The sequence below is a fragment of the Protomyctophum bolini genome (genome assembly GCF_963924005.1).
Source record: "Protomyctophum bolini genome assembly, chromosome: 13".
Classification (NCBI taxonomy): domain Eukaryota; kingdom Metazoa; phylum Chordata; class Actinopteri; order Myctophiformes; family Myctophidae; genus Protomyctophum; species Protomyctophum bolini.
The window spans coordinates 13,894,659-14,038,837 of NC_137874.1; the positions used below are offsets into that span (position 1 = coordinate 13,894,659).

Consider the following 144,179-nt stretch of genomic DNA (forward strand, 5'->3'; position numbering starts at 1 on the left):
ATAAAAACCTCTAACTGCAGCAAGCTGACCTTGCTGTCTGAGATGTCTCCAGTAGCTAACTATAAAGTATGCTTACAGTTCAGGCAGTACACAATACATACAGTATCAAGTACATTGTGTATTCACGTACAAGTACACAGCCATGGGCGATCAGATCATAACAGTCAGAAGGAAGCAGCCTGTACTCAGAGCTGAGGGGATGAGAGTTGTCCGTACAAATGGACTTGGCTTTCTTAAGCACCTGTTTTTTAAATACTTGATCTAGACTACTGAAATTAACTTTGGCAATCTTTGAGGCCGTTCTCACAATCCTACCAAGGCAGTTTTTGTCCTTTATGTTTAGATTTCCATACCAACAAATTATGGAGAAGGAGATAACTGACTCAATAAAAGCACTGTAGAATAGTTTCATTAGGGATTTATAAACCTGAAATTTGGCAAGCTGCCTCCAGCAAAAACGTTTCTTACACAGCTTTTCACAGTTCACATTTTCAGCTTGCTGTCAAATGTAGTACCCAAATATTTATAAGTGGACACCAGATCAACTTGCTCACCATGGACAAAACTGTTCTTGGGAACTGGGGGGGATCTCCTGAAGTCAACACATATTTCCTTGGTTTTCGAGACATTCAGTTGGAGAAAGGCACCCCACACCAAGAGAGAATGGTTGGCCCGCACAACACTAGTGTTGCAGCTGGACTCACTTTAATACAGTCACACTAGAATGCACACTGCTGTCTTTCATTAAGTGCTTCACTGCAGGACACGTAAAAAAATTAAATTAAAAGACGAGTGAAAACATACTAAGGCTGTGATATAGCTTATTTTGTTCATTGACAACGTGAACCCTGCCATATACTGCAGAAAAGGCAGATCTACAAGCTCTCAACGTGTTGCGGATGCGACGTGTTAAGAGCTTGTCCACATGTGGAGCTTGTCCACATGCGACCCGCTGTGAGCCATTATTGCTTTTATTATAGCACGAATATATCGTTAATCGGCGATTCGGGGGCAGATGATGGCCAATAAGAACATTTTGGCATATCACCCAAGCCTATCCTCGATACGTGGCCATACATGTCATTTTGGGGGTTCTTGACATGAAAAGGTGTGAGAACCACTCGTATAGAAACATATGTGCTTGTAGATCTGCTGTTTGTTTTTAAAAATCATGACAATTTGTGCAAATCTTTGAGTAGGCCTAGCTATTACGTATATTGAATCAAACTTTCAACTCCAATGCTTCTGGGGGTTCCTGGATACATGGCCATAGACATAGCCTACTGTACATGTGGCCAAATACATGTATTTTTGGGGGTCCTTGACAAGAAAAGGTCTGAGAACCACTGATATAGAAACCTTTTCATAAAACGGTTTAGTTATTTGTAGAATTGGGTGCAGGTCTTAATGGGTTAAAGTAACTGTTATACTTCCGAGGCTAATTAGTCTATTGAACGAGCAGAGCGGCCATCGAGTGCATGGCCAATAGGGCACAAAAAATTGAAGTCTAAACTTTATAGACTTTTGTTTTTTTACATCACATTTTCAGCTTGCTGTCAAATGTAGTGCCCAAAAACATCTACAGACTTTAGACTCCAAAGTTTGTACAGATTACGGTATTTTAATAGCCTCCTAAAGCACTTCATGACCACTGAGGTCGGTGCAACCGTGCGGTAAGTCATTCAGGCAGGCAGGGGAAGGCTTCATGGTACAGCTAGGCCACAGCCCACAGGGACCCATTATGCCTGTTGGCTGTTAACATTCTGGCTGTGTCACCTAAGCCAACGTTTCCCACAGTTCTTTTTTTATTTTTTTGCTCAAGACCAACATTCTGGCTGTGTCACCTGACCTAAGGCAATGTTTCCCACAGTTTTGTTTTTAGCTCAAGACCCAAAAGATGAATGTGTTGCCGGCCCTAGGACATAAAGCATACTATACAGTTGAATAAGGCAATTTAGATGAATTAACATTTAAGCCCTTTTTCAAAAATGGTGAAAATAATTGTATTTCACTATACCATTTTGTTTTTATTCATAGAATAACATTTCAGAAATTCATTTGAATTTATCTTTACTACTGTATGTGTTTATAACTTTGAGCAGTGGTGGAAAGTAATTTAGTAGTCTACATCTATTCAAGTAAGCCTACTATTATTATAAGTCACATAGATTTGAAGATTTTCTAAATATTTTTATACATTTTGAACTACAGCATTGATACTTTTACTTAAGTAAAGAAATGTACTACTTTTCTACCCCTGACTTTAATCACATTAAGCTCACATGCACATTATGACTTTAATGTTCCACAAACATAAATTAATTAAATTAATTAAACACTTATTTGTTAGCTACTATTATTTAACATAATAATAATATATTTATTGCGAACGCAGTGAGCACTTACTATGAGACCTAGCAGATCATGTCTGTCTGTCTGTCTGTCTGTCTGTCTGTCTGTGTGTGTGTCTGTCTGTCCCGCTATCCAAATATGGAGTGTGTTGCATCAGCAATCACTCAGCTCCATATATGGGCACAAAAGGGGCCAGGTCCACTCAGCTCCATATATGGGCACAAAAGGGGCCAGGTCCACATATACAGTTACAGCGGGACAGACAGACAGACAGACAGACAGACAGACAGACAGACAGACACACAGACAGACAGACAGACACACAGACAGACAGACAGACAGACATGATCTGCAGGGTCTCAGCTGCGTTCGCTTCCCGCGTTTGCGCGTCTTACTCGTAATATATTATTACTTTTAAATCATAGACTATCTTATTTCACTGGCGAAAATAAAAACTACCGGTAAGCTATGATGACTAAAACTATTACCGGTACTAAATATATTGTCAATTTCGTCAACAAATAAAATGGAGAAGATTCATGCAGAACTAAGAGAAAAGTCATTTTATGTTTGATTGCACCGGCTAGGGTATTGTGCTTTGAGAATAGCAAATCTACAAGCTCACAACACGTTGCAGCATGACTCGTTGTTAGCTTGCAGATTGGCTATTTTCAACCAAATGTAAAATCAGCCATTATGTTCCCTCCTCCGCGTCATCAGTGCCCATACCCGAGGCGGGGGTTGGCGATAGGGCCTTTCTGTGTGGAGTTTGCATGTTCTCCCCGTGTCCCCTAGGGTAGATACCCTCACAAAAACATGCCGTAGTCCTGGTCTCTAAAACTACCTCCCCCTGGCCAGCTGGGGCGCCTGATGGAGGGGAAAGGAACTGGTCGGAATAACGTGTCCCTTCCACGCGCTACGTCCGGCCGGGGAAATTCCCCTCTGTCAGGTGAAAAGAAGCAGCTTGGACTCCTCATGCATAGAAGGAGGCATGAGGTCAGTCCGCTGCCCCCCCCCAGGTTGGCAGAGGAAGTGTAGCGCCCAGGATTACATTAGATAATTGGCACTGGGTGAAAAAGAAAACTGGGTTACAAAATCGTGGGATAAAAATGAAAAAAATAAATAAAAATAAATAGCTCATCAATAACTCATCAGCAGAGAGATGCGTAATTGTAGGCCTAATGCATTCTGATGCCTTCCACAGAGAATAACTGTATAATGAGCTTAATTAATAGTTGCTCGGTATACAGTTCATTTAGTGAACAGTATTCTGTTTCGTTTGTAACTTGTGAGTGTTTCACTTGGGAGTGTATAAACGTAAAATTGATACAATCTCAGAGTTACTTGAGTGTGCAACGGTGCATGCAGCCAATATTTCGTTTTAAACGACCAAAGGGGAAGTGAGATCAACCCAAATAAGTCCAGCTACGTGTATAGGGGCTCTTCAGAATAACTTTATTTGTCAATTTCCCTCCTTACTGTATGTACATAAATAATATGAAATGCCATTCCCCCTCACCTCAGCCACTTGCAGTGCAACATGAAACTAACATCAAACCATCTCAAAAGTATCAAAAAGACCAACTATAAAAACACAACATGACAACAAACAGAAAAAACATAACTTATGTATGACGTACAATGCAATTCAGCTGAGTTACTAGCGCATACAGTATGTATGTAAAGTGCCATTTAAAGTGTCCTTTAAAAGGTTAACAGCACAGTATATTAATAAAGATTCAAGATTCAAGATTCGTGCCGATGATCAGCGGTGTGTGAAGTTGTTGGCTCTCCTGAAATTGATCACCTTCTCTTTTGTTTTGTCCACATTTAGAGAGATTGTGTGAAGTGCACCATGATGTTAATGGTGTCACTTCCTTCCTGTAAGCAGACTCATAATCATTGCTAATGAAGTGAATTCGATGTGATTATTGCCAAACTTAGCAGTGCAGTCAGTCGTGGGTCAACAGACTGAACAAAAGGGCACTCAGGATTCATGCTGGTTTTTGATGTTTTGAGTGTCAACCCTGACTCTCTGCTGCCTTTGAGACAGGGAGTTAAACAGGGAGTTAAACTGTTTTTGAATTGCAGCCAGCTGTAAGTGCTATTTTAGTGCAGTTTTGAGAGTAAGGATTGACACTCCTTTATGACTGTTGGCAGGGCATTCCACATTTTTGTGGCACAGCAGGAGAACCAATATAACCTCTTGTTTGAGCCATTTTGTGGAGCTCCCTCTGGTATTGTGATTGTGGACTTCATTGACGTTTTTGAAGTAGTTAGGCAGGTGGTACAATGAGTTGTAGTGTCTCTTGTAGAGCAGGCTCATTGCAAGTAACATGTACTCTGCCCTCTACGCCGAGCCATCCCACCCGCAAAATGAGCAGGGGTTAATTGAGTTGTACATGTAAGGCCAAGCAGCAGCCTGACCAGTTTGGTCAGCCATGAAGGCCAGTCTGTTCAGCCAAGGTTTCTATAATTGTCTATCTTCCTGATGGTCTTAAAAAACAGTTACATACATTTATTGATGTGACAGACTCTGTGTATTCCTCTAAGTTGGTGATGCATGTTACTTGTTACAGTATGTTCACGCTGCCTCCTTGAAAATGTCCCACTGTGTATTTTCAAAGCAGTCTTGTTGCAGTGCTCTAGGAATTGCCTCCTGTGGACACATTTCGACCTCATTGAGTGCTGCTCTGCTTTCCCCAGAATAATCAGTTATTCAAGTGGAAAAAAGTGGTGGCTAATTGGTCCGTGCTTTGCAGCAGCATGTGAGGCCAACTGCTGAACTGCCTGGACCGCAAAAATCAGGACACTGCAGTGTGGTTGTTCTTTTGTTTGAGCCTACTTAATGCCTTCCATCTGTCACAACTCCTTCACAAAGAGTTTTGACATTTGGGTTTATTAAATAAGTTTTACCCTCTTTTAGTATGTCCTGACTCCAGAGCAGAAGGTTTTCCAGACCTGAGAGATAAGATGAAGTAGGGACCCACATTTCAATTGTATAAAACTGCGTGTTGCATATTACACTTTTTCATAGATGGCTTTATAGACTTGTTTGACAGCACTATCATAAGTGCTGTGTAAAATGTGTTCAAGTGGATAGTGTAAAATAGGAAAAGAAAATGAGGGGGGGGGGGGGTAAATGTAGTAAATGTGGTGATCCCCTAGGGATCCTGGACATCCTGTTTGCTCAATAGTTTTGTCAATTTTGCTGGCGGGGGGTTTACACAGACACCAACAGGGAGTCCCTGCTTGCTCTCAGCGACAGGTGTGAGCTCTTTTCTTTTTTCCTTTACTGTGTGGATCACACAACTTTCTTAATTCCGTGAAGAAGGTTTCTGCAACCAGTCCCCTGCATCATGGTGCCAGTTCCCCTTCATGGAGGTCTGGAATTTCATCACAGCTTCCCTCAGCGCTGGAACATTTCCTCCTGACGGTGGTGGATGCCCACTATAGACGAATTCAGAAATGGGTCTCATGGTCGCAGCTTACATATTTCCTGAGCCGACATAACTGCGGGGTAAACCTGCCTCTTAAAAAACTTCTTCTACTAAGGTGAATGGTAGAGTGACTGATGTACAGTCTGCCTCAAGCGTTACTCTTTTACCTGCTTTTTACTAACACTAACATTACAAAGATGCCCAGAACATCGGGATGAACCTGTGTAGTTTATGGCTGCTCAAACAGTAGTGGCAACATAAAAAAAAAAAAAAACAAATTTAAAGTATGAGGTATAAAGTACAGCAGCCATGTGTTCATAAAACAGAAAGATTGGGTATTGGGTAAGACTGACGTTATGTATCTTTCAGGACCTTTCACTGCTTTGTCTCAGCCACCGCGGTAGATATTTAATGACTAATGACTATAGTTGCACTTTATCAAGGGAATGTGTGCAATATCTCTGTTTTGTGCATGTGGGTGTTTCATGGTGTTTTTTCTTTTCGTATGTGAACGTGTCTGTTATTTGTATGCAGCTGTGACTCTGTCTCCAAGACAAATTTCTCCCAAGGGAGACAAATAAAGATAACCTTGAATCTTGATATTTTGACATTTTTTTATTTTTATGTTGCTACTACTGTTGGAGCAGCCATAAACTACACAGGTTCATCCCGATGTTCTGGGCATCTTTGTAATGTTAGTGTGAGTAAAAAGCAGGTAAAAGAGTAACGTTTGAGGCAGACTGTACATCAGTCACTCTACCATTCACCTTTAGTAGAAGAGGTTTTTTAAGAGGCAGGTTTACCCCGCAGTTACTGTATGTTGGCTCCGCCGTTTCTGAATTCGTCTATACGTCAGGGAGACTGGTGAACATGACGGGACCAGTGATGGTGGCAGCGCCCTCTACAGGTGAAGCCTTCAGTGTAACTGCACCCCAGACCTCCCACTAGTACTGTGGGTAAGAGATGAGGCCTGTCCTCTCTTAATGTGACCCATCCTTTTCCTCCCAGTGCCAGTATATGTACTGTACCTCCTGTACATACTGTCCCTGCCAGTATGTACTGTACCTCCTCGACCGTGCCAGTTTGGTTCTTGATAAGAGAGCAGTTAATCGAACACATTGAAAAAAACAAGACAATAATTGATTTCATATTACTTTTGTATTAATCTTATAAGGCCCCAGTTGTCCTTCAAGTGTTTTTTGACTGGGGGGGGGGGGGGGGGGGTCATATTTTGACGGCAGTAATTGCCTGTCATAATTTCACCCCCCTCCCTAACTAAGTATTGGACAGTATTAAGATGTTGATATCCCAAATAAGGTAAAGTTTAAATGGGTGATTTGCAAGTTCACAACGCGTCAAGATGTTTGTATACTACATTTCCTAAGAAGAATCGTCAGTTGCAGTCCTAGTTCTCAAAGATGCATTTGGCATTCATCTTTTCCTTAATGAGCGTATACTACATGTAGTCAGGCCTGCTACAGTGCTACAGCTGCTCCGTCCATGTGTGCAGGCCATCGGGATGCTTCCCAGCTTCATAAGGCTCACAGGAGCAGAGTCTCTGCGTGTGCCAGACAGTGGAGGCTGCTGCTTGCAGCTGCTGTTCCCCAAGAGGATGCCAGGATGGCCTCCAGCAACGCCACGCACGGCAGAATCCTGACCCCGTCCATGATAAATCTTCTGTGTGTGTGTGTGTGTGTGTGTGTGTGTGTGTGTGTGTGTGTGTGTGTGTGTGTGTGTGTGTGTGTGTGTGTGTGTGTGTGTGTGTGTGTGTGTGTGTGTGTGTGTGTGTGTGTGTGTGTGTGTGTGTGTGTGTGTGTGTGTGTGTGTGCGCGCGCTCGCACATTGTAAAGCGCATTGGATAAAGGTGATTTACACACCTTTGCCTTAAAGGTGCTGTTTCTTGGCAAGCAACTACTACTCGATTAATTAAATAATCAAGAACCTTTGTTGAGTTTCTACATGAACACAACTGGCCCATGTTCAGGGCAGGAAGGGTGATAATTGTCACTCATGTATACCGGTAATCCTATGGGCTGGGGTGGCACCTGTCAGCGGGGAGTGTTGGGCGGGAGGAGTACTGCAGGACGAAGGCTCTACTGTATGTCCTCCCGGTAGGGGCTCCTCACTTGTGGTAGGTGAGTCAGTAGGATACAAGTTCAGTGACGACACAGAAATGTGTATGAAGAGGAATCAATTGGAATAACGACTATTCTAAAGGGCTAAAAAGTACCCAAGTTACTAACACAGTAGATCATGTGTCTAAAGTGCCACGGTGCAATCATTTAAAAAGTTACCAGTAGTACAGTCTAAAGTGCTGTTTCGCATTTTTCAAAGTACAGTTACATCATGACCAGTTCAGTTCAATTCATTCAAATATGAGGTGCCGTATATCCATGGAGGAAATTCATGTTCATAAATCCCAATTCATTACTCTCAGTACCAAACCACCCTTTTCACGAAAGAAATATATTCTGAGTTGTTATGACTAAGATGTTCAAGTGGAAAAACACATTTTAAAAGCCAGGGGGGGAAGGAGTCAAGGATAACAAATGTGCAAAGAGTATGTAATAACAAACTTAATGACAAAACACATGTTCTAAATGAAAACTAAACTTTGTCAAGGGTGCACACGAGCACACACACACACACACACACACACACACACACACACACACACACACACACACACACGCACACACACGTGAAAGCTTATTCTACTGATGAGATATCCTGGGCCCTGGCTTCTTTCTCACTAACGTGGATTAGTTCTCGCCCCACCCCTTTTCTTGTATATGTTTTCTTTGCCCTTTTTACCTCCTTTATGATGATTTCCTGTTCTTTGGCTATGTAGAAGTGTATTTTTGTAAGTCTCTAAATGTTATGATCAATCGAACAAGGTGGACCCTCTTGTAAACAAGTTTAGTGCTTTATTGGGTCGTCCACTCATTGTTAACAGTTTTTGTATCGAGTTGTGCTTGAAATGTACTGTAATTCTGCAAACTGTAAATAAATACTTCAATCAATCAATCAAAACTCCTAGCGGGGAGGAGGTGTGCGTGAGTGAATCCACGTTGTCTGGCAAAGCCAGGCAACTGATGAGAAATGTGCTCAACTATGTACTGTAGTCTGTAGTGTACACCACGACGGCGTGGAACAAACTCCCTAGTCTATACCTTTTCCAGGCAGCCTCTGTATACCTATTTCCACACTCTACACTAACCCCTAACCCTAACCCTTTTAGTTGAACTTTTAAAATCCGGTAAAGCACTTTGAGCTGCATTTCATGTCAAGTCGCGTCACCTTATTTATATAGCACATTTAAAAATAACATTAGTTGTCCCAAAGTGTTTTCCATTTTAAAATGACATCATAAAAACATAAAATACAGCATAGTAAAAAGAAACAAACGCAATACCTCATACTATAACAAAATACATACATATATGGATGCACCAGGGACGTATCCTCAGTGACTTTATTCAGGAATTGTGGATTCTCAAGCCGCAACGGTTCCGCAGGCTCCACCTTGCCCTTGGTGGTGCCATACAAATTATAACAACATCAAAAGGAACATAAGAGCAGTACAATTTACTTACTTAAAAACATTCAATGACTTGAGAAGGCCATACGTTTAAATAGGTGGGTTTTTGGGGTGGATTTAAAGCTTCTGATAGCCTATACAGTGGAAGACCAGAGTTAACCTTCGGTCACCTTTGGTTATTAGGCTTGTTTAGGGGACCTCAAGGAGAATTTGGGAGGTTGACCTGAGTACCCTGGAAGCATGGGAGGTGCAGAAACCAAGTACAAAATGTATAGGCCTAAGGCCTTGCAGCTTTAAAAACAAAAAGTTAAATTTAACTTACATTGGTAGCCAGTGCAGTTGGGCCAGAACCAGCAATATAGGGTTATGTGTGCACGCGCATCCTGGTTCCAGTCAAAAGTCTCGCAGCTGAGTTTTGGACCATCTATAGACAGGAGAGAGTGGACAGAGTCAGCCTGACACAGATGCTTTCCCGGTTTTAATGTTTTAACTTTGTTTTTGTTTTTAAAGTTGTTCTTGCCTTTATTGATATAGGTCACAGGGACAGAATATCTCTTTTTAAACCCTACCTGAACCTTAAACCCGGTTCAGCAGTACAAAAAGTTGCAATTTACAAAAGAATAAACAGGAAACGGGGAAATTTAAGCCCGCCGGGACCAAGAATCAAAGCTGGCACTCGCTGCCAGGCATCAGAGCCTATACGTTTATTTTCACAGATTGAAGGGATAGCCCCTTGAGATGCAGCATCTCAAACCGAGGGGGTCCCATATGACATACCTACAGAATAAAAAGGCAATGCAGTGCCTTTGAGTTCCCACTGCATATCTTGAAAATATGTGTGGAAAATAAATGAATTCCCCATCCAAGCATATGAATATGGCTACTCATGGCACTACTCACTATAGCTGAGTATTGAATGGCGCTATAGTGACCTTTAATTCCCATGAGAAACTAAAGATATCTATTTGCAGTCAAATTGATACAAATACCACAAACCCACATAATACAATTATTGTGCATTATGCATATGGTCTCAATATTTAAATGAGCCAACTGGCTAACTGATACATGAAAAGAAAACGGTTAGGATATCGGATGGATGATTTTGAAGCATGTATTGGCCTTAACCCATAACCTCCCAGCACAGCCGACTACCTTCCCAGCACATCCAACTGCTTAGTTGGGGGAAGCCCCCAACTTATCCACACACAATCAAGCCTGGACTATCTATTTTTCTACTTTTTAGCAAAATTTGGTGGCCAGGTCACCAAGATTATGTGATATTAATTGATTAAGTGTTACAACTTACAATGACATCGGGCACTTATCCCTCTCCTACGCATCTGTCGCTTGTAGGTGTGTAAAAGCCTTGCTTTTTAACAATGTTAAGTTAAAATATGTATATATTCAAAGATTTGCACAAATCTTATGTTATAGGTTAGTTATCTGACTACAGTTATCTCAGTCTAGATTTAATTATCTCCGCCATGCCGTCTGGGATATGACAGCTGGGTGGGGGGGGGGGGGAGGTTCGTGTGCGTGTTTATATTTGCCTGAGAGCAGCTAATCTCGGGCACTGCTGGACCAGGTGTGAAACTTGGCATGCACACTCCCAGTAGGCCATGCAGTCCAGGGGCCAGGCGAGATTTTGGTACCATTTTGGTGGCCGTAACTTTTTTGTATTTTTGTCTTCCTACATGTCTCTATAGTTTAAATTTAGCTATGATAACCCTTCCAATTCAGCAGCTTAATGCCAGTTATCACAAACCTACCCCCATATGAAACTGTGATGTGTACTGTGTATATCCTTTATATGACTTCTAGACAATACATTTTGGTAACCAGTGGTCTTATAAAGAATTTATCCTATGGTAATTTTCTCAGTAGAATCCATTTTGTCTCACAACTTTTTGGTATTCTGCATATTTAATTAGATAATTTGCCTATTTTAACATATTAGTGGAAATAATTGCACGATCAATCAAATTAAAGTTGAATATGTTCAAAAAGTATAACACATACATGGAAACAAATAGTAGAGATATTTCTGTGGCATTCTGTCAATGTAGTGGTCATTGCAAATGTATACATGATATATTCATTTGGCTATAATAGGGCAGTTTAGAGGCTCCAACAGCATTTTTTTGGGACCCTTATGGTGTCTAGTTTTCTTCTTGTTGCCCGGGTCAACTATGTCCCATGGGCATTAATTTTAACCCTTTCATACACCTACCCCCAAAACGAACTGTATGATTGAGATAACAGAACATGCCATAACTTTTGAAGTAAACAACATACAGAGACAAATTAACACATATACGATATAATTTGGACCCAAATAAATCATTAGTGTTTATTAAAGGGATAGTTCAGATTTTTTTAACTTAAGTTGTATGAAGTACTTGCCATTAATATTGTGGTTGCAACTGTATTAATTGATTGCCAAAGTCCCGTGGTGGCAGTTCTGCTCTGGTTTTAGTGAATATTAAGTAGTTCCGGTCATTTTGTGGGGGGCACTGGGGCCACGCAGTAAAAGTAAATGAATCCACAAAACGAACGTAATTTGTATTGTTGACCTATTTCTAAAATATTAGCGCGACTTTCGTTCAACTTTGACCCCTCCATCACATGGAACAATTTTTTGGGCGTAGTGATATGGACACAAAAACATAGTTCTGTACTGATAGAGGGGTAAAAAAGAACGAAAGTTACTAATATTTTAGAAATAGGTCAACAATATAAATGACGTTAGTTTTGTGGATTAATTTACTTTTACTGCGTGGCCCCCAGTACCCCCCACACAATGACCAGAACTACTTGATATTTCACCAAAACCAGAGCAGAACTCCCACCACAGGACTCTGGCAATCAATTAATACAGTTGCAACCACTATATTAATTAATGGAAAGTATTTCATACAACTTAAGTTAAAAAAATCTGAACTATCCCTTTAAGATTCAAGCACATGTTGACTATTTTTCATGACAAAAACAGCCCAAAACTACAAGGAAACGTTCAAATCACATCTATACAAAATGTTTGATGTGTATTATTTTAAAGTACATGCTTTTTAAGAGCCTTATGGTGTCTATACTAGTTAAGATGTCTTCTTGTTGCCGACGTCAAATCATGTCACAAGGGGTTCATTTTAACCCTTTCTTACACCTATCTTTAAAATGAACCATGAGATGGAGATAATAGAAATACCATAACTTCATCAAAGTGGTTATTATTAAGATTCAAGCGAATCTTGACTCTATTTCAGGACAGAAACAGCAACCAGAAAACGTTCAGTAGAGGCCCAAGGAGGGGTCCGCCTATTTATTACTTGCGCAAGCAGAGTGCGCAAGTACTGTAATCGGCTGCATATGTCAGTGGCGTCGCTCGGCCAATCAGGGACCAAGTACAGTATGTATGTCGGTGTTGTCCACCGGCCAATCGGCCAAGAACACCAAGAACAGCCATCGGCTTGGTGTGTAGCCTACAGTATGTCGGTAATGAGAAGCCACTGTTCTGGATGACATAACTAAAGTACGTTTAAAAATTGGTATAAGGTCAATAGGGGGGTATGTATCGGCTGGGTATGTGTGTATGTCGGTGTACTCCACCGTGCAATGAGGGACCTCTGACCACTGCTGTATTTCAAACCTAGACAGCAGCAGAGAGCTTTAGGACTCAGAGCAGCAGTCGTACCAGCAGTGGTGAGAGCACTCTGCTTGCACACAAGTAGGCCATAGAGTACATGGCCTACTTGTGTGCAATGCGCAAGTTGGCAGCTCGACGGAGTGCATTTCTAGTTTGTTTCTAGTTTGGATTTGTGTAATCCAATATTCCATAGGACCTCTAATAGAGCAGTTGAGACGAATAACAGTCTAAATTCATAATTTATTCTGGCCCCTCCAGAATAAATTGACCAAAGATATAGATACCATTTGATTCTAGACAACCTCAGTTTTCCAGTGGGACCAACCTATACAGTACAGTGGCCAATGTATGGGGTCTATAGATGCATTAGTATGTACCCCCCTTCCCGACAAGGTGGTATGACAAGGTTGGTCCCAGCATTGGAAACCTGAGGTTTCTATATTTGGTCTATCTCTAAATTTGAGCGCGCCACAGTCTCCGAAAGACAGACTCACCGGTGTTCCAGCCAAAAACTGTGCAGGTCTCATAGGGGTAATAAAACATTGACCCAAAAAAAGAAGGGGAAAAAAAACACACTTTGGACCATTTGTTTTCCCTGGGATCATCAACATCTGTATATTAGAGGTCCTATGGATGCCAAAAATCCAAACTAGAAAAATAATAATAAGGAGGATGCACATGGACCCCTTCTGGGGCCTCTACTAAACGTTTTCTGGAAGTTTTTTGCTGTTTCTGTCAAGATGATAGAGTCAAGATGTGCTTGAATCTGAATAATAACCACTTTAATGAATGGTCCGAATAAATTTGGTCATTTGTCTCTGTATATTGTTTACTTCAACGGTTATGGCAATTTCCGTTATCTTGTATTAACCAATCAGGATGGAAGATGGGAAATGGTGCAGATCCGTGTTGATCACATGACTATGGAGATACCGAATTGTGTGATGTATGGATAAAATGTGTACGAGTAATCTACAGAAATGTGTTTTGCCTAAATTGGCCTCATGGTGGCGCTATAACAGGTCGTTGAGGAATATTTGGGTCAGAGGTTCGTCGTTGGCATCCAGGGAGTGTGTGTGCAAAGTTTGGCATGGATCGGGCCAACGGTGCCGGAGATTTGCTGGTAACGGACAGACGGATGGAAGGAAGGACAGACGGGGACCCACACACACACACACACACACACACACACACACACACACACACATACGGACGGAGTGCAAAACATACTCTCTCCCATGCCTTCGGCCTGGTGGAGACAAAGATAATAATTGGAGATTTCGAGTAAGGCTGGTCTTTTACTGTAGCATTTACTTTAAAACTCACCATAACCACTTAAACCCTATAGGCTACTGCATTGACAGGGTCTATAGGATCTACTGTACAGGCTCACACTCTAGTCTATAGCTTGCAAATCGGCTATTTTCTAATGGTCAGTTACTTTGAAAACAGCTACAGAATAGGAAAGGACCAATCACTTCAACCAGTAGCCTACACCCTGATTGCACTTCACCAATCTTTCTAGAATCCTATAAGGCTGCATATCCACTAAGAACCCTTCAACCCAGACAGGATAAAAAAAACATTTGTCAGATGATGGCCTGCTGTGAATAAGGATCAATGGATTATACCTCTCACTCTCTATGCTGATGCTACTGCTAGAATGAAGGACATATTTGCACATTGATAACTCTTTTCCATTTTCAAAAACTTCACATCTCAACAAGGCAAATGTTGTATGGGGTCCCTGGCACGAAATTGCAGGATCTTTGACATCACAAAGTTTGAGAACCACTGAAATGGAAGACACACTACATGTGCACAACAGATGAAACATGGAGTCCATACTCTGCTATAATTCTCCCAAAGGTGTTCATTATATCACAGACATTTTTGTCTGTGTTTGTTTCAGTACACAATAGCATTATTCAATAGAAAAAGCACACCCGTGTGAAGTGAGGGGCCCTAATATATTAAAGTATAACTCATGTTGATTATGTGATGTAATGATGATGTAAAACAAACCCATTTAGACCGTAGGACGTCACGTGTGGAAACTTCATAACTAATCCAACCAACGGATTTTTTTTGTTTGTTGGACTGCAATTGAGGATTTAAATCAAGTGTCTTGTTTGGACTAATAGCCCGTTATTCAGCTCACTCAAGGCCGCCTTGTGTTCATTCATAAATAAGGCCCAGGATAAGGAGTCAAAGGACATGCACAAATTTGGGCATGTACAACGTCCTGGTCTCAACTCTGAGAAGGAAGTGAAGTGGAATGCACTGGAGTCAATGAGAGCTCAGTGACCACCTCATGAACAAACAATCATTATTTATGAACAATTGAGACCTTTTGTAAAGTAATCACAGAAGACATGTAACACATTATTGTCTGCTGTGTTATTCGATGTGTACACTGTGTAATTTTTATAGAGGTATGGTATCTAAAGAGCACATACTTTGGAGCCAGAAACGATGGTCTGCTGCGGTTTAGATCCTCAGATAAAATGATATACTGTGCACTCTGTGCACATCGAAAAGTAAGTCATTAGAAAACAACCTGTGATATGTCTTCTGTTATTTTCCAGAAGTGATTACTTTACAAAAGGTCTCTTTTATTGAGAGGGAAAAGGAAGTTGCCGCCGCCTGTTGTTCCTGCCTGTCGACTACAAAACAATACTACAACATGACGTAACGATATCATCCGCTCCCGACAGGATCATACGGCTTTTGAAACAGAGACCAGGCTTTCCTCCGAGGTGGTAGAAAGCCTGGTGAGGCGAGGTTAGTTATGAGTTGGTCCAGCCGGCTCCATTCACTGCCATGTATTCATTGCACTTCCGGTGTGAGTTTGGCTCCCATGAAAGTGTCCATGAAAGTGTCACGCCCAGTCATGTGACCACTTCCCTTCCTTCTCAGAGCTTCCTTGATGCATTCCAGGAAACAGTCATTTTAGACAGATGACGCAAGGAAGAGGAAACTTAATAAAGGTTTTAGAATTTTAGTTAAAATAGGTTAAAATAAATTGAGGGGGCACGGTGGCAGTCGCTAGTGCTGTCGCCTCACAGCTAGAAGGTCCTGGGTTCGATTCCCGCTGTGGGCACTGGGGGCGTGTTCCCTCCTCCGCGTCATCAGTGCCCATCCCCAAGACGGGGTTGGCGAAAGGGCCTTTCTGTGTGGAGTTTGCATGTTCTCCCCGTGCCCCATAGGATAGGTACCCTCACAAAAAACATGCAGTATATAATCCTGGTCTCTAAACTACCTCCCCCTGGCCAGCCGGGGCGCCTGATGGAGGGGAAAATAACTGGTCGGAATAACATGTTCCTTCCGTGTGCTACGTCCGGTCAGGGAAATTGCCCCTGTCAGGTGAAAAGAATTGCAGCTTGGACTCCTCATGCATAGGAGGAAGCATGAGGTCATTCCGCCCGCCCAGGTTGGCAGAGGAATTGTGTAGCGCCCAGGATTACATTAGATAATTGTGCATGTGCGTGCATGATGTGCGTGTGCACTCACGCGAGCTCCGGCACCTAATAATTGACAAATTAAGCACTGGTATAATCATTTAGCTGGGGACCACCTGGAACCCCCAGGACCACTGATGGTCCGCTGACCACTGGTTGAAAATCACTGCCTATAGCTATATCATCATACAAGGAATAGATACAATAACCTTTCTACATGTCAGGCTACATGAGCTTGTAGATTGGCTATTTGCGAAACATATTGGACAATTATGGATCTTGAAAGTGCTTAATCATCAACACGTGAAAAGTGTAGGATTAATTATGTACACAATATATAATCTAACAACACAAATCAAATGTTCCTGATTTGAGAGAGAGAGAGAGAGAGAGAGAGAGAGAGAGAGAGAGAGAGAGAGAGAGAGAGAGAGAGAGAGACGCTTCTGGTTCTGCTGCTTGTAGTTTGTGTGGGAACAGCGACAGCAGACGATGGTCGAGTCTGAACCTGTTTTTCCTTCATTCGAGCGTTAATTTGCAGTTTAGCATCGGAGTAGCCTAATTATGACCTGACGGCGAACTTAATGTGACTGCTGTCCTGGTTGTTAAGTGTCTACATGACTGACAGGCTAGCTGCTCTGCAGAGTCTGCAAGGAATATCTAACCGAGAACTGCAGACAGCTTGTTCGGGGCACTTGCCTTTCCAAACACCGTACGGGAACGGAGTCAACGGACCATGATTAACTTCATCCCAGGTAAGTTATAGTTATAGTTTTGACGAAGTCACCCCTTAACGCCTAATTGTTATAGTGACTCTAAAGCTTACTACATGGGGCTATTTCGGTGCTTTTATGTCTAATTTGTCTATTGACCTTGTCATTATTGTTGCTTTGGACTGATGGAGAACAGCTTGGATACAATCAAGTTTATTTGGACCGTCAACATTGTAAAAAGGATTTAATAATGCTGAGCCGACAGTGGTGGAAACTAAGCTGTATGGTTTAAACTAAAGTTACTTACATTTATTTTACAGTTACTTTGATTTAGTTTATTAACAGCGTCGGGTGTGTCGTCGTCCCCCCCCCCCTTATAAATGTCAACAAATACTTTATGAAACGCGCGGAAATAATTCCCCATTCATTTAAGGCGCCTTGGGAAAAATGAATGGGGAATTATTTCCTGGTGTCCTCGTCGTTCTGAAAGGGGCAGGACAGTGATCAAATGATAAATAAAGGATGGTGACGGTGCATTATTATTATGTACCCTTTTCATTATGGTCTATTAATAATTTGGCATTTGAGCCACGGACCACCACTGAGGACATAAAGGCTCTCAGACCCAAAACGTAGAATATTTTGTTATCAATACAATTTTGTCAAAAATTCATGCAGTATTGATGTGGATACGATTTTGTTAACAATTCCATCCAGTAGTTACCATGCAGGCGAGATAACAGGCAAACATTGATCAAAATAACAATTCTTCTACATTCTCTAATTGTGTAGACTTACTGTAAGCTAAATTAAAGGGATATTTCACTTTAAAAAAAACCTTTGGTCTACTATCTACTCAGGTAGGCTTATGTGAACACCTCAGACAGTTGATATACATTTTAGCTGCCCCATCCTATACAAACCCATTGTATCATTTTAACAAAAACACCCATACTCTTTTCTGGTGACTGATATTGCGTTTTTTTATTTTATATTTTATATTTTTATAATTGTTTTGGAAAAGAAGCTCCTGAGGACGGAGGAGACAAAACAAAATCAAAAATAATTATTACAAATAAATAAAAACAGTAAATGAAAAAACACGGCTCCCTCACATGGATGATATCAGTCACCAGAAAAAAGGAGGGTATTTTCGACGAATCTATTTTCTAATGGAGTTTGAAGTTACAATGGGTTTAAGGAAAGGGACTGGAAAGCTAAAATGAATATCAAATATCTCAATTCTGAATCAAGCAACTTAGAAACTGTCTGGGCCCTCTCCCCCTTCCTTTTCATTGTACGTATATTTTTGTCCAGCACCTGTAGAATTTCTGGAGATGTGCATGCTTCCTTTTGGACTTTTAACTATTTTAAAGGCTGTATCTATCTTTTGGTAGCTGTTGATTTTGGGGAGTCGATTCCTCTCGGCTGGGCCTGTAACACAGTGATACATTAATTTAAAAAAAAAGATTAACTTCCAGCAGCTGAGGATCGTGATCTCATAGGCAAATATTTTACTTTCTACTCCACTATAACTATTTGAAAACTTTTGTTACAAGTTTGATTTGGAAAGAAAATTAGTGGCATTTCATCCTCGGCCTAGCCTGAGTAGACGATGAAATGACCAAAAGTTTTTATGAAAGTGAAATATCCCTTTAAGTAATGCAGATGTTTAACAATAATTTAACTCTTGAGAGTGTAAAATGGCCCTTAAGTTACGGGTCCATTTGGTTTAATTTTACACTCACAAGTTAAAGATCTAAAAGGGTCTATTTGGTTAGCAACTCTCCATCATCTAGCTGGGGATTCCCTGGGACCCTCTCAAGGACCACTGGTGTGTCCCGGATAACTGCATGGTTGAGAACCACTGCAGTAGCACAAAGTAATTATTTACCAGCTGCAACATATGCATTCCAATAGTATGAAATTAGAAATTTAAATAGGGCTGAAGACTTTAATGTAATCATTTAATTGTAGTGGAGTAAAAGTAGCCTACAATATTAGCCTCTGAGATGTAGTGGAGAATTAAAAGTACTAGAGACTAGACTAGAGAGAGAGATGCAGGTACAGAAGTTATCGTTGTTTTTTGATCAGTTAATTGCAAATAAAGTCACTCACTTGTCTAATCAAGTCTAGTCACATTAGACTGCTAATGTGACTAGTAAACTAGTCTTAATGGTGGTTATATTAAATTGTACATGGTTTTCCTGTCACAACAGCTACAAATCTAGTCATGTTTTCAAACTCATTGGTGTTTGTAATTTGTGTGAGCCTCTGGCTCTAATATCTTATCTTGCTATACAGCTGACAGATACAAAGTGTGCAGGTAGCTCACATTTCAGCTCTCACTGAGCCTGTGTCTCTTGTCTCGTTTTGGATCAGTCACAGTGCTCAGGTATTCTGCCACTGTGTATGTCAGATAGACGGTGTTCTTTTGTTTTGTTCTCTTCTCATTTGGTTTAGTACAGTGGGGTTTATCTCTCTCTGGCACACACCCAACCACCCACGCACGTACAGTACGTACACTTATCTTGTCTTGTTTTGGATCAGAGTAAGAAAGTGCTGCCGAAGCAGACAACCCGCAGCACTCCAGGTTAGAATAAAGTCCTTACGGTGCAAGGCTCGAATATACAAGCTGAAATTAAAGAATGCCAGCATGTCCTTTTCATATGAATTTATTCTGACGTTGATAACGAACGCGTTTGGGCCTGTGTGGCCTTCGTCAGCGTTATTGTTTTGGATCAGTCACAGTGCTCAGGTATTCTGCCACTGTGTATGCTACTATGCTCTGTTTAGTGCCAAATAATAGCTTTACATTTTGCTCAGGTTTTGAGTTGTTTCTTTCCTATATGTCGTATGGACGTTGTTCTTTTATTTTGTTCTCTTCTCATTTGGTTTAGTACAGTGGGGTTTATGTCTCTCTGGCACACACGCATGCACGCACGCACCCACCCACGCACGTACGTACACACATTTATATTTAAAACATACATGATGCTGGCCCTCATTTTTCCACCCCTGTGAGTCATATCACACTATGCACATATGGTGTGATTCTATTATATGAATAAGCGTAGGCTTCTCTAAGCCTGGCTCAGCCAGACTTCAGCCGTCCCTAATGCATATGCATATGCCCCGTGCAGTGCAGTGGTATATTTGTATCACAACGCAAGGCTAGGCTCCTTTAGACATAATACTTATTAAGTAAGTTATCATAATTGACTGTTGTTGTGTTAATGTGTTAATGTTTTCTGTTTTCTGGAGAGAGAAAAAAAAGCTTTTAAATTGCTCAGCACTGAAGCCTGGCAGTAGGAGGAGGGCAGTCAGATGTATTTTGTGTGTCCACATTATTCATTATTTCTCAGGTTGACACTTCATAATGTTCAATTGAATACACACACATTATTACATAAAACAGTGATGTAAAGTACATAGTTGGTATTAGATTGCAAGTGCTACTTATCTGTTAATCTCCAGATGATGCTTATAGCCACTTGACACATTTTTTTAAGCCAAAGAAATGTAACAATAATTATGTTGCCTATTTGAGCACTGCTGAACTGCTGGGATATGTTGTTTTACTGTATCTATTGAAAAGGTGGAGACAGAGGAGGCAACTAGGAGTGCCGCCTTTTACAAAGGGAAATGTTTTATATGTTGTATATACATTATCTCAACACAATGTCTCCTCATGTGTTAAACAAGGAATTCAACTTTAAACCATTCCTGTAACATGTCTGGTGTATTTGTTGACCTGGCTGTGATAGCGCCACCAGGAGGCCAACTTTAGAAAAACACATTTTTGATATTACTCCTCCAGATTCTGTCCAAAACTCCCGCAAATCGTTACACACTGTTCACACATATTCCATCCTAATTGGCATTCAAAGTTTGCAGGATTTTCCCCGTTTTGAACAAACAAGCCTCAAATCATGAACGCAGCGTGCAATTTACGTGAAATCTTTCACAGACTTTCCTACTAGGCTGAGGAATATATCCCACCCTTTTCACATTGGCCTGTTACAGTGTCTCTACATCTGACCTGAAATCTCAAACACTCTCCTCTATGTCAGAACCTGTTCTGACATAGTAAGACGCCCTCAGGCGTCTTAGATAGATAGATGGATAGTTTATTTGTCTCGGTCATGGTTTATCCAACATTATTACATACAAGGAAAAGGGGTTGACATGATACTTACTGGTAATATTGCATTTAAATGTGTATTCTCTATAGCTGACTGGTATTTTGTGACTGGTACTCTGTATGGACAATTGTTGTCCTTTCCTGTACCTGCATGACACCTGCATTTCCCCATGAAAATAAGTTCAGTCCATCCTGAGGATGCGGCTGAAAGTCTAGCACTCTTAGCTGAAACTGTCTTGTGCTGTAGAAATGCCGCAAAAATAATCACGAATGACACTGGTGTTATGCTTTAGCTATTGAAAAATAGCAGATCTACAAGCTCATAGCGTGCCACCGAGTGGTGTGCTACGAGCTTGTAGGTCTGCTATTTTTGAAAAATCGAAGAACGACTGACATAGAAACATAGCTTTTTCAGAAAACCCATTCTGATCTCAGGTCAAAATGGGTTGCTGATCCCGTTGGGGCCTCAGAGTCTGAGCAGTGCCGAGCACTCATGGTGAACGCAGAGTACCGGTGTGATGCATGATGATGATGTACCTGGTCACCGCATGCATTCTGAACGGATTTCTGTCATTCAAACTCTGTAATATGAAAAGTCTGATTGCTGATTCCTTGTGCCAGTAGTGGTTTTATCATCAGCTAATAATCAAAGTGTACAACGTAGGGCTTTAAACAACTAGTCTACAATTCAACTAGTCGACTAGTAAATGCTAGTTGACTAGTTGATATAAAAAATATAAAAAAAAACTTTTTTACAGGTAGACAACTTGTCAACTAGTCAACTATTAAGAATCACTAGAAGTGAAAGACTTATGTGAAATGTATTTGAGTCACTTCCCTTCTGCGTCTATCAAAGCTACACTCGATTACAATAGTATAAAAGACAGCCAGTGTTCTCACTCACAGCCACTGTGAGTGAGTCACGCCACCTACATACATGATAATTATGATAATTATTTCAAATAAGACAGAGACAGAGAAGGGATTTTAGTTTTATGCAGCGCAAAGATGTCCCGTTAGTATAGCCGTTACCGTGGATACACGTGGGCAAATAAGAAGACTGAGAGAACGACTGAAATAGAAACATGGGTTTTTCTGAAAACTGTCAGGATATAGAAGACATTTGTAGAATCGTCCTCAGGTCTAAATAAAATAAATAAATAAAAACACTGTATGTACAGAATATCCAGTCCGTCTGTACGTAAACAAGGAGTGTTGTCACTGCTGTCGCTGTGTGGTGAGGGACTTTCTTCATCTCGATAAACTTGTAAACAGTCGGAGGTCGGATTAATTTTGTGCTGCTGTCTGTGCTGTGCACGCACACACACCACAAGAGTGAGAGACGTCTAGTCCCTGACACACGTTACCCTAATTTTACATCCTAACTATTAGGCCTACTCAAAGTATAATATAAACACCATAGATTTCACTGTGTAGTTTATGAATTGAACACTTTCCTTCCCTGCTGCATTTCCGATTGCTGAGGATGACGGTGCAGTGTGAACACTGTGAAGGCAAACGCAGCAAATTAAATATGCAAGAATTGTTGTGATTACCGGTACTAGTAGTAGTAGTAACATTTACAACACTATTATTAGATATTCTACAAATAGTATTTCAACTTGGGGCGAGACCAATTGGTCACGTACCGGTATTTTGTTAGGCTTTTGGTCGGACTAGGCATTAATTAATATATTAATTAATTTGTAGTGTATTCTGCAAGCGTGCCCCGTTGTCTCTCGCTGATGTTGCTGTAGTGCAGGCTTCTACACAGTGATGCCCCGTCCACCACTGGGGTGCAAAAACACAGTGGATTATTTTAGAGCGAGCAAAACTCTGTTCCGTTTGACATATCTTGGATGGAACTTGACGCGACTTGTAGCTGCTCGTGCCCAAAGCAGCTCGATAGTGTGGGACGCAGCAGCGGTGGACACTCGACACAAATCACGATACATTGATTAGATAATAAGATTAACCTTGTGTTTATGTGGAGACGTTTCCTTAATGTCAACGTGCTACCACCTTTGCACGAAATGATTGCACCAACTTCCACTCGTAAAGTCCGACCACACTTCGTGTTTGTTCGACATGCTGTTGTTTTCGCAACTACACTCGTCTCCGTCTGACCATCTAGCTCGAAGGTTTCATACTGATCCTAGATCAGTAGGTGATGTATGTAGGTGGCGTGACTACATCACAGCCGCTTGCATGCATGTACACAGACACAGCTGAGCCAAATGAAGTGTGATGAGAACCATTTTCGGAACCACTAATGCAAATACGATGGAACCGGCTCCGGATCCGCTATCAAGTAACCGGGTCTGAAACGGAACCGGGTCCGAGTCCCAACCCTAGGCATAACCGCACGCAGCTTTAGGTTACACCAGATCCAAAGAAATATATGTTTCTGGAGCTTGGCTTTATACTAGGTCTCTTGGTGTTGTATAATATGATGGCAGAATATGTGTCATTTAATCTTGTCATCACTGGTCATTCTAGGACAGATTAGTATGGATTTTGCAGGCCTCTTTGACTAAGCTTTTAGCTCCAGACAATCTCTATATTTCATTCAGTCATGGTAAAGGAGACATTGTTAGGCTACAAAGCCCCCATGAATGCAAGTGAAATGCTAATGCTGAGCAAGAAAATCCCTTCACGCTCTCCTTTATCTTGTCTCTGTTCTGTCCTAGATCTTACCGTGTCTGGCATGATGTGAATGCCTCATCTCACCTGTACACCTATTCTTGGCAAGCTAAACACCTTTAACGTCACTCACATGCATGGCAGGCACTCAGGCAGGCAGTCGGAGAGGGAGAGAGAGAGATGGGAGAGAGGGGACTCGGCAATTGAGCCAAAAGAAAGTAATATTTTATTATCGCAGTAACTATAGCCGCCCGTGCCTCAGTGTTGAGGCTGCTCCCAATAACACAAACAGACTCCCAACTCGAGGGAAATCACCTGCATTAGTGGGTCAGCCTTGATTAGTTCAAAAATAATCAAGATTAATCATTCATCTCTTCTCTGCCTTAATGGAGCTGATACCCCAGCTGTAGCAGTTTGCCTGGTTGATGCTGAGGTGCAGCCATGCCTTTCTTGGACTAGACAAGTAACATATCTCTGCTGCTGGGGAGAAACCACCTAACAACATTTTTTTCAGGAAATTTAAAATATTTAAAGTTTTCAGGAAAACAATGCCTCATAGCAGGGGTGTCAAAAGATTCTTATTTTAAACTATTCAAAATAGATTAATTTCCAAAAATCATTAGTTACAGGAGATTTTACTATAATGGTATTTGTGATATGAAATGTAAGCTTAACATAATCACAGTAAACTTAATTTCTTCTGTCATATTCAATTGTGACCCCAGTTCACTTCAGTTCAGCACAGCTGAGGTGTGTGTGTGTGTGTGTGTGTGTGTGTGTGTGTGTGTGTGTGTGTGTGTGTGTGTGTGTGTGTGTGTGTGTGTGTGTGTGTGTGTGTGTGTGTGTGTGTGTGTGAGAGACACTCGTTAATATTACTTGCATCAAGGCAATGATGTTTTTGCATCAAATTGAACTACACCTACAACTCTAAACTTGAAGTCCACCGCATACATCTCAAATCCTTTTTACTTGATTTTAACTCTAAGGTCAAAGCTGTGAGAACTGCATGTTTTGTCAAACTCATAGCCTCCACTAAGCGAAACCCCAAAGTCCTATTTGACACCATTAACAGCATTGTCAGACCACCAACTCCTGACCCTCCTGCTTTTTCGGCCAGTGACTGTAATGATTCCCTCACATCTTTTTGTGAATAAGGTTGCAAATGTCAGGGCAAGGATACTGCCCACTTCTCCCACCTCGCCAAGGCCCCACCTACCAGTCAATCCTGAACCAGTTTGAACCCATTACCCTCCACCAGTTATCTAAACTAGTATGGTGTAGAGATGGGAGAGAGGCCTCAGTGTTGAGGCGGGGAGTAAAAAAATATATATTTCCCCCCCCGCCTTTTCCAAGTATCACCGATGTGACCTCATTAAATTTAAGTATCATATTAAGTGTCATATGCGACCTATTAAGTCACACGCTGGAGCCCTGAATGAGAGCCAGGTGGACAGCTTATGAACAAAAGGGTATTTCTGAACGACTGCAACCTTTGTGAAATTCTCGGTCCAGGATAATGACAGAAGACGCATCACACTTTCCTCTGCCTTGTTGCTTGCACACTGTATAATTTCCCTGAAGTATCTAAAGAGCATGTTCTTGGCTGTGCCAAAGTATGTGTATGTGAGTATGTGCTGTTATCTCAAGACTATCATTGCCATCCTGACAACCAAATCCTGCCATACTACAGATACTGTAGATACTTTAGGTGAAATTACAGTGGAGAATAGAGCCATGCATGGAGATCTAAAAAGACATTGCTGTGATTAGGTGATTATTTAATACCAATTGTGACAGTCCTATTCCCACGTCTGTCGTTTCCTTCCAGGCATGTTTGTGGACACGAAACCAACTGTATAGCAGGCCTGGGCATTGTACGGCCCACGAGCTGACTAACAGGCTTGCGAAAGATTACTTGATAATTAGAAAATAAAACATACTTTCTAATTACCGTATGGGTGGACTAAAACAGCATTGCTTTTATTTTGAAGCCCATCTATTCTCACAGTGCACGCAATCTGCACGTCAACTGTGCACGTTGTGTGATTGATCCTTCCTTCACCCCCCTGAAATGCAAATAGCCATGAAGCCCATGTAGCTGAGCACGCAGCTCCACAACACGGCATGAGTTTAATTTGATTACCAAACTTCCTCGCAGGAGGACAAGTTTAATTCCATTATACATTATTTAACCCGCCTCCAGGGTCCAACAACTACGTATGAAGATTAACGTATTAAATGTCGTACGCTGAAATTTAAGGATTTAGTTGAATTTAAAAACATTTAAAACATTAGAGATACTGCTTAGAGCCAAAATGAAAACACTTCCAGACTGTATCCAAGGGTTGTTCACAATGAGAGAGAGCTGTTATTCACTCAGAGGTAAATGTATGTTTAAACAAAAAAAAGAAAGGATCAATGTGAGAAGTAATTGTATAACGATAAAGGGAGTGAAGCTGTGGAACAGATGTGATGATGAATTGAAAGACTGTGTAGCTAAGGATAAATTTAAGAAGGTATTCAAAAAAAAGTATTAAATAGCTATACAGAGTAAAGGAACTACTACTTCATGTTACTACTGTGACTTTTATTAGCATATTGTTCTTTTTTTGTTTTTGTTTTTGCTTGTTATTCAGAAAGAAGAAGAAGAGAAAAAAAAAGGAAAAGAAACATGAATATTGCACTGTTCAGTAGAAATGTTGTTTGAGGACCTGTAAAAGGGATGTACATATATATTTACATTTGTATTATTTTAATTTAATGGACAAAAGGGTAGACGTAATAAGCCTAGGCTTCAGTCTATACCCTTTTTTTTTTCCAGAATAAGAAAAAGAAAAAACTGATGAACTAAGAATGTTTTGTATGGAAAGAAAAAACAAACTAATAAACTAAACTAACTAAAACTAAACTAAACTAAACTAAGAGAGCTACCTCTCTCTAATGTTCTTATTGTTAAAATAAAATGCTAGTATTTACATGACTTGTAACGTAAACAAAAACACATAGTTTTCAACTGGGAAAGGAAATGTTTCAAGCGTGCAAGTAGAAAGTAAAACAATCACACCCGTGTGAAGTGAGGGGCGCTCTTATCGTACATCATCATGACGTAAAATAGTCACTATGCCTAAAATTTGAGTTATTTTGTTTACCATTGCTTTGCAAATTTTGCTTGAATAAATTACATTTTTGTAAGGCAACCTCATCTTTTTATTGCCTAATAATAACATGTACTCTTACCAGCTTGTCAAAACAATACCATTTACTGCTTTTTATATAGAAATAAATCTGATATTATGCATAATTGAGTTCAGTCTTTTGGCCCGGACCTCCAAAATATTTTCATTTTCTCATTTGGCCCCTTGGGAAAAATGATTGCCCACCCCTTCAGGAACTTGGAGTACAAGCCAGCGCTGATAGCGCATGCTGTTTAGTGCCAATGTTCCGGCCCAATAGAGCAAGATAAATCAACTATTAAGCAGCGCTGAAGAAGACAGATGCAACGTGTGTAGGCTAGGCCCTAAGCCCATTTATTAAAGGCATACGGTAGTGTACCTTGTTGCTTCTTGGGGTATGACTTATTTATCACAAAACAAAACCCAAGTCTCTCTTCTTCATATTTCGTGTGTGTGGGGGGGGGGGGGGGGGGGGGGTTAAGTGCATTTGTGAAAAAGCAATGCTCAGCTGTATTTATTATTTATAGACATCAAATGCAATCTATGGTGAATGGTACGACATTTAAAAGATCAGGAGGTTAAAACATTCTTGGCAGAGCACAGATTTGTCTGTCCATTCTTATATGTCCTTTGGGCTTTCTTGCTCTTTAAAACCGTTTTATAGGCAGTTTAAACTGCCTAAGTGCCTATCAAATGGCAAAGACCGCATTGGGGGTAGCAGGATTGATTTATAAACTTAAATTTGTGCCGTGCAATTGAATTTTGACTACGGTATATATATATATTCTTATAAAGCAAACATTATTAACTCAAATCTATACTCCTGGGGGCCCCCGGACAGTCAAATACATATAATTTGGGGCGTTCTTGAAGTTTGAGAACCAAGCATATATGGTTTTCAGAAAACTGTTTTAGAAGACATTTGTTTAGTAGAATCTGCTTCAGGTCGATTAATCATGGGATTAATGCAAATCCCCCGCACAATACACCCTGACCAGTCACCCTACACATCCAGCAGACACTTCAGTACCATGGACAGCAACCACAGCAACATGTCAGCAACAGACTTTCCTGAAATCTTTACGCACAAGTTTGTGGTGGTAATTTCGCACAACTTCTTTACCTGGGTAAAGTGCCAATCAGCAGCACTAGAAACTATAATAACTATTGTTCACCATTGTATTATTTTTTATAGTTGGTGTAAAATGTGTGAAAAGGTAATTCAGGGTTCCAAAGCAAAAATATTTAGTTTCCAGACTATTACTGCTGTTCTGTTTTTCCCGCGCAGGGGACTCAGGGGGGAGTTGAGAGACAATTAGGGCCGATTCATACTCCTATTTTACCGCTGTTTCAGCGCTGTAGTGACGAAATGATTTCGGCTCGTCAGAGCCGACTTTAGGACGGTACGTGCCCCCCCGAACCTCAAATTACGTCACATTGTAGGCTCTACAGAGCCGAACCGACTTTTATTCGGCTCTAAAATAGGAGTATGAATCGAGCCTTTTTTAAACAATATTTTTGTAGTTATAGTGCTCAGTCAAAGAGAGAGAGGGGGGGGGGGGCAGACGCCCGCCCATCCGCCTGCCAGCCAGAGGGACAGGAGCGGATAGACGCGGCTGTCTTTGTGACATTGATGTGTATAACGTGTGATGACTGTGGGTATTATGAACAAGGCACAAGAGGCTGAACAAACATTGGATAGAACGGAATCCCACTTTCCTGCCATTGATAAAATAAAATAAAAACTTTTTTCCACCACTGGGAACAGTCACACAGTAATGTGTGAATTTCGTGTCCATTGATGTTTGTTTAATTACCGGTAGCTAATAAGAATGAAGATCAGACATCTGGTGGCACACTAACTCTGTCTTCACCTGTTATGGTTGTCTACCTACAGGCTCTGCTAGGAGTATCTAACCCAGAACCCACAACTTGCCTGTCTGAGGACTGTCGGAACGGATCATGAGCGCGGAAAGAAGTTGGAGCACCAGGCTGGAAAAATCTGTCATACTCTTCATGATCAACTTCATCCAAGGTAGGTGTGTGTGTGTGTGTGTGTGTGTGTATTGATGAGATTCACCTTTATTTATCCAGAGTATAGGTATGTTGAGCATGTATTCCATAAATTAACCTTGACAGCGGAAAGGTCGGACGCAAAAGGCAGTATGAGCATAATGTTATGTTTGTCAGTGGCACTCAGGAGGTAGAGTGGAGGCTTGGGAGTTGAATGGTGTCAAAGTGTATTGGAACTGCCTGAGGCCCAAACTGCTCCCGATGAGCAGGTTGCTGCCTGCATGGTTTCCAGTGGTGAAAAGGAACTGAGTAAATTTAAAATGTTGAGGTATTTGTGCTTTACTTGAGTATTTCTAATTTCCAATACTTTTACTTAGACTATATCTACTACATCTCAGATCCAAATATTGTACTTTTTACTCATTACATTTATTTGAAAACTTTAGTTACTTTGTAGATTTTGATTATTATTACAATATACATACATTAACGACTTCAGCCCCGTATACATTTCAGCCATTTGAAAATAGACGATCTACAAGCTCACAATGTGTCGCAATGCGACATATTGTTAGTTGTAGATCTGCTATTTTCAAAAGATAATTATACATTTTGAACAATTGAAATGGGACATTCTGCACAATGAGTACTTTTACTTTTGCTACATTTTGAAGCCAATACTTTTGTACTTTTACTTGTAACCAGGGCTCGGCGCTTGACAATGCACGGCGCTTGACAATTGACAATGAACGGAGAAATTAGGTCAAAATTCTGCTAAATGTGACGTAAATTAAACATCAAAACATTAAACGCCATTGTCATTGAAAGCAAAATGTACGTCATATGTAAACGAGCAAATGAGCTAACCAATCACAGGCAACAGGCATTCTGATTGGCCAGTATGAGATGATTCATGATGTATGATGATAAGAGTGCCCCTCACTTCACGCAGGTGTGATTTTTCTTTAATAAAGTGATATGAGGTAGGAGCGGGCAATATATCACAATATCTTTCAGTTTGTTTTTATATAATCTATATAATCAATTTGTTTTTATGCTGATAGATAGATTGATTGAAATATTTATTAACAGCAGAATTACAGTACATTTCATAGGAGGGCGACATAGGAGGAGATAGCGTTGCAACACTGCGAAGGGTAAGTGTGTGACGTCACTGCCGTGTGAGTGTGTGTGGGTGTAGTGTGTAAGATGGTGTTGTGGGTGTTGCAATAGCGACGTAGCTGTTGTGACTTTGGGTTTCGTTTGGGTACAACGTATTGGGTACAGCTTTTGGGTACAACTTCTCCAATGTATAATAGATAGACACTTCTATAGATAGATGGATAGATAATCAATTCATTTTATATATGGATGGATGGACAGACAGACAATCCGTTTTATCCTGCTGTTCTATCATGTGAGATTCAGTGCAGGGCGCAGGCTACTCGATGGTGAATTAGTATTGTAACATTCTCCTTGGCTTTGACTGCTTCAGTTCAGACAGGACATACACCTCGGTGTGATGGAAGGAGGTGGTGGGGGGATCTTTGCCTTTTTTTCCGTTGCTCGTTATGCAGGCCACTGACTAATATGTATACAGACAAGTCGGTCATTCGTATTATCATTCATCGCACACACTTTTGTAAGCGAGGTGTTGAGCGAGGGTTGTTTTGGTATAGATATCAATCAATCCGTCCACTCCATGTGCGTGCGCGCGTGCACGCACATCACTGAGTGATGTTTGAACATTGATTACAAACTTTCCAAATAACTTTAGTATTCAACGTGCCAAGCAACTCTCTGTGATATCATGCTATCCTGCTGCGTTCGCTCCGCTGCTGCTGACAGGGAAGAGAACTGAGCAGCAATACAACACATGGAGGGGCGGGGCGGTGGGAGCAAAGGGGACACATCTTCAAATGAACGCCACATTGAGCCTCGACACGTTGTTACCTTGTCTTTTTGGCGAAAGACACCGCCGTACTATAGACATAAATGTAGGTATAGAACCGTGATTATAGAATGTGAACTTGCTGTATCAGAGCCTTGTGTTCATCACGATTGAATGGTCAAATTCTGTAGTCGCATCGGTGTTACAAATTGTAATTTACAACTCGCATGGTGCAATTATTAGTAGCATATGCGAGTACCTAGTCGCACTGTCGAACCGTGCTTGTAACAGAGTATTTCTATGTTGCAATATTGGTACTTTTACTACTAGTAAAACATTAGTACTTCTTCCACCACTGATGGTTTCCTCTGCTTTCAGTGTGTGGCTGGATTGCATTTATCATTTATCTATTATCCCGCCTCTTTGACAGGAGATGTATTGGCAAATTGAATCACATTCTGTCTTGCTGGATTCAACTTCCCGTCATGTGCGGTTCTTTTTCTTCTTCCATGCATTTGTAATCCAAGGTTCATCAACTCAAGCTGTTGCTATATTGCCGGCAGTAAAATGTTGGCTTCACATTATGGACGAAAGGCGAAATGGCTTATGTCTTGTGGAAAAACACTGTCGCATAGTTGTCAGCCAGGGCTGCAGGAGTTTTGGGAAACATTCGATATGCGATCAACAAAATTGTTGAATATTGCAATGACGATAAACAAATACCAAATAAGTATACAATTCTAATGTCTTTCTGTCTTAGGTGTGCTGCTAACATAGAACCCAGACAATGAAAAGCCCACTGTTTTGTTTGCACACAACAAAGGAGAAGAAATAATTGGATTATATTTCCGTTCCAACAACATGGTTTAACTGAAGACATAAAGGAAAACTGGCAACTGCATGAAGTATTAAGGAAGATTCCTTAGACAGAGTCTAAGAAAATAGTATTTATTTTTATAACATGCTCATGAAGTGCTCTGTGAGAATAAAACAAATCATATCTCTTAGTCTAAGGAGTCTTCCTTAATAGCTTATGCAGCTAGTAAGTCTTTTTCGGACAGTTTTCCTCCATGTTTTGGAGACCACCGCAATCAACACTGTACAAAGGACAAAGAAGTGTCAGCAGTTAACCCTGTTAACAGCTGACATGATTAAATAATCATGTTCCAGATCTCCCTGCCACTTTAAAATGGTGTAACCGCTTGTCGTAGTGTTGAAACATATTCCAAAGTGGCGATCACAACAACAGAGCGGAGAAGGAACGCGCACACTGCACGCCACCACCGCCATTGCAATGGGCCTCAATTTCCCAGAACCCTTTGCATGCCAGTGCGACGGACTTTTTTGCCATGACGTCATTATAACGCGTCACCTATACCACTCTGTCTGATGGAAACTCCTTAAGTCTTAAAAGTAATAAAATCAGACCTGTCTGAAGTGAGTGGTGCAACACTGTGGTCAACAAATGCTATTGCGTCTGGTAGTCTGTTCTGTACTGTTACACTAAAACTCAGCTTCCCATCATGCACCTGTGCAAAGTGTGAAGCTCAACTTTGCATTTGGCTACAGCTGCTATTTAGATATTTAAGACCAACTTAATTAGTCCGCCTAAAACATTTTCTTCTAACCTAAACAACAACATCCTTTATATTTGAGGATTGGTCAAATTAATAAAACCCTGAGTAAATGGAGTAAATAATCTCTTTTCGGATATGTAAGTCTTTTGTGATTTTGCATGTTGGTACATACATGTAGCAATGAAGCAATGACTACATTTAGATTTTTTATTTATTGTACAGCCCTAGTTCAGTATGTACATACTATGACCTTGAACACTTTTGATATCTGGTGCTGCATGTGTTGTCTCTTGCATAAGAGCTAGACTACAATACAATCCATGCACCTTGTCTGACGTGTCTTGTCATCTGACTTCTGACATCCGTTTCTTTCTCTATTTTTATGACTATTTTTGAAACTGCAAAGCATTTGGGAGCTTGTACAAAAAATATATTTCACCCTCTCTTTAGCATTCTGTAAACCTGTGGTGACAACCAAAACTTGAAATTGAAGTGTTGAAGTCAGTGACAGTTGCATCATCTGCAAACTTGATATGAAAACATTACCTTTTATTTCACAACATTCCCACTTCCATTGGGATTCATGGGGCGATTTGGAACAGAGGATACCTGATGAAGGCCCCTGAGGGCTTTCGTCAGTTGTTTTCCGCTCTGTTGTCAATACAATGTTTTGGGAGCTTTTAAAACGGTGTGCAGATCTCCTCTTTCCTTTCTTCGCGATTTGGAACAGACTCCAGACCCACCTTGTCTCTTTCTGTCACAGTGACATTGGTGTTCATTTAAATTAGTTTCTCTGGTAGACTCATAACACCTCTTCTGTTTACTTTAGTTTCCAGTGTTTGGGGACTGACACATTGATGTGGGTGGTTGTGGATGGGTGACTGCTCTAATGGAAGCACGGAGAAGCCTGTAGGACAGGAACTCCGTCTAATTGCAGGGTTCTCATGGCTTTGTTTTACTAATGAACCTGGCCATGTTTCTAAGCTCAAAGCAGTGCCAACCAGAGTGAGATATGTGACATCTCTCCTAATCAACACCCCATAACTCTGACAGTATACACATTGCACCAAATGGACCTGTAACAGTCTATTTGGTTCCATTTGTATACTATACTAGAAGGAATGAGAGAACAACTTCAGTCAAATTAAATATATACTTTAAGAGTAAAACAAACTTGCATACTGTAGCTCCAAAGTGCTGCATTACACCATTTTATCTGCATACACCGTGTATTTATTTACACATGCTACTAAGGACATGGGGGTAATAGCAAGGTTTATGAACTACTGCACGTACAGTAGTGAGAACAAAAGAAAGTGAGCAGCAAGGAATGTCCAATTTCCAGTTTGATTGCCTGCTCCCCCCTGACAATTAATCAAACATTTCTAAATTTGAGCAAGAATCGTGCAGCACTAGTTGGCAGTCCAATTCAATTTAGTTCCTCTTATGTTTTTGCTAGAGCGAGACTTTAAGAGGTGGGCCTATAAGTCAAGCACTTTGATGTTGTCTGTTTAAAGCCACAGTAGTTGGCTTTGAATGTAGTAATGTTGAGCAACTACAGACTAAAGACAACAGCTCTTTAGCTTGACGCTCAAGTGAATGTGAATGTGGATCAAGGTCCATAGTGCTCTCGGTACATTGGTAAAAAGTCGGAGGAATGTGAATACAACTATGACCTGACGAAGATCAATTAAGATCGAAACATTGTCATTTTTTTAAAAACATTCTTTTGGTATGTTACCTCCTTCCATGATTGCTTTATTGGCCCGGCCTGCACCCACTGTCGAGGTGCGTGTAAATAAGTATGCTCTGAATACAATTATAATAAACATTTTGGTAACACTTCGATAAGCGTGAACAGGAAATCTATGATAATATTGCTTGACTATGGAATACCAGGAGAAATGGTGAGCACAATATCAGTGAAGTATAATAATTTCAGACAACCCTTTCTGACAATGTACTTGAGTACTTTCAACTTGGTGTCCTTATTTTTGGTTAGTATTGGAAAAATACTTTAAAAGAAAACCTACATGTTTTCAAAAATCCTATAACGAAGTCTAAAATAGGGCTTAAGTGAATATAACTAATATTATATTATAAATACAACACTGCTCATGTCTTGGGCAGGTCATACCTTAACATTACTTTCATCTCCATCCATCACTGACCATTAATATGACCCAGAATTAGGTCATAAAGTTTTACATAATTAATAGCGGATCGGTTGCAGGCCGGTGAAATAACCCGGAGATGGGGAACATTAATTACTGTACATAAAAAATGACATGAAGTCATTTCTCAGTCAGGTTCTGTGTCAGGCCCAGCGCCAGTGTCACTCCCACTGGCCTGTCCGCCAACGGGGTCCTTCCATTTTCAGCAACGGAGTAATGGCTTCTCCCAGAGGCATAACTTCAGCGATGATTTAAATGTCCTCCATAACAGGATCTCATGTAAATTCATGTCCTGTGGTCTTAATCTAAAGTTCTAAACCAGTGTTTCTCAAACTTTTTCATGCCAATGACCCCCAAATGAGTAGTATTCGGCCAAGGAACCCCGTCCGAAAAGGCTTTGTGCCAGGGACCCCCTGAAGCAAAGAATGACGTTATAAATGTTCACTTCCAAAAATAGTAGATTTACAAGCTCATAGCACGGCACGAAGTGATGCACTAAGAGCTTGTATGGTATATCTGCTATTTTTGAATAGTTAAAGTATAACATGTAGCCCTGGGGGTCCCTGGACCCCATTTTGAGAACCACTGTTGTACGAAATCCCCTCACTCTCTAGCTGAGAGTGGGGTGGAGTGGGAGCTGATCACCTCATTCCTCTAGTGGTGGGTGGGGCCCTATAATAATGACTAGTTAGGCACACCTGCGGCTGGCCTATATAGGCCCAGGTGGTAACCTCACAAACATTTTGCCCTCTATCAGAGAAGTACTGTGGGAACTCTGACCGTTGTGCCATAAGTTGATGCATTATGTACATGTAAGTTTGCTCCTTTCTATCTGTAGTCCTTTTTGCGTATTGTTTGTTTATGCCCAAGTTTGTACCTTTAGTTTGCACTACTGACTGTTACCGTTTCTTTCTTGGGCAGTTAAAATCATCACTCCATGTCATCCTCAATAAATATATACGTACCATGTGAAACCACAAGCCAGTCTGGTCCTGGTGCTCTAATAGGCACACTGGTATAAGGGTGATATACAACCAGCAAATCCCCTTCTTACAATATACAATTATTTCAACTGTTCTAAACTACCCAGTGGATTTCATTTTAAAAGTAGGGCTTTAGTTTTTTGTTTTTTTTTAAGTTTGGGATACAAAAATCTATATTTTGTATCTCAAGAAACAATTTGGAAACCACTGTTCTAAACATCCAAACATGTGAGAAACAATTGCCCCACCATCACAAATGCATTTCAGTGATCTCACAAATCAGCAGACGTTAAATGGACTACTATAAATAAGAAATATTATTCTCATTTTCACAGTCTCGGAATAGAAGAGTGAGCTACTTAACTTTTCACAAGTCCTACAGGTAAATCTACTTTTAGTAGGGCATCCGGAACCTCCCACACATTGTCTGGGACAGTTCTGCCTTTAGTTTGTATGCATCTTTGTATGCATCTGTTTGTATGTATCTGGAACAAACTCCCAGAAAACGTCTTAATTATTCTTCAGTTCTTTTACATCAAAGCTGAAGACATTTCTGTTCCAGTATTTACAAGACGGCTGTACTGTGCTCTCTATTCTAACCAATCAGAAGTGTCGCTGCAGTGCATGTGACTGCAGTGCATGTGTACACGCTCGCCCAGTGCCCAAAACAAAGTAATTACGTCTACTCTGCTCTAAATCTGCACAATTTAATCCCAAAGAGTAACTTCGGGGATATGGCATTATTTTAGTTTTAACGTTACAGACGTCCAACAAGAGAGTTTTGTGCAAGATCTGTCATGGTACGGCGACAGTCGCAGCAACACCACAAACCTTCGAATGGCACGGGCGCTGTCCTGCTGTCCTGTCCCCTGTTTATTTTAATGCTACATTATCGTCGTCCCCGATTCTGGTGAACCGGTCCCCATTGTGGTGCATGTACGTAGGCTACATTTAACCGGTCCCCATTGTGGTGCATGTAGGCCACATTTGCAATGATTTGTCTGAGCGAGGTCCGCAAAATTGTACCAAGATCCATCCGAGTAGAGCTGTCATTAAAAAAGAGCTTCCACCAGGACCCGTGGTGGGGAAATAGTCGGGCAACAAGCTCAAAAACATTAAAGTTAAAGTTATGAGCTTGTCTTAAACCTCAGACTAAATTATCTCTAATAATTGATAGCCTAATTATGTCATCACATCTGTCAAAATGTAGCCTACACTTATGCAATGCGTATGCTTTTATTGGGTTAAAATAATTCCACCCGTGTGAAGTGAGGGGCGTGCTCTTATCATCGTACATCATCATGATGTAAAATAGACACTGGGCCTATCTATGTCTTTGCTCAGACACTGACATAAAATTGTCAATGGGAATTTTATGTTTGTGTAGGACGTTTGTGAACATACACTAAAGGCTGGATATTGGAGGGGCTAGTGCCCCTCAAAAACAAATAAATCAATTGAACAGAATATCTAAATGTGAATATTAAATGAGAGTCACAATATTGTGCTCTGATGATTAGATAACTGTAGCCTAATAGCAATTGCACTTAAATAGAAAGTCTGGAAATTACATTGCATTTATGGTCTGTATCCAGAGAGCTATTTACAATTATTTCTAACATTACAAACACACATTCTTATTGTAGTTAATTAAACACAGGTCAATTTAGTTAGCCTACATTATTTTGAGCTGTCTCACATGTGAATCCTGACATCACTGCCGCCTGGTAAAGTAAATGAATGGTATGCCATTTGGTAATGTTCCATTACTTTTTAAATGGACACAGTGAATACTAAATTGAAGCTTTACTTTTTAAGTGGTGCAACTACTTCATTACGGAGCTTTGTGTGTCTGTGGGTGGGTGGCTGGCTGGCTGGCTGGGTCTGTCCGAGCACGAAAATAGCATTTGGTTAGTTTCACTGTTGCGCAGCCTAACACACACACACACATACTAACTGTAAATGGCCCTATATGATGATTTTGGGTGTGACAGTACAGTACAGTACAGTACAGTATAGGGACCCCCTGGGGACCAGCACACGGTAACTCTGTCACTTCTCGACAGCTTCGGACGCTGCTGAACCGGCCGCGTTCCTGTGGGTCTGGAAGTTTCACTGTCTTTGCAAATTGCCTCATGTTGGCCTATCTGAGTTATGAACCTGAAAATAAACCTAATTTCATTGTTTACTGGACTTTCCTTTGCCTCACAATATCCCACGCTATACCTCTCATGATATTACATCGCACACACGCACAGTTCCTTTGGGCACATGGAGGCACAGCGGAGACAGCAGCGCAAAATTAATCAGAAGTTTACAATATGTACTCTCATCCAATCATCATATAAACTTAATATATTATGCATAATGTGCCGTGTTAGCTTCAGTTACGTAAATCAAAGTCCCCACTCCCCACACACTGTGTCAGCGATCCGTACCAGAATTCGAATGAGCCTTCACACCTGCCAAACGAAGCACACTTTCCGACAATACGCAGCAGAATTTGTTATTATTCCTCCCTTTCTTTTTTAAGGAAATAACAAGAACAATGGAGCTTTATTGCACAAAACTAATTATTTCACCCACTGTTTTACACCCAGGAACCTGTAATGTTACATTGATTCTCATTCACTGCTGGTGTATTCAATGTCGTCTATAATTTTGCCTTTGTTGTGTGTGTGTGTGTGTGTGTGTGTGTGTGTGTGTGTGTGTGTGTGTGTGTGTGTGTGTGTGTGTGTGTGTGTGTGTGTGTGTGTGTGTGTGTGTGTGTGTGTGTGTGTGTGTGTGTGTGTGTGTGTGTGTGTGTGTGTGTGTGCCGGAATGCACAGTTTTGTGTGTATGAGCATGGAATGTGCTCAGCTGATTGGCTGACCAAGGAATGTGATGTATGATAAGAGCACCCCTCACTTCACTCAAGTGTGATTTATTCATTTATTTTTCAGGGGCGCTATCTATCCCCTCCTATGTCGAGCTTTTAGTGTGCGTGTAAACACAACACAACTTTGTCCTAACACAAACATTAAATGCCCTTGATAATAAATGGCCAGTTGTACGTCATTGTCCCAACACAAACATTACATTAATATATAAATAAACATTTTAAAGGACAACTTTTAAAAAAAATCAACCAAAGTTCAGTTTTAGGTTAGAAAAGTAAAAGATGAGTGCTCATTATTTTCATTTGCTGCTTTCTTTCATTTTAGTGATTTTAGCTATTTTTACAGGGGGCGGGGGCAATCGAACATGGGGCTAATACGTATTTAACACTCATCTTTCTCTATTGACAACCTAAAACATGAACCTTGGTTGAAAAAAAGTAAAGTTGTTCTTTAATACCGAACTACATTGACACGTTGCAAGATCATGTGGTCGTTGAACTATTAAACATATTTTCAATATAGTAAAAAGGCAAAGAAGTTTAGGATAAAGGGTATAGCACTGGCGAAAATATGGACCCTAATGTTTTTGTCAATGTACTTTAAATTGCATGCTTGTTAAAACGTGCTATATAAAGTTCTCCATCTATCGATTATTTTGTATCCAAATGTCGTTTTATTTATTGAATTATCAAAGAGCACATTTATTATTGAAGGATTTTTGAACACATTTTGTATGATTTATAAACAACTACTAACTATGTTACTAAAATTATATTATTATACAGTTATACATTCATCCTTCGTCCCCTCGAGATCTGAGACCCTCGAGATCTGAGACATACACTAGCTGCTTCCACTGGTCTCTTTTGCTCATTGATGCACCAAGTTCTTTCACAGTAAGTCAGTCCTGTGTCCCTGTTCAGAGAATCTGGAAATGTGAGTGTTCTGCTTCCTCTTGATGGGCAGGGGACTGAGGGGAGTCTATCTGAAATGACCTGCTCCTGGCCTTTTCTTCCGGGGCACTGTCCAGGAAAGTGGTCTTCTTTGTGCCATGACGGGCCGGATGCCGCCGTATAAATCTGAGCTTTATTGGGATGTGGGAGTCTGGTGTACAGTATGTCCCGCCAAGATGATCCCAAAGCTCCTCATTCATTGCAATGAAACAAAAGGATAGTTTCCACACGTTTTCCCTATACTAACCAAAATAATTACACCGGGTTGCATGGTCACATGGAAATACACACACAGTCCAGTGTGTGAATTGAATGAATACTATAGTATTTATACCAGTAAGACGCCTGAGGGCGAGAAGCGACCTCAACCTAAATGGCGAGGTTGCGTGCATGCATATGCCTGGGTGACAGCAGACTGCTGGGCGAGTGCTGGCGCTTTGGAATGGGGGGTCAGATGATCAGCTTATCCGCCTGGGTGACAGCAGACTGCTGGGCGAGCGCTGGCACATTGGCATGGGGGGATCTTAATTTTCGGCCTGTCGAGAACTGCCGGGCACGGCTGCAACTAATAACTTTGGGTCAGGCCCGTCTAGAGTTTAAATGAACAGGTATCATTTAAAAGGGAGGAGATTCATGGCCATGGCTAGGGTTCATGGCCATATATAGCGTGTCTTGTCAAGATACCTGGCCATATGGAGGCTTGGGTGACTCCATATATGGGGCATTCCCATAATGGGCTTATTATTGACATATGGCACCCATCCCTGATGATGTCATGTGCTCTCTCACCTGGGGTGTGACAAACACACAAACACTGACAGGAAATGCACAATTCCATAGTTAACTGCGACCTTCGGTCGCAATGAAGGTTATAGAAGTCCAAGAGTCCATTAATCTAAACTCAAAACATGGTGAGGCAGTCTTTAGTTAAGTGACTCATAGCCATAGACAAGCCTCAGAGGATCTGAGGCTTGTACCGACTCCGTCTACTTTTCCAAATCCAGGCTAATAACTTTTATCGTCTCTACTGCCTTTTATTTGTATAATAGTTTATTATGCCTATTTTATGTCTAAATGGAAAAATTTGCAAAATTTGAATCGCTGTCAATGTCGAACTCCAGACATGATTCCAGACACGGAATACATGATTTGTTATGCACATCTGAAGAAGGGAATGGTTAACTCTTAACTGTATGTCCCATATGGTTAGGGCTTTACGTATTGTTTTGGTGGAACAGAGATAAGCTCCAGTAGGAGGGAAATAATCCCAGTGAATCCCCAGCCACTCTCAGAATGTCTGCATTCTTATTCCTTTGTCACGTGTCCATTTGTTTATCCATTTAGACGAGAATGTGTCCCTCTGATAAGTCACTTTAATCATCGTTACAGTCAGGCACAAATCTCTTCACTCCATATTTTAACTTTTTATGTTTTTTTGTGAATTAGTCATCACAGGGTCGCACAGAAGTGGAAAAATTAGCTATTTATTTATTTGAATCCTGAAAAGTAACAATTTAGGACACCCAACATCAACGTTAGTGTCTTAGTGTTGTTCAGCCTGGGCACAGCCATTCCTCAGAGAGTAGTTTAAGTTTAACTCCATAATAAAACCTCTGAGCAGCTGCTGTTTCACTACTTATGTTATGACTGTTTTATTGTAATACCATGATTAGCATTATTTACAAGTCCACAGGGCACTCTTAATAGTAATCACACATCTGGGCAACTCATAGAAGGCAAGCATTCACTGAACAGTTGGTGAATATAGCTGATCTACAACTCAAAACACCACATCGCAGCACAATGCGTTGTGAGTCAGCGAAGAGCTTTGATGGAGAGGGAAGTAGGAGGACACGCCGCTTACTATTTGGTTGCCCTACACATGATAAACTATGTTTGTGCTGACACCGCCCTCCCCACTCCTGGTTGCGTTTTCCTCATGCAGATCGGTTACAGATCGAAATGGTCAAAGGAATGCAAGGAAACAATTTTGGAGAGGACCACAAACCCTCGGGGTGTGCTAAACATAACAGATGTATGTGACCAACTTTCCTCAAACTACAAATGAGAAAAGACAGAACATGCTCAATGAATAGTAGCTTTATGCATTAATCAATGCCATGCCTCGACAAGGGACGTCTGGCTCTGTCCAAACCGAAATACACGTTTAACATTCTCTCTCCGCTCTCAATGGGCCTATTTAGTTTTAAGTATAGGCGTGCTCCTAATGTTGGAATTGTGAAAGGGTGTGTAGTATTGTGTACAGCCTGTATTTGTGTGCATACACAGGTGTATTATACTAGAAAAATAAGTCTTAATGCCAGGCGTCCGTGTTGTTGTTTCTCCGTGAATATTATGTGACCGACGGACCGACATGCGGAAACAACAGTTGGACATTCGGTGATTTCGGTCGCACATTTTTTTCCATGAATTAGTTCTATATGTCATCACAAAAGTAGCAAAAATAGCCAATCTAAAAGCTCAAAACCTGGCACGTTTGGAGTTTGTAGATGAAGCTTGAATTATCCTTTTTCTAGTGTTTGTTTCATAAAAATCCACCGTAGACATGTTATGAGCTACTTGCTGTCAAGAAATTTGTTGTATCAGAATTTGAAAGTGCTCGTTATCAGTAAAGCAACCTCCTGCTGCCTCCTGCATTATGTGCAAATTCAACGGGTGGTATGCATGGGCCGTTAATTCAACAGGTGGTATGCATGGACTGTTAATTCAACGGGTGGTATGCATGGGCCGTTAATTCAACAGGTGGTATGCATGGGCCGTTAATTCAACGGGTGGTATGCATGGACGTTAATTCAACAGGTGGTATGCCTGGGCCGTTGAGTGATATTCAACTAGCACTTCCAAATTACAACACAGAATTTCTTGACAGGAAGTAGCTCATAAACTCATTTAAGCTGTAAATGACAATGTGTGTTTACATGGCTGTCATGTTGGAAACGGCACTAAATCAAGCGGGGCGCAGCAGATGCTCCGAGGGTTTGATTGGGCAGCGGTCTGTTATAGAGCGGAGAGGTCATTATCCTGAAATAACACACCGCTGAATTGACCGCGATTGACCAATCAGAATCAAGCATTCAACCACGCCATGTAATTATAGGATAATAAAGCATGGCAGGATGAACAAATTGCTCATCGTTGTTGAGGTGAAAACAACAAACATAATATGCTGTAATGAAGAACACTAGAACACTGCTATCCGATATGGCCTTATCTGTCAGGACCAAGCCTCACTGATAGCAGAAAAAATTACATCAGTAGAGTAAACATATCAAAGCAATATCAAATATGTGTGTACAAAGATAATCAAGGTCAGGTGAATCTCTATCTAAATATCTAAATAAAAGACATCAAGCACCTGATTTGCACATACTGTACAGATAGTGCCAGTGAAATGCCAGTGAAATGGGAGTAGGTAAGACAATCAGTGCCTTTTCAGCGGCCTGATTGCCTGGCAGTGGAAAGTGTCCCTCTGTGAGTGCATTGGGCATGTGATACTGTTGATATCGCATGCCTGAAAGCAGCATTTTGTGAACAGATTGTGGCTGGGCTGGTGTCTTTGATCATCCATTGTCTGTGGCTAAATGCCTTGACCCATTTACCGGACCTGCTGGCTACAATGTGTGCCTGTGAGTTGGCACTCGCGTGCAGACGGTGCCCTACACCTGTGCTTTTCAAACATTTTAATTTCAAGGACCTGCGGCAACATTCTGTACATTTCATTTTGGGTAATTTGAACACACATTATTTTCAGAAAAAAAGTTATGATTTAGAAGACCTTTTCAGAATCGGTCTTAATGGTTTAAGGCATGATAAAGACTTATTTTACCATCCACTACAGACCGGTTCTCACAGTGATTTTGGAACGCAGACCAGGCATTCCTCCACCTCGGAGGAAAGCCTCATTGTAAAAAATAATCTGAAACAGCATTTACATGGTAACTGTAACACCTTTGCAAATACCCTCCTTTACAATTTACAATTTACAATTTACAATTTAGGCATTTAGCAGACGCTCTTAATCCAGAGCGACTTACATTAAGCAAGAACAAAAAAGCATGGGTATACATCACATAAAAACATTTATCATGAAACATGCGTAAGCTAAGAAAGTAACAGTGGAATATCTATAATGAAACTATACATATAAGCTATACATCTATACTACTATGCTATACATATGTACTATGACGTGCTATGACAATAGCACATACAATGCACTTATGCTGTCTACATAACATGCTATAAGTCTGTATCAAATGCTATCTAAGTCTACAGAATTGCTATCTAAGGGTGGGGTAAGTGCTATGGGCCATGATGGAGTCATGGCCCATAGCACTTACCCCACCCCCTTAGATAGCAATTCTCCTTTCTCACTGACAATTTACTGACACTCCACTGTCTTGCCAATGGCATGACGTGTGAAGTTTGGATGATTAGCTCTCTCTGAATTGAGAGAGAGAGAGGGGGGGGGGTGAATTATCAGCTCTCTTTTTAACATTCAAAGGAATATTTGAATATAGAATATTCATTGACAGCTTTAGCGATTTAGTGACGTGAACAAGAAGGGCCAGCACCTAACGCACGCTGGAGCAGCTAGGGGACAGCATGAAAGAAACATGGCAGCACCTAAACAAATCTGGTCTGAACTTGTAGATCTGCTACTTTCACATTAAAGCGGTGATAACTGCGATAGGTGCGATTGCATCAACAAGGAAACAAGGAATACTCTTATTCAGCTTCCATGTAAACGATTGGGTTGGAATCCCTGTTCGGAATTAGTTCATTCTGAATTAATAAATATTGTGCATGTAGACGCATTCGGTGAGCATTACAATATTATAGGCAGTCATGGCAGTCGTGCTGTTTCCCACGCTCAGTCACCTCCAATCTCATATAGCCTCATTCTACTGTATCAGAGCTCCGCTCGCGCTCTCATGCACCTCTCATGCAGCGTGTCAGTGATCTTCACTATGTCAGGAATTGTATCACGTTACATCTGTCTCTTATGTTATGCCCTTGAAGGCGTTCAGTGTCATTATCGAGAAATTAAATCCCGGCAGTGTGATTAGGTACTGATGCGTTGGCGGAGGAGGTGCCTAATCACCCTGAAGGGACTTTATGTCAACAAAACGAAGTGCTGCGCTGGCCGTCCGCGCAGCTCAGCACACAGTCGCCTCAGAAAACAAGAAAGTGAGTGTTGATCAAATGGAATCAATTTTCGGGTACTGGATTGTGTATTCTTAATGCTTCGAAAGTTTTCAAAAACATTCTTGAGAGCAACGTTCAGTTGTAAATTACATTGTGTACTTTTTTACATTGCTGTCATGTGGGATATGGCATAAAATCCAAGCAACGCAGCAGGTGCTCTGAGACTTCGATTAGACGGTCTCTTATACAGTCTGTTATAGAGCTGATCGGTCATTATCAAGAAATAACACACCGCTGAATTCAGCGATTGACCAATCGGAATCAAGCATTCAAACAAGCCGTGTAATGAGCCCTTGTAATGACTCTCTATCTTAGGCTCTGCTTGAGGGGTGATCTCAGATTCCATGTCACAGATACATTTGTAGTATCACAGGAGCAGAGTCACAACGTCAAATTGAATGTGTTCATTATGGTGGATATACTCCTGTAGAGAGTTTTGGCAGGGTAAGAAATGCTACTGCAAGTAGAACAGGCACAATATAGGCTAAGGGGTTTAGGATGTGGGTGACCAGAATGTTAATCATTGCCTGGGAGAGGCTCTACCCTCTTGACACTTTCTTGGTTGGATGGGTAATGCCTGGCAGGGGTGGGGTGGTTAGTTATAGAAGGGACTTGAACCCCTGTCGAAAGAGCTTAGATCATCTTTTGCTGATTTTTCTATTTGCATTAAAATGATGAATTAAAAATATGAATAGAGCTGGCAGAAGGCACTGAAAAGCTGCTATTGGGCTGGCAGTCCGAGGGTTAATAGCGGCTGCACCATTAGGATGTCCTGATCCAACATCGAGGTCGTAAACCCCCTCGTCGATAAGGGCTCTGGGAGGGGAAATACTGTTGATTTGACAGTCTATTAGGGCTGGGGTGGCCCCGGCCCATGTGGAGGTTTTGTCTTTCCCCGCTTCTGCACGGGGAGATCAATTTCATTGACTAGAGGGGAGACAGCTAAGCCCACGTGATGCCTCGTCTCTCCTAATCCAGGGCGCTCTCCGTGGTTATGAGCGGATCGATATACTGGCGCTTCATTTCTGCTCCTCATCCGCAAATTATGAACGCTTTTTGGATCATATATCGTATAAATTAAAATGATTGCAATGTAAGCTAACAATGTAAAGTCAACTTTTTTTAGTAGATTGTTTCTGGGTCGTGGCTTTCAGAGTAAAAGCGCTCAGACAACTCTGGCACCCCAGAGCTCCTATTTTGAAGAACTTCCGGCACTGATTGTGTTAAGAGACAAGTGGTTTGTACACTCTCAGAGTTAAATTAACATAGTTTTGTGGGATGGGGAGGATTCAAACATCACCCAAATAAACCACTATTTAGCAGAATAAAATATATAAAATAAAACACATCCTTCTAAATAAATAAATAAAAGATATAGTGGTAAAGTTAATTTTCTTCCGTTGTTTTGTATTAATCTAAATCTAAAAAGTAACTAGTAACTGAAGTTTTCAAATAATTGTAGTGGAGTAAAAGTACAATACTGTGAGACGTAGTGGAGTAGAAGCAAATGTATTGGAAATGTAAAATACTCCAGTACAGTAGTTGAGTAAATGGATTTGTGTGCTTTCACAGTTCCTTTCCAGCCTCCATGGCATTTATAATACACAGTCTGACTGGGTTGTGTTGAGTCAGTACATGGTGTTCCATTGCAACGCTTCATTGCTGGCTCCGTATTCGAATACAAGATTCTAATACTTTGAAACTCTGAATTGTATCTGTCTCTTTATGTTGTTTAACTGTGTTATAAGTGCTCTCCAAAAGATTCCAGAACAGGGGGGAGGGCTGGGGGGTGCGTGCGTGCGTGGCATATGCATGCACTGTATGTGGGGAATGGAGTAGTGAATCCAACAGTGCTTTCACGGCTTTTGGAAAGAAGCTATTTTTAGTCCTGCCTCGCATGAATTTCAGCCTGCCTGCTGCATGGGAGGGTGGTGAACAGATGGGGTTCGGGGTGTGAGGGGACCACTTGCGGCCTTGTGGAGACGGCTATAGACGCCTTATCAGACGACGTCACACTGACAAGCACCAGCATGTGTGCGCAGGCCGGCAGCACAAGAACCCTGCCGCTCAACGTTCAGATGCTGTTTTTCTCCCAGTGTGGATTTTGTGATCTCTCACTCTTGAAATATATTATCCATTGGTTTCTGTTGTGTGTGAACAATAATAGAAATTCAAAGCAGTTTTCCTCAAAACCACACCTCTAGTCGCTGTCATAAGAACAGCAGGTGTGCTCATGCCTTTTTGTTCATGCCTGCACGCGCACCTGCAGCCCATAAAGTACAGTATAATGTATGCTTCGTCCCGCGATGGTGTCGCGCACGCACACGCACACCTCTATGCTCACAACAGTCGCATCCACATTGTGATGTGAGCTCGTATATCAGCTGTTCTCTGCGTGCAATACTGTTGCGCAATGAAATATAAATGTCTCCTAGGGTGCACCTCACTAGCCAACACACAAGAGTAGGTTGAATGAACTGAAACCAGCACTCCCCAAAACAACAGGTTTGGAGATCTGTTGGGAATTGATTACATGAAACAGTCACCCATGCGACCAGTCTCAATGTTTGTGAACAAATAATTTGTCTATAGATTCTCTATATAGGATTCTCTTTGTTAGAAGCAGTAGAAGTTGATAAGCAGCTTCTGTGGGAGTTTTTTGTACACTCTGGAAGAGACCTCTCTGTCTACACCCCCACCCCAACTCTGCCTCCCTTCCCCGCATCGCCCCCCCCCCCCCCCCCCCCCCCCCCTCTCCCCCACATCTTTTCTTTGATGCAAGAAAGATGTATTTGGCGCTGCACTGCGACATGGACATAAGGGCTACGCTGGCATGCAGGCCCTTTGTCTAAGACAAATTTCTTCCTCGGGAGACAAATCATAAAGAACCTTGAACCTTGACCTTTCTCAGCATCACTTTTTAAATCACAACCATGTTTGCATGGCATGGAGCACAGATTCATAAATGGTACAATAAACAGTATACAATATCCAATACATAATATACACACAGGCATGTGGGTTGTGTTTATTTTTTTTATACTTATTTTTGGGCTGGTTTCTAAAGTGTAGTTGCTTATTCGGGCTTATTTCCAAATCTTAAAATGTTTTTTCATGACAAGGACTGTACAGGCATATGTTACGAGTCGACATACTAACAGTCCAACAGTCATTAGTCCGACACCCTACCACGAACACTAACCTAACCCTAGCCGCAGTACGACGCAACGCATGTCGGACCAACGCATGTCGGGAGCAACGTAGGGTCAGATCAGACTTTGAAGATATGGGGGTGCCATATACCTTTGGTTGCTTTGAAGGACAACATCAGAGTTTTGTACACAGCAAGGGACGTGTGAGAATTGTGGCTGGTTGAAGACCAAGCGTGCTGCAGAGGATAAGCCCCTTGACAGCATATGAATTTATTAATAATAAATGAAGAAAATGAGAACATTAGTAAAAAAAAATACTTTACTGGAGCAGACTGTACATTTGAAGTGGAAGTGCTTTAAAGGAAGATGAGGATTGATGGCCTGGCCAGATTCTCCTGAGCTTGGATGCTCATTGACAAGCAGCCAAGGCCTGGCCTCACTCCCCCGTTAATTAGAGTGAAGCATTGTGAACTGTTGGGGGCGCCCTGCCAGACAGCCCTCAGGCTACACTGCAGAGTGAAGCATTGTGAACTGTTGGGGGCGCCCTGCCAGACAGCCCTCAGGCTACACTGCAGGGCTTCATAAAAGTTGATAGGAAAAAAATGTCCTGAAATGATAAGTTGATCATGCTGAAGAATTAAGGCTGGCGTTGGCCTCGTCGTGCACATGACACTTTGAAACCTATTGCAACACAATAATTACATAATTAATTAATAATTACTAATTAGGACATAATTACATGAACATGTCCAGCAGCAGTAGTCAGTGAATGACTCAGCCATGGAACAGCTGCCAAGTACAGATAGTACCTGCATGTATAAGAGCTTGTGGGGTGTTACTATTGTAATAAAAGACGACAGCTGTGCTACAGTAGCTGTCATTATATTAAAATAATGTGACTGGCTTTCAACACCCTATTCTGGAGGGAGATGCATACTGAGCTTGTAGATCAGCTATTTTTCAACAAAGAGGTTTTCTGTATGGGGAGAGGGAGTGGGCCAAGGAAAGAGCAAAGTCAACAAAATGTTGCTTTAAGTTGTCAATGTTACAATCTGAGCTATTGTTGTTCGGGTAGGAACCTTTGTGATTTGGGGACTAAAGATATACTGTACTGTGTGTGTGTGTGTGTGTGTGTGTGTGTGTGTGTGTGTGTGTGTGTGTGTGTGTGTGTGTGTGTGTGTGTGTGTGTGTGTGTGTGTGTGTGTGTGTGTGTGTGTGTGTGTGTGTGTGTGTGTGTGTGTGTGTGTGTGTGTGTGTGTGTGTGTGTGTGTGTGTGTGTGTGTGTTGTGTGTGTGTGTGTGTGCACGCACGTACAGTATGTGTGTGTGCGTGCGCACGACCGTATAGTACAGAGCACTATTTTTAATTTTGTGCACCTGGACCTGGTGCCTGGACCACTGAGCCATGGCCCAGTCCCAGAGCAATTCTTACAACCAATCTTTGTATTGTTCTCACGAAACACGTACAAGACAATCGCATGCGGTACTGAAACCAAATGTAATAAATTTCCACCACGGGTAATGGCATTTCAAGTAGCCGAGGGGGAGAGCAGCTCATGCCCGAAAGACACCTTGGTGGTAATTAATGAACCACACTTTGAGAGCACGATCCATCATAATATGTATTCTAAACCCAGACGATAAAAGGAAAAAGCAACCCCAGGGGATCAATTAGAGCCGCAGAGGACCAGAATAATCATGGGATGTGGTGGGGAGGGTATTAGTGGATGTGGTGGGGTGGGGAGGGTATTAGTGGATAGAGAGAAAGTTAAGTTAAGGTAATGAATATTGGTATAGAAGAAAGATTCCCACGTAATGGAAACGGTCCAGCGACGTTCATAACTCCAAGATAACCCGATGAAGGTCTCCGAGCTGAAACTTTATCTGGGCATTTGTACAGGAGTCTTTCTTCAACAGTCCTAAAAAAAATCTAGGAATTTTAACTTGGGTCGATGAATTATTATTTTTATTTTTGTATGTCACACAAAATAACATACACTACAGTTTTCCGTGGTTGTATTTGGTCTCCCTGGTCTTCTATTGAAACATTTAGATCCTGTGTCATCTTTGACTCAATCCTGTTTCTGGTTTGTAGTCCAGTAAATAAAGAAAGAAAATTAGGTTGGACTAAATTGCTTTATTTTGTTTCTCAACTGATTCTGACAGGACATTAGGTCTACTAGCCAGGATAAAAAATCTACCCTAATCTGCTTTTTTGAAATTGATTGAAATATGTATGAACAGTTTTCAGAATTACAGTACATTTCAAGCACAAACTCAATACAAAGACTGTGAGTGGACGACCCAATTAAGCATTACACTTGTTTACAAGAGGATCCACCTTGTTCAATTCATCAAAACATTTAGAGACGGGGTTTCAGATTGTACGTGGGCCAGTTTCGGATTGCAGCCGTCAGTAGGTGCCCTTTGAGAGCGGTTTTGAAGGAGTCAAGGGATTTGCATGTCTTAATGACTGTTGGTCCCTTGTTTGTGCCGAATCTGGGTTGTACATGGTTCGTTGCACTTCCTCTGGTGTTGTGGGTGTGGACTTCGTTAACATTATGGAAGTATCTAGACAGGTACATGGGTATATATCTTGGTGGTGTATCGAATCTTGTGGACCAGACCCATTGCAAGATGCTGTACGTCGACCCTAAGCCATTCCAGCCTGTCAAAGTGGGCAGGGGTGAGGTGGGTTCGGGGGGTGAGGCCAAGTAGGAGCCTGACCAGTTTGTTTTGGGAAGTCTGGAGCCTAGTTTTAAGGGCCTTGAGGTGCATGCATAGTCAAAGAAACCTTGTACGAGGGCTCCTGTTAAGGTCTTCAAGGTGTTTTTGTTGACCAGTGAGGAGATCCTGTAAAGGAATCTTGTTCTTTGGTTGACTTTTTTGATTACGTTGGTGGCCATTTTATCACCACATTATTGCTCACTGCTAATACCCTAAATTTTCCTTAATCCAAGATGCCACCATTGACGACCTATTATAAGGCAATATTTTCTAAATTTCATTATGCTTTCAGTAGCATGTGACGTGACCAGGGGGTTTTCATGATTCTGAATCCATTCCAAGCAGTAGTTTTGCATGAAAAACACTCCTTGGACTAAAGTTGTCCCAAATGTCCCCAAAATGTGCTGACCTCATCACATTTGTGATGACGGCTATGGCCGTCATCAGGAGTGGCAAAAAAAAAGAAAGTTAATTAATTTCTCCTCTCCTTTGAACTTGAAGTGTTATATAAAAGGATGGGAGTGATTCATCATCACTGCAGATGCCCAAAAAGAACCCTGTGATCATGTTTAGAGTAATGTCTAAGGGCTAATGGACGCTGAGGGTGAGCTCCCATGAAAGAATATCGTTGCAGCAGGTCGGGAAGAAACCTCTTCTCTCCATATTACAACTTTTTGTGTTTTACTTAATATCATACTGCCGTGTCACACTAAACTATCTAAAGTACTGTAGCAGAGAAGATACAGTATCTGTGGTTGTTGGTAATGCATCACCAACAACCATTACGTTCACTGAAAATGTTATGTTGAGTAACATAACATTATTTATGTCAATGAGAAGTAGGTTAAAACTAAATAGTTTTAATTTGACATGTTTGGCAAAAGAACTAAAGGCGTCATATTCTCCTGTGAACAACGAGTATGGCTGCACTTCACCACCGAGCCACCGCAGTGAAATATTCCACAAACTTGCAGAACCCGAACGACGCCATATTTTTGGGTCCGAGACGATCACGATTTTTGAGGGGCGCTGGCCCCCCGTTTGTCTTTAGTTCAATGTTTGTTTTGTAAACGCCATTGACATGAAGGGAAAATGTACGTCTTAATGTAACTCATTACGTCATATTGTCTCTTTATTGTTAATGGCGTTTAATGTTTGTGTTGGCACCGTTTGTTTTACATCACCTAATCAACATGAGTCAGGCTTTAATATAGTGGTGCCACTCACTTCACACGGGTGTGATTTGTATTGATTAACTTATTTAGTATTCTTACCACTTATGCCCAATTAAACATAACAATATATCAGTCTGGCTTTGCTAGTGACAACACACACAAGTAGCTGTGTAGTTATTTGAGTCATCCTGGCTCTTATTACACGCTACTGAAACTGTCTTTATATCTCTGGGAGGATCAGGCTGTTGCAAATACTTGACACAATTGGCACATGTATTGAGGCGCTGTGTGTGTGTGTGTGTGTGTGTGTGTGTGTGTGTGTGTGTGTGTGTGTGTGTATGTGTGTGTTTGATTCTAACTTGTCTTTTAATGTGCAAGTAACGAAGGTTGTACAATCATGTTTCTTTCAACTTCGAAATATTTCTAAAATTAGGTAATTTTTATATTTTGCAGACCTTGAAAAAGTCATTCATGTTTTTATTTCATCTCGCTTAGACTACTGACATTCACTATACTCGGGGCTCAGCAAAAACCTTATCTCACGTCTTCAACTTGTACAAAACGCTGCAGCTAGACTACTAACAGGGTCTCTGAGGCAGGAGCTGATTTTAAAATTGTATTAATTACTTTTAAAGCCCTGCGAGGCTTGGCTCCCAGTTATATCTCAGATATGCTGAAACCATACTGGCAAATAGGACTTTTGCTGTCACGTCCGGCGATGCCTCCTGCTCCATAGCCCCGCTCACCTGTGGTGTCCCCCAGGGCTCCATATTTGGTCCCCTACTGTTGTCAGTTTAGCCTAGCAAGCATGGCCATGAATGTTACCCCCAGTAGCCAAAAACCTTGGGGTTTTCATTGACTCTGGCCTTTGCTTCGACGTCCAAATTAAGAAAACCGTGCAAGCATGCTTCTTAGGTCCTCAGATGGGGCTCTCCTAAAGGTTCTCGAGAAATTCCAAACAAGGGAGAACGAGCCTTGTGCCCCCCAATATTTCCCCATTCCAAAGAGCTGGAGACACAGAAAATAGTGATTTTATCATTTTAACAAAATAAAAAACATCACCCACACCACAAAAAAGGCGGGGAAACCAAATCAAAACTAATGAAAAATTCCTTGGCCTGCAGGAGGTCAGGTTTCACTGGTAATATGATTAGTAATGAAAGACGGTTTACTCGAGCATGAAATGGGCTGCAGACGCACTCCCCCCATTATTACCACAGAAGAAGAAAAAACTCACCTTCAGACTCCACCTCACCCCTTAGCACTGCTCTCTCATTGTTTCACTTACTCTTGCCTATTTTTTTTTTATTTTTTTTATACTCTACAGTAGATCATAAAAAGCCCAATTTGGTTTGACATGATTCAAATCCTGACAAATACAATGTTTACTAAACACTAGTAATCTGATTTCAAAGTCAAAGTGACACAGGTGACACTGACGGGTGCAGTGAGGATGGCTTGTCGACTATGAATGAGGGTGTGATTAAGTATGTTGTTGTTGAAAGGGACACGGGCTATTTCTGATGAGGGCTGGAATGACTTTGGGGCTGATTCCGCTGACAGGGGGAACTGGGACAGAGCAACGGTAGGAGTTCTAATGCATAGGGATGGAAGAGTCACTATCGAGTCCTTTCCTTTTGGACCATTGGCTCGCTGTTTATTGTCTTTAGAGGCACAGGAGACCTAACGGACAGCATTCCACCCTCAGTCAGCAAAGAGAACAGTGTTTTTTATAGTACTATAAAAAAGACAAAACTGCTTCCACGTATTTTGCAGTTTTGTTTTGTTTACCTGGGCTCTGCTGTCGAAGAGTAGCCCATTTTATTTTGAGAGTGAAAGAGTACAGTGAGAGCGGTGTGTGCTTGTGTGTGTGTCCGGAAAATGTCACTACATACCAGGGCTGTTTATTTCCATGAATACATCACGATGCAAGCTGAGCTGTCTGTCTGGATTGTGACCCAGTGAGTGGCAGGCGGCGCCCTCTGACACGATATCCACCCTAACCTGTGCTGTGTGGGTGAACAGTGAACACACACAGCGTCCCACGTCCCACCCCCTAAACTGTATTTATAATTCAGTGTATTCATCTGGAAATGCATTAACGCGTTGCTTCTGAGTATGCAAAACCTTCTACAATAGACCTTTTGTTATCACTCACACAGGCGGACACACACGCACTCAGGGAGAGGTTGGTTTTTCAAAATATATTTTTCAAGTTGGAATTATTGTCAGGCACAACACAATATTTTGTGAGATTAAACGTTTGCGCGTAGTCGCGTACAAGAGCATATAAAAGTATGTGTTCATGTGTCTGTGACGTTGGTGAAACATTAAACATCATAACATCAGTATGGAAACATTTACGCACGCATGCACACACGCGCGCACACACACGCACACACACACACACACACACACACACACACACACACACACACACACACACACACAGCCTGTGTGATTAACTGTGTATTATCCTTTCTTCAGCATCCAAGTTTCCCCTGTGCGTCACATGCTTAATGTGACACACATTAAACGTGACCTTGAACTTGATCTCTGTTGCTTGATTAACACGTCATTAAACGTAACAATAGAAACCAGAGAGCCAACATACCTGGCACAGGCACATCCCTATAACCTCCCCTCTTGTCCCTGAATATCCTTTCTCCCCCCCCCCCCCCCCCCCCCCCAACCCTGCAGTGGTGTCCATGTTGTCCAGCCAGGCGGATGGAGAGGACTCCTCCTGCCCTCTGGGTCTGTTTCCATGTGGGAACCTCAGTGCTCTGTGTCTGCCTCAGATGATGCACTGCAACGGACACAAGGACTGTCCCAACGGAGCCGACGAGCGCCGCTGTGGTGGGTGTTTGTTTATATTCACTGTCACGCACACAGCGTGACAGGGGGAGGGGGGAGGGGGGAGGGGAGGTGCCGCAGGCATCGAAGAAAACGACAACATTAAAGCGCAGTCTCAACATCTGTAAAAGGAACATTTCACTTTCAAAATAAAACTTTGGGTCATTTCATGGTCCACTCAGGATTCTGTGTGAACCCTAGACGGTTTTTAAGTTGCTCGATTTCAGTATTTTATATATTTGATATTCATTTTAGCTGCCCCGCCCCCTTCCTATTCAAACCCATTGTAACTTCAAACTCCATTTTAACCGTCATAGATTCATCGAAAACACCCGTCCTTTTTGCAGGGAATAATATTGTCCTTCTAATACGTGAGGGGGCCTTGTTTTTTTTACTGTTTTCATTTACCGGTATTTTTCTCCTTTTCCAAAATAATTATTACAAATAAATGAAAACCGTATTTGAAAAAGCACGGCCCCCTCACGTATTAGAAGGACAATATCAGTAAAACCAGAAAAAAGGACGGTGTTTTTGATTAATCTAGCAGCTAAAATGAATATCAAATATCTCAATACTGAATCAAGCAGCTTAAAAACTGTCTGAGGTGTTCACATAAGCCTGAGTAGATGATTAAATGACCAAAAGATTTTTTTGAAAGTGAAATATCCCTTTAATAAGCTCTTCAACCTAGCTTTTAATTAGCATCTTACAAAGTGGTCCTATTCTAACTGACAACTTGTCTCTAACAATTACATTATTTTGTTCTACATTTAATTTAGTGCTCCTCCGCTATTTGCACAGACTGCGCTGTTCAGCGGTTTGCTGCTACTGCTGTTGTTTTTAATTTAATCTGTCTTTTTTTATATTTTTTTTGCTGTACATTTCTATGAAAGGTTCTGTATAAATTAAGTTCATTATCATTAAACAGTCCTGGGTGTGGTGTGTGTGCTTGTGTGATTGCAGGGGACAACATTGGATGGGCTGATGATCTGTTTGGTCGAATCCTACCGAACTATATTCTGGATGACGACAACGCTGAAGAATGCTGTAAGTGGTGTGCATGTGTGTGTAATCCTGGATCACAAAATATAGGATTTCAAAATCTGATCCGATCAGATAGGGATTAAAGGTTTTGAACTCTTGGGCCCTTGTGATGACTGATTATTAGCTCTTAATCATTTGATGATCCCCTTCTGATTTCTCATCATTATTAGCGCTCGTCTTTGTCACCCGAGGACAGAGTACAGCTGGGGCGAGGTCGTTAACACGTTTAAAGATCAAATTGGTGGAAGAACACAACTAAAGCATGTTGTATTTCCTAAGCATTGCGCAATGGCATCATTTCATTTGTGTGTGTGTGTGTGTGTGTGTGTGTGTGTGTGTGTGTGTGTGTGTGTGTGTGTGTGTGTGTGTGTGTGTGTGTGTGTGTGTGTGTGTGCGCGCGCGCACAACTATGTCAGTGAGATCTAAACACTCTTACAGGAGTGTACAGTTTAGTTCCGTTTGTATACACTCAGAACTGTGGTGGTCCTTGAAATGTATAAGTTTGAGCCATTGGTCTTGGCCTTTCCAAAATCACTATCGGAGCCAAAACTCTGCCCTTGGTTGGGTAAGGAGTGCAGTGTGAGTGATGGAGAGACGAGGGAGGAGGAGGGGCTGCTGAGGCGAACAGCGTGAAGGAAGAGGAATCAACACAGACAGGAAGTCGCGCACGATTTAACAGGGCGTTGAGACGGGCTGACATTGCATCACAAACATGAACAAGCAGTTAGTGGTAATTACTACTGGCCGTGTGTGTGCGTTTGCGCGTGCGTGCGTGCAGCTGTTACTTATACCCATAGAGTACTGAGTGACATGCATATTGTATGAAAACATATACCACGATGTTATTTGTGCCCCTGTATGTTTCTCCTTTATGTGGACATAAATTAGTGGCTAAAGTGTGTGTGTGTGTGTGTGTGTGTGTGTGTGTGTGTGTGTGTGTGTGTGTGTGTGTGTGTGTGTGTGTGTGTGTGTGTGTGTGTGTGTGTGTGTGTGTGTGTGTGCAGTCTTACAGGAGTATCCAGAGCACTGTGACTGTAAACAGACCATGGTGTGGTGTGTTGACATGAACCTGGATGAGGTGCCTCTTCTCTCCCACAACGTCACCTTGCTGTAAGTGACCAGCTGCTTCCTGCTACTGTTCTCAAACCACACTTTGTAATTTTTCACTGCTATTATGTTTAATGAATAATGTTGTTTTATGCCTTTCCCTTTCTTTTTTTCTCTATTGCTCTGTATAGGACTTTGAGCTGCATTTCTTGTCATGAAAGCTGCTATACAAATCACTCATTCTTGACTCAATCAGATTTTTTTTCTTTTTAAGAAACATTAAACTCAAATGGATGTATTTGTAGACACAGGTCTCAACTATACCAATCTTGAGAAGGAACAGGTTTTTCGCCTAACATTTCTTTCTAAAATGGGACATTTATGCACTTCATAACTGATTCATGTCAACTCCGTCAGACACACTAAAATCCCTTTTATTTTTATTTGATCATCTAAAAAATAATATTACTAATATAAATAATTTGACATTTCTTTGGACATTTCTGTTGGCCTGAGAGACACGGACTTTGATTTCACACGGAACTTGAAAGGATTACGGTCTTTTAAACTGCTTCTCTCCTAAGTACAACTATTTGCATTTGTTAATATAGTTAATACATTAACTGTTAAGTCATTAACAGCTATTTATTTAAATTGTACGTGTACATCATTGCTTAAATTGATGCTTTCCTTTTTCAAAGCAGTTTAAGCTTCTGTTACATGTGGAGTGCCACCTTTGAATAATACTATACTATACAGCTACACTATAACGAAGAGTGTTGGTTTGTTTTGGTTAACTGAAATACATTTATACTAACACATGTGATGAGAGAGCAGCACTCTCGTTATTACTGTAGTTTGCAAAGAGTTCAGATTTAACCGCAATTTATATGATCAGAAAGGTGAAGTAGAAAATCTGTAGTACAGAAGAGATTAGTGTATAATCTATAATCTAGCAATTTTGAGTTAGACAGTAAAAAACAACAGTAAAAGGTACTCAGAGGAGAATACTGCAATGCAGAAATACTCCACAAGTAAAAGTCTGGAATTAAAAATATTGGTATTAAAATATATTTAACGTACAAAAGTAAAACTACTCAAGTTTTCAAATTCTGCTGAGGACCTCAACGATGCCTGGGGGTCCATGGACCCCAGTTTGAGGTGCAGTGGTCTTAAAGCACTGGGTCAGGACTGAAATGTTCCTTAAGGCATGCTCTAACTGTGTGCCAAATTATAATACTTCCCATTATTCAAAAACTATAATTGTATTGTTTTAGGAACACTTTTGTCAACTCCGTCAGATACATGTCTACTCCGTCAGACATAAAACCTGACGGAGTTGACGTCTGACGGAGTTGACAAAATGGCATTTGTTTTCATCAGTACAATGTAGCCATTTAGTTTTTTCTTCAGTTGTTAGCAAAACCTAAACTAAAATACTAAACATTATTTTTGAATTCTTAACAAATCATAATAATGTCCTGACGGAGTTGTCATGTAAAAGCTGTGACCACATTGATATCAACATTGTTTGTTTAAAATATCAAACAATTGAATGCTTGTCAGACCAGGTGCTCCACTGTTGCAACAAATACTGTATAAACAGGACTTGGAAAAGGAGTCTTCAGGCTAAATCTGTTGACAATAAAATTAACTGTATATTGTTTGCTATGTTGTTGACAATTTACTTTCATTTAGTATGTATATTTATGTGATTGTGACAGTATTAGATACTTTTTTGGCAGTTTGAAATTGTGACCACTTGCTGGGGACAGGCTAAATACAGTCCTTTTTTGGGTACAGAGCCTGATTTTAACTAATTCAGATGGAATATGAAAAAGATTATAACGAAATTAATGTCATAAGAATACACAACTGTATTACATATAACTTTGCAAAGTTTTTTTTGTCCCTCATCTCAAGAATGAGTGAAATATATTATTAATTTTATTATTATTATAAAGACCCCCGAAATTTGTATTTTGCCACGGACGCTCATAATTTATGTTTAAAAATATACTTCTGTCAATGTTCTCACTTCACGGTTCTCTCGCTCTTTCCTTATCCTTTCTTTTACCCTACCTCCTGCATGCTGTCTGTCTGTCTGTCTGTCGCTCTCTCTCTCTCATCATATATCTGTCATAATGTATTATGTGGTCTATTTATCTATAATGTCAGAAATACGTTGGGCTTATTTTGTAACTAATTATACTTGATAAGAACATTGTTGCACCTCTGACGCTTGTCACAAAATATATCACACACACACACACACACACGCGCGCGCACACACACACACACACACACACAGATGAATGAAATGACACCATTGCGCAATTCTTAGGAAATACAACATGCTTAGTTGTGCTAATGTTTGGTGTTAATGACGAGGCGAGGTGTTAATGACCTCGCCCCAGCTGTGCTCTGTCCTCGGGTGACAAAGACGAGCACTAATAATGATGGGACATCATCAAACCAACCAACCAATGCGTCGTTGATGCAACACGTTGTGACCTTGTAGATTAGTTATATTTGACACTACTGTCTCTCTGCATTCTATGATCCTATAGGTTACTGAGACACTACACTGTCTCTCTGCATTCTATGATCCTATAGGTTACTGAGACACTACACTGTCTCTCTGCATTCTATGATCCTATAGTTTACTGAGACACTACACTGTCTCTCTGCATTCTATGATCCTATAGGTTACTGAGACACTACATTGTCTCTCGCAATTCAATTGCGGTCATACGGATGGACGGACGGACATAGCTCCGTAATGGAGCGGAGGCACCGCTCAAATATGTGTTAGATTCCCTATTGTAGATGAGCTTCATGTTTGACAACATTGTGCATGTTGGAGTCATGTTAATGTGTATTTTCAGACATTAAACCACTTAAACCATCAATACTTATTAGTAAGCTTGACCCTTCACCTCTTTCCCAAAAAATTGCTGATCTACAAGCTCACAATGCCTTGCAGTGCCAGGCATTGTTGAATTTAAAGACCTGGTTTTGGTTGGATAACTGCTCCAGTGGAATCCCAGAGAGGCATATATAACCTATATATAGGACCGGGACTTTGAATACCCCAGCAGAGCATATTAATAATATCCCGGAACTGCTTTCCTCGTAAATGGCACAGCAGAATTGCACTATAAGCTGTCCTGATTGCCTGTTTAGTACTGTACGTACAACCAGGACTCATTTAATTTAAGAGAGGCATTTAGTTTAGTTCATGCCATAAATCTGACCCAGGTCCCCTGCGTGAGTGCTGAGAGCCACTTCTTCAGGGCCCAAGGGAGACATAGATGTTTGACCTTCAGGCAGGACCATTTGTCAACCAGTAGTGTGGTCAGACGTTTCCACAGGATCTTCATTTCTCAACAGAAGAGCATACAGATTGGTCCAAATGTTTTGCAGGCTCTCTCCTTTTTAAACTGATAGTTGAAGTAAAGGTTAAAGTCCTATACTATTTGTCACATACATTGCTGTATCCGAGATTTGTTCTCCAACCCTTGATGCTGAGTGCCAAGCAGGGAGGCATTGTGTCCCATTTTTACAGTCTTTGGTATGACCCGGCCGGGGAACGAACCCCTACCTCCCAGTTTCCGGGCGTACAATCTAAGGCCACTGAGCTGGTTGATAATAATAGTCTGTAGTTTAACTTTGTCCTCAGTTGTCATGACTCATGTGCATGTCATTTTTATTGCATATCTTAAAGGATGAACTCCATAGAGCTCTTCACAGGTCAGAATTTGGTCAGAGTTTTATTGAAAGGATAGCCCCTTGAGATGCAGCATCTCATTTTAGAGGGGGTCCCATACACAGGGAAAAACATTACACAGTACAGTGCAGTTCAGGTAGATCCGTCTGTCATGCCCTCTACTTCACTGTTAACCAAACAGTGGGTAGGGACCCATTTGTGGGACCAATTTTTATGGGACACGACATTTAAAAAATATATATTCAAAAGAAGCGACCAAACTACTTCACTAATCTTATCAAAATGTCTTTTATATAATTTACGGCTGGAAATATTTCACTTTTCCCACCTTCTTTGCAGCCTAGAACGAGAGAATAGATTTTTGGGGGGGTCATGTGATCATTGTAGTTAGAGCCTGCTAAATGGCTAAATTGCAAATTGTAAGTACTCGTGGAACTGAATATATAATCACATGCCATTAAGATTTACTCTGAAAGGTCCCGTTATAACAAAGTACTATAGGGAACCCCTCGTGATGTAAATACAATTATTTGGACTAGACAACACATCTGTTTATAGTGTAGTATAATAAAATACTTCTCGGCCTGGGAAGTTCCATTTACGGCCATTTTCCTCTGGCAACATGGAACTCCCCAAGGTGCCATTATAAGTCCAATCTATTCTGTGCTTGGCCCCCTCTCAAAATATATTGAACATGAGAGTTGTATTCAGATGGATTTGTCATTGCAACTACGAGCCAACATACAGTATGTAGGTCACTCAATCTAATGCACTCTTCAAATATCAGGGAAATACTGCTCTCTCTACTGTGTCTGTGCTGCAGACTGGGGCTGGTCCTACGGTACAGTCGTTCTCAGCTATATTAACGCATTTTGGGTGGCAACCCCTTTTGGTTTGTTTTAAGCATTATGTTATACTTTAGCTGTTGAAAAATAGCAGATCTACAAGCTCATAGCGCGGCACTCGGTGCACACAGGCTATGTTATAGTGTTTTTCTTTCTGTTTTGCGTTGTTTCGGTTGCCATGCTTTGGTAACTTCTCCGTTCGGGAGTGATTGAAGTTTAACTCATCCGTAGCCCCGGGGCTATGTTGAGGCAGGAGACCTAATTTGCATAAGCTTGTTTCAAAAGAGACACCCAAGTCCTGCTCTAACCTTTGATTCATCTCTTTTTATGCATTATGCATCGGATTCCTGTGAGTGTGAGGTGACTTTGGAGTAACTGGGACATTTATGTTGGTTTCCGTTCCAGGTCCCTAAAGAGCAATACGATCCGAACGCTGCCTGATAACGTCTTCTCACAATATTCCTCCCTGGAGAAACTGTGAGTACATCATACAGAGACACACACACACACACAACATCTATATATCATTTATTTCATCATCATCATCCATTTTGTACGTCTGGAGATTCCCGTCCAGGACAGGCTTCAGGCGCGCCTCCTCAGGAGACTTTGCTCAGATCTGAACCCATTTGATGTGGCGTTAGGAACCCGTTGCGACTGCATGCCCTTGCTTACATCGACCCCTGGCCAGGGTTCGAACCATCCACGCAACGGGCATGTGCTCTTTATACCGCTTCACTGGTTATCTTTTACAAGTATGCTTGGGCCAACTGGACGATACAGGACAAAACACCACTACAAAAACCCCAGACAGACTGCCGAACATTATACCAATGAGATTCAATTCGATTTGATTTGATTCAATTTAAAAAATAATCCTCAATGCAGGAACAGCTTCCCGCTGCTGTTATCTATTCAAAACTCCTTAGTGAAATGAAAGACCACAAATTGAGTCTGATCTGAAGGTTACTCCAAGTCCAAGGGCCACAATTAAATAATAATGGCCTCAGTTCACAAAGGGGGCACAATACAGCGCAGCCGGGCGTTTGATCTGAGACACGTTTGGAAATAGCGCACTGAGCCACTGTGCAATTTAAACGAATAGGCGAGTGCGCTCCGGTGCGGTATTTCCAAACGTGCCCTATATTATTCCTTGGCAAATCTATTTTGATTTGATTTATCCTTTTATTTATTTAATTATTTGTCATCACATTATTCACCTCTAAGTAGCTGTTCTATGGCGTTACTGTTTCCCAAACATAATATTGGGTTGCAGGTTGATAAATTAACTATTTTCTTTTTTGTGTGAAGGAATCAGATTTTAGTGTGTAGGAATTTGGAAATACTTTTAATGGTTTCCTTGTTTGAGACAGGTGGGATTTACTCGGCAGGATGAAAGGGAATGCCCGGACGTTTGAACATTCAAAAGGAAAGAGCGTCATAAATTTAATCGTGGAAAGCAATTAAATTTGCTCCTCCTCTGTCCCTGTGTAGACAGCTGATTTATCCCAGGTCCCAGCTGTGAAAACTGCAAAGACGCACACCTTTCATTGAAGAAGAATAATTAAATTCACATGGCAAATTCATAATCGTAATTCACGCTCGCCTTCAGCAATAGCCATTTGGTCCAAAATGTATTTAACTCTCCTGTAGCCGTGGCTGAGATAACAAGATTAATTTACCTTTGCACAGGTAGTCAGGGACGAGATCCCGAGATTTGATAAATTAGCGTTAATCCAGAGTTTAAAAAAATATGACTTACCTTATTTTAGCTCCGTTGCTAGTCCATGTAAGAAACAGCCAAAAGCTCTGCATGCACGCACATGCACGCCGTCTTTATTGACATTATGGCTCGTAATGAGATGAAGTAGGCATGCAACGGAGCCTATAAAACATTAATTCAAGCTCCCGCTATCAAAACAATCATCGCATTGCGAGTAGCCTCTGTGGGCCTCAGCAGAGCTGGGGGTATGAATACTTTCACTTTCAGGCAAAACAACAACACGTCTTCCCTGCCTCATGTTGCACATTTAGCTGGCACTCGCCACCTACCGCCCCCCTGGCGTCTAAGCAGTTAAGTACTTTGTATACATAATTAGAACATGAATGTACAAAGTATTGCTGAATTGCGTCATCGGGGCTTCGGAGCAGCGAGGGTTTTTTTTTGCCGGGAACTGCGGTGGGATCGCAGGGGCTTACCCCCAATCCAGTGCCATTCAGGGAGTCATTAGGTATCATTTGTATACCTTTGGTATGACCCGGCCAGGGATTGAACCAAATGAGCATTTGCGCCTGTCGTAGACATGCGCAGAGCAAGTTCAGTCAGGGAACCTCAGTAAGCGCGCCGGCCGTTAATTGGGCCACCGCAGCATCATCCACATGATTCACTCAGCCAATCACAGCTCACCCCATCTCTCATACCGGCTACTTGAACCAGAGGTTTGCATTCCTCTGCCTTCTTGCTTGCCCACTGCTGCTGTATCAGCGTGCTGCTGTCATACAACCTGCGCTCAATTCTGCTTGCTTGCTGCTGCTTTATTGTATACTGTGCGCTGCTGTATACAAAGTGCTCACCCACCTCCACCCCAGCTACCACCTGTCGTTTTGGATCTACTGTTTAGGTACGGGGGATTCAGAGTCCCTATGGTCGGGACTGATGCGCTTGACCTGAGTACCTAAAAAAGCAGATCCAATACATCGCCAAACCATAATAAATATATTGCATTGATTATCTTATATTCAATAAATATATATATTACATCCTCCTTGAGTTGTCTGACTGAAGTCTCATGGCGTGGTCACTCTGATCACAGGCCACTGAGCTGTTACTCTTGAGTTAGTGTACAGTTTGAGGTACTGTTCCTTTACATGAATAGTCTTTATATATATATATATATATATATATATATATATATATATATATATATATCATAATTATGCTTCTCCTCGGAGGCAAACATTGTGCTTTGTGCTATTTCTGAATACAGGACAGCCGAAGGGGACAATCGTAACAGGGATCTCATGTTTCTGCAGGATGCAAAATTCATTCATCAAAATATAATTTGAACCTGTTGTTTACCCTATGAGCACATTTGGAACGGCCTGAGACATCGTATTCTGTAATGACAATTATGACATACAATAGGCTTTAGGCAGGATACAAGAGCAGGCCAATAAGGCTTTATAATTTTAAATCCTGTACAAAGTCCTACAGCAAAAAAAACATTGCCATGGGTCAAAGTGTTAAATTGTCCAAGTCCTTCTGATTCTGTTCATTAAATGTGCACGGGCAGACTGCTTGTGCAATGAACACTTAATTAACAGTAGGACCTGTTTGTGAGTGCTGGCATTTTGTTTTTCTTTAGATGGAATATATTTATATATATAGATACCGCATATTAATGAAACGTATACATACATTTGTTCAAAATATCCATGGACATGGAAATGAACGGACAATAATAGTACCATAAACAATGCCCTGAATGAACATTACAGGTCTTTAACTGTGCGAGTGTACAAAATAATGGTGTACATTCAGAGTTATCATGGTCCTTGAAAATAAATAGAAAACATTTGAGAAACCATGCACGGTAGCCTACTAGTTGCCTCCTAATGTGCCATAGTGTTATATACTGTATAGTAAATCAGTGTCATTCAGCAGAAAACCTCGAGACTGACATTCAGTAATAATGGGGTCTTGTAATCAAAATAAGAACATTAATATAATGATACCTATAGTAAACTAAATCTAGAATTTGCCACAAACACATTTTGTCTGTGTGTACACTACAGACATATTGATGACCTCACAGGCAGACTCATTGTGTCCATGTACAGACATTATTGATGACACCACAGGCAGACTATCCACCAGTAAAATGCAGGCGATCTACACCTGCTTTAGCCGTGTCCAATCATTGCCCTGTGCATCATCGCATAATACAAAAGGTTTACCACAATCTAACTTGTGGGTTGATTGTGGTCAAAATGGAGGGCACCATCTTTAGACCTCTGTTGGACAGATAATTGTCTAACTAAGTGGCTAATCATTGAATCAGTTTTTACACATTTAATATTGTTACTCAAATATTAGCCCTTTAGATGAAAACTGCCAATCCAGACTTGCCAATCCAGAAACCCTTCAGGGGAAGGTTCGTAACTACATTCATGCCCACCCACACGTGCTATGTGCGGCATAACAAACAGCCTTCTGCTCAGAGGCTGTGTCGGATGTGCTTTGACACTTCTGTAAACCCCCTGAGAAGGTGTGCAGGTCAGGATCCTTTTGGCCCGCTGTGTGTCTTTCATAAGACTATATACAGTGGCTCATGGAATTGCTTTGCCACCTGGAAAAGCACCGGTTTCAGATTCCATGCTGTGTGACCGATTAGAGTAGACCGTTTATTGATCCCTCTGGGGGAATTCAAGTGCCAAAGACGGTAGTAAAGCAGTGTGTTCAGGGCGGTGCGTGTTACAGGGCAAGGGGGGAAAACACACAGAAGCATATATACCACTCCGAACTGCTTGTTTCACACACCTTTAACCTGCAAGCCGTGGAGGCATGTGATTTTTGTGTGGAGAGAAACAGAGAGAGAGATAGTGCTGCACGTGCTGCACTGTTGAGAGAGAGAGAGAGAGAGAGAGAGAGAGAGAGAGAGAGAGAGAGAGAGAGAGAGAGAGAGAGAGAGAGAAGTTGCACCACTCACACGGGTGTGATTTTTATATATATTGTAACTTTGTAATGTTTGTCTGCAACGCTCTTGAAAACAATATATTGCTTTGTGGGTTTGAGCTGACAGGTCCTTTTTATGTCAATCAATCAAGTCACCTTAATTCAAGTGGCAGATAGCAAAAATAGAATTGTATTATTATTATTATATATTTTAGGAGCATGTCATGTCTACCTTTTGGTCACCCCTGGTTTAGAAGATATTTGCAGAATCAGCCTACAAAGCTTCCCCTGAAGTGTTTCTGGGTTGGCAAGTTGTCATTAGTATTTCACCACATAATCATCTAAATGGGGAATGTTTTAGTAACAATTAAATGTGTAAAAACAGATTCAATGATTTGCCACTTAGTCATATTGCTTGGTTCCGAGCAATTAGACTGCTGAGCGAGATGAGTGATAACGTGTGCCTCATTACGTTAAAATGTTCCACTCAAAATCTGGAACGCCCTACCAACAGCCCTTAAGAAATGTGAATCCCTAGACTCGTTCAAAACCACTCTCAAAGACGAAACTGCAATTCGTTAATGCAGTGAACTTTAATTAGTAGTGTTTAACGAGGTCATCAGCCGCAGCGCACATTAAACACAGAACCACCCGATGTTTAAAAAACTTTCCCTCACAGACAATCCTATCATATTAAACAATTGCAAAGTCAAATGACGTTGGATAGACGATGCAGAGCCAAACATATTTGAATACTTTAGCCGTTTTAATATTTAAATGTTATGATGAAAGGCTCCATTGTGTATCAGTTTGTGCTTGCCTCGCCATCTGTAGATATGAGCTCTGCGCAATTGCGCTGCGGGAGGGGAAAGAAAAGTTATGGGATTGGATTTTTTTCCCCAGGCATGTCATTCATTAATGTTGGTCCAAAAATACGGTAATGACTCGTCGGTACTTCACGAGTCATTGAGCTCGAGTCCGAGTCGAGTCTGGAGCAGCCGTGGATTTACTGTAGGCAAAGTAAGGCATTTGCCTTACTTGTTCACGTTTTTGCCTCCCCTCAGTCGAGCGGCTTTTTGTATTATTATCTGCTATGTATTTTGCCCTATTCAAGGCTAGCAGACAGTGTATCGGAGGAGGACATGTATTCTCTCTGTGGCCTGCGTGTCTGGAAGGTGTTGGGTTATTTTCACACTCGTTCTGCTAGATGCCTGTAAGGCATATTGCACACATGCCTAAAATTAATTTTATTGTTGATCCAGAAAGGACTTGGAGCAGCAATTTATTTTATTGGTTATTGCACCCACATGATTCTTTCAACTGAGACTGTTAGCCAAGGTAAAGGCTCATCTCCGCCATAAACAGTTTGAGACAGTAATTCATGTTTTAATCTCATTGTCTCCACCAGGCCGAAGGCATGGGGAGAGAGTATGTTTTGCAGAATGACCTGTTATAGCGCCATCAGGAGGCCGACTTTTGTATATTATTATATTATATTACTCCTCCAGATTCTGTCCAAAAATCCCGCAAATCGTTACACAGTATCTCTATAGTCATGTGTTCAAGACGAATCTGTCTGATATTAAGTTTTCAGGATTGGCCTGTTTTGAACAATTTTTTTGGAACATAATGCCTCAAATCATCCAATTGCCATCCAAGGCGTAAGAAGAAATGTCACCCTTTTCACATTGGCTTCTTATAGCGCCACCAGGAGGCCACAACCTGACCTGCCCTGGTGGAGAACACTTTTTCTAGTTTTGCTATATGCTCGATGATTTCAACTCTTTTGAAACCTTGGAAACCTGTGTCTATGGTGTTATTTCTGTGTGACACACTTGAGTAGGGCATTCAACTATGGTCATAATAATATTTTCCACATTTCCACCTGACAATGACAACTCTTTATATTGATATAAAGAGTTTCATGCAATTATGGAGCCTAGGTGAGATCAAAGCATGACTTGCTGACTCAAGATGTTTACGGCAGAGATGAGCCTAACACTCTCAGCTGAAAGAAACTGAAGGAGTGGGGCTTGACAATAACATAGATTCCTGCTATTTCATGTGTCCTTTCTAGCTCAACAATGAAGTCAACACAAATTGTTGTGTAATACCGGTGGTTGGATCTGCCATCAGTCTTAACCCTCATTCTGTGACATTATTAAACTCACCCTGGGTGATAAGTCAGGCGGCTCTTGTCCTCCATGTTTCTTCTGTTTTTTATCTGATATTCTCCCTTTTTTTCTTTTTCTTTTTCTTTATTTTAAAGTCAGAGTGCACTTATCAGAGTACATGGCATTCACAGTTTCACACACTCAGGATATTGCCTCATCTGTCCAATCATTCCAGAAGAAGAGGCGTTATTGAAAAGAAAAAGCCTTTTATGGCTTCAACTTGTCAAAATGGTCACTTCTGTTTCTGCGTCATCAAATTATTTATTTTATTACCATGTTCACATATTTAATTTGTGTTAAATAAGTGATAAAAAAGGAACTGTTTGGTCATAGGTCACCAAGGTTTTCAGCAGTGAAATCTAGCCTCCATATGGCATGGGTTTATGGGCCAAACACACCTACGTAGTTCCTAGTTTTATTTTTTTAATTAGTTCAAATGTAGTCCTTACTGAAAAAGGCATAAAAACGTATGCCTTTTTCAGTAAGGACTAAATTTGAACTGTTTTTATACAGACTAAAGTGCTGCCCATTGGAGCCTCTACAGCGGTGCCCGTTTGGCACTGGCCTACTTGGAACGATGCAAGTTGGAAATGCATTCCCCACCCAGATATTATGTCTGTCACTGTCCCTTTTATGCCCATATATGGAGTTCTTTGTCAGCCATGCCCAAATATGGAGTCTATGCAGACGTCGGCATGATGTCCGAACAGGCCAGCTCCATATATGGACACTGGGCAGGGGCCCTGTCCAGAGCCCGGGCAGAGGCCTTTTTGGGGCGGTTCTGGCCAACCGGGCACTGCACTCCCTGTGGTGGGGTGGAACGCGTGTGTCGAATTTGAAGTCGTGGGGCGAACAGTTCTCGAGTTACGTGGATTACAACAGTACACCCACACAGACAGAGACTTGGTGCATTTATATTTAGATAGGTAGATATTGGACATCGGTGTATATATTGGCTGTCGACCATAACGGCAATGTTGACATCAGATATTTGTCACAGTTTAGCACAGGCGACAGGCTTGGGTTTGTTCAGCAGTCTGACAGCTGCTGGATAATAACTCTGCCCCTCTTTTCATGGCTCATGATCCTCCGGTATGGTTTACCAGGGTACAGCAGTGGTTTGAACAGGCTGTGGCCGGGCTGATGTCTGTCCCTGATGACACACTCAGCCTTGCCTACGCATCGCTTAGCGTTTATTTCCTGCAGGGTGAGAAAGCTCTCCTACGATGCGCTGGTATGTCTGCACCACTCTCAGCGCATTAATTTGTTTTATTGCTCAGAGGCTGCTATTTCACCAGCTTTTCTTGGTCCCTATGTAAGGTCAGGGAAAGTGGGAGGCGTATAAATCATTGAATCCTTGAAAATAATAAACATGCCGGGGGACGTTCTTTCGTTGCCAATGAGAATGTTGCGACAAAACAGAGAGGCTTTGAAAACAAACTCTGGAGAAAGTAAATGGCCTTTCTGAGACTATTATACTGAGATGGACGGACTGTTCAGTCCGGAGTTGGTAAAACTGCACTCAGCCCCACCGAGAATAGGAATCGGTTCTCCTCAATGGGCTCAGAGAAATAAATACTTGAAATGAAATATTTAATGAAATGTCTTGACGAGCAAGACTTAGGGGAAGAACACAGATTGCCAGCAGTGGAGGAGAATAATGCCAGAGCACTCATGAAATGTCCTTCAGCTACCTTTTACAACAACAACACGCAAATGCATTTTAGCTCCATGCCATCCTCATTGCCACGCTGAAGAGGAAAGGGAGTGTTTGTCTGATGTTTGACTTCATATGTGTGCTACAGTGCTACTCACATTCTTTCTACTTGGAGTGTAGCACACATCCAGGTGACAGAGACAGCGATTAGGAGAGGTAGGAATTAGTTGTTCTCAAAACGTTTCATGTGAAGGGCGGCCAACTCGAGCATCAAGAAGCAACGTTTTATTTGATGTTTGATGGTATCTAAATACTACTGTGCACTGTACTACAACAACAAGGACTATAGTAATAATAAAAAAGACAAAATAAGATACACGTAATCCTCTTAAATCTAATGTAGTAATTTCTGATGTTATCTGCTCTTACACGTCTTCGCTCCAAGATAATGTAACAATACAAAATAAATAAATGAAGAAGCCTTCAACAGTAACCATATCAGCATAGCATAAGGACAGTTAAAAAGGCGTCCCATGTGTGCGTGCATGTGCAATGATGAAACTGCTATAGCAGCAATAGTAACATAACCGCCATCTCAAAATATGTTGTGGGGCAGGGTGTGTGTGTGTGTGTGTGTGTGTGTGTGTGTGTGTGTGTGTGTGTGTGTGTGTGTGTGTGTGTGTGTGTGTGTGTGTGTGTGTGTGTGTGTGTGTGTGTGTGTGTGTGTGTGTGTGTGTGTGTGTGTGTGTGTGTGTGTGTGTGTGTGTGTGTGTGTGTGTGTGTGTGTGTGTCGCAATGCAGTTTTAACCATCATGTGGTGGTAAATACTGATTTTAATTCTATATTAAGTAATTTTACTGGGGACACCCTGGATACCCTTCAAGGACGTCTGGGGTACCCCAGACCTCACGGCGAGGCAGGAGATGTGCCGGCACAGGCTGCGGTCAGGAAGGAACTGGCCCTAAGCACCAGCATCCTGACCGCTTCCTAAATCAGTGGTTTGGCTGGAAAATATGACAGGCTGGAAAAAACGTGACTGACCATTATAGAGTCTAGGACCTGGCAACGTGAAGGAAGCTCTAAGGCAGTGGTTCTCAAACATCTTTCAAAGAAGACCCCCTAAACTGATACTGTATGTAGTTGGTCAGGGACCCCCATCTGAAAATGCTTTGTGTCAGGAGGGACCTTATCTCAGGCTGTTGTGATTGTCTTGGTTTTATTCACTGTGCTTAGATTAGTGAACATAATATTTCTTGCATGAATCCATTAATCTGCATCACACAAACAGAGACAACAGGTCGTTTAGTACTCATTTGGATGATGTCAAAGGAATACAAATGGGATCATTAAGTTATGGTACATGAGGGCTGTGAGGGAGAACATGTGCGTAGGTGTGTATCATTTCAATAATCATTTTTGATAATTTCATCAGGATTTCAAAACGCCAGAGTTATTGGATGGTTTACCTCTACTACAAGCCATACGCTGGTGGCTTAAGGTGTTTTTTTTACCCTAAATCTATTCGTGTAAGGGGCATCCATCACATTACAATGCTGCAGAGCACATTACTGCAGGCCAGCTTGCTGCCTTATGGAGGTGATGGATGGGGAAATGACAAAGTTCATTTAACAGTAGGTGTTGTGAAAGAACATCGTCTAATGGCTGAATGTTGCCTAGCTGCCCTTTAATTAATGAGGAGTTCATTCTTCTTCTTTCGGTTAATTCCCCACCTGCATGTCCTCTCTCACCTTCCTCTTCTCCTCTTGCCTGGCAGCGGATCCATCGTCAGCAATATCCCCCTCATCCCTCCTCTGCCAAAATACAATGGTGGAAGAAGTACTCAAATGGTTTACTTAAGTAAAAGTATCAACACCACAATATAGAAATACTGTAGCTGCAATGGTACAGCGAAGCACAAACCAATCAAATTGATTCGTTTTTTGGTGCTTCAAACCAAAACATCTGCTGTGGTGATGAGACTAATACCTGAGGTTGTGGATTATATATTTATATATATATTATATATAATTTATATATAATTATATTGATCACTGTTTTTAATGAATCGGCCGTAACAGCAATTAATTATATCGGATATCGATATCGGCCAAAAGTAATGTGTAAATGTATTTTACACATAAAAAATGTACAATACATTTTAATGTATTACTCTTGATTCAAAGTAATATAATATTTAAGGAGTAATATCTAATAAGTAACTCTCCTCAGTCATATTGCCCAACACTGGGCCTAATGGAAGACGCAGACAGTGACTCAGGGTGGGGCCTGAAGTCATGTTCTGGGCCAGGCTGAGGATAGACAGCCTGGAGTCTAGGGATAACGTCTGACTCATCAAATGACAAGTGATAATGTCAGTAATGGGTTCCAGGCTCAGTCAGTAGTTGACATTTCTTCTAGTTGACTCATTCAGAGACGATTGCTGAACCTAATTATGTTGTCCCTCAGTTGTGGGAGAATAATTAGTCAAAACGGATTAGTCTGTCATGCATAATGCTGCAGAAGATCACGCAGACACACTCATTCATCTCTAATAGCAATATGAAACTGGTTGATGACAAACACGGCCACACAATATCCAGCCTTATCATCTGATGAGTCTGTGTCCATTCCCATAATACGTATTCACTGAAAAGATGCATTTGACCCTCAGTGGTCAATAGAGCCATAAACAGCTTTCCAGCGTGTTCTGCATGTTCAGCAGCATTGTTTTTGTTTTGTTTTCTTACCTCAGCAAAGGTGAGCAGCTGCCATGCCACGCTTTATTAGTCTGATTAGAGCAATGCTTTTTTCGTAGTAGAGCTCTTCACGGGGCGCCCTGATTCGAAAATACCAGAGAGGACGTATCCCCCGCAGAACTGTGTGTGTGCGTGTGCGCGTGCACACTTTCTGTGCCTTTTCTTTTTTTTGCAAATGTTAACTCTATCTCAAATGTTAACTCTATCTCTAGCTGTTGGCATAAACCCCAGTTCCCAGTGCCAGCATACGCGTTCACTTTAAATGACGGAGCGACATGAATGGCGATGTTACTTGTGTGAACACTGATTATGCTGCAAGCTGTATACCTTAGTTATGCTTTAGCTTTTAACTGTGTTTTGTATTAACTGTTTTTAACCTGATGTACCGGTGACGTTGAATGCCCTGAAAGGCGCCTTATAAATAAGTTGTATTATTATTGTATTATTTATGCTGGTTTAGGATGCGTACCATGCAAGGCAAGCCAGGACAGAGGCTGATTTGAAAACCCCAGTGTGCAACAGTGTTGACCTCAAGGAGGTGAAAGCAAAGCTCAAAGCAAATTCATATAAGGAGGTTAAAGCAACTGGCAGCTCTCCTGCGTGGGCCCACTTCGTGCAAATCATGCAGGTTAAAGAAGAGAGCAACGTAGGAGCTGTTGTGCATTGAGTGTGGTGCCTTGTTAAAATTCCATTCAGCCAAGACAGGCACATCACATCTGCTAAAACTCTGATTGTGTAAAAAACAAATTATCCGCTTGGTTCATTTTACATGCATGCACGATTTATCTGCATTCGAGACGAGTCTCTCTAGTTTTAATCATAAAATGGTAATTGTTCAATACGTCCGCTATATTAAGTCCACATTTACGGCTGCCTGTCTCGGAATGTTGGAAATAATCGGATTTCGGTCAGGCTCGGTGCCACCATTTGAAAGAACAGGTTGGAATTGGAAGAAGTTGTCACTGGTCCATTTGGGTTTCGTTTTCTTATTTGAAAATATTTTCAGAATGGGTTATCAGATCCATTTTGGATTTGGGAGCTTTTTTTTTCTCACACACACGCACACACACACACACACACACACACACACACACACACACACGCAAACACTGGCAGAGGCTAAAATGGTATAGATGTCCCAGGTGATTAATGGCTGCTTGTTTTCCCTGCTCTTAGGTTTCTTCAGAACAACAGAGTGCAGCACCTCAGCAGCCAGGTCTTCAGTGGGCTCTGCAAGCTCAAGAGGTTGTGAGTACCCTGCTTCCCTCAGTAGTGGACTGTGGTGGAAAAAGTACTCACATGTTTCTCTTATGTAAAAGTATCAATACTACAATGTAGAAGTACTCCGTTACAAGTAAATGTCTGGAATTCAAAATGTTCCTGCGTAAAAGTACTACATTATTTGTATAAAATGTACTTAAAGGTAGGCTAAAGGTGCGTTCAGACTTGAATTTAAATATTCGTCTCGTTTGGTCCTGTTTGTGCTGCGCCAGGTGGCACTGCACCCGTTCGCAGCGCTCACGCAACTTCTCGTCTTTGCATTGACTTTGTATGTAATTCCGCCGCTCTAACCATCCGTCTGAACGCAGCTTTAGTGATTTTCTTTAGTAAATGTTAAAATGCTCTATATTGTGATTGTACTCATTATAGAGTGTTTGTTCAGTAACAGGAGTATCCATGTCTCTCCAGCTTTTTATTAAACAGAAAATAAATGTTCAGGTCGGGGTACCAATTTTATCCAATCACGATAGAGAACTCAAATATCACTTACTCACAGTACTCATCCTGCAGAATGTCCAATTTCAAGTGTGTGTGTGTGTGTGTGTGTGTGTGTGTGTGTGTGTGTGTGTGTGTGTGTGTGTGTGTGTGTGTGTGTGTGTGTGTGTGTGTTAAGGCTGTACCCTAGACCTTTTTTTAGGACTCGAACTTCGGCAGGAATTTTCGAGCGAACATCCTATTGTTTCTAATTGATTTGGAAAAATAACCTTTGAGATATCCGTCTCGATCAAAGCGCAGTGCGTCTCCCCCGCTCTTTATCAATCTCTCGTCTCTCCACACACACACACACACACACACACACACACACACACACACACACACACACACAGCAGACGACAGCATAGCTTGCTCGTTAGCTGTCACTCGTTAATTTGTTCCTCCTGTGTACTCTGTGTGTGTGTGTGCGCGTGTGTGTGTGCGTGTGAGAGAGAGACACGTCAGGAGATATTTCTTTAAATAATCATAACTTCAGTTAATAAAAAAGGAAAAAATATATATTTTATTTAAAACAGCATAAAACAGACAAAAACTTTTTCTCTTCAGTGCATGTGCGCTCCGGCACCTATTGACTTACAAATTAAGTACCGTTTGCTTATACTGTATGTCAAAAAGAAAACGTAACTTTTAAGGAAAATTAAGAACCTGTGTTGCAATGGATCCACTGTAGTACTATATGTAGATACTTTTCATTGGTTCACATTCATGCTATGTATTTATGAAGCAACCTCGAACACATGAAGAAGTACCGTACTGTGCTCTTGCTCAGCAGCATCTGTTTTTGCTTGTGAAGGTTGGCTCATGATTGCTTCATGTGTCACTGTGCCTGCATCTGAACGATCGTGAATGTGCAAATATTTTCTTTGGCGGTAATGAAGAAAAATACCGTTGGAGCTGGATCCAGTGTGCAGACCTCCTTAGTGTTTGTCCCTGCCCAGCACCATGGCTTTTTAGCTTAATATTTATAAATCCCACGGCACAGACAGATGTCTGATATTTTCTGATATCATTTTGTGTGTCTCCCAGATATCTGAGTGACAACCTGATAACCCATCTGAGTCCAGGTGTGTTCAGAGACCTCCACCAATTAGAGTGGCTGTAAGTACCGGTAGAAATGATGCTAGACCGCCGTCTCTCAAACATAGGCTTGCATGTCCCATGTTTTGTCCACACACACACACACACACACACACACACACACACGTTCTCCAGTCCAACTTTCCTCCAAAGGAATTATGAAATGTTTAATTTGGGTGTTTGGAAGTGTTTTTGGCGAGCGCCTGCTGTTTTCAGCTGGGAAGAAACACGGCACATTAGCATGAATCACATTATCATTGACCCAAGGGAATAATAAAAGTACAACAGTTATATCAAATGTCACGATGTGAATACACATAGGAGTCATCAATTAAGCCCTAGTTAAGCCCTAGCCAACTATCAAACATCACATTATGGCAACAATGACAATACACAGAGCAGCAGCAGTCACGCGCTTCCAAGAATGACATTAGTTTTTATTGCATGTCCTTTGTAGTTGTTTTTATTGCATGTTGTTTTTTATTGCATGTCATTTTTAGTTCAGCCAATATTCCTGGAGGACTTTCCTTCTGGAATAACTTATGCCCAAACCCATGAAAACACTGGGGCTTGATGCCTTGTCTGTTTTGAGGTCATCTCTCAAGACAGATTCTGGTAACAGCAGAATCTGTCTTGAGTTTGTAGTACAAAATCTAAACTGGCTCTCATCCGCTTGTATCGTGATGTGAGCCCATACAGTGGATCGGCTACTACTGTGTACAGTCAGTGGTGGAAAAAGTACAATTTTCAATTCCGTTAAATTATCAATACATTACATGTTGACTTCAGTGAAAGTACAAAAGTACTGGCACCATCAAAATATACTACCAAAAGTACTCATCATTCAGAATGGGTTTCAAATGTTTCAAATGTATACAAATCTTTTAAAAATGGCATAGCTACAAGCTCACAACAATAAAACAACACTTTGCGTGTTTAAACTTGTGTTTATAACTTATAACTTCACAACTCGTTTATGAGCAGTGGTTGCTCAGCCACAGGAACGACCAGTTCCTAAAGCAATGGCGAAATGGCGGCACTAATATTATTTTTGCTCTGCTAACTGCTCTGAGGAAGGCTGCTGCCAAAACGCATTAGCCAATAAAGAATGACTAACTAAGCCTTTAGCCCTAGCCACACCAAAGGGTCGAAACGGTTTTAGCGTTGTCCCTGTGGCGTGATATGTTCTGTTGCACGTTGACGCTCGTTGACGCGCATTGACGCGCGTTGACGTGTGTCAACGGCCCAAAGAGTCGGGACGGTTTTAGCGTTGTCCCTGTGGTGTGATATGTCCTGTTGCACGTTGACACGTGTAGTCCCTAGTCATTCAACGCATGGAATTCAATGGCCCAAACCAGTTTTAGCGTTAACTCCTTGCAACCGCTTGGACCCAAGGACTTGCATGGTGACCCTTTGGTGTGGGTTAGGGCTTTTGTCTTGCATGCTTTAATGAGTTTGTGTTTGTTTGCTTGGTTGTTTGTAGCACTTGCCTTAGCCTCGACGACCTTGCAGGATGCAATGGCTAAAGTTTAATTTAGATAGCGTGATATGTAGACAGATCATCCTATAGTTACTTACTTAATTATGCCTATCGCTCCTTTTTATGGAGCATAGGCCGTCGACTACAGTTCGCCAGAGTCCTCTATCCTGGGCCTTCTTTTCCAGCTGTTTCCATGTCAGTCCACACTGTTTCATCTATCATCCTATAGTGTGTATAGTATATGTACAGATTATTGAATTCTTGGGGGGATATTCTACTGTTCTATGCATTTGTTGTATTACCTCCCACTACAGCTCAAACAGGCAGCCTCTGTAGACATTTCTAAAGCACAACTCAAGACCCACCTCTTCGCTCTTGCTTTTAGTAGAGTTTTAAAATTAAATAAACGTTATATTTTTGTACTCACTGACTGATTTTTATTGTTTTAACTGCTTGCTTGTTTTATTGCTATGTTATGTTTTTCTGTTCTGCTCTGTGAAGCATTTTGAGCTGCATTTATGTATGAAAGGTGCTATATAAATACAGTTTATAATAATAATAATTATTATTATTATTATTTTGTCCTTGCGTAGGTGGCTCTGGATTAAATAGTTTGTTTGTTTTTTTCAGGATGTTGGATAACAACCCTCTAAGAAGGCTATCTCACTACACCTTCCGTGGGCTCCGGTCTCTCATGTACCTGTGAGTGTGTTGCCTTCCTTTGAAATGTTCAACAAAGAGATTTGGTGTAGGTGGGAAGAGGATTGAGGGATAATGTATAGACCCTGGTTCCCAGTCAAACAAAGTATGTAGGGTTTAAGCGTTTGAATGACTGAATAGTGAAATTCAGTGCACAGTGACGGTTCAGATAAGCACGGCAGGCAGGAGGTGTGCAGACTCTTTTCATCCCTTCTTATTCTCATTCGCTCATTCGCTACATACACCCAATACATCAGACGGTCTTTCCACATTCAACCTCACTCGGCTTAAGTTAAGACATACAGTACTGCATGTACGCCCTCAATCTAATGGTTCACATATGTGGTGTTTTTAACTAGTTTAGTTTAGTCTAGTCTAGTCTAGTCTAATCTAGTCTTGTCTGCGGTTAAGGAGGAGCACAATGGAAATAAGTCTATGATGACTTGTGTTTTATCCTTGATGGTCCTATTTCTGATAAGCATGTGTACAGTATATGTTTTCCCATCTAGAGGGTAAGAACACCAGCTTGCGTGTGCTGTTTCTGGATTTCAGTTCAGCATTCAACACTATTATACCTCAGCAACTGGTCGACAAACTGTTCCCCCCGAGTCTGGCTGCTGGACTTCCTATAATGAACAGACCTCAATCTGTTCATTAGGAAATAACAACTCCAGCGTCATCTCCCTGAGCACTGGCTCTCCCCAGGGTTGTGTCCTGAGTCCACTGCTGTTCACCTTGCTGACCCATGACTGCTGTGCCAGGACAGTCTGTCATGGTCCTCAAACACATCCTCTCTTGTGTAGAGAGCCCAGAAACGGTTGTTCTTTCTGCGCCGCATGAGAAGAGCCAAACTCCCCGCTCCCATCCTCACTACTTTCTACAGAGGCAAACTGCATCCCTGTCTGGTCTGGAAGCTGCGAATGAAGCAGACTGGAAAATAATGCAGGCTTCCATCAAGGACACTGCTCACAACCACTGTCTGTCTAGGGCCAACAACATCAGGAAAGACCCCACCAACCCACACTAGGGACTGTTCACTCTGTTGCCTTCTGGCAGAAGGTATCGAAGCATTGGTAGTAAAACAGACAGATTTTCCAAGAGCTTTTTCCCCCAAGCCATCAGACTTTTGAACAAGTGCAATATCCCCTAACCTTTCCCCCCATATGCTGCTATAAGGACTGCAATATGAACTAATGGTGCTTTTTTAATTGTTTTTAATCATCATTATTATAGATCAAATTGGATGTTGTACTGCTGTGACCTAGAGCTGTTCACGGGTCCAAAAGAATTGTCCGGAATTCTAAATAGATCCGAGATCCAATTATTTCCGACATTCCGAGAGTGTACTGAAATAATATAGCGGACGTATTGACCAATTACCATTTTATGATTAAAGCTAGAGAGAGACTTGTCTCGAACGCAGATAAATTGTCAGTGTGCGTGCATTTTAAATTAACCAAGCGGATAATTATTTTTTTACACAATCAGAGTTTTAGCAGATGCAATGTGCCTGTCCGAATTGAATTTGAACAAGGCACCACACTCAATGCACTTAACAACTCCTACTTGTGCACTTACCCAAAGTGGGCCCATGCAAGAGTTGCCAGTTGCCATATAACCTCCTTATATTTATTTGCTTAGAGCTTTGCTTTCACCTCGTTGAGGTCAACACTGTTGTCGGGATCCATGATACATAGAATTGCACGCCAATGTTTTCAAATCAGCCCCTGTCCTGATTGTGCATTGCGTACAGTAGCTTTTGCGCATGCAGCTGATCCTAAACCAGCCTACTATCACACAAGTTAACCCATTTTAGGCGGGAACCCCTTTTGGTGTTAGCATTACGTTATGCTATTAAAAATAGCAGATCTACAAGCTCATAGCGCGCCACCGAGTGGCGCGCTACGAGCTTGTAGGTCTGCTATTTTTAGAAAAATCGAAGAACGACTAACATAGAAACATAGCTTTTTCAGAAAACTGTCATTTTCAAACAGACATTTTTTAAATCTGATCTCAGGTCAGAATCGGTTAAACAGCACTTCAGTTCATTACGTTTTTCCCTCCGCAGCGCAACAGAGTGCACAGCGGACACACAGTCACACACACACAATCACACATTGATAGATTGAATATTTTATTAACATGCCAACACACACACACACACACACAGTACAGTTCTCGGATCCACTCAGGTATTAGGCCTACACGTAATGATTGAACGACGTGAGTTCCGCGCGGAATACGGCCGATACCGAGTGATTACGATAAAACACGCATCCGACACGTGCAGGGTCCTCTCAGGTATTTGACTATTTTCAGAATCGGGGGGCCCGTGAAGAGCTCTACTGTGAACATAAATACAGTGTACAATAAGGTATGAGGTGTGCAAGTCCGTATAAGATCAGCGATTTCAGAAATGAGTGGTGTCTTAAATGTAGTGAGGGGTGTTGTAGAGTGTGTGAACTTAATCAAAGGGAACTAGAGGGAAGGAAGCAAAACGGGGCTATCATCTGATCTGGAGAGGGAGATCAATGGAATATTATATAGGGCTCCACACACACAAACAGACAGACTCTCTCCCGGTTTAAATGTTTTGAAACGCATCTGCCTCCAGTCTCTTATTAACCACTTACATATTCTGGGCAAAACCTTCTCAGAAAATAGCAGATTTTACAAGCTCCACTAATCAGCAAAGAAATAGTCCAATTCTAAAAATGCCTTCTAAATCATTCTAAATCTAAGTCATACAAGTTTCTGCCGGCGGAAGCAAGCTTTTGGGGATCACTATCAGCCGCACTGCTGGGGTTTAAAGTGGTTAGTGTTGTCATCCTCTCCTGCTATCTCAGATCATGTCACTACAGTACCAGACTCACTCCCGAGGTGAGTCTGAACACTCCACCTCAGCCCGTAGCTACTCCAGCACTTGCCGTGGCGCTTGACCTAGCCTTGACGACCTTGCAGCTGGCTTATGCAATAGTTAAAATGTAATTTACACAATCTATAAAGCCAGATAATAAATAATTCTCACCCACCCCACCCCCATACACTGCACTCTGCACTCTCCTAAAGTGGTTTTACCTGTTCTAAATTGCCAACTTTACTTTTTATCTGCTAAAGTGGTTTTGCCGGTATAGTATTGCCAACTTGGGGCATATCTATAGTACGGTTGCCTCCTGAGTGTCTCGCTGCTATAGCGAGGGAGGTCTTCAGGGCAGACCCAGGACCAGATTACTGTCTGTGGAACTCCACTTAGAAGTGGCTCTCAGTCTGAGATAAAGACCCAGGACCAGATTACTGTCTGTGGAACTCCACTTAGAAGTGGCTCTCAGTCTGAGATAATCCCCTGGAACTCTCTCCTCTGTGACCCGAATATGGATAAAGATGGATGATTGCAAAAAATATATCGTTGCTGTCGTGTCAGGCAGAAACCTTATCTCGATATTTTAATTTTTGGTGTTTTGTTTTTTGTAAATGAACGCCCTACTAGATACATAATAATGAATTGCATTTTTAGAATTATTTTTAATTACTCAAAGCACTATACAATGGTTCATTCATTCATACATTTGGAGGTGAAGTGGCAAAAACACTAACAGTCGACGCCAGCGTCCTCATTCCCACATTCACACACCTACAGTGGCAAGCTGGCACCGACTGACTCATTGGAGGCAATGTGGTGTTCAGTCTCTTGCCCAAGGACACTTCAACATGTGGACAGGAGTAGCCGGGATTCGAACCGCCGTCCCGCGGATCATTGGACGACCTGCTCTACCTCCTGAGCCCATACTCCAGCATCACACAAAAATATCAAAAATTGCAGATCTGCAAGCTCGATAATTGAACCTGTAAATCTGCTACTTCTATTATTGAAGTTTTGGATATATGAGGTTTGCACACGACAGACGATATACATTTTAAATGTAACCACTTGAACCCCAGCTTCCAAAATCTGCAAGCTCACAATGCTATTTTTGCCAAAGAGATTTTGGGGGAAAACATAAAATAGCGACCCATGTACAGTCGTAACTCAGGTCCGTTTGGACTAACAATAAGAGGGTTCTAGTGGTTAACTTTAATACTTATTTCATGTTCTTGTTTTATTACATCCAGTGTCATCACTATTAGTATTCTCTTATGGTTCACTGTGTTGTTGTTGTTGTTAGCACAGTCTGGGCAGAACATGGCACCAACATGTCACTGTGCGTCGTGTGCCTGTATGAGTGAGTGACAAATAAACCCCCTCTTGCATCTCTTGAATCTTTTGAAATATATTCCTTTTGTGGAAGGTGAATAGATGTTTCTGTTCAGTTCACTGTAGTGACAGCGGTGCCGTCTCAAGCGCAAACACACCTCGCTTCACAAGAGATGCACACGTCAAGCTCTGTTTGCCTTCATCCTTGTGTGCGTGTGTGTGTGTGTGTGTGTGTGTGTGTGTGTGTGTGTGTGTGGACAATTTCCCTGGTCCTCACAAGAGAAACTAGAAAAAGTGCTCTCTCTCTTTCTCTCTCTCTCTCTCTCTCTCTCTCTCTCTGCAGGTCCATGGTGAACACCTCTCTAGAGCAGCTGTCCCATCCCAGCTTCTGTCATCACATGCCCGTTCTTCGCTGGCTGTGAGTCAACTGTTCATTTAAATGATGTCTACATAATGTATGTTTGAGTATTATCATTGTTGCTGGTGGACCAGGGTTTATTATATCGCTGTCGCCTGTCGGCCATAGTTTAACTTTCAGTTAAACGCCCTAGGCCCTACTTGTTCATACATTGTCACACTGATGCATCAAAGGTTCAAAATGTGTTTCTGCGTGCAACGTTTCGCGCCACCTTTCAATACTTTTATGCCCACAGAGCGCACAATTTTGTCCGCCCGTTCAGGTGGACAAATCCCAGACTGTGACGTATGTGGAAGGATCTGTGGAGGTGCCCAGGGACATGCACACACAGACATCAAAGGGGGCTTCAGCCCCTGCCCTTTTACCCGTCTGTAAAACAACTTCCCTCTCCAGACCACAAATGCAGCATTTACTACTATTTTTAGCTATTTGTCCAAAAGTTCCCTCTTACGGGATGTCAGCCCCTTGCCTCTCTAACAGCCTAACACGTTCACGCCTGTGCTTTCTGGCCGTGATACGTCACTCACGTTACCTCTGCATCTTCAACCGGGTTGGGTGGGGGGGGTGTGACTACTGGCCAATCACAGTGGGCCTTTCCTACAAGCAGGAGGCAGTCTGTTGCTCCGTGTTCAAAGTAAAACTAAAAGATCCCTTTTCTGTATCGCATTGAACAAGGGAAAGCACGTAAACAACGCGGTCAGTGGCCTCTGTTCAATATGTACGCTTTGTGTGTGTGTGTTTCACTCGGACAAACGATATTCGCGGAGAAACACCACCACCACCATAGACCGCATGGCGTTAGACTCGAGCACGCCACAGGCTGTCAGGCACGCACGATTCTAGTGCTTTACAATGCTAAAACTTCTCTAGTTTAGTTATTTTCAATTTAAGCTTTTTAAATACCCCAAACGGTTACAGGTTGAAGTTGTCGTTTTCTGTAAATTAAGCCTAATTTTAAAGCCTCATTTAAAATGTTTGTTTTTTCTCCAATTCTAGTTTTGTTATTATACTGTAGTTAACTATAAGATACAGCGAGCATGATGCAGGAGAGCAGAGAGAGGAAATGACAACAAAATAGAAGTGAGGAGAGAAGAGGAGATGTGGAGGAGGAGGAGAATGTACCACTCACGTATAGTAGATGAGAAGTGAAGTCTGTTTACTGGAATCACGCCCAGTTAAATTTGAACGTGTCACGTTTGTTTATATTGTGCAGTGCACTATATATCGGCCCCCCAGCCAATGTTTTAGTACATTTCTCTTCCAATTTTCTCTGATGGATATAAATTGCTCGCATCGACCCGGTTCTCAGTCAGTATGGTGTTTGCTTTCCACGGCGCCTGCAGCAGGTGGTCGGTCTCGCATGGCCAGCTCCTCCATTCTCGCTCCCAGCGGTGGAAAAAGTACACAATGTTTTACTTAATATGGCAATGTAGAAATACTCTGTTACAAGTACAAGTCCGGAATTCAAAATGTACTTGAGTAAAATGTACTTAAAGTACCAAAAGTAAAAATACTCATTATACAGAATGTCCCATTTCAAGCTCATCATGCATCCAATTGTTACGCATTGTGAGCTTGTAGATCGGCTATTTTCAAATTGCCGGAATGTACCGTATATAGAACTGAAGTGGTTAATGCAACAATAATCCAAATCTACAAAGTAACTAGTAACTAAAGTAATAATTGTAGTCGATTAAAAGTACAGTATTTATCTCTGAGATGTAGTGGAGTAGAAGTAAAAGTATTGGAAATACACAAGTAAAGTACAAATAAGTCAAAATTGTACTTAAGTACAACCCATTCTGGACGGGAACCCCTTTTGGCGTTTTAAGAATTATGTTATACTTTAGCTATTGAAAAATAGCAGATCTACAAGCTCATAGTGCGGCATAGTCTGAAAAATTATTCAAAATTCAAAATCTTTGAATATATATTATTTCAGAGCAAACCTTTTTAACTGAAATTTAACTCACTTCTGGGGAGTCCCTGGAAAAACATATTTTCAGATTGGGTCGGCGGCCAATTACATATATTTTTGGGGGTCCTTGACATGAAAATGTTTGAGAATCGTCCTCAGGTCTAAGTGGGTTAAGTAAAAGTACTTTACCCCACTGCTCACTCCACTCCGAATAGAGCTCTGGGGAAACTCATTTTGTTGCTGTCGGGGCAGAATCCTCCTATTTTAACGTGTGTGTGTGTGTGTGTGTGTGTGTGTGTGTGTGTGTGTGTGTGTGTGTGTGTGTGTGTGTGTGTGTGTGTGTGTGTGTGTGTGTGTGTGTGTGTGTGTGTGTGTGTGTGTGTGTGTGTGTGTGTGTGTGTGTGACAGAGCGTGAATGGGTGCACATCTGACAGTATAGCTCAAATTCTCAGTGGATCATCATTGGGGCTCGAGTCCAAGGCAACCTGAATTTCATTGCTTGAGAAAAGATGAATCACTGCTTGATTCAGTCAATCATTGACATCCTTTTATTTTGTGATTGATATTTTATTTGTTATTTTCCCACAATACAACCACCCAACGCAAACGGCAAAAGTCTGACACAAACAAAACAAATTAACACTAACCAAAAAAGAACAGGTACAGCAACACAATAAACAAAGTGGGGCACCGAAAAAACAAAAGGGGAGGGAGTGAGAGGCTGTGCTGTGCTATAGAGACACACATTGACTTCAAATTTCACGCCCCCAAATGAGACAACGGCACCACTTCTGGTCCGTTTCAACGGTGTACTGCAGCTGCCAATGCAATCCCTATGGGAGGCATTAGAAAATACCCTAATTTCACTGGTTCCATATGTTTGATTTGTCCGTTTCAATGTCACATTGTTGGTCACATACGTACCTGCCATCTCAATATACATCCCACAATGTACTATAATATACTCCATCAGTTTGTGAAAAGTGCTAGCATTGTAAGTCAAAGTGGCCGCACGATATATACGTCACGGTTGCATCCCTTGAGGTTTTCAATACCCAGATATATTTGTTGTATTTCGTTTTATATGCTATGTATTTGTTGAAAAGGATCTAAACAGCATTTTGCAAGACTAATTATTAATACTCATCTGGAGAATTCACTAGGTAGTTGAAAATGTCAGGATATGTCACTCCTTCATTTAGTTGGGTTATTTTCCCATGCAACTATTCAGCCAAGTTAATTATACAACAAGTTGACAACGGTGAAATACACCATCGGAGCTCCGCGGTAGGTAGAACATATTAGTAAGCCCGTGACATTGTACATGTATTATTGAGAATTCCACAAACGAGGCTACGAACTGTCTACGTTCGTAGCTACGTTCAAGGCTACGTCCCTTAAAAGCGACAGGTTCTCTGTCTGCCGTCTCCCCTCTGCTCCGTTAACATTATGGGTAACTCATTCAAGTGGTAAATTAAATGTGAAATACATCCTCTATTGAGAAAACAACAATATATGTTGACAAAGACACTTCATACATTTGGAAACATATTTTTATTCAAATCAATATAGCCTTCAGTTCATTTCATATTATTTTAAAAGTAGGCTAACTACATTTGAATTTCAATGGACTTCTATGGTCTGGCCTGCAGTACACCGTTCTAACGGAACAAAAGTGGGGACGCTGTCTCATTTGGGGGCGTGAAATTTGTAGTCACCGTGTGTCTATAATGTATGAACAAAATGAAACCACTTGAGCAAGCAAGGATCTACTCACAGTATGGAGGGGCAGACAGTAGTCTGTCATTACAAAGCATATTAAGCATATCAAGCACACACACACACACACACACACACACACACACACACACATACAGACACAGTCACACACACACACACACACACACACACACACACACACACACACACACACACACACACACATACAGTCACACACACACACACACACACACACACACACACACACACACACTTGACAGAGTGCGTTTACAGTTCAGTCGCAGGTCACTGTGGGCTAACAGCAACCGAAGAAGACTGCTGCTGTGGCAGATTAAACCGATAAAACAATTGAACAAGTTGTGCGTGCACGGGTTCGTTCTCCTGATATTCTATATCACTATGGAATTTGCGCCGACAGAGGCCAAAGACAGTTCATCCGTTATAGTCGAGCTCGCCTGCCTTTGAAGAGACTATAGAGAATAGAGCCTATGGGGGATCCCCCATCAACTAAGATATTAAGTGGTCTCTCTCGACATGGTCAGCCATCCAATATCTCTCTACTCCAAATGTCTTCTTTTATGTCTTTGGTCTCTGGAGTGCAGCTAAACTGTGACCGTGTGGCCGAGTGGTGACCGGTCCAGACATCTGTGGTACAGTACGCCGACCGTCTGTGACCCAAAACCAGATTTGGCGGCAAAACCAGTGGAGCGTGTAATAATGTGTTCTCTCCGTCGAGGTTTAGAAATGTGGTGGAGTCAAAAGTAGGACGTTTGTCTTTGAAAGGTAGAAAGTATAAACAAAAATGTAAAACTACACATGTACTCTTACGTACTTACCTTACGTCATAAAGTACTCAAGTAGCCTATACGTACTTAGTTACCGTCCCCCACCAGTGGAGTATAAAGTAAATACATTTACTCAAGTACTGTACTTAAGTACAATTTTGAGGTATTTTTACTTTACTGGGCAGCTGCAACAGCTTGGCATGGTATGGGGCAGTATCTCTCGCACAGGTAAGACAGAACTTGAAGTTGTCATCATTGAAGGAATCTCAAATGCAGTGAGATATTGGGATGAGATTCTGGAGCCATACATCTTCTGAATCTGGGACCTAACGCTCGCCCCTACAGAGCCAGGATCATTACAGAGTAGCCTACCTCCAGAATTTGAGAGTGGAGTGGATGCGATGGCTTGCCGTGAGTCCAGACCTCAACCCATTTGAACACTTGTGTGATCAGTTTGGACGTGATGTACGTGCTAGAGTGACCAACAGAGCCACGTTGGATGACTTGCAACAAAACATGGTTGAGGAGTGGGATGCCATTCCACAACAAGATGTGGCCATGTTTGGTGACCAGCATGAGGAGGACGTGCCAAGCTGTTGTGGCTGCTTTTGGACACTTGAGTGTTGTTTAGACTTTCTCAAATGTATTTAGTGACAATGTCAGCCCATTCTGAATTAAGCCTGAGGAAGGTCGCAAGACCGAAACGTTGCTTCTTAACAATAAATGCTCTGAACCTAGCAAGTGGGGGTGTGCGGGTGTCCCTCCTTTCTTCTAACACTGAGTGTAAAATTAATTAAGTGTAAATGGCCAATATGTGTTTTTTTCCTTATTACTGTGTGAGAGTGCAATCATCCAATGCACTAAGCAACTCGAAGCAAGGGTTTAATAGGGGCTCCAATTTTGTCACCGCTAAACCCCTTATCCCTAAACTTCTTTGCCTTTTTTTACTATTTTGCTAAACAATTTTAAATAGTTAAAATGGCTAGTCTACAAGCTCACAACGTGTCAATGTGGATTGGCTAGTTGAACTATTCAAAAATGCTTTTCAAAATTGTAAAAAAGGCAAAGAAGTTTAGGGATATGGGGTTAGCGGTGACGAAAATGGAGCCCCAACCATTTGCCATTTTGTCACGTCGTACACACACACACATAATTATGCCTCTCTCTCTCTCTCTCTCTCTCTCTCTCTCTCTCTCTCTCTGTCAGTGACCTCGTTGGGAACCAGATTCAGCTGCTCAACTATTCCTTGTTGAAGAACTGCAGTGAACTTACAGTTCTGTAAGTATTACATTGTGAACAAATGCTAATGGCTGGGTTTCCCAAAGAAATGTTGTGTTGCACGTAGCTTGAACACACCCCTCTAGGCTCTAATTGGCTGCATGGCAGCCAATCAGACACTATGAACTTTTTTGGGAAACACTGTCAAACACAACAACATAGAAATAGACCACTTAGACTAGAATACAGCCATACCTGTCCTCATTGCGCACGTAAGGCCTGCATGAATACATTTAGAAGCAAACCTAAGTTTCCCTAAAGCGTCTTTAGCCTACACACACCTGTCGACATGTGGCAGTAGTAAAACCATTCGCAGAGATGTGTGATGTGAGTGGTGACTATCATTTAAATATAAAAACTTTGAAATTAAACAAACATTTAGGCCGACTTCAGCATCAAAGAAATTAAATTTCTCTATATATATATATATATATATATATATATATATATATATATATATATATATATATATATATTAAAACATTTTAGAGTGAAGAGAGCCTACTGTCAGCTGTCCAGCAGTCCAAATATTATTACATTAAATTTCAGAGACGGAGTGATGTCGGCAAGGTAAATGTAGGCCTATATGAAAACAGTACTGTACATTGTGCACGTGAATTAAATGGAATAACATTCAATTGTGGGTTAATACATATACATATAGGGCTATACAAGGAGGTTAAATGGCTGGCTATTGTGCAGTCAAAGTTACCAATACAAGCCAGTTAATTCAGCATTATTGTATTGACCGGTCAAGCCTACCATTGCATGGCACATCTATGCACGGAATATCTATATGTTCACAGTGAAAAGGGTGTTGTTGAGAAGAACCACACGCATACTCACTATGCATATTTCCTCAGCCATTGGTATTATGTTGTTGTAGCGCGCATGCACACATGCACAAGCATGCACACACATATACACAACCACATACCCTGCGTGTAGCTGATCCCCATGTGCAGGAATGTAAAGCGTTGACATTATTTTCAGCCACAGTTTGACACAAATGAAGATGGAACTCAAATACGATATGTTTCACCACACTGGCATAGCACTCGGAAAAAAATATTTATTTTTGATTGATTGAATATTTAGAAATGTGTAAATGTAGCCAAGACATTTAGGCTAAAGGGATAACAATGACTACTTTATTTAGAAATGTGTAAACATTAAGGCTTAAAGGATAACAGAAAAGTCATAGGCACTTGTTTCCATTGTGGTCCTATGTATTTAATTCAACACTACACTACTACAGTATATAAGGAGAAAAACGGCGGCAGTTCCTTTCTATGGCAATATGCATTTACCTCCCCTTGTGGTCTCCTGATAAATGTTGTTTCAAGCCAATTTAGAAAGAAACCAGCGATTTCCATCTTTTAATGCAGGGGTGGGCAACTTTGATGATGGAGAGGGCCACTATATTTCCACACTCACTCCAGAGGTTCACATTGCTTATTAGCCGACGCGTTTTGAGCTTGTAGATCAGCTATTTTTGCTATTATTTGAATTGAATTCCTGAATACATTTTTGCCATTTTTGAATTGGGATCCTGAAAAGTTAAAATTTAATTTAATTTCAAATAACTTACAAATGCCTTTAATTTATAGTTATGTTAACTATATGAACTGAATACAAATTCATTGGACATAAAAAAGACAATAACATTTTAATACTATTCATTAAGCTACTAATTTAGAAGTAAATTTGCTAGTTTGAAATTGTAACAGCTGAAATCAATAACATCAGTATTCCGATATTCACTTGAGGGCCACATTAAGTGAAGGTGGGGGCCGCATGTGGCCCCTGTTGCCAGTTGCCCATATATGTTTTAATGGATAATGTCAAAGCAAGCAAAGACATGACATCTTTTTTTGTGGTGCAACCCCTCCTATAGACAGCTATGTGTGTCCCTGCGTCTGTCCCTGGCTGGCTGGGTCTGTCCGAGCACGAAAATGGCTTTTGGTTGGTATTCACAACCAATTGTCACTGTTGCGCAGCCTCACACACACACACACACACACACACACACACACACACACATACACACACACACACACACACACACACACACACACACACACACACACACACACACACACACACACACACACACACACACACACACACACACACACACACACACACACACACACCTATTAACTGTATATATGATGATTTGGAGTGACAGTACAGTACAGTAGAGGGACCCCCACACGGTAAGGGTCGATTCATACTCCTATTTTAGAGCCGAATAAAAGTCGGTTCGGCGCTGTAGAGCCTACAATTTGACGTCATTTGAGGTTCGGGGGGGCGGGTACCGTCCTAAAGTCGGCTCTTCGGTGCTACTGAAATTTTCTGACGAGCCGAAATCATTTCGGCACTACAGCGCCGAAACAGGAGTATGAATCGGCCCTAACTCTGTCATTTCTCAACCATTCTGGATGCGGGGCGGCTCGCCGGAACCGGGCTGACCCCCTGGGCGCGTTCCTGGGGGTCTGGATGTTCCGGACCCCCAGCGTCCGGACCCCGCGGGGACCCCCACACGGAGTTGCACCAATCACTTCACACGGGTGTGATTTTTAAGTGTTAAACCTAATGCATCAGGCGTTCTTTAACACTTTTTAAACACGTTTTTATTTGCAGGGTTAGTGTTTTCTGTTGGCGTAGCTACTATACGTCATGTCAGCCCAATCTCATCCAAACACAGTGAAATAGCATGCACGGATTGGCAATTCCGTACCTACAGTACACACCTAGAAAACCCCCAAATCCGTATTGCCAATTCGTGCTAGTTCACCGTGTTTGGGTGAGATCGGGTTTGACATTCGAACCCGGGCTCCCCAGAGTCGAGGTGTCCTTGAGCAAGACACTGAACCCCTAATTGCTCCTGATGTGCTGGTTGGTGCCTTGCATGGTTTCCGCCGGGTGGGTGAATTGAATGCACAATCTATATAAAGCACCTTGGATAAAGGCGCACAATTACTTTCCCCCCTCAAATATCTATCTTTATATAAAATGTGCTGCCAAGCTCATTTCCCGATGGCCTGCTGGGTTAATCATTGCATTCAAAGGCCTGTCAAACCGCAGGACAAAATAAAACAAGTTTTGAATTCAGGCAAAAATTATAGGTGAGATGAGAACTACAAAGCATACCTTAAATTGACCCATTGGGTGCTGTGCCAAAAAGACAAACATTTAGACCCCGCACTCCAACTGCATGCTAAAGAGCAAACTAAAGCTTTCAACTAAAGTTGCTCTTTGCCATGCAGTTTGGGAGTGTGGGCTCTACTTTTCTGAAAGGACAAAATAACTACCCACCCACCCATAGCGATTTTTCAAAATGTCAGTAATTATAGGTTTTTTTTCTTCAAGATGTGAGATGAATCAAGATGTGTATTTGGCTTGTGTTGCTTTCCGCCGGCCCAGCGGCCTGTGCTGCTGTGAAAAAAAGAACAAATGTGGCATGAGCAAATGTGTGGGCAGGCGGACTGCCCGTCGGAAAATCATCGGCTACATTCAATTACATTACATTATCAATCATTCAAGAGAAAGAGACAACATGGAGCTGAAGGGGAGAGAGAGAAAGAGAAAACGTGGAGCTGAAGGGCAGAAAGAGAAAACGTGGAGCTGAAGGGGAGAAAGAGAAAACGTGGAGCTGAAGGGCAGAAAGAGAAAACGTGGAGCTGAAGGGGAGAGAGAGACAACATGGAGCTGAAGGGGAGAGAGAGAAAGAGAAAACGTGGAGCTGAAGGGCAGAAAGAGAAAACGTGGAGCTGACGTGGGAGAGAGAGAAAGCAACAAGGCCTGTGAAGAGAAAACAATGAGATGTTTAAATTAATTGATACTTAGACCAATGACCACTGGGAACGCAATGCCCGTTCTACCCATTTATACTCGTTGTACCCGTTATGCTGTACCTGTGGTGGATATCATTTTTTTAGGTATTTGTACTTTACTTGAGTATTTCCAATTTCCAATACTTGCTATATCTGCTCCACTACATCTCAGAAGCAATTATAACTCGTGTACTGTAACTTTGTAGATTCTGATTATTATTACAAAACATACAGTAACCACGTCAGCCCTATATACATTTTGGACATTTGGAAATAGCCGATCTACAAGCTCACAATGCATTGCATCGCGATGCATTGTGAGCTTGTAGATCGGCTATTTTCAAAAGATAACCTTTCCATTCCTTGACAATTTACAGTTACAATTTACAATTTAAGCATTTAGCAGATGCATTTAGCATGGTAGACAATCTAGCAGACGCTCTTAATCCAGAGAGATTTACAGTAAGCCAAAGAACCCTGACAACAACCGCTCCTGACTCTGAGCCACATCCACGTCAGTCCTGTTTTTTCCACCCCTGATGACTTCTGCTGACTTTCCCTTCTTGTCCTGTGCAGCTCACTGATGGACAACAGGATTACATCCATACCCGAGAACACCTTCCAGTCCCTGTGGAACCTGAAGGAACTGTAAGTAAAGTAAACAACCTCCTCCATGGCTCCATCCATGTGTTAGAGCCCTGCACCGATTGACAAAGGATTGACTCAGACACATCTACTTTTTATTATCATTTTTATTTTTCTTCACCCAGTGTCAATTGTCTAATATTGTAATCTGACCTGGGCTCTACACTCCCTCAGCCAACCTGGCGAGAGCAACGAACTGACCCCATGCTTCCTTCAATGCATGAGGAGTCCAAGTCGCTTCATTTCACCTGACAGGGGGGGAGTTTCCCCGGTTGGACGTAAGCAGGAAGGAACACATTATTCCAACCAGTTTCTGTGAGGGTACACGGGGAGAACATGCAAACTCCACACAGAAAGGCCCTTTTGCCAACCCCACCTAGGGTGTAGGCACTGATGACTCGGAGGAGAGAACACGCCGACACCGCCCCCAGCGGGAATCGAACCCAGGACCTTCTAGCTGTGAGGCGACAGTGCTACCGCATGCGTCACCGACCCGTGCCCCTCTATTTATTATTCTACATCAGGCAGATGGATGCGTCCCAGACAGAGCCTTACAATGTCTTTACAAGCCTTCCGAGAATACAAAGAGGCTAAGATATTCCTCCGTGAGGTCTCCTCCACAGAGCAACGCCATTAGCCTCTTTGTATGCTCGGAAGGTTTGTATGGGTCACCATGACATGTTATTTTCTTTGTGACTAGTACAGACAGTAGAAAAGTAGAGGCACAGACGGTGCAGGGAAGGTAGTGTCAAATTCATTTTATGTCATGAATGCACTTCACGTGCGTGTTCGTGCACATGCTGCACCCCCTTGTTCCTTTTCAACCTTGCCCCATTCATCTTTCTCTGTCTCTGCTGTAACTACAAAATGTCCCACTTCACACATTTTGATTCTTATGAAGAAGATATTGCAAGCATTACTTTTATAATCCGTATTAACTTTACAGTCATAGGCTACAAGGACGTTGTGATGGTAAATTAAAATATGTAAGCCGCACCCTTGATAAACTATGTTAAATCAAAACATAATTGTAAATGTAGGCATGAAGATAAAGAGTAGAGCCGTGCACAGCTCCCATGCTATTTGGGTGCACAGCTAAAGGAACTCTCATAGCACTGGAGGGCAAAGAAAGTAAAGGCCATGTACCTAAACTGACCACGAGTGCCATAACAATAGCTGGCATGACAAAGCACAAAGGCAAAAAACTACTTGGCAAATGTTATGACGCGTGACACTGATGATGGCTTCTGAAATGCCAATGCCATTTTTTCAAATTGGATAATGATTGAATAATCACCTGTGTGAGACCCGCTGAAATGCCAAAATAGTGTGTGTGTGTGTGTGTGTGTGTGTGTGTGTGTGTGTGTGTGTGTGTGTGTGTGTGTGTGTGTGTGTGTGTGTGTGTGTGTGTGTGTGTGTGTGTGTGTGTGTGTGTGTGTGTGTGTGTGTGTGTGTGTGTGTGTGTGTGTGTGTGTGTGTGTGTGTGTGTGTGTGTGTGTGTGTGTGTGTGCTCTCTCTCTCTCTCTCTCGCAGAGACTTATCCAGCAACAGGATAAACGAACTGCCAAGGAACACATTTAAGAGTCTCTCAAGATCTCTCCTCAAGCTGTGAGTATTTAGTCATGTTTCTTGCCTAAGACTCAAATGCATTGGTGAGTGATTGGAGTTATATAATGTATACCTGGCTCAAGGCTAATTACGGTTTGACATAATTATGTGCAATGTGGACGCTTCTATTTTGGAAAAACTAATCTCGTCCAACTTCTAAGCTGGTCCTGGACCAAATATCGGATTTATCGTCCATTAGAGCCTTCTGAATTTTTCAGCGGGTCATTTATAACGTTAAGACGGCCTGGGTGGGGAGCCAGAGCCCGGATCCTTGCTAGATCCCTCTTTAACGGTTCCAGTTCCTAATGGTTCCCGTAACGGTTCCTAATAGTATTTCCCCCTTTTTTTCCGAACATAGATTATGCTTATATTATAACTAACCTAACCAAGTACATAATAAACACAAATTCAATTATTGAAAATGCACTTTACAATTATGAGGTGGCACTATTATTTAAACTTCACCACCACCAGCTAGCACCACAACAATATCATTGTTGCAATTTGTATTGTATATTGCAATGTGTACTGTATTTTAAATATACAGTACACATTGCAATAATGATATTGTTGTGGGGACAAATGTTGTGTCTTTAATGTTCAGATTAATTTAATGTGAAGGACCCCAGTTACCCTAATGGAAAACAAGCCAGTGCTTTCTTGGGTTATAAAATCCTTTTAGCAGACTGTTGGCTACGTTCCTGTGCCTTTTTGAGCAAACTGTTTATAAAGTAATCAATCTATGGAGGTATAAATGCACCTAAACGCTGGGCTCTCAGCAGTCACGCGATTAATTTAGAGACAAATCAAAAGCAGTTTAGTTGCTTATAAGTTGTAAAAATAAGTGCAGACAAATTGATTTGGCTCTACAGTTAACGTGATTCATAAAATATCAGACAGAAAGACGTCGAGTCATTGGCGTTCTTAACAGTTAACAGTAACACCATTAACAACAGTTGTACAATACGCCTAATGAAAAGCTCTGTAGACGTTAGTAGTTTTTATTTTCTAACGTTACTAGCCTGGGGAAAGTGAACCAGCCTTGCATCATCCTCATCCCCCGCCGGCTGTGGTGGAGCTGCGGGGAGAGCAGACACGGCTTTCCGCAGGCTCTCAAACACGATGTGCCTAGATTAATCTCCTGAGTTGTGGACTCAGGCATATTGATTTTGAGATGTTTCCTCAATGTGGATGTGCAACCGAGCAAACTATAGCATCGCATTTATTGCACTTTGCGTGCTCAGCCTCAGAGTAATTTCCCTCTCCCACTTTGGAGATCTCTTCGACATACTGTCCCACTCACTCCACGGCGGTGACCAGTGGCTGAATGCACAGAACAGGGCGTATCCTCCCCGACCCACTCACTCATGTAGGTGGGGTCGGGGAGGATACACTCACTCATGTAGGTGGGGTGACGTCACCCCAGGCTCTGCTTGCCATGCATGCACAGACACAGCGGAGCTAAATGACGACTGATGAGAACCGTTTGGGGAACCGTTAATAAACAAAACGATGGAACCGGCTCCGGATCCGCAATGTCGGAAACAGGTCTGAAATGGACCCAGGTTCCGAAACCCAACCCTATGTGCATACAGTATATATACTATACTGTATCCATATTGTAGAGGAGAAAGAAGTGCACAGTTTTTGCCCCTGAGACGTACTGGAGTATAAGTATAAACTGACAAGGATAGGCTATAAACTCTGAGCTTCGGCCTATGCCTTTTCGAGCAACAAAACAGAAAAATGTAATCTGATATTGTAATGATGTGTTATACTGTGGATGATGATCGAACTAAACTAAACTAAATGTTAATGTATTGAAAAATGGACGTACTCGAGGTAAAGTAAAGTTACTCAAAATTGTCCTTATAGATGGAGTCCCGTGATTTTTTCCCCCCCCTAAAACATGATCATCAGCTACTATGATTATACTAGGAGGAAGATTTGTACAGAAAATGTTAAAATTTGTTTTTTATGTGGCCACACCCACCAGTTCATTAAGTATGCCTTATGATGTTACTACTGGTGACTTTTCGATTGGGCCTTTTGACTCAAAGGCTTTCAGCTTTCATGAAGAAACTAAAAATATGCAGAGAAGACATATTTGAATATTCTAACCACACTTGGGGGTCTATTAGAGAAATGTTAACTCCATAGACACATACAAAACAGAAAAATCACGGCACTCCATCTTTAAGTATTGTAATTTAATAAATGTACTTACTTTCCACCATTGATGCCATGCCACGGCACATTGAAACTTTGAAAGTGCAACACGCGGTGGCCCAATGCCACCTTTACTAAGACACAGACTGTTGGTTTTTCCTTTCATTTGTCATCCATGTCATAGCGTCTTGTTACGGACCAGTTGATACACAGTCTAGGGGCTTCTCAATTGCCCGTAACATATCAAAGGGAGGACAGACACCACTTATCCAATAAGAACAACAACTTAGAATGGCTCAATAACAAATGTTGGAAGTGAATCAACGTACATACGTAGGTTATGGCTTTTCAGATCATAGGCGTCAAGGCTATTTACAATGGTATATGGCCACAAAAGAAAAATAAGGCAATAATAATAACAAACTTAACTAACTGAAATCCCTAACCAATAACAAAGGAACAATAACTAACTTAAAGATGGAGTGCCACAATTCTTTTATTTTTCCAGTTTTGCATGTGTCTATGAGGTGACAGTACTTCATTAGACACCCTGGAGTCATTTTTATGTGCAATGGTGTATTAAGAGTTGTATTCCTGGAGGCTGAACCCTTGACAGTCAAACGTGCCAATGAAAAAAACAGTAATATAGTGACATCACATTATCAGCCCCTCCCCTAATCCCTCTCCCTTTATCATACAGCTACAGCTACGGCTTCGGTTCAGGTGGATCACCACCCATCACCACCCACCAGGAAAACCAGGCATACTTAATGAACTGGTGGGGGTGCCCACATAAAAACGACATTTTAACAAATACTGTAATTTATTTTGAAAAAACTTCTTCCTCCTTATATAACAATAAGACCTGAAGACCCTCATGTTTTAGGGTGGAAAAAAATCATGGCACTCCATCTTTAAGCTTACCAACTCCTTCCCGAAGGGAGCTCAAAGGAAAACAGAATTGGTAAAGCAATCAGAAGATTAACAAAGTAAAATAACGAAATTAACACAGTCGTCTGGAGACAAGACCCACAACGAACGGCGAGCAGTGTTGCCTCGTTGGAGTACCGGCAGGGACTGAGATTTAAAGGTTAGACATGCCGGGTAACCAAGGCGTGTCACGTGACCAGCTGACCACTGGTGAGCTAATCAGACTCCCAGGTGATCAGAGCCGGCCCCGCCCCCGAGATCCCGAGATGGCGAGCGAGAGGGGACATTTCATACTTCTGCAGCAGGGAGGAAGCAAAGTAATAACAACACACGCACTAGCCATAGTAGGCGCCATTAGACAAGTGCTGTCAATATACATGTATATATATATATATACAGTATATTACCAGAAATTCACTAATATAAATATATTTATGGATATAGCAATAAATACATATATTTATCATACCACTTGCTAAACAAAATAATAATAAATACAGCCAACGGCTGTTAGTCTACAATCCATCATTCACCTGTCATCCAGCCTTTATCAAGTTCTCTTTCTGTTGGTTTTTCCTTTAATTTGTCATCCATTTCATAGCCTCTACAATCCACCATTCACCTGTCATCCAGCCTTTGTCAAGTTCTCACCACCTGTATCCTGTTTGTGACAGAAACATTTCCTACAATCCCTCCCTGCGGGTTCGCAGTGATCACTTTGTCCATCTAACCCACTTGCAGTCCCTGTAAGTACATGCCACGCGCACACACACACACACACACACACACACACACACACACACACACACACACACACACACACACACACACACACAGAGAAGGACATGTGTTGATAGTGTTGACGTTTGTTGTTTATCTGTTCTGTGTTCACGACAGAGCCCTGGAGGGAATCGACGTCCCAGACATTGAGACTAGGATGTTTCTGCCCATGAAGAACCTCTCTCATATGTACGTATGGTATGCTTCAAGTGTTGATTTTGACACGTTTTGTTTTTAGTCTAGTTAGTGTTAGTCTAGTTTTAGTTGACTAAATGGCATGTGATTTTAGTCGACAAAATCTACAGTTGATTTTGTTGGCAAATATGTAAATTGTCGGTGCCTTGATGGCGTCGTAATGGCAGATTTTACACTTGGTTGCATTCTGAAAATAGCTGATCTACAAGCTCACAGCGCGATTTTGTTTTCAAAAGAACAAATCACTTTAAAGTAAAAGTATCTCACAAAAGTGATATCTCATTATATCTCTTCATGAGACAACACTGAAGAAATTACACTTTGATACAAGTAGTCAGTGTACAGCTTGGATATCAGTGTAGGTTTTATTTTCCCCTCAAAATAACAAAAAACACAGCCATTAATTCCAAACTCCTATGGCAACAAAAGTGAGTACACCCTTATGTGAAAATGTCCAAATTGGGCCCAAGTGCCTTCACCCTCCTGGGCATGGAGTTCACCAGAGCTTCACCCTCCTGGGCATGGAGTTCACCAGAGCTTCACCCTCCTGGGCATGGAGTTCACCAGAGCTTCACCCTCCTGGGCATGGAGTTCACCAGAGCTTCACCCTCCTGGGCATGGAGTTCACCAGAGCTTCACCCTCCTGGGCATGGAGTTCACCAGAGCTTCACCCTCCTGGGCATGGAGTTCACCAGAGCTTCACCCTCCTGGGCATGGAGTTCACCAGAGCTTCACCCTCCTGGGCATGGAGTTCACCAGAGCTTCACCCTCCTGGGCATGGAGTTCACCAGAGCTTCACAGGTTGCCACTGGAATCATCTCCCACTCCTCCATGATGACATCACAGAGCTGGTGGAGGTTAGAGACCACCTTCCATTTGAGTATGCCCCAGAGATGCTCAATAGGGTTTATGTCTGGAGACATGCTTGGCCAGTCCATCACCTTTACTCTCAGCTTCTTTAGCAAGGCAGTGGTCATCTTGGAGGATTGTTTGGGGTCATTATCATGTTGGAATACTGCCCTGCGGCCCAGGGTGAAGGCACGTGCTGGAAAATAATGTGGGCCCAATTTGAACCTAAGGGTGTATGGTACTCACTTTTGTTGCCAGCAGTTTGGAATTAATGGCTGTGTTTCTTTTTGTTATTTTGAAGGGAAAATTAAATCTACACTGATATCCAAGCTGTACACTGACTACTTTACATTGTATCAAAGTGTAATTTCGTCAAAGAGGTACGGGGTATTTGTATTTATTTTTGTCACAGCGACAAAGTACTTGCATGAGCCTTATTATCATCACCCTGTAGCTATTTCAAGATGTTCCAGTACTGCTCGTACGCGCCCCACGTCCGCTCCTGCAAGCCCAACACGGACGGGATCTCGTCCTTCGAGGACCTGCTGGCCAACATGGTGCTGAGGGTGTCCGTCTGGGTCATGGCCGTCCTCACCTGCGTCGGCAACTTGTTCGTCATCGGCATGAGGTCACTGATACGCTCCGAGAACAGCCTGCACACCACCTGCATCAAAGTCCTCTGCTGTGAGTTCACATTACACACACCTTCGCTGTCCGGTTCAGACACTTTTATCCACGGCCGCGGAGGGAGCATGCAAGGCATTGACACCAGCTTGTTGATATTGCGCCCTAGCTAGGCAAAAACCCCTTCAGCGAACTCAATACATCCGAAAATTATACAATACAACGAAAAACACGTCTTTTAATTTAGCCCAAAGTTTTGGAAATTCCTCTTGCTGAGTTTAATAATAATAATAATAATAAAACTTTATTTGTATAGCACCTTTCATGACATGAAATGCAGCTCAAAGTGCTTTACAGAGAAATGGAGGATAAAAGAAAAGCAAGGCAACAACATTAAAAACAAGCAGTAATGCAATACAGTGAGGACATGAATAACAAAAATAAAAAAATAAAAGATCAATTAAAAGCAATGTTGTAGAAGTGGGTCTTGAGCTGAGCTTTAAAAATGTCTACAGAGGCTGCCTGACGAAGGTACAGTGGGAGCTTGTTCCATGCCGACGTTTAGAGCTTAAGTCAGTTCAATTAAAAGAAAACCTTCATGATGTCACCTTAACAAAGTTTTATTTAAAGAATCATGTGCTTACCCAACAACTTGTACTTGACGGACAGTGCAGCATGCAAGTGCGACGAGCCCGAGCAATCTGCCGAGCACATAATCAACACCTGCCCCCTGTACAGACCTCCTTCGGAGGCCGGCCTCTTCCACGTGGGACCAGAGACAAGGACGTGGCTACTCAATACTGAGTTGGACATTTGAGGATGATACACGAAAGAAGAAGAAGAAGAACTTGTACTTCTGAGTATAGGAGACCTTCCCAGACAGGACACTGCCTACCTTACAAACTATAGAATGAGGGTGCCCACTCCAACAAGGTTGATTGTTCTGTCCCAGAAAGCGCAAAGCTCATTTGCGCAAATGAGCAAAAAGTCAGAAAAGTGCCTCTCTTCCTGAAAGCTGGGGGATTATGGGCCTCCGTCCTACACTCGCCGCCACAGCTCCCCGCTCCGCTTCCCTCCTCCAAACACAGGTCAATTGTGTTCGTTACTGTAGGTTTGAATCTGTCTCAGTGCATTTCTCAAGCATCTATCTACCGGTATACTAGATAGATAGATGACAAATGCGCCGCGATGGATTCGAACCCCCAGCTTCTGTGGTGGTGGGCAGGCACTTTACCACTGTGCCCTTCTGTATTTCCGAAAGCTGAAAGTTATGGCAGATGGAGGAGCGCTTGTTTAGGATGGAGGACATTGGAGGCGAGGAGGCTTGTTTAGGATGGAGGACATTGGAGGCGAGGAGGCTTGTTTAGGATGGAGGACATTGGAGGCGAGGAGGCTTGTTTAGGATGGAGGACATTGGAGGCGAGGAGGCTTGTTTAGGATGGAGGACATTGGAGGCGAGGAGGCTTGTTTAGGATGGAGGACATAGGAGAAATGGTCATGGATTTCTTGAATTTATTTTCCCGTCCACTGCACCATTCTATCCACTCCACCTTAATCTCCTTACACTACCTGTCGCCACTCATCACACTACCTGTCGCCACTCAAGTGCTGTTTTTATGTCTTGGCTCCCTAGGCCTTTTGTTCTTGCGTGCGTGAGTGTCCTTTAAACTTTAAAGGACGGGAACACATATTCTAAATTTGTTCTTCTGGAAACAATTGTGTAGCGCAGTGGTCGATCCTCAAATGGGGATACGAGTATTACAGGGGATACTGGTATTACAGGGGTTACATGGAATATGGGTATAGTACAGGGGGTACGTGAGAGAAATTGGAAAATGTATAATTGGAAAATTGATTGATTGTATACTTTATTAACAGTTTGCAAATAGTACAGTGGTAGGATTTTACAACGATGCTAAAAGGATAACACAAAATGCCCTAGGGGCTTGTTTCCATTGTGATCCTGTAATGTTAATGTTTTCCGTTAAAGGAAAACATGAACTAATAATAATAATAATGAATTTTATTTGTATTGCACTTTTCATTCACAGGGAACCCCAGAGTGCTACAAGGTTAAAAACATATAATCAATCATAGAGATAAAAAGGAATACTATAGTAAAAAGTATATAGAAGGTGCTCACACGGATCAAACAGGATCAAGCCATAGAAAAAACAGACGATCCGATCATCCGGGCACTCAAAGGTAAAACACGTGCGTGCGTGTGCGCACCCAGGGGCCCCCTCTAGGTCGTCGAGCCCTTCATCGTTGCTTCCAGTCATCATGTCTTCCTTGAGTACATCCACGTATGTTAATGTGGGACGTCCTCTTGATCGATGCCCATGTGTTGGTTCCCACAGCAACAATTTAATGACTGGCAGTTCTTGTCTATAGCAGTGTCCTTAGTCTCATTCCTCTGGCTGCTATTTTTTGTCTCACCCTTGGTATTCCCTAATGCAGGATGTTGTTGGTAACATGTACACTGTTGCTGATGTTAAGTACTGCACACAACATTCTGGTGTAGCACCCGTCTAGAGACTTCTGCAGGCTTGGCTTCAGGGTCCAGCATTCACTGCTATATAGAAGAAAAGACTCTAGCGTTGCATTGATTTGTTTGGGGAGGTTGGAGTTCCAACACACTGGCCATGCCATGCAGGGCCCTTCACGCAAGTGCCTTCCTCGCTTTCAGATCTTGCTCTGTTGAGTCCTTGACTTCCTTCCTGTTGTTGTCAGAGGTGGATGTTCCGGTGAGATGTAGGTGATAACTTCAGTTTTCTTGGCATGCAGCCGGAGGCCAACCTTGACAAACTCTCACTCTGTTCAGGAGTTCCTGTGCTTGTTCCACATTGTCAGAGAGCAGGCTGATGTCATCTGCATCAGCCTGCAGGGGTGTTAATCTGGCTCATACACACACAGATACACTGTTTGGTGTGTGTGTGTGTGTGTGTGTGTGTGTGTGTGTGTGTGTGTGTGTGTGTGTGTGTGTGTGTGTGTGTGTGTGTGTGTGTGTGTGTGTGTGTGTGTGTGTGTGTGTGTGTGTGTGTGTGTGTGTGTGTGTGTGTGTGTGTGTGTGTGTGTGTGTGTGTGTGTGTGTGTGTGTGTGTGTGTGTGTGTCATGAAACTTCAAAGGTCGGACACACTTTAAAGTTTATATTTGCTGCAATGTTTGTTAGCTTATGGGGTGTGCGTGCGTGCGTGCGTGTCCTTTAAAACTTCAAAGGACGGGGACACTTCAGATTTTATATTTGCCGATAACACAACCTTCTAGCGGTGTGTGTGTGTGTGTGTGTGTGTGTGTGTGTGTGTGTGTGTGTGTGTGTGTGTGTGTGTGTGTGCGAGCACGCGTGCATGCAGGCAGTGGGGTAATAATTGATTTAGAACTGTAGACACCGTGACCTCACAGACCATCCATCATTGAATATATTTTATGATTGCTATCATTTATCAGACAGAACACCTTGTATCTCCATCCATCAACCTTTTGCTACACAAAAGTAGTGTAAATAGCTGCGAGCAGTTGTGAGCCATTTTAAGAACAAATTTAAAAAAAAATGAAAGTGTACTGTACAGTAGGTTGTATAAATATTTAATTTAATGCACAACTATTAGCAATAACAAAATAATATCTGCATTTGATCCTTTGGAACAATAGTCTTCGACATCAAGGTTTGATGTTTCAGATGCAGACTGTCTGATGGGTTGTATTGTATCTAGTCTGTCGGGTGCATGGATCACATATTCAAATTCAATCAAAGAGCTCAAAACTTTGTGTGGTCTGTTCTATTGTTCCAGGTGCAGACTGTCTGATGGGGGTGTGGTCTGTTCTATTGTTCCAGGTGCAGACTGTCTAATGGGGGTGTGGTCTGTTCTATTGTTCCAGGTGCAGACTGTCTAATGGGGGTGTGGTCTGTTCTATTGTTCCAGGTGCAGACTGTCTGATGGGGGTGTGGTCTGTTCTATTGTTCCAGGTGCAGACTGTCTAATGGGGGTGTGGTCTGTTCTATTGTTCCAGGTGCAGACTGTCTGATGGGGGTGTGGTCTGTTCTATTGTTCCAGGTGCAGACTGTCTGATGGGGGTGTGGTCTGTTCTATTGTTCCAGGTGCAGACTGTCTAATGGGGGTGTGGTCTGTTCTATTGTTCCAGGTGCAGACTGTCTGATGGGGGTGTGGTCTGTTCTATTGTTCCAGGTGCAGACTGTCTGATGGGGGTGTGGTCTGTTCTATTGTTCCAGGTGCAGACTGTCTGATGGGGGTGTGGTCTGTTCTATTGTTCCAGGTGCAGACTGTCTGATGGGGGTGTGGTCTGTTCTATTGTTCCAGGTGCAGACTGTCTGATGGGGGTGTGGTCTGTTCTATTGTTCCAGGTGCAGACTGTCTGATGGGGGTGTGGTCTGTTCTATTGTTCCAGGTGCAGACTGTCTGATGGGGGTGTGGTCTGTTCTATTGTTCCAGGTGCAGACTGTCTGATGGGGGTGTGGTCTGTTCTATTGTTCCAGGTGCAGACTGTCTGATGGGGGTGTGGTCTGTTCTATTGTTCCAGGTGCAGACTGTCTGATGGGCGTGTACCTGTTCTTTGTGGGCATGTCTGATATCAAGTTCCGGGGACAGTACAACAGGAACGCTCTGGCCTGGATGGAAAGCATGGAATGCAGAACCATCGGCTTCCTCGCCATGCTCTCCTCTGAGGTGAAGGTCACGCTAATGATGCACCAATTTACAATTTAGGCATTTTGCAGCTATCCGAAGAGAGCCTGGAACTACAAGTCATAGCCAAAGAGAGAAATTCCTCGCTATAGAACATCAAATCAATTGAAACTTTATTTCTATACCACATTTCCAACAGCCAAAGGCCGACCAAAGTGCTGTGCTGGTAAAGGCAAAGGAATTCAAAACAACGATACAACACGCCGTGGCGTGATTTAAAAACAAACAAAATAAACTTAAAATCAATTCTAAACTTCACAGGGAGCCAGTGGGGAGAGGCGGTGGCGGTGAGAAGGCGGGCAGCTGTGCGTTCTGCACTATCTGTAAACGCCTGAGTGAATCCTGGTCGATGCCAATATACAAAGACTTGCAATAATCTATTCTTGAAGAAATAAAAGGGGGGGGGGGGGGGGAGGGGCAAGCAGTGACGCACAATGAATTAGGCTTATAGCCTAATAAAACAGCGATATAGCTGCAGAAGATACAAATAGTAGAGAGGGGCACATATTGGATTGGTCTTTTATTCAACAATTATTAAACATAGCAGTAAAAGTATTGAAACTTGGGAATACTAAAGTAAATTACAAATACCTCAAAATTGTACAGTACAGTACTCGAGTAAATGTACTTTCCACCAGTGACTGACTGTCTGTCTGTGATGTTGTGTTCCACTGTCCTGCAGGTGTCTGTGCTCCTCCTGACCTACCTGACCATGGAGAAGTTTCTGGTCATCGTCTTTCCCTTCAGCAACCTCCGTCCCAACAAACGACTGACTGCGGTGAGGCACGCTGTGTTGGTTTTGCTATTATGTCTAAATCTACTGCGCTGTCCATGATTTTGATCAGAACGCAGATGTTCTGTCCTAATTTCTGATTATTAACGCTTCTAAAGAGCTAATCTGCCTCATCTGCTGGGCACTCTAGCGCCTTTATTCTGAATAACTCTGGCGCATCATAAGTGTTAACATACTTACCCTTACTGGCTGTAAATGCCTTTTTTTCTCAGGTCAAATGAACAAACTCTGTCTGCCACCATGTGGCGAGAAAAGGTACTTCCCTAGAATGCCATCCATAGACCTCTGCTTTGTTTGGGGTAGACTTAATTTCCGTGGTACCGGCATGGAGACCTTCATTGTAACCATCAGCTATGATTAGCATTAGCTCACGCTGTTTATCTTTCGCCAGAAACGCTTACATATCGGGAACGATGCGGTACAAAATCACAAATGACATCCGAACCTTGCATGCATCAAAAACACCATGGACAGCGAACTTTGATTCAGAGTTATGGAGTGTACTTATATAACTAAAACGCCCCATGCATTCTCAATGGCAATAGCACAAACTTTGGCATGCTACTAGTCCTACATCAAGATCTACCCACTGAAAACACAATTGTACCATTGCTGAAAATAGTTTAAATGTATAATGTACCTGGGGGGGTTTTGGAATAGGGAGGGGGGTGAAATGATGACAGGCAGTTTCTGCTGTCAAAATATGCCCCCCCCCCCCATATGCCCAATGCATTCTCTATGGCAATAGCACAAACTTTGGCATGCTACTAGTCCTACATACTTACACCTAGCAACCCCATTCTAGCCTATTTAGGTTCATCTTAAGGTGGACGGTGCCTGAAAAGAAATCTTCGAAATGTTTCATAGTTTTAGAAATATAGTGCTTTCAAATTTGATAAATTCACAATGGGGCACAATGGCAGACATTGGCACGTCAAAGAATTTCACACATTTCACACATTTTATAATTCAGCTTACTGTGGAGACACATGCTGGAACTTTTTACTTTGAAATGATTTGCAGTTTCTGAGTTATTTAACTTAAACACCCAATGCATTCTCAATGGCAATAGCACAAACTTTGGCATGCTACTAGTCCTATATACTTACACCTAGCAACCCCCATTCAGGAGATTAATGTCTCTCCAGTGGATGCAAATAGTGTGCAGAAGGAGGCTACGGCCAGACCATCCAGCGGGGCAGCGGTGGCCGAACGCCGAACGGTTTGCGGAGCGGTCTTGATATCGGAAGGTCGCTATAGTTCGTATCCCCGGAACCGGCACGTTAAAATTACCACCGTTGAAGTGCCCTTGGACAAGGCATTGAACCCCTACCATGAAATGTTCTATGAGCAGGGCCTGGCTGTAAACAAGTTCTTGAGCTTAGTCCAGTTACCCTGGTTAAACATAGTACCTTTCCTTTCCTTTCCACCTCCTAGTTAATATTATGCATGTTGGATTTTATAACTGTCTGGGGCTGAGGCTTGGTAACAGTGCGGGAGACTGTGTCAGCTAAAATGCGATATCCTATGCTTGCAAGAAACGCTTTTAGCCATACAGGACATGGGACAGTTGAACTGTTTTAATGACAATGTTCATGGAGCTGGTGAGTCCACAACTGACCTCACTATGGGTATAGTGAGAGGAAGGATTGCAGGAGGAGTGGCAATATTGTGGCGCAAAAACTTGGACCCTGTCGTAAATGTCGTCAGGCTTGACACTGACTGGTGTATTGCTGTGCAGGGTAGGATCAAGAACAAAGTGTTCACTATATACGTATATACACCATATGAATGTCAACAGAATGAAGATGAATACTTGAATAGATTAGCTTTTACTGTATAACTCTTTTATTTCTGATAACCACTCAACAAGTGTTTGTTTGTGGTGATCTGAATGCAGACATCTCTGACAGACATTCGTTGTTTGCAAAACATATTATCCATTTCTGTGAGGAAAATGACCTCATATGATCCAGTCAGGTGCTCTTACCGGCAGATAGCTTGACCACTGTATAAGCACCGCTGATGCTCACTGTATTATACAATCTATGCAGATTAAGTATGAGGCATCTATGGCAGACCATGTGCCTGTGATATTAGTGCATGATGTGGACAGTCTCCCTGAGTTTTCCCAAGATGTAGATAGCATCGGTAAGGTGAAAATAGATTGGTCTACACTCACTAAAGAGGATGTTTTGGCTTATTATGGGAGAACTGATGATGCTCTGAGTGAGTTCTAATAAATGTTCAATTGTAATGTACAATGTACAACAAGGACCTTTGTACCCTATATGAATGTATTGTGGGGACTATGTATGAGGCTAGTAGACCTTTTTTATTTTTATAATAAGAATAAAAACATTAAGCCAGGTTGGAATAAGCATGTGGCTGCTCATCATGCAGAGGCAAAGAGGGCCTAGAAGGCTTGGGTCCTAGCAGGTCAGCCCAGACAGGGACTTCTCCTGGACCATAAAAAGCAAACTATGCCAGGTATAAATATGCAATACACTTTGTTGGCAAGCTTGACCATAATGCAACAGGGTTCTGGAAGGAGGTGAGAGCTCTGAACAGAAGTAACACTCCTTTGCCATGCAGCATAGAGGGTGTCTCTGGTGTGGACAATAATAGCGGAGCTGTGGAGGCAGCACTAATCTGCTATATTTAATTGTGTTAAGAGTGACCCCTATGTAGTGATGCTGTTGGAGTCACAGCCAATGAGGTCCTCCAAGCTATAGCGCAGCTATCTGACCACAAAGCTAGCGGCTCAGATCAAATAACTGCAGAGCATCTTAAACATGCGAGACCTAAGGTCGTGGTTCTACTTGCCATATGTTTTACTGGTCTCATGACACATGGATTACTACCACACTCTATGCTGTCTGTCACTTTGGTACCGGTTATCAAGGACAAGGCAGGACAAGAGCTTGTATAATTATAGACCTATTGCTCTGGCCAGCGTATTGTCCAAGCAAGGTCCTTGAAAGGATTTTATTAGATAGATACTTTTAATACTACGGACAACCAGATGGTACTGACCTCTGCATTTATGCTCTAAAAGAGGTGGTTGATAACTATAAAAGCCAGAATTCCTGAGGGAAAGGGGGCCGGTGCCTGACGGCATCATAAGAATCCTGGCATAATGGTATGCTAACCAGAGCATGTAGGTTAGATGGGGAAGTTGGGTTTCAGCTCCTTTTACTGTAGGTAATGGGGTCCGTCAGGAGGGATTACTCTCCCCAGCCCTATTTAATCTCTACATGAATGATCTCTCTGTTTAGCTGAATAACTGTAACACAGGTTGTAAGATTGGAAACTCCCTGGTAAACCATCTAATGTACGCTAATGAGGCCTGGGTCATGGCTCAGCGGTCCAGGCACCTTGGCTGGTAATCCAGTCTGGCAGTGTGCCGCGGGTTCGAATCTCGATCCAGACGACCTTTACTGCATGTCTTCCCCCCATCTCTCTCCCCATTTCCTGCCAGCCTACTGTCTGTCCCTCCATAAAATATATAAAATAAAGGCGAAAGCCACAAAAAAAATAATTTAAAAACAAATGTACGCTAATGATTTGGCAATACTTTCTCCCAGTAGTGCTGACTTTCAACAGCTGCTAAATGTATGCTCTGACTATGGGGTAGCGTATGATATTAAATATAATGTATAAATGTATGCTCTGACTATGGGGTAGCGTATGATATTAAATATAATGTATAAATGTATGCTCTGACTATGGGGTAGCGTATGATATGAAATATAATGTATGCTCTGACTATGGGGTAGCGTATGATATGAAATATAATGTATGCTCTGACTATGGGGTAGCGTATGATATGAAATATAATGTATGCTCTGACTATGGGGTAGCGTATGATATGAAATATAATGTATGCTCTGACTATGGGGTAGCGTATGATATTAAATATAATGTATGCTCTGACTATGGGGTAGCGTATGATATTAAATATAATGCCAAAAAGAGCGTAGTAATGATATTCCTTTTATTTATCCGATCAGGTGTTATCCATTCGCAGTAAAGCTAAGTATCTGGGACAACTGACCAACTGTCTGATGATGAGGATCTGTATAGGCAGCACCGTATACTATATGCTCAAGCGTAACTTGAGGTTAAAGTAAATCTCTTCAGAGGATACTGCACTCCCCTCTATACCGCCCCCTTTTGGGTTAAATTTAAGAAAGCAAACATGTATAAACTGCAGGTTGCCTATAATGATTGCAATGATTGAAAAAACAAGGTGGAGCAGTGCAAGTGAGTTACTGAAGTGGCAATAATCACGTTAACCCACACCCTCGAGTGTAATATTGCAATTCTACCACAGTTACCCTTAAAACAAAGAAAATTGCTGAAAGAATATATTTTAATGACAGATGTAGTCACTACGACCACAAATGTCCCAATAAACTAGCTAGCCTAGCCACCGAGTTTGCTAGCGCTCTGGGAGAACAGAGCGGCTGAATTCTTTGTTTTGATTAGGTGGTGGTGTGTAGTGGTTTAACCACCGGCTAGAAGGCTGTTTCAACCAATCAAATTGCTTCCTCGAAACGACCTGTGGCAGAATGATCATTATTACCATGTATGGCCTACTTGTGTGCAAGGAGCAAGTTGGCACCTCGACAGAGTGCATTTCTAGTTATTATTATTGTTTTGTTTTGTTTTTCAGACCTCAATTGCACCCCAAAAACCTGAACTTTGAATATTCAATCAATGTTTTACTCCTATTAGATTGTCCTGCTCTCCATCTGGCTGGTGGGCTTCGTCATTGCTGTCGTACCCCTCCTGAACGAGGACCTGTTTGGGAACTACTACGGACGCAACGGGGTATGCTTTCCTCTGCACTCCGACCGAGAAGAGAAGCCTATTGCCAAGGGTTACTCCATAGGAATATTCCTGGGTAATTTGAAGAGATGCGTTATTGAAGAAGGAGAGAGTGTGTGTGTGTGTGTGTGTGTGTGTGTGTGTGTGTGTGTCTGTGTGTCTGTGTGTGTGTGTGTGTGTGTGTGTGTGTGTGTGTGTGTGTGTGTGTGTGTGTGTGTGCGCGCGCACGCGCGCATCAACACTGTTTGATGTTTATGTTCACAGTATTTATCCTTTTAAAAATACCTTTTTTAATCTAGGTGTGAGGAAGTTTTTTGTTAAAGTTAAGAGATAAGGTCATTGCTATGGATCAGTGGTTCTCAAACTTTCTTTGTTTGTTTTTACTTCAAGACCTGAAATGAAATCCCAGGATGTGTGAAAACAACCGGCTCTTATGAGCTTGCGGTGGTGTTTGTTTACTGTACCCTGACCCAGGATACTGGCATTCTCATTCCAAACCAGAGCACAGGCAGACACCGTACTGTATCTGAAGGACTATTCGACCAGTGGCGCTCACACCATTTCAACATGTAGTGCGAGAGTTTGGAATAGCCAACATCAACTCGGGACTGAATCGCTGCCCTCCACGCCCTCCTCGTCTAATCTCAGGGTGTTTAGCTCTGTACTGTGTTTACCTCTGCCTCGCTGTCGTTCCGCAGTGCATCTACGTCGGTGATGCGGCCTCTTTCCCCTCCTAGCGGTGCCTTGGCTTGGCTCCCACAGGCGCTGTTTGCTCACTGTCAGTTCCGGATGCCTGACACCGTGCGTGCCCAGCCAGCCTCATCTGATCCTTCTCTGTCTGACCTTGTCCGTGGCCCACGGGAGGCCTCCGTAGTTGGCGTAGTAGAGATCGAAATTTCTGATGTGGTCCGCTGGGGGGCGTGTTCTCTACACCGGGTCATCAGCGCCCATGGGGTTGGTGAAAGGGCCTTCGTGTGTGGAGTTTTCATGTTCTCCCCGTGTCCCTTAGGGAAGTTACCCTCACAAACATACAGTAATCCTGGTCTCTATAGTGCCTCCCCCTGGCCAGCCTGATGGAGGGGAAAATAACTGGTTGGTGTTCCTTAAACGTGCTACATCCTAGCGGGGAAACTCCCCCTGTCAGGTGATAAGAAGTGGCCTGCTCACTCCTCATGCATTGAAGGAAGCATGAGCTCAGTTCGGGGCTCTCCTCAGGTTGGCAGAGGGAGTGGCACGCCCAGGATTACAGTTTAGGCCCCGGGTGAAAAATAGGTTACAAAATCATGGGATAAAAAGTTTGAGGGAAAAAAAAGTGCTTTGAAAGATTGATATTTACCACATGAATAGTACCAGTAGTCAAGTCAACATTATGGTCAATGCTTGCAAACTGGCACACCTCTATCTAACTGTGTACACCACTGCTTTTTGATCAAAGTTTTTTTATTAATTTTTCACACATGAAAATATTATACAAAATGTTGTATAATATTTGTCGTCCTTGATGAGGCCCACAAGTGTGGTGTCGTCCGCGTACTTCACCATATGGTTGGTACTGAACCTGGCACAGCCAGTCAGAGCGCCCCTCACTTCACACAGATGTGATTTTTTAACTGAAAACCAGCATGTCTGTGGATATTATTGATCAGAAGTGATAAAAGGATAGGATAATCATTATCCTATCCTTTTATCACTTCTGATCAAAGGATGCCAACCCCAGAGTCAAAGACACAGCCCAGACAATAATTGGGCTCACCCTGCACTCAATGCAAGACACCTCAAGATCGTGCTGCCTTCGGATGCGACGCATCAATATCATCTCTCTTTTCTCCCTCTCCCTGTCATGTCCTTCACATTTTTGAGGACTTGCTGGTGAATAATGCAGTGGTATAGTGGAGAAACTGTGGGAAATCAGAGCTTTGTTTGGAACCGTTTCCGGTTACACTCTTGAGTTGGTTCTGGTGACCGATATTGTCCAGAACCAAGGACGGGTGTTTTTAAAGTTAAGTTTAAGTTAAAGGGCCACTTTACCCCTTTGCAAAAAAACACGTTAATGACGTTTAGAAGATTTAGAACACTTTCCTGAGGTTTTTAATGTGTGTAATATGTGGTTTTAGAGATATGTTAAAGTGCCTGCGATGTCATAGACACTGGTCTCACTTATTCCTAGACTATACTGTACATATGTCTCAGTAAGACAGCCCTCAACTTGCCAACTTATTTTGGCACGCCATTCCTTCACTCCTTGCTAAACGTTAATAACTGATAATAAAGTTACTTTCACGTTTAATGAGAAGGAAGTAAATTTGTACAGTTCAACCTCACGACGAAATGCTATTGAAACTCTGCAAGGATATTATAAAAGCCCATTGTACTTGTACTGATGAATTGCGCACTGCACCTTTGCAGAGGTAATAATAAAATCAGATCATTTTTCATCAGAGCTTTATTACTTGTGCAAGCAGAGCGTGGTCGGGTGCAGACTAGTCGATTACTGGGGTGATTGATTGCCTGCTCTCCACTCTCCCACTACATCGGATTTGGGAAGCAAATGGAATAATGGACGGAGAGTTAGTCTGTCTTTGGATTTATCATTGTTCTATACGTCGGAAAAGCATCCAGCTGTTTCCTCATCAAATGGTAAGACCTATTAGGCTATTCTGTGTGTCGCGTTCATGTGATCAATACACAGTATAGCTACATTATTATAAATTAATACCACGACACAATGTATGCGGATATGTGCCCATGCAGTGACATTAAGGCACGGTAGTCTATTTAAATCATTATGTGAAACTTTGGCTGAATCTGTCAACATGCTGAGCGACCTAATAATTCAGCTCTGAATGCAACTGATAGCCTACAGAATAAATACAAATAAAAACCAGTGGAATTTGCATCATGTCTGCGTAACATAAGCTAAGCAATACATACACACGTTTGTGTGTTGACAAATGTTGGGCACATATCTTTTTTGAGGGTTGGGGACTATTAATTGATTCAACATGAAGACTCAAGCATTCTAAATAAATGTCTTGATCAGACTGTACGACCAAAGTCATGGCCAAGTTCAAATAATCAATTCCACACCTGTGTGTGTGTGTGTGTGTGTGTGTGTGTGCGTGTGTGTGTGTGCGTGTGTGTGTGTGTGTGTGTGTGTGTGTGTGTGTGTGTGTGTGTGTGTGTGTGTGTGTGTGCGCGCCAGTAACAACATCAATTAACACCAATCAAGTCATTATAACACCAGGGATGTGTCTAGTGGGCAATGCTTGATTAAACTGACTTAACTGAGTGTTAACATGGTGCTACTGATTGGTCTATGATTGAATCATATGTTTATGTTAATTAATTATTCTCCCACAGCGAGACCGCCAGTATTTATGTGCAATAACGTGCCCTCTGTACTTCTTTCATTTCTTTCATTGATATGTATTGATATATTCTTGCTGAATCATGCAGGCCTGAACCTGCTGGCGTTCCTGGTGATCGTGGTGTCCTACTCCAGCATGTTCTTCTCCATCTACAAGACGGGCATGAACGTGACAGACGTGAGGAGCAGGCTGCACAGAGACGTAGCTATAGCCAAGAGGTTCTTCTTCATTGTCTTCTCTGACGCCCTCTGCTGGATACCCATATTCCTGGTCAAAGTGCTCTCACTGCTGGAAGTGGAGATCCCCGGTGAGTACACTATTCGATCATAGACACGCAGCACACACGTGTGGATTACTACTGCGTGTGTGTGTGTGTGTGTGTGTGTGTGTGTGTGTGTGTGTGTGTGTGTGTGTGTGTGTGTGTGTGTGTGTGTGTGCGTGTGAGAGATAAGTAAAAAACTACAACCTTCTTCTTTGTAATATGAAACTTTACTCAGTTGAACGTAGTGCAAAATAACAACCTGGCCACTGCCATTGATTCACATAATAGACTGTCTGCTAAAGCCTGCGCATAGTGCAAAGCCCGCTGGGTAGTGGGAAGTACCATAGAACACACCAATAGAGTGACAGAACCGTAAGTACCATAATAGTGCAATGCAAAAACAGAATATTTGTGTGTGTGTGTCTGTGTCTGTGTCTGTGTCTGTGTGTGTGTGTGTGTGTGTGTGTGTGTGTGTGTGTGTGTGTGTGTGTGTGTGTGTGTGTGTGTCTGTGTCTGTGTGTGCGTCTGTGTGTGCGTGTGTGCAGGCACCATGTCCAGCTGGTTGGTGATCTTCATCCTGCCCATCAACAGCGCCCTGAACCCCATCCTGTACAGTCTGACCACCACCTTCTTCAGGGAGCAGGTGGAGGTGCTGTTCTGTCGCTGGCAGAGGAGCCTCTGGTCCAAGAAGGAGAACCGCAAGAGCATCACCTCCAACACCATCTTCATCGAGATGTCACGCAAAGCCTCCGGCCAGCCGTCGCTGTACCTCCCCAAGACGTCGCTCAGCGAATTGGACCCGCGCTACGGCTGACAAGAGGTGCTGCCGGAACCGCCCCGCCAGCACCAGGACGTGTATGTGTGCAGTCAGAGGTGGATTTAACTAGGATGAAGAAAAGGGAGTGCCACGGCGCCACGGCCAAGTTAAGGCAGGTCACAGGAGTCCGAATCAGACTTTAATGTCACACCTTAAAAAGTAAAAGAAAGGGTGAAATGAGCGGGACACACATAGCAGCAGCAAACGTGGAAGAAGACACCGGGGCAGCTCACCTTTCACTCATAAATAGGCGTATTGCATTGTCCGAGCTGCTCCAGAGTCTTCCATGTTTGTGGATTTAACTATGTTTTGATTTAACAAAGGATTGTTCAATTGAAGCAGACCCTGCATATCAACTCATCACAACGGTAGCCTGGTCCTATCGCAGACCTCGCCTTATTCTGTTCTAAAGATCAGCTGATCTGCGCAGAATATTCAGCAGCTGATCTGCCTGCTTGAACACAGGCAGAAGAAACTTTTTACTCGCCGTTTCTGTGGTGGGACAACTTACTGTGTGCACATTTATAACTGGGCGCTGACCTTGGATGGACAGACACACAGGGACAATAAAGTGACCTTTCACACGATGTTAAGATGTTTCTACACGCTACTATATTGAGGGTTGGGGGGGGGGGGGGGGGGTGATCAGTGCATTGGCTAAAATTGCAGACTGCAATTGTGGCCTTAGTGCCTTTGGCTTTTTTATTTTATTATTTATTCATTTTGTATTATTGTGCTGTTCATGTTTGCGAACTGAGCACTGAGCCTGAAGAAATGGAGAGCCATTAAATGAGTCTCAACAGACTGTTCCCAGCGAGTCCACACGGTACTGGTGGTTCGTCTGGCAAAGTCAAGCAAAACATAATCTGTTATCCTAGTTGACAAAATACTGTTTTGTCTATCTCTGTAACGATGTGTGACGTTCATAACAGAGACAGAGTCTCGTGTACAAAGTGCTTAGTCACACAATCAATCAGAACATGCACGATGTTGTAGCTCTAACCTCAGAAAGGCGGGCACACAACACACAAAGCTCACAGTGGAACGTACATATGGCACACGGAACCTTTTTTCTTTTTTTTTCTACATTTGTGGAGTGCTGGCGAGAGGGTGGCCATGCAATGGCACTTTAAGGTATACAGTACACATCTAGCACCTGCTCACAGTATGTCTTAAATCATGAGGGAACAGGGTGTACTAGCAGCACCTGGAGTACTATGTATGTTTTTATGAGCAAGTTTCTTTTTTGAGGACTACAAAGTATCACATGCGATAAGGTACCAAAGAGAGCGAGCTATTATTACTGTTACATCCTGGGCACTACACTCCCTCTGACAACCTGCGGAGAGCAAGGACTGACCTCATGCTTCCTTCAATGCATGAGGAGTCCAAGCCGCTTATTTTCATCTGGGGGGGGGGGGGGGGGAGCATGTGGAAGGAACACGTGGAAGGAACACGTTATTCCAACCAGTTCCTTTCCCCTCCACCAGGCGCCCTGACAAGGGGGAGGCAGCATAGAGACCAGGATTACTTATTTTCTGTGAGGGTATACCTACGGTACCCTACTACTATCTCACTCTGCGGTCCAATGCTAAATAAGTGTAATGGAAGGTACTTGACTGTACATGTGGTCCTAATGTCAGGAGTTCAGTCTGTTTCTGTTCACTCATTTTGCCAGAGATAAAGAAAGACATCCTCACACAACAAGTAGTGTTGACTTGAGTATTTAAGACTAATGAAAAGCAGAAAATAAAATAATGGCACTGCGCCTTTCATCCTCATGCCTGATCGAGGTCTTATGTATGAAGATGTGACATCCCCCCTCCAAATGTATAATAGGGTACTAAGGTAATAAGGTACAGTAGATTAACTATTACAATTTTCAAATAACCAAAATCTATATAGGGCTGAAGTCGTATGTATTTTGTAGGTAATCAAAATCTAAAAAGTAACTAGTAACTAAAGTCTTCAAATGAATATAGTACAGTAAAAGTACAATATTTGGATCTGAGATGTAGTGGAGTAGTTTTTTAATTATTGGAAATTGGACATACTCAAGCAAAGTACAAATCCCTCAAAATAGTATTAAGTACAGTACTTGGATGGAAAAGGCAGCTTACTGCTCCAACAAACACAACTGCCAGTGGGAAGCAGGCAGTGTCTTTGGCAATACTCTACCGACCTCTGCTGGTTGATAGATAAGACTGCAGTATACATGGGGTGAATTGACAATGAATGAATTGGGAGAAGAAAACAGTTTGTTTCTCAAACGTTTTAATTTGAAGGACCTCCATCACACTGAGATATATACAAATGGAACCGAATTGAGTTCCATTTGTACACTCTGAGTTACAGCCCTGTAAGGGGCCTTTTGAAATCCCCTCAAGGAACCTGGAGGGTCCCTGGACCCCACCAACAAAAGCAAACAAGTACACTGTATAATTATGGCTGTATTCTTTTCAATCTATCCTTATAGAGATGGCTGGACTTAGACACCCTCTGTTTGACCAACAAGTCATTCATTGGCCATCGTCATTCCTGTGGCATTACATCGTACTGACTGCGGACACTGTGTAAAAGATAAAGCCCCATTTTGCAATGCGGGCAATGCCTTAAAGGTGGGGTAAGTAACAGAAGTTTTTTGTTAAATGGTTAGTTATATATTGTGATAGTAGTAATCCTTTGTGTAGATTCTATCTATCTATACTACGGTATATCGTTCTCAAACTTTTTCATGTCAAGGACCCCCACATTGACATTTATCCCCATTTGAAAAGATATGCCAGGGACCCCTATAAAATAAGATTTTCCGGCAGTGATTCTCAACCATTTTAATTTCAAAGAACCCCAGTTTGACCTGCATTAGTCTACGGTCCTACGGACCACCATTTAATGAAGTTTCTATCTCATGGAACTCCAATTTATATTGTAAAATATATGTTACTTTCACTATGATAGTGTACTGTTATATTTGTTCAATAACTGCCATCTATTTAATGTTACTTATTTTGCCTTGCTCCAGCAACCACTGGTTGCATGTGCACAACAGCTCTTTTAACCAAAGAAAATTATTGCAAACTGACTGACTGTATACATTTTAGGTACTGAACTGTATCAATCTTAGACAGGTCCAAGTGATCTTTTCTGGTTAAAACAAAAAATGTTTTTGTTAAAAGGTAAAAACTAACCTTTATTGTGATAGCAATCATTGTTCACTAACAGGAGTCTCCCTGTTTCTCAAGCTCTTTTTGAACAGAAAATACATTTTCAGGTTGGTGGCCACATTTCCGCCAATCAGAAGAAAGTATACCCAATACCTTCCATTTTATAGTGTTCCAGTTCCAATTTTCACTGCTCATTTCTTTCTGTCGTCGCTTCAAAATTAGTTTATCCTGTATCCTGAGTGAGTTCTCTCCCCTGATTGGATAAAATTGGTATCCTGAACTGAAAATGCATTTTCTGTTTAATAAGTAAGTGTTTACTAAAGACATGGAGAGACATGGATATTGGATACTGAACAAACTATCAGAATAGTAGAGAATACAGAGCTATTTAACACTTAACACTACCTTTAAAAGTCATAAATAAGTGTATCCATTATTGATTTTTTTCCAGCTTGGTACAATTCATCACCTGTACTAGACTGGGTAGGTAGACTATGTAAGATGGCCACATGGGGATGTACGTTAATCATAATGCTTTATATCACTTTGGTTTCTCTCCAATGCACAAAGGGACAAATCGATTGTGTATACGTCTGGCTAGTTTGTTGTCAACCCATAGCCTGATTGCTCATGAATGCGTCTCAACAATGTGGAGTGAGTTTTTAAATAATATTACATAATATGTTGTACATATTTTAAAGGAATTGGGTAGGAAATAACATAGTTTGAAATGAGCCATGAATCGGAACATGAACAAATCATTTCGTGAAATGTGATTTCTATTTGTACCTTTCATACAGAACTGCAATACTATGCTGCATATGCTGCAAATACATGTATTTATTTGTTTATTTAACGTGTTGTATTGCTGTTAAGTTGGATAAAGTCGGCAATCGCAATCAATCAAGATGTTTAACGAGGTAAAGTGGTCATACAGCCAAAAATGTACTCTGAATTTTTCAAATTTGATGCAAAAAGAATCACAGAAAATAAAATTCCACTCCCATTTGGGAGAAAATTATATCACATTACTTAGCCTTATTTAACCCACTAGACCTGTACGTGCCCGTCGCAGTCAGCCACCAGCCTACTTGGGAACGATGCAACTTGGGAACATAATGATATACGTTGTCATAGCACCCATTTTAACTGTCAGCCGGTGTCCCACATGGAGATCTGTGTATGTGCCTGTGTGTGAAGACTGCTAACTGAAAAGTGTACTTGGCAATCAATTCGGCCCACTGACGGAGCCTGATTGGTTGAGCCTTAATTGGCTGAGGCAGAGGCTGGAAATTGCACAGGTGAAAGGAGTTGGCCTCATTAGGCCCACTGGCAGAGCCTGGCCAGAGCCTTTTGTGGTGGTTCTGGAGAACCATGGGGCGGACCGACTCGATACCTGGCACTGCAGACTGTGTGGATCGCGTGTGTCGAATGTGAAGTCAGTGGGTCAAACGGTTCTCGAGTTACGTGCATTACAACCGTACACACACGTGCGCATGCACGCATGTACGCATGTACGCAGAGACATGTTTAATTTATAGTAGGATGGGAGAGAGGAGTGATGGCTAATTGACATCCCTACTATGGCTGATATTGCAGCTGAAAGCTGTGTCTTTCCTAGCGGCTAAAGGCCTATTCATTCACCAGTCTTAGGTGATAAGGTCACCAGTCACCACTGAAACGGTGGTTAGTCAAAACAGAGAAGTGCTGGGGTGAGCGGTGAGCGGTTAGTTTTCAGTGGTCATTTTGATCACCTAGGCCTTTAGATTACTTCAACTTTTCTGGTCAAACAGAGTCAGTGTGTTGATCTTGTTGACTCATTGGAAACACTCTGCTACACATTCAAAGTGGGATCCAAGGGACACTCATCCTACCTGGGTCACGTTTTTGTCCCCATTCAGAATTCCTATAGATATGTTTAATTAATTGTGTCAAATAAGAACTGTTTTTCCAAAAATAAACACATGAAAAACTGGTAAAAAATCACAGCACTCCATCTTTAACATTTTGCCAGAAACAGACTGTATCAAATGAGTGACTGACTATCGTAAACAATACAGAGCCAACTCCCTGGCAATATTATCAGGACAGTTTGTTTATTTTTGGACCACAATTCTTATATGAGACAATTCTAAGATTACCCAATGTTATTCTCCATAGAAATATTTTCTCTTTGAACCTATAGGAGTGTACAAATCGAACCAAATGGGCCACAACCACTGTGCCACACTAAATGGAACAGAGCCCATTAGTATCACTGGTAACACCAGTGAAGGAAGTAGGAAGAGGCGTGGGTGGAGCTTAATTTCCATCCACCAGCTGTCTAAAAACCCGGAAGAGACGCCTGCCGCTCGCAGCTTTTGGCATCTTCGTGACTCCACTGTCTGGATGCATTGATACAGGTATTTTGGGGGTGTGGCCAAATTCGCCATTATTGTTTAGGGCTAAAGAACGCAGCCTCACCATTGGAATTGCATTACGGAACCTACAGACATGTTACATTTTATGTTTTGTCGGGAACTGCAAACACAGCAGCAACATAAGAAATAAAAATTGGAGGCCCAAATTGACTTTTTTCCTTGTTCCCCAGGAACAGGAGAGAAGACCACTGTGATTTGAGGCACACATACAGGTATTTCGGGGTGTGGTCCAGGGCAACTCCGGGAGTAAGCCTCTGGCGAATATTGTGTCCATAGGAGACAACTGTCAAATTCGGCTTGTGATTGGTTGTCAGTAGGGTAGGGAGCGCTAGCTCTGCTGTGTTAGTTTTGACTGCACGCAAGTGGTTATTTTCCCCGTAATATTAAATCTAACCCTAATCCTAACAACCACGTAATTGCCCTAACCTCATATAGTTTTAAACAGCCACATATCGGTTTTAACCAGCCATGTATCAGTTTTAAACAGCCACATATCAGTTTTAACCAGCCATGGCCCATGTATCAGTTTTAAACAGCCACATATCGGTTTTAACCAGATATTTTAAAATATCTATTATTGCCGTATACAAGTTCCCATTCCCGTTTTCAAGAAAGTAAAAGAAAGGAGGTGGATTCATGAAACGGTAAAAACAGGTGAGATGTTGTCAAAGTACAGTAGTCTACATAGTACATAGTAGAAATTATTTAAAAAAACGCAGTTAGGAGCAGAGATAGTATAGGCCTAACGGATACGTATACATAAGTTGTCTGGCAGTAAAAAAATAGAAACAGATAGGCCTATACAATTTATTAATCGGTGTGCAGCTAAGGGGTGCAAAATAAAATCTATTCGTAGATGCATCGCAATGCGGACGTGAACAACTCTGTTACGTTGGTACAGAATTCATTATTGTTTGAAAAAAGCTGCTTAATGTTTTTGTCTGTAGTTAGTTGTTTTTTCATATTGCTAGTAATTGCACAGAGCAGCAGTCAGATTTTGGTTGGCTAACAGTGTTGAGAAACCTTTATGCACAATGAATTGAGAATAAAGTTTCACTTTTTTAATTATATTAGGGAAGAAAATTTACTTTTACACAATATTAGATTTTTTTTAGATGGCCCTGTTTGTTCAGTTCCTTGTCAGATCGTCGTTTAGTGTTAGTGTACTGTTATGTACTGTGTTTTGGCCGCAGGCCATTTTTTATTATACAGTCCTTGTTTTGCCTGCCCCTATTTTATGGGAAATTTAAGTTGGAAAATAAATAAACCCCTCGAACTTTAATTCTTGCCGTTTGTCGTACTGCTTTTGGATCCTCTGAACGCACCCTGACAGTCACATATCTAGATGATGGACAGGCATTGAGATGCACAGTGGGCAGTGGCCATCTGAAAATAGTAACATGTCTGCAAAGACATTTCAGTATCAACCTTATATGATCCTACCCTATTTCTAAAAGGAAGACAATTCTTGTCGAAATGTTTGTTGTCCTTTAAAAAATAAGAAATTTGTGTCATATCTATGACTGTGCTACCTCCTTTTAAATATTGGTGTATCCTCATGGTCAGCAGCACATCCTCAGTTTGTAAATACATCAAAGATGTGATTATAATCCATCTAATGGGTAGTGCCATGGCCTGGAAGAGAGGTCATCAGGTGGTCCCCAACCTTCTTAGAATGTTTCGACCCTTAACCACAACACTGATTGGCAGTGATTGGCCAAATCACTGCCCCTATAGCTCTCATCCAGGCTTCCAGCTATTGTACTTTCTCTTATGCCAAAGCCAACAGGCTCTCTCTGTCTTATTTAGCAGACACTCTTAATCCAGAGCAATTTACATTAAGCAAGAACAAAAGAAAACACATGGCAATGCATCATAAAAAGAAAAAAGAAAATAATTGTTAGCATGAATCATACGTAAGCTAAGAACGTAACAGTGGAATATCTATATAATGAAACTGCATGTATAGTATAGTGCTATGTCTACATAAAATTCTATCTAAGTTACATAAATTGAGCCTTTGCAAGCATTTTGTCTTCTTGTGTGTTCTTGGGGGATTGCAGGCACTAGGAGGTCTCTAGGACTATGATTTGCTTCCTGCCTAGGGTCCTCCTAAGGCTACGTCTCACCAGACTGTAGGCTAAGTCTGTGCAGTGTGCATGCATCCGTCCTTGTCCACACTTGGCCTTACTCTGGTATAATTGAGTCAAGGTGGTTTGTTCGGAGTCTTCTCTGCGTCTGTGTCACTGTCCTTGTTGTTGCTGTTGAATCTGTCCTCAATATTGGTGTGTGCTCCTTCTCCCGTATCTGCCTATTATTTTTCCACGATGCAGTGCAGGTGTCAATAGTTTGTCAATAGTAGGCCATTTTTAAATTCATAAAGGTTATGCACGTGACATCATCGTATCCGGAAGTTACCTGAGTGGCAAAAAACTGCTTTCTGGCCTTGACAGCCCATAGGACTACATCCAAACAGAAAAGTCCTATCTTAAACAACATTAAACTTGGCGCCCGCTGGCCAGGTGGTCCAGGCACATGCCTGTGGGCTTTGGCCTGACAGCTCGTCCCATGTTCGAGTCCCGTTCATGACAACCTTTGCTGCATGTCTGCGTGTGTGTGTGTGTGTGTGTGTGTGTGTGTGTGTGTGTGTGTGTGTGTGTGTGTGTGTGTGTGTAATACATTATCACAGTAGCATATGAAACGCACAAATGAAGTATCATGCAGCTACAGTATAATAAATAGACATAACAGTTTATATATAACGTGTACTTCATATGTTTGTGTGTGTGCGTGCGCGAGTGTGAACGGAATGCGACCCCCAATCAGCTGACTGCTCAGTGTGAACATATCTAGAAACATAGCATATTCACAAACATAACTTGTATTTTGTTATGTTAGCATAGTGGACCGTACCTTTTTTTCCTCCATAATTTTTGCATTTTGTTGCTTCTTTAAATAAACAAACTATATTGATTCTTGTTTCTTGATTGATTCTTGTGTAATAATAAATAAAATAAAACATTACATTACATTAGAAAATAATTACACACAATTATTCAGTAGGCATATAGACTTAGCCTACAGGTGATTACTTCTAAATGTAATCTGTAAACATTCAGTATTCAGTAGCTAATGGTAATGTAATTGAATTTACAATATAGAATGTTTTGTGAAATTGTGTTTCTGCATGCAATCTCTAAACAACAAAAATCTTCTCTTATGAGGGTCGGCACAAACCCTTTTGAAATGGGTCTGCGGCCGAATATGACTTGGTGGTCCTTATTGACATTGCCATTTGCTCTTAATTAGCCTACTTCTCTTTGTTCCACATTCACTAAGTCAACTTTCCAAAAAACAACATGTTCTTTCATCAATTCAGTGCTTCCACACTTACTGGGCAAGCATATTCTACACACGGCATGGTGTCCTTTTCATGAGAGCCAAAGAAGGTGCACCCGTGGCAACAATAGCTGACAGACCGGGAATTTAAAAGGACCACTTCAGCCATTTACAACCTTCATTATAATCCTCACTAATGCTCATTAGAAGGTGCCATACCATTTATGTCTACTCGCTCTATTTCTAATAGGAGGGCTAGCTGTGGACTATCTATCTACGTATCTATAAGATAGATAGATATAATTACATAATGATATGGCCCAATATGTCTAAAACAAATGGCAAAATGCTAAAACCTGATAACCACTATAGCCAGTCATTTTGATAATGATGACAGTCCATGTTCAAATCATGTACACTGTAGTCCTATTATTATTATTTTCCAAAGCCTACATTTGTTCTTTTCCCTTTCTTTATTTAAAAATAAATAAAAAATCTTCAGAAAGACGTTGAGGTGGATGCCCTCAAGGTTTAAGTGCCCACTGGACCTGTATCCTATCAACCTGGAGGTCATTATTGGTCAAATGATAGAAGGAGCGACGATCGGCGGCCATCTGCCCAGTCTTCCCAGTCTGTCCAGTCTCATCTCCTCACCAATCCACTGTCTGTCTGCCCAGTCCACACACCTGCTCCTTCCATCCATGGAACCAGCCAAGCAGGTGTCCTTTTTTTCCTCCTCCACAAAAACCAAAAGAGAAGGTGCGCCCCTTGGCGACGACAAAAGCGGGGCTGACGGACAGGTGCTTTCAGCCAATAGGCGACGGCCGTCTCCTCGGTCTCGGGTCAGACTCGGCCCGTGATTGGTTGCTAAGGGGTGTGTCCTCGCCCGCCGTTCATCAGCAGCACCCGGAGCTGTCAAGCCCACAGCAGGAGGAGGAGGAGGCGGATGGTTGGTGACTTCTGTCTGCTGTACCAGATTGAGAGCAAAAACAAACACAATACAACAACACAGCGTCCGTCCGTGGCAACATGAGCCTGTAAAGCAGCCGAGCAGCGACCCAGCACTGCCAACAGAGAAGGTGCGGTGAGTTGGAATAAATAAACGTGGTGGCGTTTTCGTCTTATCAGGCGCTCGCGCTGTTTGCGAGGCTGCCGCCTGGCTGGGCTGAATACAAAGACAAAAAAACAGCCATCTCTCTCTCTCTCTCTCTCTCTCTCTCTCTCTCTCTCTCTCTCTCTCTCGCTCTGTGTGTGTTACAACTACTGTAGCTGTTATAGTAGCTCGTCGGTTTGGTTTGTTTGTGAAAGAGGTTCTGAATCGAACGTGGTCTGGGAATTTGATACACTTTTATATTTGTCATTATTATTATGATGAAACGAGCGTTTTAACGCGCGCCTCAATTGCTGCTCGGTGCTCAACAGTTACATAGCTGTATACTTACAGTAGGCACTGTAGGCTAGGTTTAGACACACAGAAGCTCAGCTCAGACAGAGAGTAAACACTATGGTGGCACTGAATGATGATGGTGGTGAGTGACACTAGCCTACTCTTGAACTAGAGCTACTGTACCTGCTGGCTGGCTGGCTCAATACAATAACACTACATTGTAGTGTACCTTGGCTTGTATATTTATATTTTCCATTGATAGAATATACAGTATGTAGTCTACGACTCAGACAAATCACTGTAGTACAGGTGGCTGCAGAGAGACCCTTTGTTTTTAAATCACATTTTTCTGATCTACCCACATAGATCTTATATTATCATATAATATTATTATATTATCTTATCCTAGGCCTATATCTTGTCCTAGTTAGCCAATTTCATGAGAGCCATGTCTGTTGCATTTCATATTGCATACGATTATGTATACAGTACTAACATAACACGTGTGTGGACATGTATTGTCTCGCTAATTGATTATTATCACACACATAAAGACATTTGAGCCACCATCATCACCTCGTACAAAAACATACAAATATGAAGAAAGTATAAATATAATTTATCTTAGTCTGTTTCCACAATATGGGGCACACTTGCCGCTTCCGGAAACCTGTATATCAAGCCTGGTTTTGATATTCTTTGAACCCTCAGAATATCAGACATTACATCGTATTTTGGCTACTCAATGTGTGTGTGTGTGTGTGTGTGTGTGTGTGTGTGTGTGTGTGTACATGTGTGTGTGCGTGCGTGCACGCGTCATTTTATAACAATAATAACATGCTCTAGATAGACAGACTTGTGTCAACTCAGAATTGTATTTTATTAAGATGTGTTGGTATTTTAATAACTGTGTGTGCATGGCTGGGTTCTGCTGGTCGAGTAGTGCAAAGTGCAGTACTGTTTGTATACTCTGGGACTCCAGACGGGGAGAGGTTCTGGGTTCAGAGTCAGACACTGTGTGTTGATGTATGACTGATGAAATATTTACCTCTACATCACTCTGTCTTTAAGCACCACCACCACCACCACACCGGATGGCAGGCAACAGCACCATTCTTCCACCACTTAAACCCTATAGTAGTGTCCCCTGAACATCAGACGGGTGGTTCTCAAATCTCTTCTTGTCATTCATGGAACCCCAAATTGATTATGTATTTGGACGCAAACCGGGTTTGCACAAAATCTGCTTTTTTAAAGTGGTTTGTTGGGGACGCCCTGGAACGGAGGGGGGGGGGTCACTCACCGGACCCCACTTTGAGAACCAATGCATAAATATCAGATCTACACACTCACAGCAAGCCTCTGAGCTTGTAGATTGACTCTTTGGCCAAGTTATTTGGTGTAGTGTGGGAAATCCTAGATTATCTAGTATAGAACTCTGGGGGACCCCGCTCAACTACATAATGCTTTAAGGCAGGATTCCTCCTCAATGTTTTTCAGGCAAGGACCCCTTAGCTGAGAGAGATGAAGCAGGGACCCTTTAGCTGAGAGAGATGAAGCAGGGACCCCTTAGCTGAGAGAGATGAAGCAGGGACCCCTTAGCTGAGAGAGATGAAGCAGGGACCCTTTAGCTGAGAGAGATGAAGCAGGGACCCCTTAGCTGAGAGAGATGAAACAGGGACCCCTTAGCTGAGAGAGATGAAGCAGGGACCCCTTAGCTGAGAGAGATGAAGCAGGGACCCTTTAGCTGAGAGAGATGAAGCAGGGACCCCTTAGCTGAGAGAGATGAAGCAGGGACCCTTTAGCTGAGAGAGATGAAGCAGGGACCCCTTAGCTGAGAGAGATGAAGCAGGGACCCCTTAGCTGAGAGAGATGAAGCAGGGACCCCTTAGCTGAGAGAGATGAAGCAGGGACCCCTTAGCTGAGAGAGATGAAGCAGGGACCCCTTAGCTGAGAGAGATGAAGCAGGGACCCCTTAGCTGAGAGAGCAGGGACCCCATACATACTGTAAGGAATTGTGTTGATTCATAGACTTGTTTGTCAGTGTTCAGTTCAGATTATCTATTTATATGTTGGATTTGTATTATTAATGTGTATTTTTCAGACTTTTAACCACTTAAACTCTCAGTACTTTGTAAAATTTACTTTTGGCTCTTTTTCTCTCTATACCAAACCTCTAATCCGGAAAAAGACTGTTAAGAAAACTTTGACTCAATTAATGAATATGATGATGGTAAATCATCCATATTTGTCCAAAATCATTGATGCATCACACAAAACCAAAAGACAACATAGTCTTTTGAAATTGATTGGCTTGTGATGCATTCTATGTAAGAATAGCTTACCCTGTTTTGACCTGTAGTTATTGAGTCAATATTGTGACTGACCGTAGACTGCTGGTGAAGTTGCTGTCTGAATCTGTCCTATCCTGACTAGAATGACTTGACGTTGAGGCTGGTGTTTATCATTTCTAAATACAAATGTATAGTCAGAACTGATGAACTGTAGGTTAAAAAGGCACTGTTTTGGTTCAAACAAAAGCTTTAAAGTTAAAGTCAGGGAAGAGTCACACATTGGATACTGAATATTTGAATTGAACTTGAAACTGCGTGAATTTGGTAGACACGACAGACTACTTTACAATAGGGCAAACATTATTTTAATACATTTTTTACAATTGTACTATATCACTCCATAAATATGGACTCATGGCCGACTGTTTCTCATGTCACATTATAAACATTTAACATTTCTATTCCATATGGATGGAATATGGAATGCAGGTATTATGTATTCAAATGGTACATATTAATTACTAATAATTGATTGAAGTCTACTAGTTAATTTCTCTCAAGTCAAAACCATTAACATAAAATGCTGCCTTTTAAGATGTAGATTTTTGGAGGGTAATTTTAGTTTTTCTTTGGGGACTTTGAGCCAGATTGAGATGGTCAAAGGGCCGAGTCCGGCCCTTTATATTCTGATTGTTATAAGAGTATTTGCGCAGTGACTGTGGTCTCCCTGTCTCTACAGTGACTGTGGTCTCCCTGTCTCTCAGTGACTGTGGTCTCCCTGTCTCTCCAGTGACTGTGTCTCCCTGTCTCTCAGTGACTGTGGTCTCCCTGTCTCTCCAGTGACTGTGGTCTCCCTGTCTCTCAGTGACTGTGGTCTCCCTGTCTCTCAGTGACTGTGGTCTCCCTGTCTCTCAGTGACTGTGGTCTCCCTGTCTCTCAGTGACTGTGGTCTCCCTGTCTCTACAGTGACTGTGGTCTCCCTGTCTCTCAGTGACTGTGGTCTCCCTGTCTCTCAGTGACTGTGGTCTCCCTGTCTCTCCAGTGACTGTGTCTCCCTGTCTCTCAGTGACTGTGGTCTCCCTGTCTCTCCAGTGACTGTGGTCTCCCTGTCTCTCAGTGACTGTGGTCTCCCTGTCTCTCAGTGACTGTGGTCTCCCTGTCTCTCCAGTGACTGTGTCTCCCTGTCTCTCCAGTGACTGTGGTCTCCCTGTCTCTCAGTGACTGTGGTCTCCCTGTCTCTCCAGTGACTGTGTCTCCCTGTCTCTCCAGTGACTGTGGTCTCCCTGTCTCTCAGTGACTGTGGTCTCCCTGTCTCTCCAGTGACTGTGGTCTCCCTGTCTCTCAGTGACTGTGGTCTCCCTGTCTCTCAGTGACTGTGGTCTCCCTGTCTCTCAGTGACTGTGGTCTCCCTGTCTCTCCAGTGACTGTGTCTCCCTGTCTCTCAGTGACTGTGGTCTCCCTGTCTCTCCAGTGACTGTGTCTCCCTGTCTCTCAGTGACTGTAGTCTCCCTGTCTCTCCAGTGACTGTGTCTCCCTGTCTCTCAGTGACTGTGGTCTCCCTGTCTCTCAGTGACTGTGGTCTCCCTGTCTCTCAGTGACTGTGGTCTCCCTGTCTCTCAGTGACTGTGGTCTCCCTGTCTCTCAGTGACTGTGGTCTCCCTGTCTCTCCAGTGACTGTGGTCTCCCTGTCTCTCCAGTGACTGTGTCTCCCTGTCTCTCCAGTGACTGTGGTCTCCCTGTCTCTCCAGTGACTGTGTCTCCCTGTCTCTCAGTGACTGTGGTCTCCCTGTCTCTCCAGTGACTGTGTCTCCCTGTCTCTCAGTGACTGTAGTCTCCCTGTCTCTCCAGTGACTGTGTCTCCCTGTCTCTCAGTGACTGTGGTCTCCCTGTCTCTCAGTGACTGTGGTCTCCCTGTCTCTCAGTGACTGTGGTCTCCCTGTCTCTACAGTGACTGTGGTCTCCCTGTCTCTCAGTGACTGTGGTCTCCCTGTCTCTCAGTGACTGGTCTCCCTGTCTCTCAGTGACTGTGGTCTCCCTGTCTCTCAGTGACTGTGGTCTCCCTGTCTCTCAGTGACTGTGGTCTCCCTGTCTCTCAGTGACTGTGGTCTCCCTGTCTCTCAGTGACTGTGGTCTCCCTGTCTCTCAGTGACTGTGGTCTCCCTGTCTCTCAGGGACTGTGGTCTCCCTGTCTCTCCAGCTCTTTCGTAACGATAAAATACATTTTCAGTTGGGATGCCAATAACTTTGTTGTAGAGTGTGTTACTCCAGTCCTCAGTACACACACACACACACACACACACACACACACACACACACACACACACACACACACACACACTGACATGACCTCGTTGTGCCCTCGATGTCGCCAGCTGTTTAAGGAGCCGGTTCTTAATGGCGACCCAGTTAACTGCATTGTCTGCACTTTCACTCATCCCCTCTCTGTCATTCAGACTCTTTTATCCTTTATGTCTTTTATATTATTATTCATTTGTATGTTTTACACTAGCCTCATTTTGTCCTGTATGTTATACTGTTCTTCTACTTCACATTATTCCATATTAGGGACATGAAATTGTGTGGATGTAGACTAGACAGTAGGGCTGCAACTGTCGTTTATCTTTGTGTTGATCGATTATTCTAGCAACTTTTTGCATTCATTGAATAATTGAGAAGCTTTCTTTTTAAAATATATCTTAAAAGAAATCGAATCAATTATCAACTTGAGTGCTATTTTGTACTTTGAGGTCCATGCAAATATTGTGAAAATAGCAGGTCGCCTATTTTCACTGATTATTATAGGGTTTTTTTTGGTACAGTTTTCACCGTACAAAATAAATATTATTAAATAAATGATTATATTTTATAATCGATTAAATTGATTTGTTCCATTAACCTCAAGTACATAGAATAGATAAGAGTAATGTTGCGTTCACACTGGCAGTGGCAGAAACAAAGAACCGCTTAAACAAAACTACAGTAGTTCAGTCTGCTCAATAGAATCCTTAGAGTATACAGTAAGACGCCTGAGGGCGAGAAGCGACCTCGCCCTGGCCATATATGTGAGCCTGTCTTGAGTGTACAGGGTTTGATGAGGTCAGATCAACATATGGATATGGAACACGTGACAGCACTGACATGAGGAGGTGTAGCTGGTTCCACAATTTGGGAGCTACAACTGAGAAGGCTTACCGCCCTCTTTGCTTAAGCCCCGTCTTAGGGACGACAAGCAGCAATTGGTCAGATGACCTCAGTGATCTCGATGGAACATATAATTCAAGAAGATCAGACACATAAACTGGCGCTAATCCATTTAAAGATTTAAAAACAAACAATAAAATCTTAAAATCTATCTGTACTGGGGGACGTAATGGGAAGCCAGTGGAGAGAGGCCAGAATGGGGGTGATGTGTTCTCATTTCCAGGTTCCTGTTAAAAGGTGTGCGGCAGCGTTTAGGACACATAACCATAGTGCACACATCGGATGACTAAAGGCTAATTTGTAGTTTATAATCAAAGTTTTCATATCACAGAAATAACAGCCTGACAGTCCATCTCCATGAAAACCTCTTGAGGGACCGGCGTGTGATTAAACATCATTCATACTAGGGATGCACGATAATTATCGTCCCGATAAATTGCGACCCGATATTAGCAATTATGACGTCATCCCGATAAATTCGATAACGTTATAATAGCGCCGATAATATACTTTATATGGGCTCGAAATTGCGATCATTTTGGACGCAAATGCGCCTGAAATTTTATCTGTGCGACATAAAAATGGGACTACCAATCATTTCTGTGGTGCGCCCAAACGCTCCCCGAGTCGCCAATCTCTCCGGAGGAACGGCTGAGACGAGCGAGAGAGAGACGCTTCTCCACTCTGTCTGTTGCAGTGTGTAGTTCCATAGCAGGCTAATAGCCCCGCCTGCTTCTCCTCTCTATCTCCCCTCTCTCATTTCACTCACTGACTCGCATTCATACGAACGGTGACAGCAGCTCAGCAGCTGACGAGCGCGTATTGGTGCTCGTTCATTCATCGCGCTGTTGAATGCGTGTCACTCGTTACCGGTTGTAGTTTATTAATTTGCTCCAGTTGTGTAGCATTGTGAAACGCGACGCGACCGTTTTGGTTGAGAAATGTAGAAGTAGTAGCTGTTTGGCTACATGATGCTACAGACCATGCTAATGACTTATATGCTAACAACAACGTCTATCACTGGAACTTGGATAGTGTTGTATTTGTGTTTACACACGCACACACACACACAGACAATAGTGGTTCTCAAAGTGGGATCCGGGGAGTCAGAGTTTACAAATGGAACGAAATTGACCCTTACAGGTCCATTTGGTTCCATTTGTACCCTCTCAGAGTTGACATTGATTTTACGATATACATAAAAAAATATAAATTGAGGTCCCTTATGTAAATGGCATTAAATGGGGTCAGTAGCCTAATGCATGTCAAACTGGGTGTCCTTGAAATAAAAATGATGAGAATCACTGCTAGAGCCCTGGCATATATTTTCAAATGGGTGTCTGTGGGCTAACAATTTGGGGTCCTTGCTCCTTGACATGGAAAAGTTTTGAGGCCAACTGACCGGACACACACAGACATTCACAGACATTATATTGTTGTTTTTATTCATTTAAAAAAATTCACACCTGTGTGAAGTGAGGGGCACTCTTATCATCATACGTCATCTGGCCAATCACAATTTGCTCTGGGACTCCCAATTTATATTGTAAAATCAATGTTATTTTTACTCTGAGAGTATGCAACTGGAAATGTTCCATTTGTACACTCAGAGTTACAGACCCATAAGGGTCCATTTGGTTCCTAACTATATAATTTAGCTGGGGACCCCCTGGAACTCCCTCAGGTACCCCTGGGGCCGGGGGTCCCCGAACCCCACTTTGGGAACCACTGATATAGCCTACTATACTGTAATTGCTTAGGTCAAAGCTGTGTTACATGTACCGTTACTCACTAGTATGTATTTTTTATTCATGTCTATATATTTTTATTATCGGTTATCGTATCGGTATCGGTCTTGAGAAGCAAGAATTTCTCGATATCGGTATCGGTTTCAAAAAATCAATATCGTGCACCACTAATTCATACTGTAGTACTGTATGTACAGGTTGACAAGATAGACATAGTTAGTTCTGGGTCTCTTTATTTTATATTCTGAAAACGTTACCTATGTCTGGTTTGTCAACCTATACTTCAGTATGAATGATGTTTAATCACACATGCATACACATTCTACCTGGAAATACCACGTTTGTATACAAAAAACATTCAAACATCCTCATCTGGTCTAATTATGATACGCATTATTTCAACTGAAAAAGGTAAAGAAAGTGAGCTTCTTTGTTGGCATGCAGAAGTGCGCCTGCTCTCAACTTCCCCCCATCTCTAGCGTCAGGCTACATTAGTTCCTAGTGACGTGGTGTTCTATTTTTACAGTCCCTGTGTTCTTCATGCATGTTGAGTTGCAGCCACTCAGCCTGGTTATAACTGCAGGCTTTACTTCATGGAGTTCTGATCTTGATAACTCACTGCACACTAGGCCTAGACCTGTCACAATTATTACATAATCGTCTATTCGCAATTATTCGACACAATTGCAATTATTTGAGATAATCGCAATCTTGCTGCATAAATCTGTTGAATGTTGAAAAAATGTCATACATCAAACATTTTCCAGAAATAGCAGATCTACAAGCTTGCAATACGTGTTTTAAGCTTGACTGCAATGCGTAGCACAAGTTGCACAAGTTGCACAACACATCTTGTGAGCTTGCAGATTTTCACAATATATGTTTTAGATAGTTCATTTATCGCGATCGAGGCAAACGTTTAAAAAAAAATTGTGATATTGATTTGTGATGTACAGTATCTCCAATGTGATGAATAAAATAATAATAATTTAGAGAATGATATTTCTTCCAGTGTCTTCCAAAGATATATTCCAAAGATAAACACGTGTTTATGGTTCAGTACTAGAGTAGGGGACAGGACAGGACACTGAGTTCAGGACAGGACAGGAGGGAAACCTCGTCTCCTTCTCTGTCCTTCCATGGACCCTTGTGTCCTACATCCTTGTCGTTGCCATAGATACCAACAGGCAGCTCTTGCTGGTCCAGGAACTCCTTCATACTGGCTTACATAACTGTGTGTGTGCGTGCGTGCGTGCGTGCGTGTGTGTTTTCACTCGCACATACTCACACACACATACTCACACACACATACTCACACACACACACACACACACACACACACACACACACACACACACACACACACACACACACACACACACACACACACACTGTCTCTCTCTCTTACTCTCTCTCTCACACACTGCCCCGCTGCCTTCCTCTCTCACTGTGCCTCGGGTAATTTTTTGCCTTAGATGTTTATGTTATGCCTCAGCTCCTCTCCTGAATGTCAGCTTCTCCTCTATGTCTTTGTTTTGACCTGTGTGTGTGTGTGTGTGTGCGCGCGCGTGTGCGTGTGTTTTCACATACCGGGGCCATAATGTATAAATGATATGCAAATTGCCAGCAGCAATGATTTCACATCAGACAGAACGTTAATAGTTGATGGCTCAATTGTTGTACAGATAATAGTTGTATTAGAAAAAATCATCCTCGTTTGAGTGAAAACTGCATTGATGTATTGCTGCATATTATAATGTTCACTCTCTGTATGGATGTTACTCGTGACTCAAACAAGAAATATATCTTTTGGGTGAATTTATCACATAAATATGCCTCTCCTCTCCTCTCCTCTCCTCTCCTCTCCTCTCCTCTCCTCTCCTCTCCTCTCCTCTCCTCTCCTCTCCTCCAGCAACAATATTGAACTTTGCAAACAACAAGAGTGATCTGGTCAGCATGGATGGTTGCCATTTCTCTCATGGCCTACAGATGGCACTGTTGCATAGCTGGTCTGTAGGATTTGATGTAGAGAAGGGACACAATGCTGACTGATAATGATGGTGGAGGTGGTTGTTTCCTTCCATGTGTGGCCACTTTTAGCCTGATGGGGGTGCTGTAATCTTGAAATAATTAGTCAGCTGTATTGGCTCAGATTCCCATCCAACATGATGGATTGTGTGCATATTTTATAAAAGTATGGAACTGAACGTATTCTTACAAGGCAAGACAATGCAGGTTTATTTGTATTACAATAACAAAGGGCAATTCAAAGAGCTTTAACAGAACATTTGAAAACAATCACAGTCTTTATTAAAGAGTTAAGAGAATTGAAGATAAGAACAAGCTACTAGAATAAAGTTACAGTGTTGCACAAAACAAATGAATCCAAAACCTCAGTAACAGATAAACAGATTGACCGATCTTCAGCTTTTTAATTGATTGATTGATTGATTGATTGAGCCTGCAGGCCCCCAGTTCCATTTCAGACATGCTGGACCCGTATGAGCCTGTGCACAACGTTAGATCATCAGGCAGGGGTCTGCTGGCTCCTTTTCAAGCTCTATGGGTGATCGGGCCTTTATAGTCTCACGTGGCCAGACCTCTCGCAATTTTCAGATGCGAGAACGGAAGCTCTGATCATTAGTAAAATTATAATATAAAGTGGAAGTGAAGCCTCCAGGGCGTCGATAACCTTGATGTCTTTTGGTAGGTCATTCCACATTATGGTGGCAGCATACTGTAGTATAGAACCCACATTATGGTGGCAGCATACTGTAGTATAGAACCCCCATTATGGTGGCAGCATACTGTAGTATAGAACCCCCATTATGGTGGCAGCATACTGTAGTATAGAACCCCCATTATGGTGGCAGCATACTGTAGTATAGAACCCACATTATGGTGGCAGCATACTGTAGTATAGAACCCCCATTATGGTGGCAGCATACTGTAGTATAGAACCCACATTATGGTGGCAGCATACTGTAGTATAGAACCCCCATTATGGTGGCAGCATACTGTAGTATAGAACCCCCATTATGGTGGCAGCATACTGTAGTATAGAACCCCCATTATGGTGGCAGCATACTGTAGTATAGAACCCCCATTATGGTGGCAGCATACTGTAGTATAGAACCCACATTATGGTGGCAGCATACTGTAGTATAGAACCCACATTATGGTGGCAGCATACTGTAGTATAGAACCCACATTATGGTGGCAGCATACTGTAGTATAGAACCCACATTTGAGCTGAAGTTACACATTATGGTGGCAGCATACTGTAGTATAGAACCCACATTATGGTGGCAGCATACTGTAGTATAGAACCCACATTATGGTGGCAGCATACTGTAGTATAGAACCCACATTATGGTGGCAGCATACTGTAGTATAGAACCCACATTATGGTGGCAGCATACTGTAGTATAGAACCCACATTATGGTGGCAGCATACTGTAGTATAGAACCCACATTATGGTGGCAGCATACTGTAGTATAGAACCCACATTATGGTGGCAGCATACTGTAGTATAGAACCCACATTATGGTGGCAGCATACTGTAGTATAGAACCCCCATTATGGTGGCAGCATACTGTAGTATAGAACCCCCATTATGGTGGCAGCATACTGTAGTATAGAACCCACATTATGGTGGCAGCATACTGTAGTATAGAACCCACATTATGGTGGCAGCATAGTGAGCATACTGTAGTATAGAACCCCCATTTGAGCTGAAGTTACACATTATGGTGGCAGCATACTGTAGTATAGAACCCACATTATGGTGGCAGCATACTGTAGTATAGAACCCCCATTTGAGCTGAAGTTACACATTATGGTGGCAGCATACTGTAGTATAGAACCCCCATTTGAGCTGGATTTTGGGGAGAACAGTGTCAGATGAGCGGTGATTTAAAAGAACAGAGAGAGTGGCAGCAGAACTGCAGTTTTCTGGGAGTTTGTTCCAGATATGTGTTGCATGAAAACCGATCAATGCTTCTCCATTTCGTTTTGACAGAATGCAGACCTGTCTGTACCAGATGACCTCAGAGGTCTACACGATTCATTCATAATGTGGCAGCTCTACAAGCTCGCAACACGATTCAATTCAAAGGAGCTTCAAGATTGTCATGAGAAAACATACACTGTTGTGTTGTGAGCCTGTAGATCTGCCTTTTTGCTATTTTTTGAGGGGGGAATGTGGGGGGAAATTGTGAAATTAATTGATTTTCTTTTTATTATAATTTGATTTGCCCAAAATAAGGATGCCAGTGTTGAGAGAGACGCATAGTATTCTTCTGGGATTTTAGTAAAGTAATTGTGGGCTCGCCCCAGTGAGCACACACTAGTTATCGTCAGTTTATTTTTATTTCCGCTATATATATTTATATAAAATATATTTATTATGAGTTGCTCTGTGAAACCTTGTGAGCTTGCATGATTGCTTAAGCCCCGCTCCTCTGTCTTCCTATTTGCTGGCCTTTATACAGCTATAACGTTTGTTTACAACAAGTAACAACATGCTACTGCCTCAAAATGTGGTACATGGATGTAGACAACAAGCTGTAATTGTTTAATTGCTTAAGCCCCACCTCCTCTGTTTTCCTATTGGCTGGCCTTTACACATTATACATTTTGTTTGCATTTTTATACTTTATACTAAAAAATACTTTTCCTTCAGCTTTAATGCATTTTCTACTGTACGTCACACATTGCGTTTTTTTGGCGAGCCCATGCAGTTTCTGCAGGGACTGCTTTTCTAGTTACCGTAGTACTATTGAAGCATTTAGCCAACTTCCATTTGTGTTTTCTCATATCATCTCTGTCAGGTGGAAACCTCATTACGAGAAAAAACAACAACTAAATGTTTAAATATGGAGATAAGAGGTGCAAAGATATTCTTTCATGTGAGCTCAGAAGCTGAGTCCACAGTAAGGAGGGTTCCATTAGCTCAGACATTAGTCCTGATCACACGTTATTTCTTTTTTTTCTCCACCTGCAGGCTGCAGTGATGAATCACTCCCATCCTTTTATATAACCCTTTTATGAAGTTCAATAGAAATGACGATATTTCGCCAGCTTTTAACAGTTTAACCGTATTAATGCCAAGAACGCGGGACCTTGTTCTTCTCTCCACAACCTGCCTGTGCCAAAACGAGGGACCTCGTCTTTCTATAATTTCATTTAATTGAGTAATTAAAAATATATATTTATTTAAAAAGAAAATTGCTTTTACTCACATGTTAGACAGCCTACTGTACATACGGATCCGAGCGCTTCGCTTGTGCACGTGCAATAAGCGCACGTGCAATAAGCGTGCACGCTCCTTTTTCTGCTCAAAATGAGCCAAAATCCAGTGTTTGGAAGGTTATTATTCTCTGTTCTTACATCGTGCGAAAACTCCTCCATTACGGTTCCTCTGCTGCTTACACTGTGTGGACACAGTGAATATGGTTTCATCTGCGGGTTTGAGTAAATGGTGTGCTGTGACTGGCCAGTCGCTGTGATTGACAGCCTACACCTAAACCTAACCCTAACCTTAACCTCAGTAAAACTATACCTAACCTTAACCTCAGTAAAACTATACCTAAACCTAACCCTAACCTTAACCTCAGTAAAACTATACCTAAACCTAACCCTAACCTCAGTAAAACTATATCTAAACCTAACCTCAGTAAACTATACCTAAACCTAACCTCAGTAAAATTAACGCAGTGGCTGGGGGGCGTTTCCAAGAACCCGAATCCGCAGATGAAACCCTTTTCGTGGACACAGTGGGCTGGGGGGCTGCACTTCCTGGTTGCCTAGGATCTCTTCATCTTCTTTGGTTAGTATATCGTGCATTTGACTGGAACTGGCATCACGATCCCTGCCTATGTCAGGAGGGATTGGGTTCAAAAATGACTTCCACCATTTTCAACCCATCATCATATAGTTGGTCCTCACTAATGCTCATGATAAAATGTAAAAACAATATTCTGCTCGGTCTGGGTCTCATAGGAGGGCTGTGGACACTTCAGAAACCCGCCTACCATCATTTGGCCGATTTGTTTTTTCTAAAAGTTTTAAAAAAACATTTTTTTTATTGTCATTAATGCAAGAATGATGGCTTCCATTAGCATGCTAATTTTCCAGGAATAGAAAGTCTGCCGTTTCTATGAACTTCGATTCCCCATCGATGATGTCTCTGAGACACAGATCAATAGACAGAAATGGTGCCATTTTATCATAAGCATTGGTGAGAACGAATAATTATATGAAGGTACAGTATGTTGACAATGGGTGAAGTCGTCCTTAAAAAGCTGCGCTATGTAACTTGCTGCTGTTCCATGCTATTGTTTACTGCAGCCAGGGGCTCTGTGCGACTCTCTCTCTCTGAGCCTTGTGTGACCTTGATGCTGGCAGAGCCTCCACAAAAACCAAAAGCCAAAAGTCATCTTGTTTACTCCATGGATTCCCCCGTCGGGCCATGTCGTCGCCAGGTCCCCCCGGTGGTCACCCGGGCAACGGTCGCCCTGGCAACACACCGCCTGGTTTATTGACTGACAGCTTGGGAGTTGTTTTCGGGTTCTTGGTACTAAATCTGCAGTTGATTTTGTCGACAAAAATGTATTTTGGCGGTGCCTTGATGGTGTCGTAATGGTAGATTACCAGATCTTTGTTGCATGCTGAAAATAGCAGATCTACACGCTCAGAGTCACAACACGTCGTGCTGCAACACGTTGTGAGCTTGATCTGCTATTGTCAGAGCGAAACCAAACATAAATGTACTTGTCTTTTAGTTCTACGGATTTCTTCTCCACAAGACAGTCCCTTTTAGTCTAGTTTGTATTTGTTGATGAAATTCAGTCAGTATATCTTAATTTTAGTCACCATAACTTCTATTTAGTTTTTATTTATTTTTCGTCAGTGAAAAAAAGGTAGTTTGCGAACATCTTTTGTCATAGTTTTAGTCTGCGAAATCAACACTGCTTGGTGCTACGCTAAGCAGCAGGTCACAGGGGGCTGTGAGAGAGAGAGGAGATGATTAGCAACAGGGAGATAATTAATGGAGGGATAAGGAATGGGTGGGTGGGACGTGGGGTTCAACGGTTGACAGGGTGGAGAGAGAGAGAATTTAGGAGTGATGAAGAGAGAGAGGTGAAGAGAAAGAGAGAGACATACAAATAGGCCTGTTTTGAAATCAGTCACACTGGTTTTAAAATACAATGCCACTAGACTGCAGCAAAGCAAGTTTTACTTCATAGCCATACAATTCAACTGTGTGTTAATTAGGGTTGCAGGTTCTTATAGTTGGTTCTCTTTTTCATCTATTCTACAGTTTTTGGTTTTTGACATTTAATTTTATTTGTGTGTGTTGAGTACTGGTGTCTGGTGTTTGTGTTTATTTGTATACTTGTGGAAAATTCAATACAAATATTTGAATACTAATAATAATTAGGGTTGCAGATACAGAGGGGGGTTTTTTTGGCGGGGGGGGCAATTATTACTTTTTTTGGGATTAAACGCAAATCATGTTTTTGAATATTTTAAATTTTTATGTAATTTACAAACAAATCAATTAACAACTTCAGTGTTATTTCATGCTTCTTTGCATAACAGCGTGATGCAACATTTTTGCTAATCTGCTTTTTTGTTGTTGTGAGCTTGTAGATGGCCTAATTAATTTCACTAATAACCACCAGGATTTAATGTGGTGAAAGTGACTCTTACCTTCCTGCCTGTCTACATAGCAGAATGCTGTGCAGGTGGTAGACCAACAGAGCTAGGAATGAAGAAGTTGGTTAAAAATACTAACAATAAGCACAGTGACGGCGGCTCATTCCTTGTGGCTGAGACTTGTGTGGTAAAGCAGGAAATCTCAATGTTCAAGATCAAGACGTGTTATTTCGTTGTTGTTGGGCAGAAACCTCTTATCTCCATATTATGTGTTTTTTTCCCACCCTAATAAATTAACGGCCTACTTGATCGTACTACAGCGTCAGTATCAAAAGTAGCAGATCTGAGCTTGTAGATCTGCTGCTTTTGCTGTTTTCGAATTTGAATCCTGAAAAGTAACCACTTTGGACATATGAGGTTTCCACCAGACAGAGACGATTTGTAACATGCTTATACAAGTACAGTACAAGTACAAGTGGCAGCCAGACACCGCCGGTTGGTGCTTAAGTTACAATGTCCAACTTATTCAAAAACAAGCTAATAAGGTTAAATTATGTCTGAAAGAGTGAGGTAAGCTCACAAAAAATGTCACCCCTTTTACCAGTGTCATTCCAAAAATGTGACACTTGGGTGCCGTGCTATTATCAGTTTGTCCGACGTCACACTCGGACTCTAGTCTGATTAGACTAGTGAAATAGGTTTCTAGCTTGGTATGATGGCGTAATATCATTCCAATTTGAGTTGTATTTATTTTGTAATTTGTATAGGTCTAATGTTCTGAGAGTGAGAAATAGTATAAATTCAGCAGTCAGCATAACGGGTCCATGTGGTTCCAATTCCATTTGTACACTCTCAGAGTTAAATTAACATTGGTTTTACGATATAAATTGGGGTCCCAGAGATAGAAATGCCATTTAATGTGGTCCGTAGACTAATGCATGTCAAACTGGGGGTCTTTGAAATTAAAATGGTTGAAAATCACTGCTAGAGCTGTACAAATCTTCTCTTATGGGGGTCCCTGGCATATCTTTTCAACTGGGGTTCCTCGGGCTAATGAGTGTCAATTTGGGGTTGGGAACCCCTGGGATAAAGAGTCTAGTGCAGTGTGAGTGGTGGAGAGACAAGGGAGATGGAGGAGGAGGAGGAGGAGGAGGAGGAGGAGGGGCTGCTGAGGCGAATAGCGTGAAGGAAGAGGAATCAACGGAGACAGGAAGTCACGCGTGATTTAACAGGGCGTTGAGACGGGCTGACATTGCATCAAACACACAAACAAGCAGTTAGTGCTAATTACTACTGCTGTGTGTGTGTGTGTGTGTGTGTGTGTGTGTGTGTGTGTGTGTGTGTGTGTGTGTGTGTGTGTGTGTGTGTGTGTGTGTGTGTGTGTGTGTGTGTAGTCCTACTGATTCATGTCTTCTTCGTGGGCGGACGGGTGACATTAAGCTCATAATTCAACTCTAAGCCGATTTATGTCTGTTTACTCACCACTGTCACCAGGGAAATTAGGTAAAACACATGCACAAACACGCACACACACACCACACACACACACACACACACACACACACACACACACACACACACACACACATACACGCACGCACACGATGATATTAGAATTTAAAAGACAATTATATAAATTTTATTTTTCTAACTCTAAACTGTAATTTACAGTCAGTTATAGTTGGACCCTATGAGTACATTTGGTTCCTGTTCCACTTGTACATTCTCAGAATGTAAGGACCTCTAAGGATCCATTTGGAACCCCAGTTGGATTTGAACCCCTAATCATTCATGCTTGGTTTCATGTGTCTTTGTTTCTGGAGCTTTGTTTCTGAGGTTGTGCTGACAGATTTCCACGACACCCAAGGATTAAACTTCACAGCCACAACTGATTTCAGACTTTTGGATTTCATAGAAGCCATTCATGTCTTCCATGGAAGCATGTCGCACACCGCAAATAGGTTGTTAGTTACCGTATATTAAGAGCATTTGAAATGGTCTAACTAGCAATAAAATTCATGTTTTGAAGCATCTTCCATGAACATGAATGCTTTCAGACAAAGTTTAAAGCCTCAACCTGTGATTTCTTCCAACTGGTTGGCTGTATGTAGAATAGCTATAGCAGCAACATAAGGTTTAGAATGATAATACTTAAAACATCATCTTTACATGTTCAGTCATGAGATTTTATTTTGCTTTGTTCCATGGACACCACCACACATTCAACGTCATAACCCAGTGGGACTGGGTTCTCAACCTCAGAATAACACGTATCCCATACAGTAACGCACGGCTGCCATAAATACAGTATACTGACTTTAATTTACATGGGAGGATGAATCCAACCATGCTATTATAACACAAATGTAGACCGCCTTGTATTGTCCTGCTCACTTCCTGTCTCTGTGCCCACAGACACATTCCTGAAGATTGATTGGCTAAGTCCGCCTCGCCGGCTCTGCTTTCGATTGGCTGGTACATGAGATCATGCAGCAAATCATTTAGCTGTGAGGATGGAACACGCCTCTTTTTTTTAGAGAGATAGAGAGAGAGAGAGAGAGAGAGAGAGAGAGAGAGAGGACTCGCATGCGCGCGCGTGTGTGTGTGTGTCCATGAAGCTTTCAGAAGGTTCCCCTTCCATGACCATCATTCCATCATCTCAGAGATTTTTGACATCTGAAACATTTTCTAAATATTAATTTAAGCACATGCTACTTCTGTCACATTTTACTTCAGTGTTAATAAATCATTAGGAGGCCATGAGCATCAGACTTGAAGGATTGCAGTGTCTAACGCACCACAGAAGTGGGGAAATGCTTATTATGGGAATGTTTCACGATTCCGATGCCTTTATATTATTTCCATCTTCCAACTTGTTTATATTCAGGGTTACATCACCCTGTTGTTGGCCTGGTTGTGTTGTTGGCTGCGGAATTGTCCCTTGGTTGAGCTACTCTAGACTCTAGAGAGACCTGATGTCATGACAATCATGATCTAACTAGGAGAGAGAGAGAGAGAGCACTAAAGGTGGACTTTCTAGAACATTTTCATCCACCGGGCCACTGGTGGGCCTCCAACGTAATAACACAATTATATAATACTATATTAATAAACGATTACTGTTAAACACAGGGGCGCTAGCCCCTCCAATACAGGGCTTTTTAAGATTACTTAAGTTCATATGGAAGCAAAGTCTATGGGATTTTAATGTTTGCTTAGGGCATTAAATGACACGTACTGTAAGACATGTGGCCGATATTAATACAGTGGCAGCCCCTCACTTCACAAGTGTGATTTTTTTTCAGTACAGTAAGACAGTGGTTGTCAAGGACCCCCAAATTGACACTCATTAGCCGGCGGGCCCCCCACAAGACCTGTTTAATTCAAGGACCCCCAGTTTGACATGCACTTTCAATGGCATTTCTATCTCTGAGATCCCAATGTAAATTTAACTCTGAAAGTGTACAAATGGAACCAAATGGACCAAATTTGTACACTCTCAGAGTTACAGACCCATAAGGGTTAATTTGGTATCAAGAACTGAAGCTCACAGGCATTCGTAAAAACAAAATTTGTTTTGTGTGAAGTTAGTGGTGCCTTGATGATGACAACATCATCGCACATCAGCCAATCAAATCATTACATTCCGTGCTACAAACAACACATTCCGTGCTCAAACACACCTACACACAATGCTGTGCATAAAATGCACTGCTAAAATAAATCACACCTGTGTGAAGTGAGGGGTGCTCTTAAGATCGTACATCATCAAGTAAAACAAAAATACGAACATTTAATGGGTTTAAATCCTTTAAACCCATTATTATACCGACCTTGAAACATACCATAGTTACGTTACCAATAGAGCGTCGCAGTCCCGCCCCGAGAGAGACCCGGAAAATAATTCCCCGTTCATTTTCCTCATAAACTTTTCAGAAAGTATTTATTTAAAGACGTTTACGCCGCGGACAAAGCCAACTCTTGTCGTGACAAACACAATTTTTCGGGCTGAACAAATAATTAGAAAGAAGAAGAAAACGGCTTTTTTTTTTGTTTTTCTTCTTTGTAATTATTTGTTTGGTCCAAAATATTGTGTTTGTTGTCATGATTTGTCACGACAAGAGATGGCTTTGTACGACGCTTATACGGTCTTTAAATAAATACGTTTTGAAATGTCTATGGGAAAAATGCATTGGAAACTATTTCCTGGGCCTGGCGTCGTCATGAAAGGGGGCGGGACTGCGACTCTCAATAGTGGTCACTTATTGGCCAAGGGTCTCCACTGACATACCGACAGACATAGCTACATACATACCGACAGTGGATTTGCTCAGGCACATATGACGTAAATTCATTCACTGTCAATGGCATTTAATGTTTGTGTTTTTATAAAAAAACACATTTTTCCAGGCTTAGTGCTACATGATGTGCTACATCATTTGGCATTGAGGACGCTATCATTCCCCTCATGCCTAAACTTTTTAGGAATTTTTACTATTTTGAAAAACATTTAAAAATAGTGAAAATACCCGAACTACATC

General features: G+C 42.0%; 2 protein-coding genes across 2 annotated transcripts in view; both read left to right on the forward strand.

Annotated features, from left to right (window-relative positions):
* The first annotated feature begins 16,913 nt into the window (after positions 1 to 16,913).
* On the forward strand, positions 16,914 to 116,326 carry LOC308326731 (relaxin receptor 2-like). The gene is made up of 21 exons (XM_080779735.1): positions 16,914 to 17,192; positions 29,008 to 29,145; positions 54,563 to 54,718; positions 55,679 to 55,762; positions 56,764 to 56,869; positions 61,787 to 61,858; positions 73,820 to 73,891; positions 75,446 to 75,517; positions 77,607 to 77,678; positions 82,211 to 82,285; positions 87,935 to 88,006; positions 92,422 to 92,493; positions 94,024 to 94,098; positions 97,872 to 97,943; positions 98,095 to 98,166; positions 99,476 to 99,705; positions 104,186 to 104,331; positions 105,032 to 105,127; positions 109,883 to 110,051; positions 113,432 to 113,650; positions 114,151 to 116,326. Exons 2-21 carry the CDS (start codon positions 29,073 to 29,075, stop codon positions 114,417 to 114,419), a joined length of 2,274 nt encoding a protein of 757 aa, XP_080635861.1. The 5' UTR covers positions 16,914 to 17,192; positions 29,008 to 29,072; the 3' UTR covers positions 114,420 to 116,326.
* Positions 116,327 to 141,065: 24,739 nt separating this feature from the next.
* fryb (furry homolog b) overlaps positions 141,066 to 144,179 on the forward strand; it is a 108,457-nt gene continuing 105,343 nt past the window's right edge. Inside the window, exon 1 of the mRNA XM_080779732.1 lies at positions 141,066 to 141,141. Within this exon, the coding sequence (XP_080635858.1) occupies positions 141,105 to 141,141 (37 nt within the window). The 5' untranslated portion in view covers positions 141,066 to 141,104. The remainder of the gene's footprint in view (positions 141,142 to 144,179) is intronic.

Coding starts and splice junctions, on each gene's coding strand:
- LOC308326731 (XM_080779735.1), top strand. CDS start 29,073: ATGAGCGCGGAAAGAAGTTGGAGCACCAGGCTGGAAAAATCTGTCATA. Junction 94,099..97,871: donor TCAAGATCTCTCCTCAAGCT/GTGAGTATTTAG, acceptor TGTTTGTGACAG/AAACATTTCCTACAATCCCT. Junction 98,167..99,475: donor ATGAAGAACCTCTCTCATAT/GTACGTATGGTA, acceptor ATCACCCTGTAG/CTATTTCAAGATGTTCCAGT.